At 40.3% G+C, this 110,543-nt stretch overlaps 5 protein-coding genes across 8 annotated transcripts; 1 reads left to right on the top strand and 4 right to left on the bottom strand.

Moving 5' to 3' along the window:
• Positions 1-22,608: 22,608 nt before the first annotated feature.
• Positions 22,609-29,438, bottom strand: lrrc69 (leucine rich repeat containing 69). The gene is made up of 8 exons (XM_072674786.1): positions 29,262-29,438; positions 27,504-27,630; positions 27,323-27,395; positions 27,002-27,197; positions 26,748-26,819; positions 25,364-25,465; positions 24,379-24,558; positions 22,609-23,025 (listed from the first exon to the last, which is right to left on the bottom strand). The coding sequence occupies exons 1-8, from the start codon at positions 29,436-29,438 to the stop codon at positions 22,918-22,920; spliced, it is 1,035 nt and encodes a 344-aa protein (XP_072530887.1). The 3' UTR covers positions 22,609-22,917.
• A 787-nt stretch (positions 29,439-30,225) lies between these two features.
• Positions 30,226-35,949, bottom strand: otud6b (OTU deubiquitinase 6B). The gene is made up of 7 exons (XM_072674785.1): positions 35,703-35,949; positions 35,378-35,529; positions 35,156-35,254; positions 34,225-34,537; positions 33,183-33,244; positions 32,513-32,619; positions 30,226-32,406 (listed from the first exon to the last, which is right to left on the bottom strand). Exons 1-7 carry the CDS (start codon positions 35,770-35,772, stop codon positions 32,322-32,324), a joined length of 888 nt encoding a protein of 295 aa, XP_072530886.1. The 5' UTR covers positions 35,773-35,949; the 3' UTR covers positions 30,226-32,321.
• Positions 35,950-36,531: 582 nt separating this feature from the next.
• illr4 (immune-related, lectin-like receptor 4) lies at positions 36,532-42,723 on the top strand. The gene is made up of 8 exons (XM_072675960.1): positions 36,532-36,660; positions 36,964-37,065; positions 39,036-39,134; positions 40,702-40,752; positions 40,910-40,969; positions 41,292-41,428; positions 41,512-41,642; positions 41,726-42,723. Exons 1-8 carry the CDS (start codon positions 36,591-36,593, stop codon positions 41,916-41,918), a joined length of 843 nt encoding a protein of 280 aa, XP_072532061.1. The 5' UTR covers positions 36,532-36,590; the 3' UTR covers positions 41,919-42,723.
• An 81-nt stretch (positions 42,724-42,804) lies between these two features.
• On the bottom strand, positions 42,805-68,147 carry zmym4.1 (zinc finger MYM-type containing 4, tandem duplicate 1). 3 transcript variants are annotated; one of them, XM_072675957.1, is made up of 28 exons: positions 67,965-68,147; positions 64,772-65,878; positions 64,394-64,495; positions 62,939-62,997; positions 62,649-62,816; positions 61,589-61,670; positions 59,103-59,337; positions 57,416-57,593; positions 57,046-57,258; positions 54,422-54,572; positions 54,049-54,164; positions 53,726-53,944; positions 52,685-52,835; positions 51,619-51,794; positions 50,819-51,032; positions 50,556-50,720; positions 50,412-50,446; positions 47,504-47,648; positions 47,289-47,401; positions 46,979-47,159; positions 46,163-46,420; positions 45,950-46,053; positions 45,630-45,777; positions 45,308-45,459; positions 44,249-44,363; positions 43,649-43,882; positions 43,282-43,423; positions 42,805-43,042 (listed from the first exon to the last, which is right to left on the bottom strand). In XM_072675957.1, the coding sequence occupies exons 2-28, from the start codon at positions 65,865-65,867 to the stop codon at positions 42,829-42,831; spliced, it is 5,166 nt and encodes a 1,721-aa protein (XP_072532058.1). In that variant the 5' UTR covers positions 65,868-65,878; positions 67,965-68,147; the 3' UTR covers positions 42,805-42,828. The 3 variants fall into 3 exon arrangements, with proteins under 3 accessions (XP_072532058.1, XP_072532060.1, XP_072532059.1); XM_072675959.1 differs by having other exon boundaries at positions 62,939-62,994; XM_072675958.1 differs by lacking the exon at positions 67,965-68,147 and adding an exon at positions 65,969-66,026.
• Positions 68,148-73,347: 5,200 nt separating this feature from the next.
• On the bottom strand, positions 73,348-94,071 carry sfpq (splicing factor proline/glutamine-rich). 2 transcript variants are annotated; one of them, XM_072675968.1, is made up of 12 exons: positions 93,306-94,071; positions 92,386-92,574; positions 91,998-92,299; positions 91,813-91,908; positions 91,269-91,465; positions 91,091-91,175; positions 90,823-90,937; positions 90,684-90,732; positions 89,853-89,962; positions 74,659-87,071; positions 73,994-74,067; positions 73,348-73,898 (listed from the first exon to the last, which is right to left on the bottom strand). In XM_072675968.1, exons 1-10 carry the CDS (start codon positions 93,915-93,917, stop codon positions 86,952-86,954), a joined length of 1,875 nt encoding a protein of 624 aa, XP_072532069.1. In that variant the 5' UTR covers positions 93,918-94,071; the 3' UTR covers positions 73,348-73,898; positions 73,994-74,067; positions 74,659-86,951. The 2 variants fall into 2 exon arrangements, with proteins under 2 accessions (XP_072532069.1, XP_072532070.1); XM_072675969.1 differs by having other exon boundaries at positions 74,659-74,708.
• Between the last annotated feature and the right edge of the window lie 16,472 nt (positions 94,072-110,543).

Genomic DNA, 110,543 nt, shown 5'->3' with positions numbered 1-110,543 from the left:
TTACAGTGTAAATATAATCACCCTTAAGACTGCTGGGACCGGTTTGGGGTTTTGTAATTGGCTGATTTTATAGATCAGTATCAATTAAGTAGGTTTCGCCTTTGAAGATGGAAACAACAGTGTTCACAACAGCTTTCTATTCTAGCACACCTTTAATCATAGTACCACATTCAAAGCAATGATTAGACTCAATCTAATTTTACACAACTTTCTTTTTATTTAAAGTGCAGCTGATCTGACTTGAAATTGCTGGGTGTCTGAAGCTCTGCTTCTTTAGTGTTGCACTGGAGCTACAAGGCTGATGCAACTAACAAAAAATGGAAGCTTCTATCCCCAGGCATGCCCAAATCATCACACGCTTGCCATAACAAAAAAAAAAACACTTGCCTAATATTGGGTAGGTCCCATTTAGGCTGCCATAATAGCAATGCTCCCAAGCCAACATGCTTGGAAGAAAATTAGACCTCTGGGCCCCAGGCTACTGTTTTAACTGTACACTACCAAGCAGGAGTAACGTGTAGATGTTTTGAGTTAGTACTTGTGATTGGCTATAATATACAAGGTTATGTAATTACTTAGTGTTACATAGTAAATTATGGGTTTCATCAAATGTAGACCATAATAATAGTTCTTACTTACATGAGTGAACTCAAACAAACACAATTAAGATCACTTAATGCCGTGTCTTTATTATCACCTCTAAGGGTTAATAAAGTGGCCAGTGTGGGGTGTGGGACAATACAGACCAGAAAACAGCAGCAATCAAACTGTATTTTACTTGAAGTGCGTACTCACCGTGAAGGCACTCGGCCTCCACATGAGTCAGTAGACTTTTTTCCATGAACGTGAGAGAAGAGCTCAGGCAAGGTCATTAAAGCTCAGTGCACCAGGTGTGACATTAAATTTGCCTTCCAATTTGCCGCCCGTTTTTTACTGTAATTTGACTGTATTTAACCTTTAACCCAGTGATAATGAACAAACGTACATCATATCTCTTCAGCTGGAGGGCTGAGCTCTTAACAGCTACAGTAAAGACTGCAGGCTTTCGTCTGCTTCTCCTAATGACCTCAGCTCAAAAAGTGCCCTCCCTACGAAGGAGGCTATTAGAGGGGAAGGTCTATATTTGAAATTGTCACTTAATTCGTGTCCATTTTAGATTTCACCTAATGTGAGAAATGGTAATATTTCAAGTCTCTGGCCCCGTTTCCACCGAAAGGTGACAGCACTGACAGGGCAACACATTTAACATGGCAATTAGGCCAGGCCTGGCGCACGGCTTTGTAAATGTGGCATTTTGCCGCTGCCCTGGCCACCGTCACAATTAACCCTCATATTTCATAATTACTCCACCTTCAGAGAGAAGAACAGTCGGGCCTTTTTTTCGGCGAGGTGTATAGACTGTATAGAGGGCCAGTTGGGAACTGCGTCCGCTCTTTATCTTCCTTCATTACCACATAGAAGTTGATAAAGCTGGAGAGAGTTGAGTTAGAGGGTTGAGATATTTCTACCATTCACCAACGAGACACATTATGGGCTCTTTATTTTTCCTCCCTCAGCTTTTTTTTTATTTTATTTTATTTTATCAAGCTGCCAGAATAGACTAGGCCTAAAATAAGCGCGGTCTGGAGAACTGCTCTCGGCCGATAACAATACAAATGGATTTTCTCAAACAGAGAAAAACAGCTGTCTCCATTATTTGAATGCTTCACCTTTCCCCGCTCCATTAATTGGGTCTTTGATCACAGGCAGAGGTGCAGAGTGCCTGATAAGGAATACGTTATTAGTAAAGTAGCCTGGAGGACTGAGCCGCGCGGGCTGCGCGAGATGAGATAAACCCATAATGCCTTGTGTGCGCGCGCACGTCCGTGCGCCAGCGTGCGAGTGAGTGATAGGGCCGTCGTCAGGCCCTGGAAAGCTCACAGAGGGAGAAGAAGAAGAAGAAGAAGAAGAGCAATACTCCAGCGTGATGATAGCTAATGCGGGATATAAATTCAGCTTCCAGGGATGGAACGCGGGATTAAACTCCATAAAGAGTTCGCCTCTAAATGGTTTACATTTTTTTCCTCCCCCTCCTCTATCTCTCTTTCTCTCCCTCTCTAAATCAAACTACGCTGCAGAATTTTCTACGCGCTTTCATGAAGCCGGAGATATGTGGCAAGGAACGCTACGACTGTAGGCCTTCGGCGGAGGAGAAAAATGGCGAAGAGCGGAGGAGAGAGAGAGAGAGAGAGAGAGAGGAGAGAGAGAGAGAGAGCGAGAGAGAGAGAGAGAGGAGAGAGAGAGAGAGAGAGAGAGGAGAGAGAGAGAGAGAGAGAGAGAGGAGAGAGAGAGAGAGAGAGAGAGAGAGAGAGAGAGAGAGAGAGAGAGAGAGAGAGAGAGAGAGAGAGGGAGAGGAGAGAGAGAGAGAGAGAGAGAGAGAGAGAGAGGAGAGAGAGAGGGAGAGAGAGAGAGATAGGGCAAGAAGAAAAAAAACATTCTCCCTGTGGGAGTTAAGTGAGAGTGCCTCTTTGATGTGCGGCTGATTGAAGCTTAGCCTGTTTATAGTTCCGTGTCCGTGCACGAGACGCGGAAGTGATTCGTAACACCTCATTGGGAAAAGCTTGAGGAATTCACTATCATGTAATATGCCTCCCCCCCCCCCCCCCCCCCCCCCCCTAACAACAGCAGCGATGGAGGAATAAGAGGAATAAGAGGAACAAGGCTGGAAGTAGAGTTGGCCAATATATTGGCTATCCCATTGATGTTACAACAGACTTCCTTGAACCCCTCATTAAATGGACAGACTGTGACACTGGGTGGACAACTTTTCTACTCTGGAAAAGAAAAAGCACTATGGGCCATCTGACCCACCCACTCACTAGACCCTCACGCTCCCTATCATTTGCAATGCTTGCCACACTAGCAGGGTGAGGACAAGCACATGTCTCCGCCGATACATGAAGTGAAGTCAGCCACCAGATCACTAGGCAGCCAACCCGCTCGGAGGAAAGCGTCTGATGTTCTGATACAGCAGCTGACAGATGCTTGTGCTGGTCAGCATTAATAATGGGAGTGATAAAGGGAGAGAGGGCTGTTTTTGCTATTTTACAATTGTGCTCTCTCTGGCTCCGCCTGGTGATGGCAAAGCAGCATGACCCAGGATTTGAACTTGCGATCCTTGCGCCATAGTGTCACAGTGTCAGCTTAGTTTGCCTTGTTGGGTACATTTTGATGAAAGATTATGGATAAATCTGGGGAGTAATATGATCATGTTAATAAATTAACGAGGTAAAAAGTTCAGATTGAGTTCAGGTTGACTGCAATAGTTAACAAAATCACACTCAACTGCTCAAATTTGCAGGACATTATTTTAGCATAGAGTGGCAGCACTCCAGAGGCTGGGGTTCATTAACTATTAATGTAGACTTAAATACCATCTGATACTGTGATATATTTGGAAAATATCATTGTATTGGGTTTTATCAGTATCGCCCACCACTAGCTATGGGGGCTAGAGAAAAAGCTCCACTCATGCTCCAGTGAGGTGGTGGGAAAACATTTCCTATTAAATTACAGAACACAAGGTTATCTTTCTCCAGCACATGCTGTGCCGCCCTGGGCCAGGGTAATCTGTTAATACCATTCAGCCAAAATGACATTATTAAGGAAGTGCGGCAGTACATCTCTGCACAAGGCCCTGAATGATGCATGCGGCCGGCTCTCCATCATCCCAGACACAGCTGAATGCTGTAGATGTAGGCCACACTGAAGAGAGAGCAAGAAAGAGAGAAAGAGAGATAGAGCGAGAGAGAGAGAGAGAGAGAGAGAGAGAGAGAGATAGTGTGTCTGCTTTGGCAAGGACAAAAGCTCTGCTTAAATGTCAGCTAATGGCCTCATGCAGCTCTGCAGGCGAAGAGGGCAAGGCCAAAAAAAAAAAAAAAAAAAAGGGAAAGAGGACCGTCCCTTTATCTCTTGTGGCCAGTAGAGCTCGAGTCCAGATTTATAAGGAGAAAAAGAATGACTCCTTTCTCATACGTCTGTCCTCCGGGCATTGCCGTACTGTAGAAATGTGTAATCCAGGAACATTGTTGGCAGCAACAGATGCTCTGGTTTCAGACAGATGTAAATAAGAGAAACTAAACCTCAATTAGGAAACACTATACATTACATACAGCCCTGCAGCACGCTCAGTAAAACTTACACACTAGCTCCTTTCACACTCAGTAAACCTTTTATTAAGACCTTCAACAATTAGAACAATTTCAGCAACAGTTGATTTCGGTCATTCTACTGACGTAGAATGTTAACGTTAATAAAGTTAACGTTCACACTAGCCTTAATCGTCATGTCCTAATCCTAAAAACTAAAATCCTAATTTTTAGAGCCAAGCCCACTTCTGCTCATGTCAGCTTGTTTGCCTGCCCAAAGGCGGTCAGACTCTCCAGAGTTCTAGGGACTGGCCACGCCCACCTGGCTCACGAGCTCTCACTCTAGGACAATCAGCAGGCTTAAAAGGCTCTGCTTTTTTCTATTCTAGTTTCTGAGAGTTCTTGTGTATTGGACTTGTTGTCCAGTTGGCCTGTTTACTGACTCTGGATTTTAACATTCTGTGCTGACCCTGGGCTGGTTCTTGGACATCCTTTTGTGATTTGAGGTTCAATAAAGCCTGCACTTGTATCCTGAACAGTGTGAATCATTATACTAATCAATTCAATCAATCAAGTTGACAATCAATAAAGTTGACCTTTTTTTTATTAACGTTTTAAAATGAAAACATAGCAACAAAAACAATAATAATAATAATAATATGAACATGCAATTAAGTCATAGTTTAATTACTTTTTTAGTTTAAATAGTTTAATTACAATTTCATTATATAATGATCCAATATCATATTATATAATAAAATATAATGTTGTCGTCACGCCTGCTCTTGTTTTGCCCTGACATGTGTTTTCTAGCACATGGCTTTGTTTTGTATCTATTCAGTTCTGGTCCCTCCTGTGCCTAAGTGTTCACACCTGTACCCCGTTCCTTGCCACGCCCTCGTGTTCCCTCCAGGTGTCCCTCATCCTTTCTTGTGTATATCTACCCCTGTGTTTCACACTTGCCTTTGTCTGTCCTTGCACATGGTGCACGTGTTTGTCTTCCCTGTACTTGATGTGTGCCTAGCGGTCAGCAGTTTGTCCAGTTCATGTCTGTATCTAGTCAGTGTCTCCTGGTTACCTGGCTCAGTTTATGTCTGTGTATCCAGTCAGTCTCATTGTCACCTTGCTCAGTTCATGTCTGTTTATCAGGTCAGTGTCTCATTGTCACCTCGCCTAGTTTATGTCCTTAGGTTTGTCTGGTCCACGTCTCGTTAGGTTTGTGTTCTTGGGTTTGTCTGGGTAGTGTTAAGTTGTCCCATGTTCTTATTTTGTTGTTTCTTGTCTTGCCTTAGTTCACTTGTCTGTAAATAAACTACCTGCGAGTACGTCCGCTTCTGCGTTTAACTTCTACAAGCTGCATGACAATTATATATAGTATATAATCACTGTCCAATGAAAAACATGTATCTCCAAAATGGTTTACAGTAACCATTCTTCTTTACAGGAGAAGGAAAAAGCAGCAATATATGGTAATATGCAAAAGCAGCCCTGCTGAAATGAAGTGTTGTTGATTGAAATGAAATTGTAAATAAGTACGTCCTCCACAGAGAACACATTTCTGCAGGTTTTTCATCGCTGTTCATCTTAATTTAACATAACCATTCTGTTCAGCAAATAAATAGAAGCAGCTTCCTAAATTTTCTAAACACTACATTTCATATTTAAGTTTATTTCCTGCAGAGGATTTCCTTACTTATTTTACATTTACATTTAAGGCATTTAGCAGACGCTCTTATCCAGAGCAACTTACAAAAGTGCTTTGCTATTTACCCAAGAAAACCTTAACTATTTAGAATACACTAAAATTCAAAGATACCTCTAAGTTTAGACATTACTAAACACAAGTCAATAAGGTGATCACTCTACTATTTACCAAGTACTCTCAGAAGAGGTGGGTCTTCAGTCTGCGTTTGAAGACAGCGAGCGACTCTGCCGTTCGGACCCCCAGGGGAAGCTCGTTCCATCACTTTGGTGCCAGGACAGAAAAAAGACTGGATGCTCGTCTTCCGTGGGTTTTGAGGGATGGCGGGTCAAGCCGAGCTGTACTTGAAGCTCGAAGAGCTCTTGGTGTGGATCAGCTTTTGACAATTGCCAAGTACGGAGGGGCTGGTCTGTTCTTGGCTTTGTAGGCCAGTGTCAGGGTTTTGAATCTGATGCGGGCAGCAGCCACAGGAAGCCAGTGAAGAGAACGCAGCAGAGAAGTGACATGGCTAAATTTAGAGAATCAACATGTACATGGGTGCCCAAACTTTATTTAAAGGTGTCACACAAAGCATGTATTGGGAGTGTTAGCTCATTCATGGAAAATGCATACATGGAAAATGTGCAGACGCACTTACAAGCCTATTTAAAACCCTGTTACTTTGGCTCAAAATAAAACAATTCTTACCAGTAAAAAACAAGCTGGAACTTCAAATCTAGCTCCAGTTTGGTAGCCAGCTGAGGTAGAACACTTTGTTTTTCAAGGGGGAAGACCATGGAGAGAAGACATGGTAAAAGCTGGCTGGCTGGTGTTAGCTTTTAGCTTAGCGCAAATCCACGTTTGCTTCACATGTGCCAAGTTTGAGCTCCCCTGTGTGGACATTGACACAGGAAAAGTGGAGGTCGCGAAGCCTGATTCACATAGAAACCTGTATTCCCTGAACTAGCAGAGTCTGGCCATGATAGTCTGATGGTGATGTGATGTGCCACCTTTATTAAAGCAATTAAAATGCATTCAGCATTATAGCAGTTATATGTCACCACACATAAAATATGAAAACAGCATAATGTGAACATAAATTAATTGATTAATTAATTAATTAACTTTCAGTTTTATTATGCAGTGTACCATTTTGAAATATTCTGTTGCTCTTGAACATTACAGGACATTTTTTGAATTTCATATATTACAGTATAAGTATAAACTATAAAGTGTTTCTGTACAGAGTTTGTACAGAAGCAATGGAGGGGAAATGTATCTCTCTCTCTTATCCAATCTGCTTTGGGCCCATTCTGGCTCTCCCTGAAGCTCAGGTGAGGGCCAAAAGTGCCGACGCGTGCACAGCTCTGGGGCCTGCGCAGCTCAGATGATTGATGGCTGATGAGGGCTGAGTGAGGAGCAGGCCGCATGGCACCCACTGTGTGTTTAAGGCGTGATTGATGCCTTGCAGGGATCCCCCTCTTCAGAAGCACAGCTTGGGCCATGCACACACGGGCCCCGCTCTTGCTGACTCAAATGCAAAGTTTGTGTTTATGAGAGTCTGCATGATGCGCAATAAAACTTTAACGTGCAGAGAGGCAGAAGCACCTTCAGGCCTTCAGGGCTCCGTCATCAGTGGACTGTGTTCTCCAGGACTGCTCTTCAGCAGTCTGTGTTCTCCAAGACTGTTCTACATGACTATTCTTCAGCAAAGTTTGTTCTTCATGCCTGTTCTTCAGCAAAGTTTGTTCTCCACAACTGTTCTCCACTAATGTTCTTCAGCAGAATTTGTTTTCCATGACTGTTCTCCATGACTGTTCTCCACAACTGTTCTTCAGCAGGATGTGTTCTTCATGTCTGTTTTTCAGCAAAGTTTGTTCTCCATTAATGTTCTTTAGCAGAATGTGTTCTCCATGACTGTTCTCCATGCCTGTTCTTCAGTAAAGTTTGTTCTCCACAATTATTCTCCATTAATGTTCTGTGGCAGAATGTGTTCTCCATGACTGTTCTTCAACAAAGCATGTTAACCAATACTGTTCTTCAACAAAGCATGTTCTCCATGTCTGTTCTTCAGCAGAGTGTGTTCTCCATAAATATTCTTCAGCAGTGTGTGTTCTCCACAACTGTTCTCCATTAATGTTCTTTAGCAGAATGTGTTCTCCATGAGTGTTCTGGTGAGCCTGCTGCATCATGCAGTATGGCTATAAATAAATTATAATCCAGGTAACTCAAAGATATGTACAGTGGTTAGAAACACAAGTCTAGTTGAGTACAGCTTTGAGAACACCAATGAAAAGAAAACATTTATTGTAAAATCTATGATATTAATAAGCAGTTTGCTGAATTTTGCGGCAGTAACTGCCTCTTCTCTTCTGTAGTAAGGCCAGACACAGATATTGGATGATTATTTCTGGATCATAAACAGCACTCCATTCTGTCTTAAAGGTACTGAACGGGACTCCATTATTCTCCCCAGCAAAAACACTTCAGGCCCCTATAACCAACACTTGACATTGGGCATGGTGACCTTAAGCTAATGTGCCACTGTTCCAGGGAGTCACTTTCTATTGCCAGTGCTTTTCTATTGAGATTCTACAGGGTGTGTGGGCAGAAGTGAAGTTCTACTGATACATAGTGGATGTATTTGTGAAATGTCTGTTTGAGAACTTGAGGCCTCAGAGCCAAAAGCAGTGATTCAATACTGTACTTGTCATAATTACACTACTTCACCATAGCGATGTAGTCCTAGCCTGAGTAATATCCCACTGTCATACACTGCTATTTAAAATCACTACACATCCTGGTAATTGTCACTATTTTATTCAATAATAACACCCACATAATAGACTGAAATGCTAGACACTAGAACAGATGTGTAGGCGTTAATATTTTACTTTCTTTTAAATCTGTGAAGAGTACACATATCATATCAGAGTCATTGCTATTTTGTTTGAAGGCAACCTACATTTGACTCTATGACGCGTACATAAGCATTGAATAATGTATTTATAAACAATACTTGAGTGATACTGGACACCATTACTGAAAGCCAGAAGAAGTACTGAAAAGAGGGGGTGTTGAGTTCAAATATCAAATATTAACAAATAATAACTGTTCCCAAACCAGTTTAGACATCTGCAGCAATATTAGTGTAAGACTATTGATAACAATACTAGTGATTCCAAACTGCTGAACAATAACAAAGTCACATAAACAAGCTGAGCTACGGTCTATTTTTCCCACTGAACCCCAATGGTAATTTTTTATTCTGATGTTCTCTTAGAATAGTGGTACATTCATCCAGGTCAGCTTATCTGCAATATGGCTCTCACTCATATTCCTGCACAGTGTGCTTGCGATTTCACTCAGAAGGTGGAAGATGAGAGAAATTTCATGTGGAGCTCCTGGTGACACACCTCTCATCCCACCGAATAAATGACCTAAGATAGGTCGTAAATCAGCAGGGCTCGGCCTGGCCTCTCCTGCCCTGTGCACCTCGCCACAGCAGAGAGAGAAAGAGAGAGAGCGAGGGAGCAAGAGAGAAGGAGAGAGGGAGGAGGTGAATAAGTGCATCTGACGGCCGGAGGAGTGACAGGACACACCTGAGCACCTGTGTATGATTAATATGAGCGCGGAGCCACGCCGGTGTTAAGTACCCAGAGTTCCTGTGCAATTTATAGCTCCTGCAGAGCGCCCCCCTCACCATTCCCCGCTGTCCCCCCACCACGGTCTTCCCCAGCTGTTCCACACCTGGATGAAGGCCCAGGAGACAGACGTGCTATCCATCTTTCACAGGGCACCCGGGGAGGGGTGGAGGAGGGGCTTCACCCAGCAGGTGCTCTCTGGAGGTAAGGAGGAAAGAGACAAATAAAAAAAGGTAGTCTTGGTTAGCACTTCTTAACCCTTAAAACATATGGTATTTATGAAAGTAGTGGTAATTTTAGATAAATATTTTTTTACTTGTGGTTTTTACTGTTTAAGTCTGCGGGGACTGTTCAAAGAATAAATATAATCAAATAAAATATGGCCATTATAATGCTTTTATAAGGCTTTTTTGACAAAGTTAGTTCATGTATTTTATCATATGAAGCACAATTCATCTGAAATTGCCTCATCAGAGACTCCCCCTCTATATTACACATTCTGATTCCCACTTACTGTACCTCCTTACCCTTCCACACTTGCAATACAATGCAATAATAACTCATCAGTAATTGTGCATTGGTCTCCATGTAGTTACTGAATAGTAAGCCTAAGGATGTGGAAATGCAGCAAAAGAAGCATAATGGCTAATTATTTAAACTCTAAGGTATATCTTGCAGTTATGAGCTTTGTTATGTAGTTATGCGCTATGTACTAAGATGTAGGTTTTATCATAATAGGCTCATGTTCCACTGTTCCAAAGATACCCCAATCTACTGCCAGGGCAAGTACATTTCTATATCTGGATATTTTTGATTTGTTGTTTATGTAGAATTACATGATTTCTCATCATCTCTCATCACCTTAATATTGTACTTTTTAATTATACTACTTCACCATAGAGATGTATTCTTATACTGAGAAATCTCCCACTGTCAAACACTGCTGTTTAAAATCACTAATCATCCTGATAATTCTTGCTTTTTATTTTTTATTTTATAATAACACCCACATAATAGACTGAAAAATACTAGAAACTAGAAGCCCTATGTACTAACCTATGTTTTTTGTGACCTATGTACTAACATGCATGTTAGATAGTTGTTGTAAGGATTGGTGTCAGCCCACGGAGCTCACAGTCACAGAGTTTAACAGGTTAACAGTCTGCAGAAGCATATTTCACGCTGTCAGACATCAAGCCTTAGGGCCATATAAAAATTTTTATAAGGATTTTCACAGAGTGAATAAACTGCTTACCTTACTCACACTTGAGGTATGAGATCTGATAAAAGTAACCCCCACTGGAGTGATAATAATAGATGCCTCAGAAACGGAAAGCTAGTTTGTCACCACATTTCTTTTTCTTTTTTTGATGTAAGCTGAAATCTGAAATGCACCTTTATCTTCACACACCGATCACACCCAGTCCTGACATATGCTTTAGAATCACACTGAAATATGTATCTGAGCACTGAGGCCTCCCCAAGCATATTAACAAAAAACCTACAGGCTTGACAAGGTTTGCACATTATCTGCCTAATCACACACCCTCACAGCCAATGAACTCAATACCTGCAACTAGCATCCTTTGAACCAAAGGCAGCATCTCTAACATCCTTCTCATTCTCCCTTCGTCTTCTTTCCATCACCTGTATTTTTTAAATTTTGTGGGCTTCTTCACTTTCTGGATGAGTCAGCAGGTCTCTGGGTGCCATCGGAAAAGCACTGACATGCTCCCAGAACCCATCCAGAGCCATTTCCTCACACATTCTCCCAGTCATCCATCCACCCTCAGCCACTGAGGCCTCCTGCATCTGAAACAAATGTTTGACTGAGCTGTTCCACTGCATTATTCAGCTCTGTGAGGGATCCCGTACGTCTGACATGATGCATTCACCCATTTAATCACATAAATTCTGAATAAATATTTACAGATGGGCTCTTTCTTGCTCTCTGTCTCTTTCTGAGAAAGAATGGCATGTGGTTATAGGGATAGAGGGGATGCTCGTGTCTCCATGTCTGGGCTCATTTCAGCTCAGGACTAAACACCAAATACTTTAGAGTCTATTCCATGTAGATGTTGTTGGCCTGCAGTGTGACAGAGCTCTTCTCAGTCTTGAGATGGTGATCTGAACATGCCTTTTTCCAGATACGTCTTTAATATTAAGAGAATAGAAAACACCAGAATTACATGGAAGTAAAGAGCTGGCAAAAGAAACCAACTTGAGGGACCCTCACCGTCAACCTTCGTATTTCCACTCACTGGCAACTTCATGGGCTCTACCTGCTATATGGGGTCCACAATATACAGTAGCTGTACAATTACAGACTGTAGCAAATCTGTTGTCATGAACATTTTGTCAGCTGTCTATCACAAAGTCAGTCAGTTTTTGACCACTGAACCTCCACTGAGATATTATGGTCCAGAACCAATCTTAGCATAACACTGAAACCAACATGATAGTGGCATGACAGTGCGTGGTGCTGGTACCAATGTATCAGACACAGTAGTGTCTCAACAAGGTTGACTAAGCGTGTCTAGCCTGGGACCACATCCCTCACAAAAGGGCAGAGGTGCCCAAATCTTGTCTCTTAGGAAGCCAAATAGCAATAGTTGTGGTGGATATTGTGTGTATTATATATATTGTGTGGCTAAAATACTGTAAAAATGATGTATGTTGTCTCATTGGGTGACTTTAGGCCACAGCCCTAGACTATTCTAATTGTACTCCAGCAATGTGGACCTAAAATATAAGGGTTTCTATTGACACTGCTGGTTAGTGAACTGAATAATCAGTACTGAGCACAGAATTCAGCAGGTAGATGGGGCAGCCCTGGGTTATTGGTGTCATGGTTGTGGGTTCAATTCCTGGCTGCCACTATTGGGCCCTTGAGCAAGGTTCTCTTTGCTCCCTGAAGCGAAGGCTGTCCACCGCCCTAGGCACAAGTGCTCACTGCATGAAAGGGTTAAAAGCAGAGGCCAAATTCCATCTGTTTCCAAAACAACTGGCAAATGTGGTTGTCTTTGTCTTTCTCAACAGGGACTTCTGTTGTCAGCTAGTTCTTAACCAGACGAGCTGAAACACAGCCGTGGGAGAATCCGCTGTGCCAACGGCCCTCCTCATTGCCTTGTTTTAGATTTCCACATTGGACTAAGCAGTAGAATTAGTGGCTGGGTTGAGAGGGTTGACTTAAGCCAGGTGCTCCAATTAGGCTGGCTGAGCTCCAGCACATACGACTGCAGCAGCGCGTCCCATCAGCAGCTACTGGAGCTGTTTCCCATCCGTGCACCTGCTGGAGTGGACTCAGCCTCCCCATATGCTGCTTGGAGGATCTAAGGACACTCTCTGCCCTGCCTTAGAGTCGTTAGCCGTTAAAAGTAAGTAAGTAAGTAAAAGAGAAAGCATATTGTCTTTAAAATGGAGCAAAAACACCTTTCAATGGCTGTTAAAGGAAAAAGATTTTGTTCCAAGTCAGTCTGGAGCATTTCTATTGGTCCATTCACTGTGAAACTGTGATACAATGTGAAGAACAACAGTCAGATTCACATTCAGACGTCAAAAAGACAAAAACTGCAAAAACAATAAATGGTTTTGTGTGACAGCAAGGATATTATGATATTAATCAAACAAGCTTTAATAAATATACTGAGCACCAGTAAAATCAGCACAATTTCATTATAGATTTACAACACCTTATGGTGGAAATAAAAAATAAGAGGTTTCAATGTAAGGCATAAAAATAGAGAGCTACCAGTTAATGGCATGGTAGCATTATACCATATCAAAAAGCATGATTTTATTTCATATCCTCTAAGTGCTTTCTAGCGTCATAAAGTCTAATTGTGAATGTTTTTATTACAAAAAAAGTCGGCTAGAGAACCACCCAGTCATATAATAAGCGTATGATTAATGCTATGCTAAGAGAGAGAGTAAGAGAGAGAGAGAGAGAGAGAGAAAAAGCAAAAGCAAAAGAGAGACACACGGTGGGGGGAGGTAAAGCAAAAGAGAGAGAGACAGTGTGTGTGTGTGTGTGTGTGTGTGTGTGTGAGAGAGAGAGAGAGAGAGAGAGAGAGAGATAGTCCTAATGGACACATTCCTCAAGGATGTTCCTCATGCCCCTGTGTGAGACAGATGTTGGGTCGGTGGAGGCAGGATGCCACAGGCACTGCATGTTCCAGAAAAACCCGCCGTCCAGATGCTACTACCTGAGCTGCGCTGGTGTCAGCTGCCTCCCTCACTGAGCATGCTCGCCACAGGCCATGTGACCTACCAAACACAACCCAGTAACACTGAGCACGAAGAGACAGCGGCCATGAGCGCCTTTTAACCACTAGAGCATCTGCTCAGTTCTGCACTGCCACTGGAGAACAGCAGCTGAAGGACAGAAGCACGTTTTTTCCTCAGCTGAAATGAACACCCCTTCTAATGAATATTCTGTTACTTTAGGTTGCACCCATTGCTGACACAGATGTGCAAATGCACACACACAGATTGTCTTCAAGTCCCTGTAGAGAATTACTGCCAATAGAATAGGACACTCTGGAGCAGATAAACATGAACCTATTGGCACCATGCCTATGGCCAGGCCTGGGTAGAGGGGTATAAAGCCCCCCCTCCACCCCCCAGCATTGAGCTGTGGAGCAGTGGAACTGTGTTCTCTGGAATGATGGTTATGCTCCACCCAGTACTTTTGGGATGAGTTTGGGAGATGGGAAGGAAGTGGGCTGGTGATCATCCAACATCACATAATCACTGATTCATTCAACAAATTGCAACAATAAAAACAAAAACAACGGTTTCTCATCAAAATTGGCACTGTGAACAGTGGGGGTTCCACACAGTGGAGCAATAGATGGTTCTTGCATTCCCGTAACATAATCAGAACATACGACAGACACAAGTAACACTGCCATCATTTACCTGTAAATAAGCACAAGCGTGCACTTGCCCACACACTAAAGAAAGAAATAGAGACCAAGATCCACAGTTTTGACATTTTCCCACTTGCCTGATAGAACCCATCCGTTAAACTTGTACTAAATGTGGACCAGATCCGTCTCTGACCATGTGATCGCAATCCGACCACAATGCGGCTTGGCAGTGTTTTTGCTTTCCAAGCGTACAAGTGGAATCCAAACGTGATCAGATCTGCCAAACCGCTGTTAATGTCAGGTGTAAACAGGCTCTTAGATACTCTACTGATTGATGGGTCAGGCGAGCATCACTCTGAACACTCTCTCTACTAGTTACTCTCTTTTACCTGCTGTGAGAGCAGCAATCGACTGTACATCAGGGAAAACAAGAGAGGTCTTGCTGATCATTTAACTGAACACATTCAAACCAACCAAGTTAAGATCTTTTCATTCCCAGTGGCGAGACACTTCAACAGTAATGGGCACAACATTAATGAAATCCTTGTTGTTGCTAGGCAGCAATGGGGAGGAGACGTAAGGAAGAGAGAGTGATCTTCACTTATTTAATTCATCCACTGAAAGTAGTAGAGCTACTGATGGTTCTTTGAGCGATGCCATAAAGGAACCCACTTTGTTTTCAAAAAGAAACCATGTTTGTCATAGAGGTGTGAGTGAAAAACATTTAAATTGATAAAGAACCTTTACATCAAGTGAAACACTCACAGATCTCTTTTACTAGCCTGACTCTTTGTGGAACCAAAAGCGTTGCAGTTCTTCTACGGCTTTGCTCAAGTTCCTTCTTCATTTGTAGCACTTTTATTAATTTGGTATAGATTGACATTAACTCGCTGACCCTGTATTTAGTTCCATGCATCGTCTTCTGGTTCTTGCCTTAAAATCCCACTTTAAAACTTCCGACTTCAACTCGGACTTTGCGGCTTTACTGAAAAGACAAAAGTCCTTCAGCAGAATAAAAAGCCAGGTTCATCATTCTTCTGTCGATGCTCCTCTGTAATTACCGAGGTTTGAAACTTTCCAAGAGCACAACACAAGATTAAAGCTTATTTGTTCTTTGAAGTTTTTTGCTTCTTCTGTGTTTTCTTGCTCTTAACAACATGGGATGTTTTTGTACTTTGGTAAAAAAAAAAGGGGGAGAATGACCCAAAACTGCCAAAATGCACTCAGGGTGCATGTGTGGTGCTCTGTTCTCTCTGTACTCCGGTAATGAGCAGAAGACCAATAATGGCGCTGCCTTGCTCTCACCTCAAAGGCCCCGAGCTTTACTACTCTTACATTTATTTTCATTTGTTCTGCGCAGAGCCACAAAGACACAAAGCCTTCTATCTCTGTCCTTCAGGAACAGGCCTTTAAAATATGCCGAATAACTGAAGCATGGACAAGCACATTTTATCATCGGGAATAAATGAGTGACTGGGAAGACTTCAGAAGCACTCTGCCTGTGCAATTACTGCCAGCATTTGAGCCCTGATGTGTTTTATTATGCGTTAATTATGCGTTAATCAGAGGTGACTGTAAGTGGCAAACTGTACGTTTTTGGTACTGCATGAATGGTGGCTCATGCTCACACCAACACAGCTATGAAACAGCACTTCTGAAAGCACAGGCCAAGGCAGAATCCACAGTACTTTTAACAATTACTGACTGGCACTTTAAAGTCATTTGTGCTAGCTGAAATAAATGTCAGCTCCTTATCTTTCACATTGTTCATGGTGGGTCTGGTTGCAGTTTGACTTTTATCCTCAGACATGTCACCTAGTATAGCTAAGGGGATTTTAGCCATGTGCATTTCACCTCACAGCCTATCGTTCTTGTTTTGAGGCTGATGGGAGAGGCACAGTGCCCTCTACTGGCAGCTCCGGGGGCTTCTTGAATAGGGAGGCAGAAGGGAATTGATTGTGCAGTCATCATGCTGACAAAGCCATGGTGCCGTGCCAGCAGCTCAATAGGAGATCCTTCATTCAGCGTAAGATGTGAGACAATAGATTACTCTGATTGGAGAGTGCTCCTCACAGTTAGACAGGGCTTCTCTGCGTGCCACTGAGTAGCTGTTTTTCTGCCTCTCAGACACAGGCCTTTAATACACCAATCAATGATACTCATTTTAATACAGCCACTCCATGCGGACTTGGAGAGCGCAACTTCTTGGAAGTGAAGTCAACTCGGGTCATTTGCAGACTTTAGTGCTTCTTCTCAACAAAGAGCTTTCAACTCAAATCAAGCCTGAGAGCGTCAGACTGAAACACAATAACATGAACTAAAAACCAATGAAAGAACATTTCCATTCATTTAAAAAGCCTTTTTTTGTACTTTACTGCTATTCCCAAGGTCCACCAAAACCATCAACCAGCTTCGTATCTGCTTCTTCCTGGTCAGCTTCATGGTGGGTCCAGAGCCCACCAGGAATCATTGAGCATGAGGCATTAATACACCTGTGAAAGGAAACCAGAGGAAGTATCCAGAGGAAACTTATGCTTCTCAAAGACAGTGACTAGAAGACTCCCAACACTGAGCACGAAAAGTGTTTTTAGGCAGTTGTTTTTAGGCAAATGATGCAGCAGCTACATTCTGGAACTAGTACATGTCTAATACTGCAGCATCATTAAAGGTGAAACAGAAAAGTCAACATCTTCACAGCATGTGCTTTGCTTATCACCTCCAACTCCCTCTGCAGGCTATACAGACCATGTTGACCCCATCTTCCCACCCACGGCCTTTTTCACGTTTTTTTGTTTTGGATCAGAGCAAACGGCAGCGCGAATCTGTGTCTCCTAGGTATCGCGAGGCATGCGTGTTTTAGGGCGTGTTCAGTTTAGTCCAGCAGCAGGTTGAAGTTGTGTAGTGTATGATCTCTAGTCGTTTAGTGTGCAATGGACATTTTTTACTAATCTGCTAAGACTAAAAGTCCTATAGTGTACCCAAGGCTTATGTAGACTGACTTACAAACACGCAAACATGTTGCATAAGTTTGATCCAGATGCCATATTTGAGTCAATAACGGCTAAGCAACTCAAAAGAGGATGCAGAAGCAATCATGCAAACACTGAACAGTTTCATCACTTGCGCTACTGCAGAAGAAAGATCACTGCGACTGTGCTCTAAATATTAACAGCTGTTAACTATTTATGACAGAAGGAACAAAGAAGCTAAAATGCGGAAAGCAAACAGTGGTGGAGCATCAGGCTCGCAGCACACCTTCAAAGCTTGGCCCGTAATTAAGCAAAGCCAAATGGTCTCAAGGACATGGAGTGTAGAGCAGCGGAGTGGGTTTATCAAAGAGGCCTCGTTCAGTGCCTTAGGCAAGAATTACAAAACAATGCCATTCAGATTATGTTTGTGTTGCCTTACGTGGGATGATTTTTTTTTTTACTCCAGAGAGTCCGGAGACAATAGAGGCCAAGGTGTTGTACTGGGTCTCACATACTGTCTATTATTGTTACACTATGCCCAACAAATTAGACGCGAGGCATGCAAGACATGCAGAAAAATATAGAACCTGTCAGAAGAGCATCTCCAGAAACTTCACAGGAGAAGTCATTTTAGATTTTTCTACTGGTTCATTTATCATGAAACGTTCACAGGGTGTAAACAGCAAGTAAACAAAATGGAAAACAAAGTACATGGAGATATTTTCATCTGCTAAACTATATGGACTAAAGTATTGGGACACCTACACATTACACACAGGAGCTTTTACAATATCTCATTCTAAATCCATAAGCAAGGATATAAAGTTGGTTCCCCACTTTGCTGCTAGGTTTGGAGTCAGCAGAGCGTTGGAGACTTCTATGCAGTATGCCACTCAGCACTCAGCGACACTTTTTGGCCGAGTTGCTGTGGTTCCTAAATGCTTCCACTTCTTAATAATACCACTCGCAGCTGGTCGTGGAAGAAATTTCACAAACCTTTACAGGACCATGCTGGAATTCAGTAAGCTTAGGTAGAACCACTAGTGTTTGTAAAGGCAGACTGCATGGACAGGTGTATATTCAATGATCAAGAGGTGTGTCCCAATACTTTTGTCCATATATACTATATGGACAAAAGTATTGGGGCACACCTCTTAATGTAGTATAGATATAGTATTGGGACACACCTCTTAATATAGTATAGATATAGTGTTTTACCATTTTTTTAACTGGACTGTGGGCCTGGTTGAGGAACTGTAAAGTAACTCAGATTCAAAGTACTACAAATCAGGTCAGTGCTCACACCAGTTAAACACATTTCTGCTCTGTGCGACTATGACACCCAGATAACTACTCCCAAATGGCCTTGAGCCTCTACTAATGGCAGCTATTAGCAATCATTTGTCTGAATTATAGATTTGAAACCTCCTCTCTCTTGGCCGTAGTCGCCAAAGGCTCCAGCTAGTATGGGCCTTCAAGTTGATGGGGACCTAAATAGTGTAACAAAGGAGAGGTGTAATGAACAGCCACAACGTGTTCCAATAGATCATCCTGAGTGAATTTGCCAACATCACGCTGCCCATTTTGAGCTCAGTAAATTAAAATGTATGCACAGCTCCTTTATCATTCCACGCTTCCCCCATGAGGTAGAGCGGAGATACCCACCATAGGCCATAAACCTGTTCAGTAATTATATCAGCACACACTTCCTAATTAACATATGGCATACATGCTCAGAATGTACTAATGCATGGCTCTCCATACTTCTTAGCGTGTTTTTTACCTCCTGCTGTGAGACACTCTCTCCTATGACAGCCACTCTGCGTTGCCATTAATGTCAATCACTGCACGTGTTCTTTATTCAGGGAAAGACGTTCCGCCATGAGGGATGCGGGTGCTTTTGTGATATCCCTGGAATCCCTGGATGCATGAAAACAACAGTAGTGTGTGTGTGTGTTTATGTGTTTTTGTGAAATGAGGCTAGCAAAACAATAAGGTGAGTGCACTGGGCTCTGTGTTAATAAAGTGGTCTGAAGCAGAGAAGAGGCATCCGTACTCACACACACATGCACGCACACACACACTGACACCAGACAGGGCCTGAGGCAGCCCTGCTGCTGCAGGACCAAACATCTGGTCTCTGGAATAATACACATTTCATTTCAAATCCCCCTCTTACCCTCACTCTCTTCTCTCATATATGTAGAAATATATAAACATGAAAGGTGCAGTGCATTTGTATTACAAGCTCTGTGGAATAACCAATAGAAATGTCGCAATAGGTATATGGCTTAATGGATTGGTCTTCTTAATTATCAATGTAAAAAATATATATTCCAAGTCATTTGGACCTTTTTTTTTTCAAATGCTTCTGCTTCAGTGACATCGTGCATTGGAACTGCATGGAGTCTATACGTTTTGTGATGAGTAGATCAGATCTACCCGAGTCAACTGAAGTTTTTGAGATTTAATGGAAGAGACTCAACACACATCTGACCTTTTTGTACAATGTTTACATTATTTCTGTTCTATTTTTTTGTTTTTTTTTAATTCTGAAACTTTGTGGGGTGTTTTTAGGTATGACAAATATTTCATATTTCAATGCACAATTATTATTACTTTCGCAAATTTAAAATAATCTACAATATTTTAAATTTAGCAAATGTATATTTCCTTTTATTATAGGATATGTTCACTATTTTAGTTGTCTTTTCCCTTTTTTCAACTTTTAATTATTTGGATTCATTTGAATTACTTTGTTTCTTACTAACTTACTAACTACCGTTTCTTGTTTTCTTTTCATAATTTTGACTATTTTATATGGTTTATGGTAAAATGTATCTTATTTGTTTTATATATTACTATAAAATTTATAAAATTTATCTTTCATTTTCTAATCTATATTTCATGTATTACTTTGGCTGCATTGTAAATGAGAGGCACTCAAGTTAAAATAAAGGTGCATTTACCTCTACCAGTGAACTGTTTCTCATGCCACCGGCAGCAACACAAGCATGATTGATCTACCTCTGTGCAATTCTGCATCTTTTTTTCTCAAACATACATTTCCTTATTGTGGATAAAAAGTTCATCAGACCAATGGACCTGTTTCCAAAATGCCTCAGGCTTGTTTAGATGTAGTTTCTTTGAAATATTCTCTCTCTGATCTTTGTAGGGTGGGGGGGTGGGTGTGGGGGTGGGCAACAGAAAGGTTTTCCTCTGACAACTCTTCCATGAAGGTCATATTTGTGCAGGTGTTGCTGCACAGTAGAACAGTGCACCACCTTTCCAGAGTCTGTAAACATGCCTGAAGGTTATCTTGGCCTTCCAAACTTCAGCTTGACCTACACTGTTTCTGTTAACTGCCATTTCTTAATTAGGTCTGAATATTTATAAAGCTGTGAAATTTTCATCACCTGGCCTTTCCTAATTCCTAACAGAAAATACTGTTCCATCTTTAGCTTATTATTATTAACTTAATATACTTTTTGGGCATTTACTCACTGAACTATTAACAGACAGAAAAGAGAGAGCCAGAAATGCTGGTGCAAGTGTAAAGTGCAGAGTGATCAGAGATCATTAGGCAAGTCATTGGGCCAGTGACCTCATTAGGCCAGTGACCTCAATGCCAAAACCCAGCAGGCTTCAGAGCGTCCTCACGTTTGAGCACATTATCTAAGAATACAATCTGGAGGACCAGTTACTGTAAGTATCAATGTGATTCAATATAGGGCAAAGTGGAAATGGTCCTAGTGTACAGGAGAAAGGAATGTTACTTAATATTAATAAAGAAAAGAACACTTTTTAATTATAATATATAAAACCAAAAGGGTTCCACGCAAAGTCTCTGGCTTGCACTGTGTCCATGTAACTGAGTCTCAGAACAGAAGCTGATTCTGACTGAAGGCTGTATAATAAAGGACTGGACTTTATGGGCTTTTTTTCACCGGACATCCTCACAACTGCAATTAGTTTCCTAAGTGCACTTTTCCCTGTACTTCTAAATTGATTGAAACAAAATGTCACAATTATGCCCTGTAGCTCAAGCTTTAATTATTCATCAATTAGCATTTTTTTCCCCTTTCTTTTTTTCTGAACTGATTTTTCATTCAGTTTGCAGAGATGTATGGTTCCCCTGCTGTTAACCAGTCCAAAGTCATTAGTTTCTGGCTTTGCAATTAAACCTGCTGCATTATTCATCAGGCCCAACTCGGTAGATTGTGCTCTGAGCTCCGAAGGCCTGCATGGGAAATTAACTCGGAGAAATGAAGTTTTCTCTCAGGTTTCAACAGATGCCATTGGCCTGAGCCGAGAGAGCATTGTGTTCAACAGACTGTGGAGAGCGTAAAGTCCAGCTATAGACAGGTAATAAAACGTACAGCAGAAGGCTTTAGTCCTGATTTAAAATGGCTTTTGTAGTACATTCACACTTCTACTGTGAAACATGGACTGAGGTGATACATAATTAATGAAACACAATTTTAGCAAAAGTATCACTGAAATATAAGCTGCATTAATTAGCGACATAAACCTAAAAAAGGTTCGTACATTTATTAAACATACTGTTAGAAGCCAAATGAAAAAGGTAAAAAAATTACCATCATTTTCCAATATGCAGTAGAAGCTGTCCTTCAAGCTGTCCTTGGCTAAACCAACATGACACTATTCAAATTATCCTTAATCTTCAAACTCACAATAACACCATCACTGGTTTAAGAATACTGTCAGTGAGTGTCTTTCAACATGTATAAAAGTATATTCTTTAATTAAATGTTGCTCAGATTTTATTGACTAATATTTTTGAGACACATTCTGCAGAAAATGATTTTGAAATAATTACAGAGCACCCGTAATGTACCAATATTAACTTACTATAACATATACAATACATATATATAATTTTATTAAATATATACATGTACTAATATAACTATTACTAAAAAGAAAAATGTATTTAGATACATAGAGTGTGCAGTACACTGGTTTCACTGTACAACAGTTTTACATCACTGTATTCATGAAACTCTCCAAAGCTCTTCTAATGGAAGAGTATAGTTTTATTTATAGCTATCATTCACCAACACTGGTTTAGTAAATCAGCGTTTAATGATGTGTATATCTAATTATTTCATTATAATCCATGTGCTTTCAAAAGAAATCTGGAACCCAGCTTTGTTCTTCGAACTAGTTCTTCAAAATGAGAATTTCTTGTTACTGTTTTTCTTTATTTATGTTTCCTTGCATCAGTTTCAATGCTCTATCTGTAATCTCTTTTTGCAGAGATTAATAGTATTAAATAATGTGTTTAGGTGTCTGGAACATTTGTACAGAATATTAATAGTAATAGTAATAATAATAAAAGTATAATGGAATCATACTATAAAGCACACATGTGTGTCGCTCAAGTTCAAAGGTGTCTATAAGTCTGAAGCTGGCAAAATGTCAGGTGATACCCCACTGAGGTAATGTGAGTAACTTTCACTGCTGCAGACTAGATTTCTTCCCCATGCAAGGCTTGTCACTGATCAAACATTGCCATCTAGTGGTAAACTGGCAAAAGATAAAAGCGTGTAAGAAGCATTAGAATGAAAGTAAGAGATACCTCTGATTAATCTGATATACTTGCTATACTTTAGCAACCCCATAGTACGAATGGCCACTTTTGCTGAAGCAGGAGTACGAGCACAACAGCACTCGGACTGGAATGATCTGCATGCTTTTCATCTTCATGTCCTAGAAAAGAGAAAACACAGCGATGAATCATTTATATCACATTGTTAATCCAGGTGTTGGGGGTTTTAACACCTTTTAAATGCATTACAGTGTTTAGATGAGCTGACTGAAAACAAACTGGGCAAAGCCTGATATCAAATAACCAGCATTGTTTAAAGTCTAAATGGCAGGTCATTATATTCATATATATATATATATCATTTTATATAAATAATAGTTTTTTCTGTGTTGTTCTCTTGTTTTGTTTAGTTATTCATTTTGTGTGGATTTATGTACCAAAACAGTCTGAATCATTTTTACGTGACAATTTTAGAATGTGTTTTTGCATTTAGGCAAATGTAAATCTACATCTGGTCTGATTGGCTGCCTTATATTGAGCTTAATTTAAAAAGAAGTTCTTGCTGAAATACCTTGCAATGCAAATAAGAATAGGTGGGGCAAAACTGCTGTATTTGCAGATAAAGAAATAAAGAAAGCCATTACAGAAGCAATGGATTCAAAACAGGATGTTTCCGCAGCTAGGTTTCCGTATGTTTTTGTACAATGGTGTGTTCTAAAGGAAATTCAGTTTTCCATGACATGCGCCCTGAAGAAATAACTTAATTTAGGGAGGAAATAAAGGGAGGAGACGAGAAACTGATGGGATGCAGGAACTTCATTAAACTTTCTCAACGTTAGACTGGGAGGAGGAAGAGGGGTTTCAGATATCTTCCTCCTCCTCAACGTCCTATTAATTTCTTCTGCACCTTCCTTGCCCCATGACAAAATTTCAGTACCCCACCACCACCCCTTGGATCTGGACGTCTAGCTTAAAAACTAAGCCATCCAAACTTCAGCGCAAAGTTCTTAGAGTCTTAAAGTTCATCCCCTATTGTCTTCTCCTCATCATATGCTCATGGCATGGTTAGAACTATTAAAACATTAAATATGTAATTAAATATATGCATTTATATGAAAAAAAACTTACAGAGTGGGCATGTGAGCATCCAAACTGGACCATGGAGCAGTGGAAGGAGGTGGCCATCACAAATACATAATGCTATTGTTTCCGAAATAAGTGAAGTGCTCGAATAAACACAGTGAAGCACTTAAAAAGGGTTAAAAACCTAAACATTGTAGTGGTTTGTGCTGTACAGAGTGAGCAGCACAAAGAGGTAGAAAAGCCATAATGCCAAAAAAACAAGTTTCTCACAAACAAAGGCCCGCACAGGGCATTCTAAGAGGGTGGGGTTACTCTTTCTCTGTGCTATTACAGCACAATGCTGTAAACACTCACTGAACGTGGCGCAGTAAAAACTGGCAGTGGCAGATGGTCGAGTCAGAGGTCAGGGAGAGTGAGAGTCAGCCGCGTACCTTTCGGAGGTTGATGAACTGCACACACTCCAGCCAGGTGGTGAGGAAAAGCTGGAAGCACACAGCACACCTGCCCCAGCGAGACAGCATGGTCTGCAGATCAGGGTAAAGCGGTAGAGCTCTGGACACCACAGACAGCTTATTCATGCCTTCTTTTAGAATAAGCCTTGCAGCAAGCTCCTGCCCAAACAGCACAGTTAGTTTGGCTGCATGATAAGGTCAAAATACTAGTACTGCAATTACACTGCCACATACCTAGGCATCGGTGATCATATGTAAAGATGTATGTCTAGGCAATAAATGATTATTTTATTTCAATATATATACAAATATATAAATTTAATTGCAAAGCAAATAGAAGCTCTTCAGGAAAGGCCAGTATTGACAGTTACCATCCAATACCTAGTTTATCTCCACCTAGGAGCTTCTACTAAAACTGAACAAATCCATACAGTGACTGAAGTTCACAGATGGGAGCAATCAAAACTGTGTTCTTCTGTGTTCTTCTAACCAACATATCAATATTTCTGCTAAGCATAAGACATTCTGATAATTATTAACAGAATTTATGTTTTTAGTGTCAATTCTAACACAAGGTTTTAGAGACAAACACCTGCTAAGTGCCTAGATTATGTTATTTGGCTGAATAAGGCTTTTGCACAGCACTGCATACAAAAATGGTAGTCGTGGATCATTAATGTGATGGTCTGGAATAGTTTGCCCAAATTAATTGTTATCCTTGATTCATCAAATATACCCGTACATGCACTTATCTGCAGCTATGATGGTTTGGATGCTCACAGAACACAGTGTGAAACAATGTGACAGCTCATTTGCATAGGAGAGCATCCTGTGATATCAGTATTTCAAAAGCCAGTATTTACAAAAAGCTAATAAAATACTGTGGTTTTTATATACAATGAAAAGGCAGTAATATGATGAAAATCAGATGTAACTGAAACTATCCAGTAGTGCTGTACATTACCTTTAACGAAAAGACTTCATGTACTCGACTGGACTCAAACAGCTCAGACTGAACAAAGTTGTTTTCCTCAAAGAACAACTCTTCCAGTGCAAGAAACTGGAACTGAGAGATAAAATAAAGGTTGGAACTCTAATTACTCACCAAAATAACATGCATTTCTATGCTGTGTCCCACATATTCAGATCTCAGGCCCTGTTCACACCTGATATTAACATCTGTCGTAAGGGTTCCGAACACAAGTGGACAGTCAAGGCGTTAAAGCTGTTTACATGTTACATAGCATTTCTATAGGACCACAGATTTCTTGATTAGCTTCATTGGTGCACCATACATACAGAATACTCTTATCCATTAGCTACCAAGCTATCCTATTTTAACTGTTTAACTGCTACGTCCAATCAATCTCACAATATCTCATTTCCAGTTATAGTGCGGTTGATCAGACAGCCTGTTAGTGTTATCGGAAACACATTGGTACAGTTCATGTCACAAATGCAGGGCTATTTCTTTCTTTGAGAGGTGTAAGCCATTGGTAAGGGCCCCTAAGCCACCATAGTGGTGTATGTGCTGGAGTATGTCTTACATTTCATTCAATATAGTTTAAATGATTTTTTAATTAGAATTTTATCAAATTAAATTAATGATCTATTCCTAAGACATATATAGTTCCACTTTTGTTCCATGAAGAACCATGTTTGTAACAGAGTGCTGTTAATGTGAAGAATCTTCACATTATAGCCATGTCTTCATATGACTGATTCCCCAAAGACGGATGTTAAGTGGTTAAGACGAATGTGCAGTGGTTGGTGTGGTGCGGCAGATAATACCACTACCGGAGACTGAGGTTCGATTCCTGGTCTGGGTGACTATACTGCGCTACACCAATAAGAGTCCTTGGGCAAGACTCCTAACACTATGTTGGCCCTGCTCTGTAATACGAGTAACCTTGTAAGTCGCTCTTAGAATTTTATCAAATTAAATTAATGATCTATTCCTAAGACATATATAGTTCCACTTTTGTTCCATGAAGAACCATGTTTGTAACAGAGTGCTGTTAATGTGAAGAATCTTCACATTATAGCCATGTCTTCATATGACTGATTCCCCAAAGACGGATGTTAAGTGGTTAAGACGAATGTGCAGTGGTTGGTGTGGTGCGGCAGATAATACCACTACCGGAGACTGAGGTTCGATTCCTGGTCTGGGTGACTATACTGCGCTACACCAATAAGAGTCCTTGGGCAAGACTCCTAACACTATGTTGGCCCTGCTCTGTAATACGAGTAACCTTGTAAGTCGCTCTGGTTAAGAGCGACAGCTAAATGCCGTAAATGTAAACGTAAATGTTAACGGCAGGTGTGAACGGGGCTACACTAAGACTTACATCAACAGGAAACATAGACAGCCGATTACCAGCAACATCTAAGGTCTTCAAGTTCTCCCATCCAAGAATGCCCTTCAGCAAAACAGGAGACGTTCATGACAAACAACTGTACAACAGTTCACATTCAGTGCTCATAGAAATATGAGCTGTTACAAAGACTGAACACCAGAAAAAAGGAACACTAAGCATTCATGAAGGAGATTCACTGTGTTAAAACATCTTCAGCTTCTAGCAGAAAGCCACCTGAAACTCACCTCTGGCAAGTCTATCAGACTGTTCCTGGCCAAGCTCAGCTTCCTCAGTTGTGTTAAATCATAAAGTTGCTGTGGAATTGCAGTCAGCTTGTTATTGGCAAAATTAATCTCTGTCAAATTCTTAAGCAATCCCAGTTCAGCAGGAATTTCTTCCAGCAGATTGTGCGTAAGGCTAAAAACTTCCAGATTGGAAAGTCTGAAAACAAAAGTCAAAAGAAAAATGGCTGAAGAGGCGTTGTCCTGCATCAACCTCCCGACGACAGGTCTAAATCACCATCACACTCAATTTCACTCTATCAAAGCAGACCACACACACTTTACCTCTTAATGGCTGGAGGAATGACTCTGATTCTGTTATGATTCAGATTGAGAACTGTAAGGTTTGGAAGTCCTTCTGGAAAAATAAAAAAGTGATTTAAAATGCACAAGGCTGTAACACACAAATATAAATAAAGAACAAGATACAAAATTAAAGTGACATTGCATTAAATGCTTCACTCACCGAAAACCTCTGGATGCAAACTGGAAATATTATTCCCAAACAAATAAAGTTTTTTCAGAGTATTCAGATGCTTCAGTACAACTGGGATCTCCTCGAAAACATTATTCCCCAGATTGAGTTCTGTTAACTAAAGCAATAGAGCCACACACAGATCAGCAATGTGGACATGGTAGCATGTAGACTGTAGAAGCTGAACATACTGTTGCGGTCATGCAAAGACCTTGCAACTCCAAAATAGAACCTTTAAAATGCTTCTTAACTTTCAATGGAAGTCAGTGTAAAAGTAAGTTCTGGAGCATTTCTATTGGTGCATTTATCATGAGATCTTTGTAATTACATTATGTAAAGAACTATTAGATATAAATGATGTCATAAAATGTAAAACGACAAAAATGTAGACACAAAGTTTTTTTCTCCAAAAAAAACGACTTGCTAACTATTGTCTATTATTGCCAACTTGCTGGCACTGCTAGCCCACTCTTCCAACTTCCCTGAGAGCAAGGGCATAGCGGACGTGGGAAACACGGGGGACCTGACCTCCTCACTTTCACAGACAAGTGACTCTGTCCTCTACACTTTTTCACAGATTACACATGGCCTGAAGTGAGACTCCCTCATTCTGTTCATACTTTTATATTACTTCATATGCACTTTTTTTCTTTCTATGTGCACAATTATGAATTGACACATTCATTTCTGTTCAACTTCAGTACCGAAGGATTAAAAATCCAGCCACAATTCAGACGGCGCTGTCTTTTCTCACCGTCACAACAACCCCCTCCCTCTCATTCCATCCTGTCATTTTTAACCCCCAAATTTCATTGAACACATTAAATTAAGATATATATATATATAAAAAAAAAAGATGTTTCAGGTACAGAATGCATTACAAACCATCCCCCAACACCACAACCTGTTTAATGAACACATCATCTGACTGATCACAGATCCTTCAGCCCAAAGGCAGACTTCTTCTTGCAATGGGTGTGTTCCCCACCTCTCTTACCTCCCTGCACCCTGTGCTCACTCCACCTGTACTGCTGTGCTTGATTTGGGATCAGCACATATGAGGGGGTTGGGAACCAATAATGTAGAGCATTCAGGTCACATATAGTGGTTCTCTATTGCACTGTCCCAATCACTCAAAACCATGATGTCCCAGCCAACCAAACTGTGGAAACCCCGATGGTAAGTTACTTTACTTCATTAGTTAATACAGTTTATCTGGAAATGTACTTGTGCTAATGTTTTAACACTGACAGATAACGTGCATATGTAAAATGATTAGCCGGTATTGTGTTAGGGTATTGCCACTGGGTGGGAAGAGGGGTTTTACTGTCTCTCACTGTTAAAATATCTGTCTGAGAGCTGTGGCGCTGGTGTGTATTAAAATCCGCGAGGCTAAAAGGGATTTTCACCTTAAATGTAGCTGTAGGACCTTAAATGTAGCTGTAGGACCTTAAATGTAGCACTATTTAAGGTGGAACTGAAAAGGGCGACCATCAGCCTCGCCAGGCTTTAAAAACACCCGCACCACAACTCTCCAAAAGTTGTAAAAAAAAAAATAATAATAAATAAATAAATAAAACATTTAATCAGTTAGCAAGTTTTAATAGTTTCAAACGAACAAATTGGCAATTTATAGTAATTTTCTGTAAATTCAGTTTGAGAGTTAGCTACTGTGGAAACTGCAGCTGTGTTAGTCAGCGCTAGTGTTTACTAGCTAAAGCCCCGCGGCTGGCGCTCACTGTTACTCACTTGTCTCAGGGACTGTATCTGAGCAGGCAGACTGGAAAGGCAGTTGTTGTTTAAATGTAGTCCTAAAACGCAAGTCAGCTGTCCAAGCGCCTTAGGGACATTTCTTAAATTTCTGGAGCTCAAATGAACAGATTTGGCATTTCCCCTCAATGCCCTGATTAATAAACCGCTCGCCATTAAAAGCGCTTAAACGCGAGCGCTGAACAGAGCTCAACTGATCCGCGTTTCCATAGAAACCCCACTTCCCTCACTAAAGCGACACCGCTGACCCCTAGTGGCGCTTACAGGTAAGACAACTGGAGGGGAGACATCATCACTCCTGACCAAATGAGGGGGTCAAAGCTAATCCCAGCACATTTCTTGCCTGAATTGGGGTTTATTTCGTTTTTAAAAATATGAATTTTGTTAAATGACTATACACAATATGGACAAAAGTATTGGGACATCTTATTTACCGTTTCCTTCAAAAAGAGCCTATCCTACTTTTGTTGGAGTAACCGTCTCTGAAACTGTCTAGGAAAAACGTTCTACTAGATTTTGGAGCATTGCTGTGAAGATCTAAATGCATTCAGCATCAGTGTCAGTTTTGGATGGAGCACCATCATTCCAGAGAACACAGTTCTTCCACTGCTCCACAGCTCAGTGCTGGGGGGCTTTACACCTCTCTAGCACACGACTTGTATTAGGCAGCATGGTGCCAATAGGTTTATATTTACCTGCTTCAGAGAGTCCTACTCTATTAACAGTACTTCTTTACAGGGACTGGACAAGTTGTGTCTCTGTGTGTGTGTGTGTGTGTACATTTGCACATCTGTATCAGCAATGGATGCAACTTAAAGTGGCTAAATGTATTCACTAGAAGTGGTGTCCACAAACATTTGGACACACAGTGTACGTCGTTTTAAAGATATTTCAATGAGCGATTGGCTGTATGGAATAATATTTGCTTAATCAATAAACCAAGTTGACTTTTCACATGTTATTTTATTTAAATGTTCTTTTATTTATCACATTTTATTAAAAACAATTAAATGAAGTGAAATAATTAATGAATAATTTGACCGTGGTGATAAAATATCATGTTTAGGTTTGTACTGTGATTAATAACTGTAATAACTGGTGAGAAATGCAAACCTTAAAAATGCTAAAACATCCAGCTGAAAAATCCAGTAAAGACCAACTTGTTTTCTACTTTTCTTGGTTGACAGGCTAGACATCCAGCTGAACTAGGTGAAACCTACTCTATGCTGGCCAAGCAAAATTCTTCGGAAGGACTGACAAAGAAATGATACAGCCTGTAAAACCTGGATGACAAATTGATGAAATTTGCCCAGGGGACTTCTTACCCCAGAGGTTACCACATTGTTGTTTTATTCAACAGCAGCATATTGGACTTCTACTTCGGTGGATTTCCTCAAACTGCATGTAGGTTTATGAACAAACATCCCATAGGTGTTAAACCCAAAAATATGCACAACTACAATGTAGCTTTACCAAAACACAGGCACTACTGTCAAGGTTTCCACCAAGATCTTCTCCAACACAAAGAAACTGGAAACTAAAATGATTTATTTCGACAAAGATTTAAAATTTCCAAGAGATCTTTAGCATGTGGCCGATTTCCTTACTGAGAACATGTTCTTCTTTTTTTTTTTTCCATATATGTATTTTTTACAGAATACAGAATCCTACACACACTCATACACAGTTGTAGTCAAAACATTACACAAATCAGCAACATGAAAGTCATGTCAATTTTGAATTTTTAACTGTCTCTAGGGCAGAATGAGTGGCAACATACAGCAAGAATTCATTGCATATGTTTCTATCAACAAGCTTCTGGCAGAAGCGAGCTCACCTTTAGAATGGGTAGTGTGTTGATTTGCTGGGTTTCTAGCACTGACCTGACTTTTAAACACAGTCCACATATTTGAGGGAAGGACTTTGGGAAGGACTTCTGAAGGCTTAATGTCAGCCTACGTTGTCCGTTCCACAGCCACCTTTGTTGCGTGTTTGGGGTCACTGTCCTGTTTGAACACCCAGTTGTGTCAAGTTGCTCCTTCAAACATACCTCTGGTCATTGTGACCAGTCAACTCAACGTTTGCCTCATCTGACCACAAAACTTTCCTCCAGAAGGCTTTTTCTTCTTCCATGTGGTCAACTGCAAACGCAAGGTAGGCTTAAAGGTGGTGTTTTCGGAGCAGAAGCTTCATTCTTGGATGGCAGCCTCTTGGTCCATGTTGATGTAAAGCTCATTGTAGAGAGTGACACTGGTGTTCCAACGGCTTCCAGTTCATGGCAACCCTGTGCCTTTTGTTGCTCTTGGACCATTTCTGATCATCTGAACCAACTTCCTCTAAGATGACAGGGAGAGTTTGGTTCATCCTTCAGTCCTTGGTAAAGTGGCTAAGCCTCCCAACAACTTGTACTTATGTACATCTGTTAGAACTGATGATCATGGAGTCTGCAATTGGTTAGAAGTGGCTCCAAGAGACTTTTCTAACTTGTAAACCTACGATCATCCTTCTCAGATCTGCACTGAGCTCCATGAACCTTCTCATTGCACTGTGTGTTGATGGATTCAACAAGTGTCGTCAAGTTATCCCTTTCTAAGTGGGTACAGATAAGCTACCAGCTGTAGTCAATCATGATCACTGACAGGAAGTTAAGAGGCCTAGAAAAGTTAAAAGAGGTAAACTTCCAGAATCACTGAATGTAATAATCTAAGTGGGAGTATGTATACTTTTGTCCCTGTATATTTTTGGGGGGTTTTGTATGTTGTCACTCATTCTGCCACAGTTCAAAGAAATCACTGAAAGTCCATATTGCCATGACATTCATGTCCATGATGTGGATGTAAATGTCTGATCACAACTGTAACCACGAATAACTGACAGCTATTGATCACTTGGGTCCTTAATTCCCCCGAATGCCTCTCCTCTCTCTGATTCAGTATCTAGTCTGTCAGACTAGAAGCCAGATATTTGTTTTGGCCTCTCTCCAGACTGACACAAGGTCCAACACAGAAGCTCTTGCCTACAGTAATCTCAGACACCACTTCACTCTTGCTCTTCACTTGCTACGTCTTTCTGTGGCTCCACGGAGTTGTAGTGCTCCCCCAAACCATATGCATGTCTCATGTAACTGGGGAAAAAAGGACAGAGAGGGATGTTTAGCACAAAGTGAACAAATCCACCTTTCAGTCATAATCAAATTAAAGAAAGATGGAAAACATTGTGAAGATGTTTACATGAGAGTGACTGGCAGTTTGTCGTATTCTTCACCAATAACAATTGCAGGCGAATCCGCTTGTAGGACCTCTATTGGTAACTGGAGGATGTGTGTAAGGGCTCTTAACTGTGATGGTGGGGAAACAGGGAAAGACAGCAAGTTAGGAAACAAAATGAACACATTTCAACATTTTTCTAATTAAGAACATTTTTATTATTATTAAATTATGAACGTCTGATAAATGTTTTGCAAGCGAACTGTGAGGCTAATGTAGCTAAATTTAATAAAATTCAATATCCCCCAAATTCATATTTTGGGAACATGCTAATATTAAATTAAAGTCTCATAGCTAAGTGCAAAAATGAAGGAGAAAACTCCAAAAGCAGTGCTTCATTGGTTTGGGCTGAAAAAATAAATAAATAAATAAATAAATTATTATAAAGCAGTTATACATCAATCAGCCACAGCATTAGCACCACCAGCTTAATATTAAGTAGGGCCCCCTCGTGCCACCACTACAGATCTGACCATTCGAGGCATGGACTGCACAAGACATCTGAAGGCGCCCTGTATGTGTGTGTGCATCTGGCACATTGGTGTGTGCATCTGGCCTAGTTCTACACCAGTAATGGAGCTGTATAGTGATTGTAGTACAAAAATGGCTTGTTCAGGTGACACAGGATACCTACCTCTAATTGCCCCCCCCAAGCTGCTGTTTCTGCCACATCACTGCAGTACTTGTCAAACTCCTCTGTGTGCAGGAAAAGGAAAAGGTTTTTATAAAGTAAAGCAGGTTAAGCAGACATTTAAACTAGCTGTTCTAGTGATTGAAAAATCAAGATGTGATTGAAGTGTAGACTTTTTAAAAGCTCTTGAATTTTGCATCATCTGACTAAAGTACAGCTCTATACACAGTAGAATTCATACTGCCATCATATGCTACTTCTGTCAGCAGTCACATCATCAGTAAACACCAGTGATCCAGTTCCACTGGCAACCATTTATGCCCATGCCATAGTAGTGCCTCCACCATGTTTGACAGATGACGCATTGGATAATAAGCTCTTCTTTTTCTTTTCCATAACTGTCTCTTCCCATCATTGTGCTACAAGTTTCATCTTTCTAAAGAATATTGAATCCAGAGTTGGGGAGGCTTTTTTTAGAGGTTTTCTAGCTAAATCTAACCTGACCTTTCTGCATCTAGATGTAAACTCTCTTTATTTAAATAATGCAGGTGTCTCTTGATTGTAGACTTCAACAATGATATGTCTACCTTCACTACAGTGTTCTTGGCTTGACTAGATGTTGTGAAGCAGTTTTTCCTCCACCAAGTTCTGCACTATATCTGTACAATATATATTCTGCACAATCTTTCACTATAATTATCTTTAATTCTCTCTTTTTATTTCATATATATATATATATATATATATATATATATATATATATATATATATATATATATATATATATATATATATATACACACACCAAACTGTTGATTTGTCCACTCCTCTCTGGTAGGTTTGTTTTTTCAGCCCAATGGTGGCCTTTTCACTTGCATCATCACTTCTGTGGACTGCATATTATTCAGCAAAACTACAAATATCATTCCAAATCCTTATGAACTGAACTGTATATAGATTCTATATGCAGTCATTCCTGTATAGTATATATACATATTTACTTTGCTTAGCAGCACACATGATGTAGCTCTTTGAAAAGGATTACCTTCAGTGTACATGTCCCCAGTGTTTGGGTTGGTGAGAAAAGGCAGGAAATCACTCGAGTGGCTCCTCATGTACTGAGCCGTTTGAGCGCGGAGCTCCTGGATCCCGAGTGCACGTCCACGCTCTACAAGCTGGTCCTCCACAGCACGGTACATGCAGTGGCCGTCAGAGGATATCTCCTTGATCTGCAGATGCTTCTCAGCCAACTTCTGCTTCAGTTTCAGACCCTCCTGGTGCCTAGATCCTGACAGGTTTTCCAACTCTGCCTCGGCGATGCGATTCTCTCGCTCCTTCTCCAGAGCAGCTTTTTTGTCCTGGAAAATTACACACAGTAGAACAGTAGGTACAGCTAAAGCAGTCTCTGTCTCCGATACACAAATACACACACACAGTTTGCCTAGTCCCTGTAGAGAAGTACTGCCAAAAGAATAGGACTCTCTGGAGCAGATAAACATGAAGCTATTGGCACTGTGCCTAATGCCAAGTGTGGGCATAGAACTGTGGAGCAGTGGGACTGTGTTCTCTGGGTGATGGTGATGCTCCAGCCAATAACTTTGGGATGAGATGTGGAGTTGGGGATGATCTATGGTGGTGATCATCCAACATCCTGACCTCACTAATGCTGTTGTCGCTGAATGTAATCTGAAAGTTCTCACAGCAGTGCTCCAAAATCTAGCTGAAACCCTTCCCTGGATAGTAAGACAGCTACTCCAACAAAAGCAGGAGAAAGGTTTTAACCCCTGATATTTTAGAAGAAACAATAAATGAACAGGTGTCCCAATACTTTTGTTCACATGGTGTAATGTTTGGCATTATAATTGCTTTACTTTCCAAGTTTAACTCCTTCTTTTGGGCAGACACTTCACAAACTTTGGTGATTAATGCTAAAAGACCATAAATCTTTGCAACCACAGTTATTCCATTAAACTTACCCGTCTCTTTTGAGCCTTGGTTACTCGGGCCTGCTTACCATCTGCTTGCTCGCCACCAGACAGGCTTATGGAATTTACAGCATCTGAAACCTCGTCAACCTTCACATAATTAACAAAGATCTTTTTTTATAATCAAATTAATTTCTTTCCAATTAAATCCATTACAATTAACATCCTATCATTTCATCCATCCATCCATCCATCCATTCATCCATCCATTACCTTCTCTGCATCCTTGGAGTTCTGCAGCTGTTTGAGCTCATTCTCATGTTTCTCATTCAGCTCTGCTTCTAATCTGGCAACGTCTTCACTTAGCTGCTTTCTCCTTTTCTTGTCATTTTTAGGCACAGCATTTTTCATGCCCTGTATTTTAGCTATAACAGAGAGAGACAAGTCCTGTTAGTGTCATTTGATTTTACACCACTGAGAAGATCATTCATCAACCTGTTCTACGATCAGGGCAGGAAAAGAGAAGAAGGGGTCATGTCTGTCCTATAATGTCCAGTTTTGCAGTATGGAAACATGGTGCAGGGTGAGGGTCCCCAACCTTGCAGCTCCTTCTTTTCCTTGCGATGCTGTTTGACTAACAGCTCCTCTGCCGATTCTACTTCCTCCATGTTATCTCTGAACAGCTCGACTCACAGCACACGGCTGAGCTCCCCGACACCCCACTCTTACTGCTAGTCTGTTCCTGTAAAGTCTGCCATTCCGAGGTAAAAAGGAAACACTAACAGTTGCAGTGAAACTGACAATCAGAAGCGTGCCATGCTGAGAAACGAGCCCGCGGGAGCGTACACACCGTAAGACACGAGGCAAAATAAAAGTCCGCTTCAAATTTAAAGTCCGCTCAAACGAAAAGGAGGCCTTAAATTCAGCAAATTTTCAAATTAAAAGTCAATCAAGTGTATTATAAACTAAAATTTTGGAAATTTTATTTAAAAAAATGGAATATGATTATATTTCCAAAATAGTATTTTAACAGGTGAAGCAAAATACCTGCACTCTGATCCCTGCTGTCTAAGTGGGATGTGTAAAGAGAAGAAATTATTATTATTATTGTTATTATTATTATTATTATTATTATTATTATTATTATTGCAAACATTTAGTTTGCTTAATAATCTTCACTTTTCTGCAAATGTAAAAAAAAAAAAGTAAAATATTGATCTTATTGCAAAATAAGTAGACTTGCTAAAAGCTTTGTGGTCAACAAAGATTACATTACAAACATTATCTATTATGTATGTAGGAATAGTAGTCAGCGTTACCTGCCCTTACTCTGAGGGTTGAAAGAATGAGGCTGTCCTCCTCTGTAAGATAAGCGACTGGAACTTCTCCTTTCCAGCCATAAAGGCAGAAGTTCTGTTCACATCTAAAGGGACAGTCAGAGTCAGACTTCATCTCCTTAATCTTAGTTCAACAGAGACCCACAGAAATGCAGGACGATGTCATATACTCCGAGGTGATGTTCATAAGGAGAGAAGAGCTCCAAAGAAAAAAATCAAGTCAGTATTCCACCTTTTATTGGATTTATTACGCTTTCTTTTTGCTTGAGGAAATATTTCTTGTCTAGGTGCAGGGACTGTATGTTATTGAGAAAAGGCAGAAATTGTTTAATAGTTTGATTAATAATTGGGGGAAAACACAACTTATAGTGTACAGCTTACAGTTGTTGGGTAATTCCCATGTAAAGGTTTTAGACCTAGTCATTGTTCATGTATCAAATGTTAACCCACATACTGCATTATATTAGTTCATTCTGACATTAAAACCAGGACTGTCCATTGTGCTTTTATGTAAATTTTAAGACACTGAAGTTGATGAAGTCCCAGCAGCTGATAGTGTCATTTTCTCTGAGGTGAACATCCCTAAAATCGACGACAGGCAGCCACAGAACAAGCCCAGTGAGGGTAAGAGCAGAGAACAGCCGTTTATGTTTGCTTTTCCTTGATATTATCTAAGGAGAATAGGCTTAGAATAAAATATAGAGATGGCACATTGGTACTGAGGGTAAAGGTGCATGTATTTGTCACTGTACAGCGAAATGTGTCCTCTGCATTTAACCCATCTGTGGTAGTGAACACACACACACACAGTGGTGGGCAGCCAACTCCAGCACCCGGGGAGAAGAGAGGGTAAAGGGCCTTGCTCAAGGGCCCAACAGTGGCAGCTTGCCGAGCCCGGGAATCAAACCCGCAACCCTTTTATTGATAGCCTGGCGCTCTAACTGCTAAGCCACCACTGCCCCATGAGTTGGGGTATTAGGTTGACATCCTGTAAGAAATCAAGTAAAGCGCTTCAAAGAAAATGAGCATTACTAGCCGATACCTTTCATTTCAGTATCAGCATCAGTTTCAGAAAAGTAAACTAAAATGATATTGTGCCATCTCTATACAGTCATGAAAAGGTGTTTAAGAGTTCTAAATGAACCACATACAAGAGGTTTATTTATCATTGAGGACAACCGGGTGACGCAAAGAGCCTTTTAAACATTCTGATGGTTCTTTTAGTTTTCATGGTTCTGCATAGGAAAACAACCTTTTGAAATGAACTTCTTTTTAAGGATGTGCTTTGTAAAATTGCTGTGTGTGTATACAGTTCTGGACGTTTACATACACACATCATGGACATGGCAATATTGGGCAGAATTCATTAAAACATACATCTTTAATAGAGAAAATCAGGGCACAAGTTGTTTTTCAAAAACAAGACATTGAATAAGCAAACACATTTTTTGAGAGTTTCTGGAATCATCACACAACAAATGTATACATACAAGGTCAAAATATACATACGTTCACTTAGATTATTGATCGAGTGGTGATGAAAGTTCCAAAATGTCAAATGTCTTGCCACGGCTTCTTAACTTCCTGCCAGTGATCATGATTGACTACAGCCAGCAGCAGTGTCCAAATAAAACTGAGTGCAGTGCAGATTGGACAAGGATGACCACAGATCATAATCCATAATCTCAGAATTCTTTAGCATAGCCTGAAAACAACAGCTAGACAACTGGGTGTTCCAACAGGACAGTGACCCCAAACACATAATAATGGTGGTTGTGGAGTAGATCAAGCGGGCTAACTCTAAGCTTTTGAAATGGCGTTAAGTCCTGACTTCATCTGAATGTGGACTGTGCTTTAACTGACATTTAACTGAACCAAATCTACCAAGAAGAGTGATCACATATCCAGTCAGAATTCGACCAGAAGCTATAGGTGGAAATAAGGTGGAATTAGCTAAGGGACATGTAGAATTCTTGCTCTATTAAAGGCATACATTGTAGCTCATTCTTCCCCATAAAAAGAAGATTTAAAAAATGACTGAAAGCCAAGTGTTACCATGACATTCATTCCAGTGATGAGTGCATGTAAACCTCCAACCACAACATTATGGGAGCAGCTGGTGTGTAAAGGTGAGCAACCTTTAATTTAAGGTCCTTATTCCAGAATTTAGGTGATATAGACAGGTTCATGAATGTGTTCAGTAGTCTGTGAAGGTCTTAGACAACGTCTCTATGCCTGTTAAAAAAACCTTATTAGAATAAATAAAATAAATAAAAACCCTGCAGTCTGTAGTCAGAATATGCTGTTGGTTCCTGAAGTTACTGATATATTGGTTAGAATACAGTTGCAAGAACACAGGTGTGGTTTCTCTGTGTTCATGCCGTAGACTTTTGCACAGCACTGCCTATTTGCAACTAGAAGGGGAAGTTGTGCTGTTGGGACATACAATGACTTATCACTTTGCATGTATTAGCAGATAACAATACACCATCACCCTAAATTCAAAATAAATGTCATTTGAATTTGCATGTTTAATTTGTAATGCTATTATATATATAATGTTCATGTTGTTTTTGTTCATTTATCTTCTCAAGCTAAATCAGACTCCAAGGCCTGTTTATACTGTGCTTTACTGGCATTCGCGGCATTGTGTGTTCTTCTCTTGGGTGCAGTCATTTCTCTCAGTGTGCTGTGTAAGTAGCTGTCCTGATTTGTTCAACATGATCTGTTTTTTTAGTAATGTGGCTTTGTTCATTATTCTGTGTTTCTTAATGACCCAAACATTTCTCTAAGCTTTGATTTCAGATTAATCTTATGTCTTATTCTACACCTGTGCAATTAGGTATATTAGCAAAACCTTACGTTGAGGGAATATTCCAGTGTAGTGTCTCCAAATGTTACACTTTGATTACTGCAGTTGCTGAATAGAATTCCTCATATATTAGCACATCAGGTGTTGTTCCAAGCACACTTGATCAAGGGCTTCATTAGATGCATCAAGTGTGCTTGAGATAAAACACATCAAATACCTGGACTGACTACTGGGGTTTGTTCAGTGTTAGAAATATGGCTAAGACAAGAGAGTTGTCCAATAAGTTCAAGGAAAAGGATACAGAAAGAGAGCAAAGGCAATGAATGTCTCTACAGACACAGCTGGAAGCATAGTTCACAAGTTCACAAAGGAACACTGGCAACACTACCTGGACATGGCAGAAAAAGAAGGCCATCACCGGCAGCCACCAGATTCCTAAGGAGGCAGGTGGTCAAAAACCCTCGAGTGACTACAAAAGACCTGCAGCCAGATTTGGTAGCAGCAGGCACTGAGGTTACAGTTTGCACAGTAAAGCACACACTAAGCGCTGAAGGTCTCCATGCCCGTACATACCTCTACTGACCCCAAAGCACAAGGGAAGTCTGCTTCAAAAACTAAATCTAAATAAGCCACAGCAGTCTGTTCTGCGGGCCTATGGATCAGTGCTGGGGGAGGAAGAATTAAGCATATTCTGAAAAGAACACTCTGCTTACCGTGAAGTATGGTGGTGGCTCTGTGATTCTCTGGGGCTGCTTTGCTTCCTCTGGCACTGGAAACCTGCAGTGTGTGGAGGGCAAGATGGATTCAATCAAATATAAGGAATCTTCATGTCTTCTGTAAGAAAACTGAAGCTTGGGCATCATTAGACCCTCTAAATGTACAGTTAAGCCAAGAAGTTCTGGACAGTTGCCTGACTTGAACTCTATAGAAAATCTTTGGTGGGATTTGAAGAAGGTGATAGCAGCACACAAACGCAAATGCAAGAGAGTTGAGCATCCTGACTGCCTGGTGGATCGAGCTGTCCCTCAGTGACTGAAGAAGCTGTGTAGCAGGTGGGTAGGGTTCCCCGTCATGCAGAGAGCTTTCTGAGTGAGGCGGGTGCTGTGTAGGTCATGGAGGGAGGGGAAAGAGGTGCCGACGATCTTCTCAGCTGCTCTCACGATTGGTTATGGAAACGCTGCACTGGAATATTCCCTCAACGTAAATCTGTTCAGTTGTATTCATTATTAAGTTACATGAAGATTCCTAGCACATCAGCTCAACTTTTTTTTGCAGCAACAATTTAATGTCCAAAGTCATGTTCTCACAGGTTCCATTTTGGTTGCAGGGATATGCTGATATTGTCAAACCAATTAAATAAATACTAAACTAATAGAGAACAGAATTTCTCCACATTTGCATCTACTTTATTTGATCAAATTAACATGCCTGAAATGTCATTTCATTAGATATAACTCATGGCCTGGAGCCTCAGGACTTGCCAAGTGAGGACCAAACAGGCAAGGATGTTTTTTTTGTTTCTTATTGACTTTTTATTGAATTATATCCCATGAGTTCTAACTGATCGTTCTGAACCAGAACCTTTTGCTGAAAACATACCGGTAGAACCATGACAGAACCAAGAACACAACCTACAGTGTTTCTTGTTTTGAACAGAACCCCGACTACATCATTTACAAAGAAACCTCAGCTTTTCTCCGAGTACCTGTTTCCAAGGTGAGTACTGTACAGCAAAATGTGTCTTCCACATTTTACCCGTCTGTGGTAGTGAACACACACACACTAGTGAACTAGGGGCAGTGAGCACACACACACCCCCAGAGCAGTGGGCAGCCAACTCCAGCGCCCGGGGAGCAGAGAGAGTGAAGGGTCTTGCTCAAGGGCCCAACAGTGGCAGCTTGCCGAGCCCGGGAATCGAACCCACAACACTGTTATCGATAGCCTGAAACTCTAACTGCTAAGCCACCACTGCCCCCATCTTGTAATACCATCTTATCTATATTGAATACGATGTCATTCTACCCTTCTTTATTTCTAGCATGCCCCAGGGACTGGAAGTTCTACGGTGGGAAGTGCTATTTCTTCTCAGAAGATCTTTTGAACTGGACTCTGAGCAGAGACAGCTGCATTTCCATTGGAGGACATTTGGCAATCATTAACAGCAGAGAAGAGCAGGTTTACTATTTGTTTACTTTTCATAAATCTGCATCGTTCACAAATTCTACATTCAATACATGTTACGTATCTGTTACTTGAAGAAATTTGTGACAGAATCATTAAACTTCCAAATGGAGAACGACACAGACAGATTTTGGATCGGCCTGAGAGACGAACAGAATGACACACAGTGGACTTGGGTGGACAACACACCTCTCGATGAGATGATCCGGTAGGAATTTCACATTTCTGAACCGTGTCTGGATTCTGGTTTCAACAAAAATGTTAAAATGTCTCACTGCACTTTCTTCTTAGATACTGGATGGGAAAGGAACCAGGTAACTGGACGAAAGAATCACCAACTGGTGAGAACTGTGCAAGCATGGGAAGTAGCGGTCATGAGGACTCTCTTAACTGGTATGAAGAAGCCTGTGCCACATTACACAAAAGAATATGTGAAACCATATCTCCGAAGGACGATGATAGAAGGAACCTAAATCTGATGTAGCCTTTGTTTGGAATTTTCCCAAGAAGAAATGTAAGAAAATTCAAAGGAGAATGTTGGTAAATGAGGCCTAATTTTCTTATTTTGATTCAAATAAAGCACAGTGTCCAGGTGATCACAAATCCTTTTTATCCATAAAAAAAACAGACCATGAAACAAACGTTGGAAAGAGTTTACAGGCATGAACCACAACAGTGGTCCATTTTTCACTGAGTGAAATGGTCATTCCAAACGTACAATCCACACTTTCTGAAAATGGGCAGAAGTTTGAAACGGACAGTCTGGACAGTTGTTTCATTAGTGTTGCAGAATAACATGGTGGGTGAATCAAGTTACAAGGATACCAAAGAGCTTACAAAAAATGGTGTAATGGAGAAGCATTGTACAACAGTCTGCATCATGCTCATCATGTTTTTGAAAAACAGTCAGGAAACTTTATGGCCTCTTCAAACGTGTCGTAGCTGTTTAGTTTGTAGTTACAGTAATTTCTTTTTTTTTCTTTACATGAACATAAAAACGTTTGAAACATAAAATGCTACAACAGAACAGAAAGCTATAAAAAAGGAAAACTGGAATAAGCACTTTAGAGTGACTTAAAATACAGGAGCATTTTTATAAAGAGTTGTGCGCCTTTGTATTTTCAGTCTAATTACATTCTCATTATGAGCAACTCCCGAGTGCCGGCACACTCCACTCCTTCTCACTTTTATCACCGTGAGGAGAACTGTTTTGGAAACTGGAGACAAAAGGTTGACAGGTCTTCTCAGACTTCCCAGGCCTTGTAATATAGGGAGAACCATTACAAGATGACATACTGTATATCCAGCTGACAGATCACAGTCAGCTGCTCAACTAATGTATAGTTCAACGTTCAGTCCATAATAGTCCGCGTGCGTGTGCGTACATGAGCGTTTCAGTCCGAATCCGTCACGTTGTCCGAGTCGGACACACTTGCGGGCATCTCCCTCTCCAGGTATAGCTCTCGGACGGTGAGGATACGCATGAGCATGGTCTCCAGCTCCTCGTCGTCTAGTGGCGAGGAGGAGAACCACAGAGGGCTGTTGGGGACACAGGAGCGCTCAGGACGCAGGTAGAAGATGTTTGTCCGCTGTTTGACTGAGGATGAGCTGGAAGGGTTATCAAACAAGTCGGAATATTAAGCAAACATGCTAATAAAGAGCATGCACACATGCTAATAAATTGGGGTTTAGAGCCTACACTGAGCCTACACTGAGCCTAAACTGAGCTCCATACCACAGTAATCAATCAATTAACCAGTCAGTTAAGCCTTCAATTAGAAATACAGTTAGGACAGCAGTCGTTACAGATGACCAATATGACAGAGTAGATGGATTCATAACCCTACCACTTGGAAAGGTAGAACTCGTAGAGCCTGACAGGACAGCGGAGTGGGTTATCGGCGTTCTCCTGCATTTCCATCACAGCACCTTCATCCTCATCCTCCTCTCTCTTCCTCTTGGCAGGTACTCCATCAGCATTTGAAGTGCCTGAAAACATAAAGCACTTTCCTTAAACATGCCTTCCTTCACTGTATTTCTCCTTTTATTGAAGCCTTCTATATTCTGTGTTTTTTCTTTGTTTTGCTTTGCAATCTTTTTTACATGTAAACTTTTCATATAAACAATAAACAATGTTTCTTATTAGTTTTATTTTATTCGTTTTACTAAAACCTGCACACAAACAGCACACATGACAATTGCATGTACTCTTACTTTCTTTGGGCACTGGGGGGTAGAAGCGGAGGCAGGCCACCTTGCCACTGCTGTGTGAGCGTGTGCAGCGCATGACGTGTGCAAAGGACAGGCGGCGGTGCTGAGCCACTGTCTTAAAGTTAAAGAACTTGGTACAGAAATAGAGCAGGGTGTTGAGGAGCACGCTGGGAGAAAACGCACCCAGCTGCTTACACTGCCACAGGTACTCCTCCTCCACTCGAGAGTGCACATAGCCTGCATGCACATACAGACAGACAGACAGACACAATACAACAAGGGAAGTCTTATTAGGCTCTAAACTCTTCTGTATTCTGTAAACTGTGGTTAATTTTAACAAATCATTCATACTCTGTAAAAATCTGTTTTAATAGTCATATTTTGTAAAGGTCTACATACTCTACAGTTAAGAGTTTTTGACGAGAGGAGATATTCTGATAGGAAAGAGGTTTTTATTACTCTTTTATTACTCATTTCAACCATTTGTAAATAAATTTGAGCAGCGTCTTGTATTAGGTGCTCAATAACTCAGCATTATTATATATACATAAATATTTTATTATTATTATTATTATTATTATTATTATTGACACAATTTCTCACCACTAGGCATTATAGTTGGTCTCCAGTCTTTGAGAATGTTGGTTATACTCTGACTGAATTTATTGTAGAACAAGTCAGCAAAGATGTTCTCCATCCGTCCATTTTCAAAGAGGTGCTGTGAAAGAAAATGATGTACTGATTAAGAACACATGACCAGATTCTAAAAGTTGAAACAGATTTTAGCTCTTAACGTTTGATGGGCATACAATATGAATAAATAAAATATAAGCCAGATAAGTGAATGAGCAATGTATTACAATTCTATTGCTACACTTATACTACAGTGTTGTATACTGTGTAGTACCAATAAAGCTTAAAGCCAGTAATACTGATTAACCTGTGACTGAACCTTCCAGGTGTCAATCACTCGAGACACATTTACCAATTCACATTGGTTCACCAATTGTGAGACTACTAGCAACAAGTGCCTGGACCTCTGTTGAAAGGTCAGTCACTTTAAAGGGGGGGTTTAATTAATGCATTTTCACATTTTATATTATTATTTCATTGAAATTACTTTGTAGAAATGTGTTTTCATATGACATTAGAGAGTTTTCTTTTTGTAAATTCTTGTCAAAAATAAACCATGATTCCATTTCTAAAAGCAATAAAAGTGGAAAACATCCATGGAGTTACAGGCACAGTATATATATATATATATATATATATATATATATATATATATATACATATATATATATATATATATATATATATATATATATATATATATATATATATATATATATATTGTCAGTAACAGAAGCCAGTTACAGGTCTAAATAGGGGCCTATTATTTTAGATGTAGCACTTGTTCATTTAAACAGCCATTAATTCAAAACCCCAGTGTAGCCAAATAAAGATCAAGTCAATGATATCTATTTTGCAACTTTGGCAACAAAACAGTGCAGGAATTGTGTTAGTGTGTCTAAAAACCCACAATCAGTGCAGCCCCAATACTGATTTTAAAATAGATATGATATTGCTGTAAAAATGGAGCAGGAGCCATGCCATCACACACAGATCATGGTTAGAAAGCGCCAAGTGTTCAGTTCCTACCTGCTGGATTCCCAAGCAGAGGTAATGGATGCTGTCTGGGCTGTACATTTCTCCGTTAGGCCGACGCACTTCAGTGATGAACTTACAGAGACCGTAGCTCAGCTCGGCCGTGCTACACTGCAACATGTCCTCTTTCAACATCATGTTACGAGCTGGTTCATTGAAGAAGAGGAAAGAGAGGCTTTACACAGTGTAATATATATTACAAACCTAAAACCAACTCTAGCTCTGTCTAAAATGTCCATCTGATTGTTAAAGAACAAGAGATATGAGCTTGTGTTGTGAAAGCCTGCTTTATCAAGCTTCATCACATCAGACTTACAGCCAATCTTGGGCACCTCCACATTGGGTTGTGTGTTCCTCCAGCGTATCCAACTCTTCCATGCTTGGACGCCGTACTCATGGTGCAGTTTAGAGATGTTTAGAAAGCTAGGTGGTGATCGAGGACTACCTCCAGTACGCTTCCGGGCCTACAGTTACAGATACCACATTTGCTTGATTAAATTAAGAGATTGAATTGTTTGGTCTGATGCTGTGGATGATCTCAGATGCAGTCTGAAGTCATGCATAAGAGGTACAACAGTATATTGGTTAGTTTCAGGTAAATATTTTGGACATGATAGGCATGTGTGATGATCCTACTCGTTTTTTCTGTGGAAATCCATCTCGGCCTCTTCTGCGAGGTCTCTGCCTGGTACTTGGAGTCTTCTCCTTTACTGTCTGCTGTTCCAAAAGCTCAAAACTCTCTAAAAAACAAGATCAACTGTAAGCACAGTATTACCAGTTACATAGGATACACTCAACCTCAAAGGGCGTATATTGTTCATGACACTTAATATTCATATCAATTCTCACCAGCAGGGAAGTCTGCCTCCAGGTCCATCTGTGGCTCTTGTGGAGTGGGGGTGGAGGTAGGGGTGGAGGTGGAGCTTGGGCTGGGGCTTGGGCTGCGTGACCGGTGAGCTGTTTTGGGTGGCGGTGGAGGTGGAGGTGCTTTCTCAGACTCTGAGGTTTGACAACAACGAGGGGCGCTGGAGACACTGTCTTCTTCCCAGCTTATTTGACCGGACAGGGCTTCCAAATCGAAATCTTCAATGAAGTTGTCATCCTGGTCTGAGCAACAGACATGAGCCATGAATAAACCAAAGTGAACAAACAGGAAATTACACCTTGCTTGTGATGCAGTTTGATGCATCTGGGGCATATTTTATGCTTTTTGAGCGTTTTCACCCTTTTTTGTGCACAATTACACCTGCTCATTCGTTGTTTATTCCCAAATCAGTGGTATTATATTTGAGCATTGCTGCAAGGATTTGATTGAATTTAGCAACAAGAGCGTTAGTGAGGACAGGATGTTGGATAATCACCACCCCCACCTCATCCCAAAAGTATTGGATGGAGCTCCATCATTCCAGAGATCACAGTTCCACTGTTCCACAGCTCAATGATGCGGGCTTCATACCCTTCTATCCCATGCTTTGCTTTAGGCATAGTTATTAGACCAGTAGTTTAATCTGCTAATAGACCTATTGTATCGACATACTACTCTACTAAGACTAGAGGTTTATCAAAGTCAATATGACTGACAGCTCCACTGAAGACCCTTTCCACCACCCCCTTCATAACTGATATATCATGTAGATTTCATTAATACACTGTAAAGCTCCCCACTTTGATCGCCTCCATGGGAGACAGTCTTTTCCTTTTCGTTGTCCTCTGCCACCATCTCTGCCATCATGATCAGGTCTGCCTCTAGGGGGTTATCTGGGATCTTTTCTTTGATCTTCTGAATGGTTTCCACTATTCTCTCAGCACTGTCCAAAGTAGTAGGCAGAAACATGGGCACGGGCACCTACAGAGAGAATCTGATCAGCAGTGTTCTACTGGTAGTTCTGAAGAAGAAACACTGACATTAACACTGTGGATGAAGTTGGGTTGGAGCACGGGGAGTGTAACATCCAGGACAGTATAAGCAGCTCACCGGCAGAGGAAGTCCCACAGCATGTGGCGTTAATTGTGTGTAGAGATGCATAGGAACAGGCACAAACACTGGCACTGGAATGGGTAACACTAAGACATCAGGTGAGGCTTTCTCTGTGTGTGTGGGGTGGGAAGAAAAGAAAGATGGTACAGTGTGTAAGTACTAGAAAATCCATACGAGTGATTTTTATTGCGGGATATGATTATATTCAGTACCTGTCTGTATGTTCACATCACATGTATTGGGTTTGCAAGATGTTCCTTTGTTTTGGCTCATGGGTTTACACAGCAAAGCTTTGTTCTTCAGGATTCTAGGTGGTGGGGCATTAGGTTGTTTCAGAGTGTCTGTCTGTGTGCTGGCCTAGAACACACATATTACTGGTAAGCTTATCAACTGATTAAAACTAAAAATGCATTGTTGGTATTTCTCTTCCTTTTTTTTAGCTGATTCTTTCATTGTCGGAACACCACATCACAAGTGCATATACAGCACTGTTCAAGAGACAAAAAAGGACAAAAAAAAGCCATTATTCTGCGCTCAATACCCCATAATCAGAAAGTGAAAACTGAATTTTGGATTTTATTGAAAAGGAAAAAAAAATATTGCAATGACATAAGTATTCAGACCCTTTACTCATTACTTAGGCAAAGCACTGTTGGCAGTGATTACATCCTCCAGCTTTCTTGGGTATGATGCCACACCTGCTATTCTTCTCTGCAGATCCTCTCAAGCTCTGTCAGGGTGTATGGGGACCGTTGATGGACAGACATCATCAGCTCTCTCCAGAGATGTTCGATTGGAATCAAGAGTTGTCCCTAAGCCCCACCTGTGTTGTCTTGGCTGTGTGCTTAGGGTCACAGTCTTGTTGGAAGGTGAACCTGCAACTTAGTCTGATGTCCCAGGAGCAAGTTTCATTAAGAATTTTTCTGTACTTTGCTCCATTCAGCTTTCCCTCAACCCTGATCCAGTCTCCCTGTCCCAGCTGCTAAAAACACCCCCACCTTCTTTACTATGGGGATGGTATTGGGCAGGTGATGAACTGTGCCCGGTTTCCTCAAGACATGACGCTTAGAACTGAGGCCAAATCTTGGTTTCATCAGACTAAAATCTCGTTTCCCACAGTCTGAGAGACCTGTAGGGGCTTTCATGTGTCTTTTGTCAAGGAGAGGCTTCTGTCTGGCCATTCTGCCATTAAGCCCAGATTGGTGGAGTTCTGAAGCGATGGTTGACCTTCTGTAGGTGTCTCCCCTCTGCATACAGGATATTTGGAGCTCAGGCAGAGTGACTATTGGGTCTTTGGCCACCTCTCTTACCAAGGCCCTTCTCCCCCAATTACTAGTTTGGTGGGGTGGCCAGATCTAGGAAGAGTCCTGATTGTTCCAAACTTCTTCCTTTTAAAAAATTACTGAGGCCACTGTGCTCTAGGGAGAACTTGTGCAGACAGGTGTCTTTCCAGGTCATGTCCAATCATTTCCCACAGGTGGTAAAGGTGTAGAAACGTTTAAAAGATGATTTCCACCATTTTGTTTTCACTTTCTCATTATGAGGTTTTGAGTGCAGATTAATAAGGGGAAAACCTTATGATGATTATTATTTATTTATATATATATATATATATATATATATATATTTTTTTTTTTTTTTTTTTTTTTTTTTTCAGCAACATAAAATTTGAGAAAAGTGAAAGGGTCTGAAGTCTTTCTGAATGCATTAGACTTCTGGGGAGATGAGATAATAATTGAGCTGAAAAGGTAACTGATTAAAACATTCTCCACTCTTGTCTCAGGAGTTTCATTTCAACCTTACAATGTGAGAAGACAACTCAAAGCTATGGGTCCAAATGGATGTGGAGCTGATCAAGAAGTTCTTACTGACAAAAGGCAATGGATAAAAGAAGGAACATTTATAAATGAAATTAAGAAGCTGCTGGACTGAGATTAATAGGATGATCACTCCAGAGTCCAGACATAGGCATCATTAAATGTTTAGGATGGAAAACGCTCCTAAGACCTAAACTTCTAAGACTAAACTCCGGAGATAAAATATTCCTGAAGACTTTTGGAGATTTTTTGCATGCAAGAATATATATATATATATATATATATATATATATATATATATATATATATACACTCACTGTCCATTTTAATCAACTTCCCTTAACATATAGGTAGGAGCACTCTGTAGCTCCCTAAATACAGACTGTAGTCCATCTGTTTTTCTGCATCTTTTGTTTCACCTTGTCCTTCGATGGTCAGGACCCCACAGGACCACCCCAGAACAGGTAAAATTTGGGTGATCATTCTCAGCACTGCAGTGGATCAGTGGATACACATATACTTATTTCCTACCATGACAACCATCTGTTCAACTTAGGAATCAGCAGTCAAATCATTTTGTTAATAATAAATTCAATAATGTAGAGTTTATATTATATACTATAACCCTATAATAAAAAGGTGCTTGTAGACATTGTAAACAACATTTCAAGAATTTTGGAAGCTACTACATTTTAGAATCATTTCTCAATCAAGTTCTTTGCATTCCATTTAACCACCACTTTCAAAACACCAGGCATTCTGGATATTTCAATATCAAATTCGATGTTTCTATTAATATCTTTGCCACAATGCGGCACAGAGATAAGGGTAAATCTGTAGAGGCCACTATTTTGATTGCATGGCTGGATATTTCTGGTTGGTGGACTATTCTCAGTCCAGCAGTGACGCTAAGGTGTTTAAAACTCCAGCAGCACTGCTGTGTCTGTGATCCACTCGTACCAGCGCAACTCACACTAACACACCACCACCATGTCCGTGTCACTGCAGTGCTGAGAAAGATCCGACACCCAAACAAAAGCTGCTCTGTGGTGGTCAGTCCTGTGGGGTCCTGACCATTGAAGAACAGGGTGAAAGGAGGCTAACAAAGTATGTGGAGAAACAGATGGACTTCAGTCTGTAATTATAGAACTACACCGTGTTTCTATATGGGAAGTGGAGCTGACAGAATGGACAATGAGTGTAGAAACAAGGAGGTTGGTGGTTTAATGAAGTGACTGGTCAGTGTATACATATATACATATAAGTGTAATAGTATTTTCAGACTGTCTAGAAGCATACTTACATGTCCTATCAGCTTCACACAAGCTGGCACCGCCCCTGAAACACAAGAATCAACCCTGAGCAGACACATTAATGAAAAGGCTTGCCAGTGTCAACTGATCCAGTCTTAAGTGGAAATAGCCAGAGACAGAGGAAGGCAAATCACCTTGCAAGGCAGCACTTCCGAGGACGTTAGGCTGCCCATTAGTGGCGTTAGATAACGATATAACATTGGCAATAACAGGTGTGGCCTCTTTTTTAGCCAGTGATGTCTGGGTTGTCAAAGTGCTGGACACAGCAGGTTGGAGCACAGGTGCTATGGAGATTGGCACTGCAGAGATAAAGACGATGAAGAGTGAGGAATAAAGAAAAGACAGAGTAACCGCTTGAAGAAGCAACAGCTGTCATTAACATTCTCCTCAGCTTTACCTTGTGTGACTGCAGGCTGTGCAACTGCAGGCTGTGTGACTACAGGCTGCGAGACTGCAGGTTTGATGGTGGCTCTGACGGCGGCTGTAGGGTTACCCTGCAGACTACAGAAGTACATCAGACACTGCAGACTACAGAAGTGCTTCTTCTCTCCCAGCCACTTCACAGACTCCACCATCTTCTTGGCACGTTTGCATGTGCTGCATTTTGCCACCTGTATAGTGAATAAAAACTCGTAAAATACAATCATAAAAGCCTATTTTTATTATTCCGGGGTAGTGGTGGCTCAGTGGTAAGAACACTGAGTTGTTAGTGACAAGATTGTGGGTTCGATACCCAGGTTTGCAAAGCTGTCACTGTTTACATTTACATTTACATTATTGGCATTTAGCTGACGCTCTTATCCAGAGCATCTTACAAGGTTACTCGTATTACAGAGGTGAGCCAATATAGTGTTAGGAGCCTTGCCCAAGGACTCTTACTGGTGTAGCGCAGCACAGTCACCCAGACTGGGAATCGAACCCCAGTCTCCCACATGGTGTGGCAGCTAGGTGGCAGGTAGTGGTGTTATCCGTTGCACCCTGAGCAACCGTCTTTGCCCCCCGGGCACCACGGGAAAAACTGCCAACATTATTCTGTACCATCTATAATCTAAACACTACTGCATACATGGTGAACCTCACCCCTCATGATGCAAGTTCTCAGCTGTGATGTGATGTACATTATTGCGCAAAATCTGACCTTAATAAAATGCTGAAGCTCTGAAAATAAGGCCACTGGTCCTACTTTTCAGACATTACCTGGCAGAACAATAGAGTGTACTGGGACAGGCACTCATTTCCACAGAACTCCTCCTGTTTGCCAGAAAATATGCTGGTCACCAAGGTCTGAGAGGTGCTGTTGCAGTAGAGGCAGTTGCGACAGTGCTTTTTCCCCCAGCGTTTGGCAAGGTCATGCTTGTAGAGTAGCTTGCAGCCTGTAGATACACATAAACTTATTTCCTGTCATATGACAACTTAGGAATCAGCAGTCAAATCATTTTCTAAATAATAACCTAAATAATGTGAGATTGTAAACATTGTAAACATTATTTCATTATTTCAAGAAACTACGAAATGATCATTTAAAGTAATTATCTATTTAGATCCTTTTAGAATTATTTCATCAAGTTCTTTGCCTTCCATTTAACCACCACTTTTCTATCTTTGTGATAATGCGGCATAGAGATATGGGTAAATCTGCAGAGCCCACCATTTTCTGATTGCATCTTACTGGCAGATCGTATGTGATACAAGGCTATGAAGATGGGTTGAGATACTTGTCGCTGCCTGCTGGATTCATTTGTCCATCATCTCCCTCTCATCTGTAATTGGTGGATTTGTGCGTCCATCTATGTTTTTGAGTGAACTGACCACTCAAAAACTCACTTTATTCATACATTCCACTACTTTTGTAAAGCTAAGACTCTGGAGAACCCATTTCAAGCACCAAAACAATAACACAATACACATAAGTATTGTTTGTTTTTACAAGAAATATGAAGAATTTCTCAAATCTGACTTTCAGGTTAGGGTCAGAGCATCCCTTTAAACATGCTCTGGGGCTTATTACAGTGAGAGCTGGGATTGCTCTGAACATTTTGATATAAAACATAGCTATTTTCTCATGTGCAAGTGTTTTTACTGCTAATTCTCACAGTAACTTGCTTGATGCTAAGGAGATTTACTACTTTTACAGGCCAGTTTTCTTACAGGACATTTATTTGCAACTAAATGGGATTTGTTTTTATTGAAAACACATGTTCACATCCAAATGTTTGAACGATGGAGTATGTTCTAACACTGAAAGCAGAATGCAAGGCCTTACCCTCACTACAGAAAGAGCAGTCAACGTGGTTAATCCTCTTTATCTCCTTCACCACCTTGTCGATTTTGCAGTACACACACTGCGCCATAATATAGTTGGTCCTTCGGAACTCGTCAATACAGCCCTTATCGCAGAATGCGTACATCTTTCCCTGCAGAATTACACAGAATTCGAAGCCACTTGAGCTAGAACCAGGGATGCAATGATCGAACTACAATTCACACATCCACAAACACCAAGAATGTTCGAGTATGTGAATAAAACAATCATGTACACATAAGAGTGGGCAGAATGATAATATCTCAAGAGGTCTTCTGAATAGCGGTGTAACGGTACATGTGCTCGTACTGAAAAGCCACAGTTCGGTACATCATGGTTTGGTGCAGCTGTGCAGAGCATACACTGCAGTACACTGTATGCTATAGACAAAGGCTCCAAGCAATAATTAAAGAATGCGAAACCACATTTCAAAAACGCAAGTTCCACCCAGAATCCTTAAGCTATGAGCCATGAGCATGTAACGTTTGGATTTGCATGGTAACATGAGAATTGTAATGGATTTATGAGCATCACTAAGGTAACAGTAGTTTTGTCGTCCCAAATGGGCTGTCCCAAATGGGCTGTCCCAAATGGGCTGTCCCAAATGGTTTAAACGCATAGTAATCTTTAAACTTTTAAACTTTTGACTTTGAAGAAAGTAATATAAATTCCCTTCTCATTATTCTTGCATTTAGCAAATAATAATATATAATAATTTTGGTAATCTTAATTGACCTAAACCAAGAAAAATGTATTCTAAATTAATGTCAATGAGAAAAAAAATGCATATGTGTCTTTTTATATAGTGTATGTAAACTTCCGGTTTCAACTGTAGCTTGTTTTGCCTGTTATAACTGATCAAAGCTTTTCAAGTATTAGATTTCTTGCCCACCCTTTCAACAAACCCATCAAAACCATTTTTTTTTTAGCTATGATGTCAAGGTAGTAATATATAGCTTATCTGGCACAGTAGCCTACATCCGCAGTCACAACAGATAGTACCTTAAAGTCCAGAAACTCAGGCTTGCGGAAGAAGGAGCGCTGACATTGTGCACATGGAATTTTGGTCACTGCTGGGATTTGAAGTGCTCCAGAGAAGCTGGGCTCCACAGAAACTGGTTTGGTGGAGGCAAGCTTTGGAGTGGGCTGAGGCAAAGTGGTGCTCAGAGACGGTGGTGCGATATTCAGCTGGTTTTGAGAGTTTGTCTTATTAAAGGAATCCTAAAAAAAATAAATAAATAAATAAAATAAAAATAAAGCATAAAAAAATAAATAAAGCATTAAACTGCCCCGCCCCCAAGTCACAAATTCAGTCTAAAGAGTACCTGAAAGGATACCACACAAGTGAAGGAACAGAAGTTGCGGATCGTACTATCCGACATGGCAAGGTGGTACTGAGGCACTTGATTCAGCTTACAGTTGTTGCATTCCACCGCAACCCCTTAACATACAGCAGAAAGAAAAGTCAAAGATGGTAGGAATAGAACGATGAAGACTAAAAGGGCTGACGCCAATGTGCAGTCCTGTTTTACAGAGCAAAAGGCAGTGCAAAAGCAAACCAAAAAACCCAACATGCATGACAATAAGTTCACGCAGTTAAATTTCTTTGTAAATGTGCCAAACCCTAAAAGGAGCACAGTTCAATACAATAAACAAATTTGCAATGGCACAAGTGGAGAATGCACACGGCCCCAATACCTGATGAGCTAACTGACTGTACTTTGTATGCAGTCACACATGCAGAGGAGCAGAACAGCTCTCTGTTGCTCTCTGTGTTTGTGTTCTCCACCATCTCTTGCATAGAGTGATAACCTCGACACATTGTGCATGCGACAGGCTTTCCATATGTCTGCAAAAGAAATAAAGCAATATTTGATTATAATTCTTTAATAAAATAATTCAACCACACTAAAAACATCAGAAGGTGTCAAAAGTATTCACATTCATTACTCAGGTAGAAGTGGAGATACTAGGGTTTAAAAAGACCTATAAAAGTTGAAGTATCAACTTAAGCTTTTTAATCAAGTGTAAAAGTACTGGTTTAAAAACTACTTAAAGTAGAAAAGTAAAAGTAATGAGGGAAAACAAATGCAGAAAGCTCAGGCCGTGCCACAGGGGTCTATAGTGCAGTACCCCACTACTTTAAAAAACATTTTTCTAAAAGTCATAATGACTTTACATGAAAATGTTAACGTTGAAAAATGTTGGCATCCACTAGGCTGCCTGTTTCAGCTGCAGATCTGCCCACTGAAAATGAATTCATTTTAGTAATATCAAATATATTAAAGGAGCATCTATGTGAACTACTGAGCATTAACATGCGTTTCATGGAGCAGAAAATATGATGAATAGGTGCCTATAAGTATTGTAATTAGGGCTGGGTATCATCACTGATTTCCCGGATTTATTCGATTCCGATTCACAAGGTCTCAATTCAATTCAATTTCTGATTCGATTCAATTCAATATCGATTCATTTAGGGATATTTCAATTAAAATATCTTTTGTTTAAATATGAAGAGATTTGTCAGAGAACTAATGTTGTAAATGTACAAGGAACACTCAACCTACCATTATTAAAAAGATTGAATTATAATATAAACATACAGGGTTTATATGAGTTTGTGGCTTGCTGTAGTGCTATGATAAAAAAAATTATGCAATGCACCTCACTCTGTCAAGCCAATGCACAACAGGTGGACTTTTGAGAGCTGCCTATGAGGCTAAACGGAGTGTGTGGGTGAAACATCAAATGTGCAACAAGTTGGTTAATTCCACATTTGCACAGCAAGTATGCTAATTTTAATCCATTCAAATTCGTTCAAATGAAGATCGATCTGAATCGAAAAAACGATTTTCTAAAAGCAATCCTAACTGTAATGGTGCAAAAAGTCAAATTTCAGAGGTATGTTATCAATAACCTTTATTGGAATGTAAACATGGGACTTATTTTTAAAATGTAAGGAGTAGAAGATAATTGTGTGAAAATGTAAGGAGTAGAAGTAAAAATTCTACTTAAGAAAGGTAACTAAGTATTTATTACTTGACACACCAAGCTTGGTTGTTTCACCAAGAAACAACACAAACTGAATTTTAAGTTTAGTAAACTTTGGGGTACACGCACTGTTGAACACTAGGGATGTAACAATACTAAAGGTGTATTTAATCATTTAGTAATTCTGGAGTTGTGGTAACTTGTGTAAAACAAACAAACAAACAAATAAAAAAGCTCTATTTATAACCTTTTGTGCTATGTGGTTAGTAGTAGGCATGTCCTGATCCGGCAATCAGCTTAGTTTTGTTAAGGCAGATCGCCCTCTGGTGTCCCCTACGCGCCATTAACAGACATGATTCTCAGCCATAGCACGGAACGAAACTGCTTAGAGTCGGCAGTGTGGAACTGCTTTACAGTGGAACAAGAACAATTACCGCAATATCTGTGGTTCTTGTGCTTGAACTGTGCTTAAAATCTTCTGTAAAAGTGTCTGTTTTTATATTAGTCTATCTGTATTTTTGTCCACGCTATTAAAAGCACAGTTTGGTTGTAGCTGTGCAACAACATAGATATTCTATTCCATTAAATCCATTTGGGGAGGTCTTCTCCCACCCCGTCTTTTACTCTTGCACTATGCCTGGTTAGGTCTAAAAAATGCTCTGTTCTACCAGCGGGAGAACCACGCTCCTTTCTTTGCTTCTGGACCAGCACAGAACAGCGTATTCAGAACCAAGAGGAGGAGGCTAATGCACACATGCTACAGAAAAGCAAAAACATTCTACAAAACAGTTACTACACATCAGTAGCTGACAAACAGCAACAGTGATCAGTTCAGAGTGTGTACCAGTAAAGACAGGGCGCACACACACAGAGAAAGTGATTTGACTGCAGTGTTTTAAAGGTACTGGGAGGCTGAATTTCCAAACAGGATGCTAGGGCCCTTTACCATCAGACAAAAAACAATTAATATGCCCATGGCTGCTTTCAGTTCATTTGCACCATCACTAATAAACACTATTAATACAGTGTTGCCGCCAAACAGTTACATTTAGAACTACGGTAACTAACATACTTTCAATTATGTTCGATTACAACATCATTATGTCTGAGGATGAGTATCCAGGCACTCATTTAGACACATCCACAAACATCTAAAGCCTGTAAATGGTTGCTGGGGTCAGCCCTAATTCCAACATTTCAAGTCTATTCATTAGATTAGCCTAGTAGTTACAGCACTATGTATAACCATTATAGCACCAACGTGTTTATACACTCCTGCTTAACACAGACTCCATAGTACTGAAAAGACAAGGCAAATTAAGCATTACCTTTTTGTAGGTGGAGATGCAGTTCTGGCTGCAAAATCTTTTAACAGTGCCCTCTATAACCACAGAGGGGCACTGACCATCTCCACTGTAACAGTAGCCTCCACAGTGGACACAGCAATTCATGGTCAGCTTATTGGAGGACCGGAATTGATTGAAGCAAGCGTCACTGCACAGTTTATGGACGCTGCCCAAGAAATTAACCTCATGACGGGTCTAGTTGGGGTGGTGGAGGAGGGAAAAAAAAAAAAAAACACAGATGAGACCTACAACAAAAACACAGCAATTTCTGATGCCTTTTCTTAGAGCATCTTCACTACACCTACAATAAAAGAAGGCCATTTTTCTGAACTCAAATCTAGGAGGTACTTACAGCGCATGCTTTTTGGCATATGCTGCACTTTGTGCTGTTAGAGTCGGCAGTTAGTGAAGAGTTTGCACTGTCCCTCTTGAAGTTGAAGGTGCTGAGACACTTCTGACTGCAGAAGTCCTTCACTGCCCCTGCTGAGTCTACCGGAGCAATGATGACATCCTTTGGGTTGGGAATGTCTCTGTAAGAGATAAGGTTCTCCTTTAATTCTCAAATCGATTACTGGCCACAAAGAGACACTCTATAAAGCTATAAAGAAGGAAAGTGAGACTCCACAGAGAGGGATGTTTAGGATGCCTCCCCTTTGACTCAACCTGGAAAGACACTAGTCAACAACAACCCTACAACCCAATCTATACTTTAACTCTTGTTGTAGGTCTTGTTAGGCCTGTTAGGCATCTCGTTTTAATGACCATTTTTCCTCCTGATTTTCAGCAGGGAGATAACAATGTTTGTTTCTTTCTATTTCTTTTGTTTTGGGATTAATTAGTTGTTTTTTGTGTGTTTTTATTTGTTTATTCTGGCATATGCTCACCCCAGAGTCATATTTCTCACTGTAAACTGTAAACCAGCTTGGGTTTATTCACATATTAAGATTTTGCTAAGTTTGACTGGTGCCCAGTGTTTGGTCTGGTGAGAGAGCACACACTTGTTTTCTGTGGCAGTCTGACAGTAGTGGAGGCTCAAAATAGCTCATACACAGTCTGTTAAAATATGCCTGAGACATCCCTACCAAGAAAATGTTTGAAGCCAGTAAAATTTCACAGCATGTCTGATGTACACAGTTCCACTGCAAATAACTGTGTGTGTTATATTTGTGTTTTGTATCATTTATTTGCTTGATTTGCTTGTTATGGTCTTAAGATTGTTTGATATACAGTATATCTGAAATATGGTCTAATGTTTAACAGTCCCCATCTTCTATATTTTCATTAAACACCTTTGAAAATCAATCCATGAAGTTACAGTCTGCAGCTTAGATAACACATCTGAAACTCCATCCATGGCAAACTGCCCACAATCACTGTGTGTTTATTCACTGCACGGATGGGTTAAAGGCAGAGGGCAAATTCCATCAGTGTCTAACACAAATGGTGAATGTGGTTGTCTTGTAACCACAAAAAAATTCTTCTATAAACTAAAATCCAAGTTAAGTCTTAAATATTTGAGAAAGAAATTAATCATATCAACGCAAGCAAAAAAGGCCTGACGTGGGGTTGGGCAATTAATCGAAAATGAATTTAATTAACATAGTCTTGCACATGTCATTTATTTATTTATTCTGTTAATTAGTGTATACACTTTACAATTGATGCTATGACCAGCATTTCTTACAAGGCATGAAACCCTTATGCAAAAAGTGCCCAACGAAATGTAGTACTGAGCAATTTGGACGCATCACAGACAAGACAGCGCTAAGCACTGTGTTGCTAGTAACAGTAGGCTAGCACACACACTTCCCAAGGACCCCTGAGCTGTTTTTGTATCCATCTGATTTAAAGTAAACCTGCTAGTAGTAGGAGGAGATTAACCCACACAGTACTACAAACACATCCTTACATCTGTCTGTCAATGCATAAAATAATGATTCATTTACGGTAATCAAGGTAAAATGTTTAATTCATCCTGATCTTGATTTGAGGTCACAAAGCAGAGTGGAAGAAATACATCAATAGTTCAGAGGACTTACTTGAGGCAGTAGTGACAGTTTTTTTTAGGGGCAGTCTTGGCCATCAGGTCCGCTGTTGTGCTGCAGAGACACTGTGGCGAGCAGTAGAGCTGGGGAGAGCCCTTTCGCTGGAACGCCGTCTGACCCTTAAGGAGCACTTTCTTACAGCCTGAACACACCACACACAGAGAGCTGGCAGGAGTCAGGGCTGAAGCAGAGGAGTTGGCTGAGGCCTTTGCTGAGGTGGTGCTGGTCCCTGCAGAACAGAGACAATGGAAAACCTAATACATGTCCTTCCGTCTCAAGAAAAAGACCACCCAGGTGAAACACTCTGAGTTTAACAGTTTAGTAGAGAGACAACATCACTTTTTCCTTTTCCAAAACCGGCATTTAAATCTTAGTAAAAGTAAATCTGGCCCATACACAAAAGAAAAAAAACATGAACTACTCTAAGGCTTTAAAATGAGCTACTTTGATGACACTTTATTTGGAGTGATCTTTCTTAGATGAAATAAGCACTCACCAGACTCTCAGTAACAGATCAACAGCATCTCAGTGATGTGGCAACATCTGAACATTCAGTCGATTCTTAAGAGACTTTGACTGAAGACTTTGAGTGACTTCTGCCGAGAGTCTGAGTTCAGATCTGTAGATGTTCACCTGAGAAACCACTGATCATCTAACAGGTCTAATACAGACCAGCTCAACATCCTTAACCAGCTGCTATAGACCTGCTGCTGACACCAGCCTGGAACTGGATGTTAAATAGATTAGGCTGAGATTAAGGGTCAAGGGGGAGGGTTAGGATTAGGTATCAGGTTGAGGTTAGGTTGAGGAGCAGGATAAGAGTTATGATTAGGTATTGGTTTGAGGTTAAGGTTAGGATTAGGACCAGGATGAGGGTAAGGATTACGTTTTGGGTTGAAGTTAGGAGTAGGGCCAGGATTAGAGTTAGAATTAGGTTTTGGGTTGAGATTAAGGTTAAGATTAGAGCCAGGGTTAAAGTTAGGTTTTGGATTGAGGATAAGGTTAGGATTAGGACTAGGGTTAGGGTAAGGATTAGGTTTTGGGTTGAGGTTAAGGTTAGGATTAGGACCAGGATGTCAGGGTTACAATTAGATTTTGGATTGAGGTTAAGGTTGGGATTAGGGCCAGGGTTAAGGTTAGGATTAGGACCAGGATAATGGTTAGGGTTAGGTTTTGGATTGAGGTTAAGGTTGGGATTAGGGCCAGGCTTAAGGTTAGGTTTTGGGTTGAGGTTAAGGTTAGGATTAGGCCCATGCTCTGTTCTGGCTAAGGCTGGGTTAGGTTTTGCTTACTGGAAGTAAGCAAAGTCTACCTGATGTAACATATTGCTACGCCCCTGTGTGTGTCCTCTGCTGGCTGCTAGTAGAATAGGTGCGGCTAGCAGATGGGAGGTGCAGTGATTAGGGGATGCACCTGGGGTAAACCTGCTGGTTTATAAGAGACTTGAGACTAGTAGTGGTGTGCTTGCACAGATCCAGGGTAGCCTCCTAGGAGAGCTGGTAGATCTTGGCTTCCCGGATATAGCTTGGAACGTTGAAATATTGACCATCTGACCACCTTCATTTTAATATCTCTAGGAGAGGCTGTTTTTTCTCTCTTCTCTACGGTTTCTATTGCCGAACCCGAAGACCTTAGATGACCTCAGATCAGCGGCGATGGCCCTTATTCCCCCTAGATATGTCTTTTAAAACTCTTTTATAGCCCTCAATAATGCAAATGATATATATCCATCCATGTGTGGTTTTCCCTTTTATATCTTGCGGTCTTCTATGGGCCAGCTGTAACAATATCAACATAAATTTACTTACCATTAATAATGCCTCAATAGATCATCTTCAAAATATTTACCTCAGTGTATTCCGGCCCCCTTACTTCTACTACTGCACTGATATGTTGTTGATGTGTTACTGATACTTTGTTAAGAATTCATTAGTTCAAGTACTTACTGAACACGAGCATCTAAAAGTAGGCCATCATGTTTAAACTGCTCAAAACATTCTACTACCCCTTAAAAAAGAATCACTCCACTCCCATCACATCATACATTGCAAGTGTGTGATGTTTCACACCAGATTCGTGACAGGGTCAGATTCATTCCCCCATGTGATCCAGCAGTGTCTTCTTCTTCTTCTTTTTTATTTTATCAGATTTTTCACCCATTTTCTCCCAATTTAGACCGCCAATTACCCAACAAGGACACTAGGGAGGGCAACACACGTCCCCTCCGATGCATGCGCAGTCAAGTCAATGCAACATCAGCAGGCAACCAACACGCTTGGAGGGAAGCACCACATACTCGGCAAGCAGCATGACCTGGATTCGAACCTGCGATCCTCTGATCATAGTGACAGCGCCTTAGTCTGCAGGACCACTTAGGGCCCTGATCCAGCAGTTTCTGATGATATTAGTTTGATACAGATACCCATTAATACAAAGTGCAATATCTAGTATTTGGCAACTAACAAGTCTCATTTACATACCTGATGATGCAGATGTTGAGTTTCTCCCAACAGAGAACACTGCACTGATCTTGAACTCATCTTCTGGTTTCTGGACACACTCCTATAGTTATAACACCAAAAACATCACAAAGAAAGGCTTACGCTTCCACAACAATGCAATACAGCTTAAACTGAAGAATTAAGTGGGTTTAATGAGGCAAAGAGGACTAAACCCTGCAGAGCTGTTGCCTAAAATGCACCCAGTTTCAAATTCATGACTTTTACAGCCCTCTAAACAAAAAGGGTTTGGTTTGACTTGTAACATTTAAGCACAGAAATCTGTCTTGTGAGTCTGCGAGCTGTCATGGTTCTATATAGAACCACTGCCTTTACTAAAAAAACTGCCCGTCTGCCCTTTCTATCAGCTCCACTGAACACTGTGTGGTTCTATAATTACAGGCTGTAGTCCATCTGCTTCTCTGCATACTCTGTTAACCCACTCTAAGTTTGTTCTTCAATGGATAGGACTCAACAGGATCACCACAGAGCAGCTCTTATATGGGTGATGGGTCATGCTCAGTACTGCAGTGACGCTGACATGGTGGTGGTGTTTTAGTGTGTGTTGCGCTGGTACGCAGCAGTGCTGCTGGAGTGCTTAAACACTGTGTCGACTCACTGTCCACTCTATTAGACACTCCTGCCTAGTTAGTCCACCTTGTGGATGTACAGTTAGAGAAAGATGCTCATCTGTTGCTGCACAGTTTGTGTTGGTCATCCTCTGGTCCTTAATCAGTGGTCACAGGATGCTGCCCACACGACTCATACTAGCGCAACACACACTAACACACCACTTCCATGTCAGTGTCACTGAAGTACTGAGAATGACCCACTGCTCAAGTAATACCTGCTCTGTGGTGGTCCTGGGGGTTCCTGATCACTGACAAACAGGGTAAAAGAAGGCTAACAAAATATGCTGAGAAAACAATGCACTATTGTCTGTAATTACATCTGATAAAATGGGCAGAGTGGTCATAATATTCTGATATGACTAAGGTTCTATCACACAAAACAAAAAGGTTACAACGTGGGCAAAACTCACATCACTTGTATCTGGTTCATCCTTGACTTTTCCTGTGGAATCATGGGGCGCAAGAGCTTTCTCATATTCCTCATCCATAGGCTCATCTTTAACCTTCACTGAAAGGACACCGGAATCGTCAAAATCCATGCTCTCAGCTTCCACCACTGGCTGAGCAGAATGCACAGGCTGGGAAGGAATAAGAGTTGACTTGAATATGCACCGTTTATACACGCACACACACACACACACACACATCTTCCTGTTGGATTGACTCTTTTTAAATATGTAAATGCTGATAAGATGCTCACTGTCTGTATAGATGCCTCCATCATCTCATCTTTCAGTTCCTGGATGGTCTGGTTTTCTGCTGAAGAATAATACAAGTCAAGAAATGGTGTGAGAGACAAGTATGACATTCCACAGCCACATATCCATACCCAGAATTCTTATGGTTACCTTTGCTAAATGGCTCTGGTACTCTGGTAAATTAATTCATTGTTTTTAATCTTCAGAATTATTTGTCCAGGAAAAGACTGTGAATACTGCTTCAGATCTGCCTTGCATGTGTCTTAAATATCTAGTATTTCACAGGGACTCTAATTCAGGGTGACTTACAGTTAAAAGCAACATTATGTAGCATTTTTACCTTAAAATAACAGCTTCAAAATCATGCTGCTGGGACACTGACTTCAATCGTACTCTGAATCTATTATGGGTCTTGCTGATGAGAGTTAAAAGTAGTCAAAGAAAGGCCAAATACTTGCATGTATGCAATGGAACAATGTGTTAATGTGTCAATAATTGTATTATTACAATGTTATTACACTGCAAAAAAATAAACCTATGCTATGATGTGTGGCTCCTGAAAGTCGTTGTGATGACAAAAACCAGCAAATAAAAGCAGACACCCATAAAGTTTCCAATAAAAGGAAAATCAGCATGTTTAATTCTGAGGCAAAATAACTTTCTTGATGGGCATTTTTAGGTGCAATGTCATACAATTTATACATCAAATAACAACTTCAATTATAATAAAAATTATTTTAAAATAATATTGAATACATGGATTCCACAGCAACTTTACAAAGAAACCATTCTGGTGTGGATAACGAAAAACTGACACTATGGTCAGTAAGTGGCAGCTTTGCCCATGGTTACCACAGTAACCAACTGAACTTCTCTATGATGACGCATAGCTTTAATATAACCCGTACTACAAATCTCTAAATCCCACCATAGTAAACTACTAATGCTAGTTAATGCTGTTAGCTCTGCAGACTAAAGAGCTACACTGTTTATCAATGTATTTAGTTTGCATCAATATATTTTTTTAGCTACTGATCATTTTAGAGCCTGTTTACAGCTGGTATTAACATGTGTTTTAGTGACAAGTGTAAAAAGGATGCAGTTAAAGAATATCTAGATACAAAGTGTATATTAATGCCAGGTGTAAACAGGCTCTTAGAGTAAAGTAGCTCAAATTAGAAGCAGGTCAGAGAGAACATTACCATAGTTTTTTTTAGTACAGTAACATTTTAACAAACTTGTCATTCCTCACATTTTTGTTTCAGGGTATTTTACTGGTGGATGAAAAACACAGATTTTCTCCCTTCACAGCTCTACACATCTTTACAGTTCACAAAAAGGCCACATTAATCAATTCTATGACTAACCCTAGTCAATTGAGTCACACAAATAATTGAATTCCAAAATTGTCTTTTTCTCAGCTCTAGGTTACTGTGATGTTTGCTGTATGTCCTCACCTGACGTGGTGAGCTGATCTTGAGGCGAGACTTTAGAAGGGGCCTGACTGTCAGAAGGCTCTAATTCAGGCTCCATTTCCTCAGAAGAGCTTCCAGCTTTGCCTTTGGTAAAAAAGTATAAAAAACACACATTCACTTGATCTCAGGTCACTGGATCAGAAAGAGAACATTAGGATATAGTAGTAAACGTAATGTTTATCTGAATGAATTAGTAAATAAATAAAGTTAAATGAGCAGCTCAGCATGCACTGTAAGGTCAGATCACTTCCTACACTGGCATCCTCTGCATAAGGGAGGGACACAGTTTCAACGAACAAGGCTACACATACAAAGACCACTGCACAAAGCTAAACTAAAGCTAAATCAGTTCACACCCACCCATCGAATTACAGGAATCTGAAACTGTGTGATCGATTTCCATTGGTGAGTCAGCAGAGTCGTCCCCCAAAGTTGTCCTGATAATAGTCCAACCTTGGTTTTTCTCCCCCATGTCGTCCTTTTCAGCACTTGGCTCCTTATCCTTCTCCGACCTTTTCATTTCTTTAGTTTCATTGTCTGTATCTCGGAGCTCTTTAGGTTCCTGGACATGCGCTTCTGTTAGAGTACTTTCCGTCCTGTCTGTCTGTCGTGTAACATCTAGGCCTTGATCCTCTTCCTCGTCCTTGTCCTTCTCCTCTTCCTGACCACGTTTGCAGCTCTTCTCATCCATACTGTCCTCGGTTTCGCTGTGTCCTATAACGTTCTCCACCTGATGCTGCCCTGCGGTCTCTTGCTGGTGCGTTTCTTGGATGATGTCTTCATGCCTCGTCTCCTCTTGTTGATTCTGCTCTTTCGCCACATCATCACTCGTTTCCACCTCATCCACTTTCTTCTCCTGACGATGCTCGGCATCCTCCCTTTCAAAATCTCTGTCTGCCTTGTGCTCTTGAGATCTTATCTCTTCCTTTTTCCCCTCTTCACCAAGATCATGCTTCTTCTCTGCCTGTACAGGCCCACTCTTCTCATCCCAAGACTCCATGTCCACCTCTTTTCTGACGTCTAAGCCTTCACTTTTGGACTGCTCCTCTTCCTGGCTAATTTCATCTTTCTTCTTGTCCATGCTTTCAACTCTACCGTTTTCCTCTATTGCCTCCTCCTGATCACACTCCATCTTTTGGTGCTCTTCTTGCTTGCTGTCTGGGTTTTGTTGGCCCATTTCCTCCTGAACTGTTTGTACTGTAGACTTGGCTTCACCATCCTCCATCTCTTGAGTCCCACCCACCTGGTTCTCTTGAGAAGTGCATTCTTCTTCTGCAGACTGGGAGGTGGAACGATCTTCTGGCGTACCCAGAAGAGGGGAGTCTTGTGCATGTAATGCGTCATCAGTGGAGCGGACAACTTCACCACTGTGTCGGCCAGCTGGGTCCTCTTCAACCTGTGACACGCTCTCCATCAGCGTACCTTCCTTTTCAGAAGAGTGAGGGGAGCCTGACATCTCTCAGAACTCTGCAAGACAACACATACCACATCATGCAGGACTGTCAATCAATCATTTTATCATCCAACTTATTCAGACAGGCCTGATTTGGATAGCACCTCTTTATAATAACAGTCTGGACTGAAGCCTTGTGCTTGTTAAGATTTCTAGCGTGCCTGGCCTTGGTGGTCAGCAAGAGCAGCCCATGGCAGTTGCGGAAGGAACTGAGAAAAGAACCAACAACCCAGATGGTTCTACTGTAGTTGATACAGGTCACTTTAAAGACAGTAATACTGACAAAAAAATGATAATTCATAATTACTGAACATTGTTTTTCCATTATCCTGTCCCTTTAAACAGCCCTTAACTTAACAGTACTAACTATGCTTCAAACATTAGCTGACTGCAACACAACGGGCATCTGTGCTAAAATGCATTTTGTGCACAACACAGGCTACATACATTATATGGACAAAAGTATTGGGACACCTGCTCATTCATTGTTGCTTCTAAAGGTTTTACCGTGCTTTTGTAGTACTTTTGAGTAATTGTCTCTACTGTTCAGGAAAGGCTTTCTACGAGATTGTTGTGAGGATTTGACTGCATTTATTGACATGAGCATTAGTGAGATGGATGATCACCAACTGAAAAGTACTGAGTGGAGCACCACCACCATCATTTACATTTTACATTTACATTTACGGCATTTAGCGGACACTCTTATCCAGAGCGACTTACAAGGTTACTCATATTACAGAGGTGGACCAATGTAGTGGCCAAAGGCCTCATTGGTGTAGTACAGCAGAGCCACCTATAGAGGGGTATAAAGCCCCCCAGCATCCCCACCTCGGGAATCAAACCCCAGTCTCCCACATGGTGCGCCACACCAACCACATCATCATCATCATCATCATCATCATCATTCCGGAGAACACAGTTCCACAGCTCCACGGCTCAATGCTGGGGGCTTCATACCCCTCTAGCCCACACCTGACATTAGGCACGGTGCCAACAGATTTTAATCTGCTGCAGAAATTATTGCAACTATTGCAACACTTCTCTACAGGGACTAGACAAGATGCGTGTGTGCGCGCGCGCGCGTGCATGCATGCATGCATGCATGCATTTGCACATCTGTGCCAGCAATGGGTGCAACTTAAAGTAGCTGAATGCATTTATTGAAAGGCGTGTCCACACACGTTACATCTGGACATTCAGTGTAGGTCTGTTTACATTAGCTACGCTTTGAGGCGCTCGCGTAATAACGCGCCGTAAAATCGCAGCACGCGCGACAGCAGCAGTGTTTACATACAGAGCAACGCGGAGCTGCAGCAGCAGCAGCAGCAGCAGCAGCTTAGGCACAGATCTCTGCTCCATGCTGGAGGAGGGAGCACAACAACCCAGAGCTGCAACTGTAAACTACACAAACACGAGTGAGGAGCAGCCAAGTTAGGAGTTAGCTGAGCCATCGTACTACGCGGCCAGATTTGACGTTGGCTAGCTGAGATCTGCGGGTAAACAGCGAGTGCTAGCTAGCTGAGCCATTTTGGGAGGGCAGCAGAAGTTATTGCCATTTTTATTAGCTAGCTGTCTATTCGTCTATTCTGGAGTTAATGGCAGTGCTAGCTGAGCTATTGCACAGAGAAACCACCGTTAACGTTAGCTGAGCCGTAGTACGCAAAACAGCTGGGGCGGAGCTGAAGTTGGCCAATTCTTCCAATTTCCCGTCCCACCTTAAAAAACGTGGATCATTTACATTCTGGCTCCTACTATTTAAGGTGGAACTGGAAATGCGAATACCTTAAACGATGCATTTCTACAGAGAGGCTGTAGTTTACGTTATTTCGGCTACTTGGGCACAGTTAGGTGAACGCGCTCAGGTAGAGCAGCTGTAGTTGCAAAGCTAGCGATATTGCAGCTATTCTTACAGGACAGCCGGACATAACGTTAGCTAGCTAACTAATCCACACTGTTTACAGCCTCTCTGTGCAGCTGTGAGCAGCTGGAGTTATGTCAGCCATTGCCGTTGGAAATGTAGTTAAAGGCTGCTGTTAGCTGGTCTGCACACTGCTCTAACACCACGCGGGCCACACAGTCCAGCTCCATAATACTGACCTCGGGGCGCGCAGACACTGCCGTGAGCAACCGGTCATACAGCGCGGCCCATGCACTGGCCCAGGTGCTGCGGCAGATGATCGATTACTGGAGTGCAAAAGAAAATAGAAAAAGTAAGGTCTGGCTGGGCTGCAGCTAACTCTCAGTCCCGCTAAATCCCTTCCGCACGCTGTTGAGAAGAGCTCCACTCCCCCCTGCAGAAGAGCTCCACGGCCTGCTGCAACAGCGGCATCGAGCGGCCAACAGGCTGATTCCTCCAAGCGGGGTTCAGCTCCGACAGGCCCAGATCATGCAAAAAATAATAATCTACCTTAGTTTAGTGAATAAAAGAGGTGTATTAAGACTTGTACAGTCTTAACTGCCTGTAGAAACCACAAGCTGGAAGCACTGGGCTGCTTTACAGCCTTCTCCTACCCTGGGGGCATCGGTTACTGTCATTTTTCAGCTCTATAGACATTTACATAGAGGAGCTCATGTTTGATGAGTGTTAATACAAGGTTTCTGATGGGATTTTTGCAATGCAATGGTTGAGCAAATGTTTGCACAGGTTACAGTAATCAGAAATATTTGCCTGCAAAGGTGTCGAAAGTATTCACATTCACTACTCCGGTAGAAGTGGAGATACTAGGGTTTAAAAAGACTTCTATAGAAGTTAAAGTATCAACTTATCAACAGCTTTTTACTCCAGTAAAAGAGTAAAAGTACTGGTTTAAAAACTGCAAAAAGTATAAAAGTTAAAGTAATGAAGGAAAACAAATGCAGAAAGCTCAGGCCGCGCCACAGGGGTCTATAGTGCAATACCCCACCTCCCAAACAACATTTTTCTACAAGTCATAATGACTTTAATGTTCTATTAAAATGTTAATGGGCTGCATATCTGCCCATCGAAAATGAATGCATTTTAGTAATATTAAATATATTAAAGGAGCATCTCTGTGCACTACTGAGTATTAACATGAGTTTTATGGAGCGGGAAATATGATGAGTTATATAATGGTGTAAAAAGTCAAACTTCAGAGGCATGTGATCAATAATCTTTACTGGAAGGTAAATGTGGGGCTTAGTTGGGACATTTCTCTCGAGTTCTCTTGAGTCTCTACCAGGACATCTTCATACTAGTCTACATACGGCTGCTGTGTCCTTGCTGGAGTGTGATGTGAAGTGCAGGAGCAATGGATTGCTTACAAACCAATAGGGAGTCAGAATGGTGTATGTTTAAACTTCTCATCCAACCACAGTCATAATCACACTTACCGGATGATGCAGTTTAAGGAGTAGAAGGAAAAAGTCATCTGAAAATCAATTACTCCAGTAGAGTATAGGTAAAATTCCAACTTATATAAGGTAACATAGTTTTTCTACTTAGTTAGCTACAGGGACCTGGGTTTACCTCCTTTCCAGCTTTCTATAGCTTTCTGTTTAGCTCTGAAGTTTTACTCTGAAGTTATTAGAAGTGTATCAGACCAGACTGCTTTTCAGATGAGGTGCAGTACAGGGCAGTAATACAGAGGTTATTTACATACATCAGTCCTGCAGTAACGCCACACAAATAGCTGCCTTAATTAAAATGGGAACTAAAAACTAATATTGGAAAATAATGATTTAAAATCAATCCAACATGAAACAGATTATTTGTATGATTTATTGATTAGTTACTCTGGTACAGGATGAGTTCTATACAGAAGCTTAGTCCTGTTCTAGTGTGTAGTACAGGGTTGTCAGTGTGGGTTCCTTCTGACTCATAGGCCCTTATTTAACTCATCAGCTAATTAGCAAGACCTTCACAAGCTTATATAAGAGAAAAGAGCTGTGTCCTGGAAGGAACCCCATTTTTTCAACTCTGGTCTAATTCCAGTATTTCAAACCAACCTAACTGATACAGACACATTTGTGTCTCGCTCTTCAGACAGGAAGAAATCAGAGGCTTTTCCCCTGGTTACGTTTGTAGACTTATCTATGATTATATTCACTTGTAAAGGAAAAAAAATCCCTCAGGTCTCTAACTGGACCAAACCAGCTTTTAGTGACGCTGCAGTATCAGTTTGTGTCGGGGTCTTTGATTCTTCCTGTTGGTGCCTTAGGATGGAGACTTTATTTTCCACCTCATCCATGAAACCCTCATCAACAGATTCACTGTCCTTGTTGTCTTCCTCTCCAGAACCTTCAACCGGGAGGAAAACGTGCAGCTGAGTTCGGGCTGTGGTGGCAGCTGCAGAGGGGGAAGGCCGGCTGGGAAGACATGGCGTCCCCCTAATGGATAAAGTCTCATTGTGTGGAGCCTGCCCGTGGTACTGCTTCACCGAAGGCCGCAGGCCACCCTGGCCAGCAGCGAGCCTCCGAGCCCGGAACACGGGCTGATCTAGTTTGCAAATGGGTCTTAATTGGTGGGAGAAGTGGGTGTACACAGGCTGGTAGCTCGGTATTGGTCCATTTGTATTTTCACTTGACTTGCAGAGGGAAAGAGATTGGGCTCGTTTCCGAGGACATGGGCGACAATTTCGAGGAAACCCCTCAAACATCACTCGCTGGGCTGGGGCGAACAGAGAGGGCTCGCTGATGCTGAGGACATTCAGAAAAGATATATATAAGACTGGTCAGATGCTGCACATATGAGACAGTGAAATTCAAACCGTTTTTATAGAATAAGGTTTAAAAAAAAAATTGAATTAGAAAAGAAGTGTACCTTCTTTACCTTCAAGTCAGGATGTGTTAATAAATTCAGCTCTTTTGAGAGCTCTTATGAGCTCATCACATCCAGCATTAACATTTTAATGCTCTCCCCATCTCCTCTGGAGTTATAGTGGACAGGCTCACTGAATTAGAGCAGCTCTTAGTTATTTAAAACCTTAGCCGCCTGCAAGCCATCAGATAAATGGAGCTGATAGGACTGTTGTGTTGGCTGTGAGTTGTGTGGGTCTGTTGCTATGTGAGAAGTGCTTAGCTCAGGTTTCCCGGCACACACTGTACACTAGCTCTTGGAAACAGCGGTTTAGAAATCTGAATGGGCTTTCCTATGGTCAGAGTGTTTGGGTGACTAGGGACAGAACCATTCATCATACCACTGAGGTTTTGGGTTTGAATGCTGGCTGAAACCAATTGGCAAAGCAAAATAAAAGTGCAGCAACTGATGCAAACTTAGCCAAATAGTCCTAAAACATTTATTTAAAAATGAAGCATATTCCACATGGCGTCTCTACTAATAAACTGAGCTTGCAGAGGATTTATAATTTGCTTAAACATTACACCGTTTTTCCATTAAAATATCTGTGAAAATACTGTTTCTTTGGCAAAATTGTAACACAAGTAAAAGCATCTTTCCATAAATAATATAATTTAATAATTTATAAATAAATAATTCAATAAATAAACAAAGTCCTGAGCACCTCAGAGCTGAACTGGGACTTCCTACTACACCCAGCATCAGTGTATGAACTACGTTCTAAGGCTCTATTCTAAAACTGCAGTCATAAAGTTCAATGTGTGACCAGTCATACAGCAGTGCAGATACAGCCACCAACATTAAAGCAGTAGTCCTTAAGATTTTATGTTTAAACTGGAACAGTAGAATTCCTGAGTGAAGAGGGGACAAAATATTGTAATAAATGGTATCAGTTTGGCAGATCCACCATCCCTGCAAAGTCTAATACATTCATTCTAAAAACAGAGTGGTCTGGTAGGTTTCCACAGGCTGTTTCAGAACGTCTTTATGTACTTGTCACATGCACAGCGTTTGAAAGAGCATTTAGCCAATGTCGCTGCTACAAGCAGAACGGCTACTGTGAGAGCTACTGCCAACATGAAGTCTTCGCCTGCTCTTACCCCTCATCATCAAACCAAAGAAACTCAGAATTTGAACTGAAAAGAATGCAGTATTAACACTAAACAGCATTATAATAATAAACAGCATTAACGCTGGCTAGGCTTTTGAAAGGAGGCGAGAGCCAAGTGAGCTGAAAGGATGAAAAGTGCAGAGTTGGCTTTTTTTTTTCTTGCTGAACAAGTAAGATATTTAAACTTTCTACCAAAATGGGCAGTCAGGCGATCCTTGCTGTGGATTTTGTATGCTTTATTGCATTTTGCCCATTGACAGCACCATTAAAACATTTTTACCTTCAACTAAAGGGACTTACTTGTGGGTAGTTTTTTTTTCCTCTATAGAAAGGAGTTCACCCCACAAATGCACTCTTCCACATGCTCTCTGCAATCACACCTTTTCAGCAGAGAAGTCTCTAGACCCTCAACTCTTATAGACCATCCCTTTAACATGATTCCATTTATTATGAACTTGCTGTCTAGTATGTTAATATAACAAAAGCATACATTCCTTTGAATTCCTTTTTTACATTCCTTGTAAAGATTACACTTTCAAAAAAAACCATAAAACAGTACATGACTTATAATTAAACTTATAAAAATAAACAACTTTGGCCAACGAGTGAAAAATTCCTTAACAACTGAATTCTCAAAAATCTTTACTTTTTCACCCCTTCAGTTTGAGGGCGTAATTTTTGAGCCTGGTCTTTAGCTTCGGATATCTGCTTACCTGAGCGGTACAATAGAAGTCCGACAATGCGCCGTTCTAGTCAGCGCTGGAAGCTTCAGAGATTCACCAGCATTCTGGCTACTGGAGGGAGGCAACGGCAGCATGGAGCTGGACAGCAGGTATGTTCGGGTCAGGACACGACTCCTCTGAACGGCTTGCTGGTGCTTTGGCTCCACAGCGTTCAGGCCCATGCCTGAAGGGGCCCGGACTCCACTCATGTCTGAACACCACAGACAGACAGAGTGCGGCCACCCCGGGGGTGCAAGTATCCAAAAAAGGCCATTAATAAATAATGGGCATTAATGATTCAATACTTTGGCCTATTGATCACATGGCTACCACATTCTCCTCCTCCTTTTCCTTTCCCGCTTCCTAAGGTCAGCTTACAACCATTGGAGGGGCCAGATGTCACATGGAAAGGATTAAGTGGCTTTAAAGCATGGTGTTGATTAGGCTTTTTTACAAGCTCTTCAATTATAGTCTGGCCACGCCATCCATAAAAAACCTAAAGGTGTGATGCAGGCTAAGATAAGGGAGTATTTAAAGGAATATTAAAATGAAAAAGCTTAAAATATGAATCATTCATAACCCATTTTGAATGACCCATTCCAATAGCATTTCTTTCGGTCAAATTTGTATTACATTTTAATGACAGCCAAAACCAAAAACTAGGAGCCACTTCCAGATTGTCCTCCCCATTTATCCAGAATCAGCAAAAGATCAGCATTTGTTTAGGCTCAATACATAAAAATAAAAATCTGATTAATTGACATCTCTTGACTCACTTTAGAGTTGGACTTTAACACCTCAGTGCACTGAAGAAAGACACCAAACAAAATGTCACAAATGCTTTCCAACTTTTATTCCACATTATAAAGAATTAACAAAGGAAAAAATACCCCTTTCAGAAACATCCTAGCTGGCTGCTGTGTAATGCAGGTCATACAGGACCATTGACCCACATTCACAGAACCTTGTTTTCAGTGCTATCAGCTTGCATGCGCCGGTCCTCTTCGCTGGATCAGTGCCAGAATTAAGAGCAACCCCGTCAGATACAACAGTGATAAAAACAAGGGAAACACAATCCCCTGAATTTAACCTCTTGTGAACATGGAAGACCTTGGCAAGTTAGAGTATAGGTACACTGTAATTACATGTGTTTTATGAGAACACAACCGTCCAAGTACACAGTACTATAACTCTTCATATGAAGGTCAGATTGTAACTTCAATTTAAACAAATGTTAAGGGGAAAAGAAAAGGGGAGTTACCCCCCCCCCCCAAAAAAAAATAAAAAAAAATAAACCAACAACATACAAATGTTTAATTGACTGAGGTGTTGCACACTGCAATCTGCATCCCTCTGCTGCCCAACACATACAGCCACTCTCCCTATGAAGAGAAAAGGGGAAAGAAATTAGTCTAAGAATTATTATACCTAGAAAATACATGTTTATTGAACAAGGAGGGGTCAAGGTTTCACTAACCTGCTGTTTTTAATCCTCAGAACTGTCCTTAAGGGCCTCAACAGGTACTGTTTCCAACATTGCATTTGTCCAACCTAAATAATGAGAGGAAGGGGAAATCGGGTTAAACACACATTAAAGTGAAAACCTTAATAAGAGACAAGAGACATGAGTGAGAAATGAGTAGAATGTAAAGCTCCATTTGCTGCCAACACTACACAGGACCATAAACATCTCGTCAATTACTACAACTTAACTGCTAGGTTCTGCTGTGAGGTTTACAGACTAATCCATATTTGGCAGCAACTTAAAACGGCTGAAAATGGTCACCATTCAGCACGAGGTGAAAACAAAACACAAAACTGCTGCCCAACTACTGACTGAAGGCATTAAACATTTAACCTCATCTGGATACATTTAGTATTTTTTGCATCCTTGTACTCATGTTGCATAATTACAAGGACTTCTTCCCACTGCAAACAGGTAAAGAAAAGTCTTTTCTGAGGACTCCTCCCCCATTGCTTGGCAGCAAAACAGGACATATCTATTTCAAACTCAACTGAGCTTGTTTAATACATTTGCTACTCAAATCTGTCTGCTCAAATGTCATGTGAACAGAACAGCTCTTCCAGCTTAACATGAAGCAAATTCCTGAATGAATACAAGTCACTCAATTAAAAACTTACCTTATTCCCAAAAGGTTCAGCGTTTAACCTGCGTCAACCACTCGAAGCCCCTGAAGTGAGAGACCGAAAGTAAGCAAACAAGCAAAACTGAGTGCACAGATCATTCATGACTAAACTAGCATTTATTAAACAGCTGGATCAAGTTGGGCAAAACCCCTAGGAATATTACAGAAGAGTTAACTAAAAGATTAATCCTTAATTCAAGCAAATAACTAAATTCACTCTGACTAGAGGTACAAGTTGAACTTGGTTAATTAGGGACTGTGAATAGTTACACATCACTACATAAGAGAACATTTACATCTAATGTGTTTGCTATTGAAAATAGTAGTGTGTTCACTCCAGTCCAGCTGAGAAACTGATTATGAAACTAGACACTGAAATTGACAGTCCACTAACAGCTCCATTATGATAGTTATCTCTTTGCAGACCACATCACCTTATGCACAGTTCTGGGGCTGTAAAGGGTAGATCCTGAAGTGTTGGGTTAAGGTCTGCCTGTCCACAGGCAGCCATTAGACAAAGAAGGTAGTTCTGGCATCACACTCCATTAAAAAGGTACAGTAAAGGCCTCTCAACTAACCACAGTGACTAGAATCAGGAAATGGATCACAGTGCAGACACACACATCTGGACAGCCATGATGCTAATCCAGTACTTGCTCTATGAACCAACTTAATCCCCTACATTGGGGGGGCATGTACACCAAACCTGTTTCTTCCCCAGCAGGTGGGTTTAGATACATTTTGAACCAGACACCGTGTTGTGGGTTACCAAGATGAGCGAGGTTAGTAGAACCAGACCATGGGGGCAAGCAGCAACAGGAAATGTGAAAATCAAGTGCAGTCGTGTTGCATAGAAACTGTGGAATTTAATAAAAGGCACATTAGCTAAAACAAAATCTGTACATCTCAAAGCACAGAGAAATTGATTTGTCATGGGGAAAAAACATGGGTACAAATTTCTCCATAAGCTGTATATGCATTATATGAGGAATATACAAAGATGGAGTCACGATTAATTTGAAAACTTTTGAAAGCATGATCTATCTGCATTCAGCCTTGCCTATAGCCCAAACATGGTCCTGCACAGGCTGTGCTGCAAAAAAAAGTGAACCCCCACCCCCTTAAGAGTAATAGTTGGACAAGAATTCACCCAAGCCCCGCCATTAGTCCATACACATACTGTACATCACTGCCTAATTTTGCTCCATTTCAAACATTTTGTTCCATTAAAAACCACACTGTGTGTGTAAGGAAATACCAAGGTCAAAGTATTGCAATTTCTGCAATGCTGTATCGTAATTATTAGTTCACATGCAAAGATGTACGAGACATTCTGCATTGGCTAAACCCCGGTTGCAGTGTTGTACTGCCTTCTGATCCCACTTTTTGTTTATTCAGATTTTTAATGCATGTGTTTTATACCATGAGCTTTGCTAAACTTTGTGAGGGGTTTAAAATAAATAAATACATATAAAAATCCCTACAATATACTGAATCTTAACCAGTTTTGTGAAAAATTGCATTGCCAGGTTCTTGACAATACACAGACCTAGTCTGTTAAATGACTAATTATATATAATATATAATATACATAAAATCTCCCCAGTAACCTTAATCTAGACAGATAACCCTTAACCTTCTGAACAAAAAACATTCAATTTGGCATCTACAAAATTTTTTGATTTACCCAAGCCGGTTGGTGACCCTTTAACCTGCCCCCTTTAAATATAAACAATGTAGTAAATACATTCATTTTAATATTACTACTTTAAAAAAAGTAAAATAAATAACCCCCCCCTCTTCCACACACCTCAAATCAGTTCTGAATGTGTGCCGATTCTACTGCAAAGTATCCGAACATAAAGGACGCATGGTAACACAGAAATAGCCCATTCCACATGCTAACAGTTTAATATGCTTAGTGTGGACATGCATACAATACAGAACTACTATTCTGGGGTCAGAAATGAAGGAGTTAAAAGTTAGTGGTGTAACAGATCACCTCCCATGTTTTAAGTCATAACAGTTTAAAATCTGGTTTTAATGCTGCCATTACAGTTTATACCAATTTCCCCACAAACTTGATGCAGAGCTGCAGTGAAACCATACAGACTGCACAGCTGTCTGTAACAAGTGTGGATGGTTTGTAAACAGAGCCAAGAGAGCCTTAAACATCTACAGAGACATCACTCCGGTATGAGTGCAAAGATAAATCATGGTGAATATATATATATATATATATTATATATATATATATATATATATATATATATATATATATATATATATATATATATATATATATATATATATTAATTAACCAGCACATTACAAACAGATTGTCAAAATAAGCTACTAAGACCAACAACGAAGTAACATTTAAATTAAAAAAATTAAATAACCCCCCCCCCCAAATCTGAAAAAGTGTGATCCAACTCAAATAGAGTTGTTATCCGTTAACGCCACTAGTTAATGGGGACCAAGCCAACGTGTCTGAAGGCATTCCTATAGAGTTCCTATTCCACCGAGTAAGACAAATTCTTTAACGCAGCAAAAGGTCAGCTTTCAGAGACAGGGTTGTGTAAAGCTACACAAGCAGGTCACAAGTCGTCCAAAAAAGATGGCAGAAGTCCACAAAAAGATTGCAAATATTTAGGCAGCTTCCAGGAACAAGAATCTGAAAACTGATGAGTCGGTCTACGGTACAGTTCAAGTTCCCACCCTCAGCCACCTCAAAAATGTACAGAATGATGCTATGCTTTCCTATAGGAAGTGTTCAAGCTTTGCCTTTAATGGTTTAGCATGTCCACATGTTGCCATCCCAACCCAGACCCGTTGATTTCATGTACTTCACATAATGCTCAGCAACGCATCCATTACCAGAAAATTACATCAGTCTGTTGCTGTACAAGGGAAAGAAAATGTGTGTGTGGCACACCAACTACAATATGTAAACACTACAATGTTACCCATACTGAGTCCATAAGACAAACAAATTCTGCACTGTGAACCCATTTTCAGAAGTGTGATGCCAGAACCCCAATACCATCAGCATGTGATATGATTCAGGAAGCTGAAGCATTCCTGCTTTTTCATCTTCATTGAACAAAAGACAGGTGCACTTACCTTGCCTTGATGATATGCAAGCAAAGCTCTTGACGTAAACAAGTCCAGGCTCAACTGTCCACTGATCTGCAGTACTACCCATCCTCACTGTAACCAACTGCTGGAGTCTCAACTGTGGAGCAGGGCAAGCTGGACACTGGCCGCTACTGCTTAGCTACAGCACCACCATCCATGCCATTCACATTACAGACACAGACACAAGCTCTCCTCTCAGAGATGCATCAAGTCTGGCAAAGACAAATTTTTCATTGACCTTATAGGAAGAGTTTGCGGGTCGTCAAATCTTGACCGTCATCAGTGTTGGGGTGAGGTAGTGCAAAGACAGACGGAACAGCAAGTCACATTTCCAAAAGTACAGGAATGCAATTTAATCATTACAGTTACTGATTTTAGACAAAGACTTCTGTTGCTTGCATTACATGTGAAACGTGCACAATTGCATTTAACTTCTGAGCCTGCTCTGTTTTTTGGTGCTTATGTGCACTACTTGGGAACTAAAATTTGACTACTGATACAAATAGATAGTGTACTGGCAGCACATACACTGACTGGGGACAAACTGATATTTCCAAAATTCTACATTAAATATTTAAATTCATTACACATCAAGAGTGTGAGGTATAAATTATGCCTAAAGCTACGGTCACACTAGACTTTAGACTTCAACACTGGCAAGCAGAATTACATTTTCAGTGGGCTTTGCCACAATGAGTGAGAACCACATCAACTTCCGGTGCAAGTAAATCTGTGATTTTACTGTTTCTAATCGCAAAGTTAACACACACTGCCATGACCGCAGCAATCAAATGTACAGCAATGCACTGTACTGCAAATATGTACTTTTATATTTTGCCAAGTTAAAATAACACTTGTTTTCATTGGCTATAGCTGTTATAGCCAATCTGCTAAGTGCTAAAATGATTTCAAGATAAGTGCAACCCACATATAACCCCAAGTTTTTTTTGTTGTGACTGAGCTTGTCTGCTTAAAATAGATGGCAACTGTTCTTATTCACAATGTCAGAAGTGCAAGTCATAATCTAAATCACAAATATTATAAAATTATATTAAATTAAATATACATTTCACATTTTATTTTAAAGTCAATTGTTACACTCACTTTAAAAAAATAGTCTTCCATGTTAGTTTAAAACTTTTAATGCTTTTATAATGTTAATTTCTGAAAAAGGAAAAAAATAAAATAAATACTGTAACGTATTTATTCACCAAGATTATGCGTCAATGCGTTTAGGTATTAAAGTCTTTAAATGACAGTTAATGACCATGGGGTCATTTCTTTAAAAAGGACTGACGGGACTAAACGTCAGTTCTTGAACTGAAAGTAAGGGATTAGACTGATTTAAAGTATTCCCATAACGCTTTGAAATGGTCATTTGTAAGGATTACTTTAAGTCTCCATCAGCTATATAGGTACTCCTGTCTAGATTCAACTTTTGCTGAATCGTTATTTAACAGTACGGTGGGCTTGTTTGTACATGAATGAATACTAAAGTGCCACTTAAAACATGTAAAACTACATTAAGAGTGAAATTCTTTATTATTTATTTCAAATACACAAGTTTGAAATTATCCCAAGGACGCAGGGTGTTGGGACTGTATTGGCTCCCCTGTCAGATGACAACTGGAATATCCAACTGGTGCACAGGTCAAGTCGGAACATGTCAACATGCTTCAAATAAGATCTAGATGGGACAAAGTCGCCAATCCACAGAGGAATTCTGGAAAGTTTATGGACTGGGGTACCATTGGGATGCAACAGACAGAGCCTGACAGCTAAAGATGGCCAGGTACGGATCAGGCATGGCTCTTCATGGATTAAAGTGCATAAGGTGTGCTGTTGCCCCCAATTAAGAAAGTCAGGTATGCTGAACATTCACCAAGAGCTTAAAATATGGAAAAAGGCAAACCAGTGTTATTTGCAACTGGCTTTTGAGATTACATGTAAATCTGTACATTATACGCAGTAAAGACTAATCCTGCTGTAAAGAAGAGTTTGTTAGACAGTCTGCATATAAAATGGACCTTTACAAGTTGCTTTCCCCTTTCCAAAACTTCATGGATTTGGCAAAGTCAAAATTTTAATTTTACATTTTAAATATAAATAAAAAAATTAAATTAAGTATAGTGGGAAAATTACACTGCTTGACCACACCAACTACCCAGTGTCAATCTTCCATAAGACTGCTGCAGATTGTGTTGTAATGGAAAAGGTATCACTCACCCCCACTTCCTACCCAAGTATCCTGTTCTACTCAACCCCATCCATTTATTCCAAAACATTTACAGTGTTCTGGTAATTTTATTGCATTATAATCAACAATTTATGAATTCATGCAGCCTGAGAACAGTCTGCACAGTGTTTAGCAACCACAGAATAATAAACTACACATGCTTGGTAAGATTCAAAAACTGATCTTTGGTGGACTTTATATTACAACTCCAATCAAACTTTCCAAGTCTTCCAAAATTAATTTGTTCCTAATCTAATTAGTCCCTTTGTGTCATGTTCAATGCCATTTAAGTGGCAAAATCAACTGTTTTATAAATGGCAGAGTAACGTAAAAACATCAAATTGATGATTTAAACATTTATTTAATGTAGAAGTCTCTATTAACTCACTTTTGGACTAGAGAAAGGCCATAAACATACTTAACACAGTTAGCAACTGCAAATTACACCAGGCCAATAAATTTTAAACACACAATCATGCTGAACAAACATGTACTGAGTATCTACAGTTTTAATTGTTCTATAGTAATATAGAAGTGATTGTCTTCCATTAGTTATAAAGCTAACCCAGGGAGAGTTCCCAGAAGTACTACTCAACATGGCCAGGTGTCGCCGTCTGTACAGCCCCAAACCATAAAAATTTTGAAGTGTTTACATAGCTCTTTCTGGCCTCATGTTCTGCATGTAACAATTTCTCAATGAATCTTAATGATTTTTTTTTATTTACATGTCTACTTACACATCATTTGTTCTAAATTGTAATGAGGCTCAATATTTTAAAATTTAACTTTAAAATGCATCTCTTAAAGCACACAGTGCACTACATGATATTTTTACTACGACTTAATGGCAATAACTTGGAATTCTCATTACTAGGGTGATGAGTCATAGTTAATCACTGGCTAAAATATTTATGAATCAAGGAAATAACTTTGATAACAGTGCTAGGTTACTATAACAGCAGCGGTGCAGAAATTACTCAACATGAGGCAATCGACAGCATTTACTGTGCTTATAGTTATGCTGCAGTCTTGTGCATCGCAAATGCCAGCATTAGGGGCTCATGCATAGCAGTTGTACTGCAGTAATAAGCCATCTCCACTTCGGAAAGCTTAAAGATCTGTTTGGGTTGCAGCCTGATCTCCAGAGAAATCCACGTTTTCAGTGAGCGTCTTTGTTACATGCACGTCAAGCAAAAGGGTGTCTAGTCACCTCAGCCCTAGTTCTGCCTAATATTTTTTCCCATGCTCAAATTCCCAAATTACTGTTCTGCTGTTTAATCACTTCACCAGACGCTCTAGGAATTCAAGCTATCCCAACCAGGCCTATGCGCCTCTGAGAAAAGAAAAGCCGTTAGTCACATGAATTTGTCAATATGCAGCATCAAAACACTGTGTCCAAGACACTCTACAAAGCGTTAAATATTTTCACAAGTCACGTTTCAGGGAGGAATGCTTTTGGACAACATCTTCACAAACTAAACGTCAATTCTAAGCACAAACTCTAAGGTCCTGCTGGACAACACAATGTCAGCAATGTGACAGCAGAGAGGAATGGCACAGTTTTACCAATAAGAAAACCTAGGATAGGCTCATTCAACTGTATGGAAGATAGCTCAAATCAGCAGCCACAGTTACAATTTTTTTTTTGGCAAGCTTGGTAATTATATTTCCACCAGAGAGAATACAAAATGTACATACTACTTCTGTAAGACTAGTCATTAAACCCTTTAATATTTAGTGGACTGCAAATTAGTAGACCTAATAATAATAATAATAATAATAATAATAAGTAATAAGTAGACCTGAATAGTTAGAGTGTACATGCATTTGGCAACTTCAGATTGATGCACATTTAGAAATATCTACAGACACCAGGTTAATGCTATGTGACTGGGTGCATATGAAGAGTTACCTTTGATAATATCTTGTCTTTGGAGGTTTCTTCGCCGTTGCTGGGGCTTTCGCCCTTCATGTAGGAACTTTCACGTCTTACCAGATTGTGTTGCATTTAACTTTGCATCCAGTTCACAAAAAGGTAACATTCAGGGTAATGCTAACTGTTAACATGCATTTTTAAGTACTTACTGGGCAAACTTACTTGCTTTGTTCCTCCTTTTAAATGAGTCCAAAACCTGCATGTGCATTTTCTGAGGAATTCCAAAACCAACCATACAATTGAAAGCTAAAATAAACTGAATATGGGCTAATATACTCCAAAGACTATTCACAGACTAACTAATGAAAGACATTATCCATCTAGTTCTTAGTCCTAGAGTACCCTTGCCCTGCATGTTGCAGAACTGTACCCCTTCCACCAATGCCAAGTAAACCTACCTAACAAGCCTTCCTGACTTGGAGCATTGCAGCCAGGCAAACTACATCCTGCAGGGCAGTGGTAGTCTTGGACAGATAGTCTAGTAACTCTTGGTGTTGAACCATCAAACTAAAAAGGTATATGATGCCAATTTAAGATTACTTAGGATGGAGGGGAAAAAAAAAACCCCAATGGGCTTACCTCTTCACAAATTGCATATACACTTGAGGTTGGACATTAATATACGCCCATCATGGCAATATTGGGCTTTCAAATGACCTTTTCAAACTGATGCCCATTTTATAAAACATTAAATTGTATATAAACCCACTTGGCTTTGAAAGCTGAAAGTTCCAAAACCTCAAGCCTCCATGGCCTATGAGGACTTGTTAATGATCATGATTGACCATAGCTGGTAGCTTCTCTGTGACAAAATAAAAGGGAGTTTTACAGCAATCAATGGACAGACCAACAGCCTACAATGGGAAGGTCCAAGGAGACCTAGGCTACAAGGATGACTAAATTTACCCATGGAGCAAATTCTAAACAAGTGTAGATAAGATAATCCATTAAATTACATGCAAGTTAGTAGGAGATGTAGCCACTCTGCCAAGGTCTAAAGATCCAGTCAGTCAATGTCAAGAAAGAAACTGCTTGAAGGAATTTCAAACTTTAAGCTCAAAAGTTTGCAGTTAATCACAGAATTAAAAATAAAAAGCCTTCTGACCCTAAGATGACTTTTCAGATGACACAAAAATCAAGTAGCTTGGCCACAACGACCAGAAGTTTGTTTGGAGAAGCAAAGGTGACACATTCAACCATGGAGCGACTATGGGGCTGTTTTACGAGTTCCAAATCAAAATTATAAACTTGGTAGACTCGTTGACCATCAATAGTATCTGGGCACGGTGATGCTTGCCAAGGGACAGTTTACCAAATATTAGGTGTGCTGTAATGTAGATTCTGACCGCATGCTGATTTAACTTTCCATCAGTGCTTCAATTTGTTTTTCAATAAAATATCTGGTATGCTTGTTCTGCTTCACAAAACATTCAAAGAAAGTCTTGAAAGCTCAACATTACCATGTTGTTCATGTCCATTAGTATGTAAACTCTTAATGGAATATCATGTTTACATTAGCAGTCATTCTCTCATTCAAATGAGTAAACTTATACCTAATAAATAAATAAAAATGTGCAGTAAGTACTTTATCACAATTAGCAGATGAGCAAGGGAAGGAAAAGGCAAGTGCAGATTCTTCCAAAAAGGTGTACTATAAGGTGTATGGTTAAGCACTGAGCCCAGCTTACAGCAGTTTTATCATAAGCAAAAGAGAGCTCTACACAATCTGAAGTGGGTTCATTGAGGCATTCAGATTGCACAAATGGCCAGTGTCTTAATAATTAAAGTGCAGTCTGTATTTAATTATACAGAGATTAATAAACAGTAAACTTGTCAAAAGCATGTATGAGAGCAATGCTTGTGTAGTGTGAATGAAAACAGAAAAGCAGCTTTTCCTCAAATCACTGAGAACAATGCAGGATACAACACTGCCAAAAACAGTCTGTCAAAACGCACAGCAAGAGAGATAGTGTTCTCTTAGTTCTGGTGCATTGAAGGTGAACATTAAGAGAAAAAAAATAATTAAGTGAAGGCAGACATTAGCAGGTATCATCCAGGTTTCAGACCGATTGTCATTCTAGGTGGAAATTTCAACTTGCATGAGGCTTTTTGTGGTATATTTTTAAATTAAACCCAGAACTAGCAAAATACTAAGTGGCATGCTCTGGTGCTTAGAGAAACTGGAGTTTCATCTGTGCAGAAATTTCAGTAATATGTGAGCTCCTTCATTGAAGCAGCAGTTTTGTAGTGTTTGCTGAAGCTTGTCCAGTTTGCAGCAGTCTTATGGTTCTTTGTTCCATCCCTCCAGTACTTGCTGCACAGGAGAACTACAGAAACTTTGCCAAAGCACAGCAGCTCAACCTTTAACTGATATTGGCTTGTCCTTGAATTCGCTAGCTTCCTGATTTATGAGTGTTTCTGCAGTACACAGTTGTGTTTTGCCTGCTTTAACACACAGTCCAACCAAAACTAGTCAAACTTATCCTATACTGAAGTGGTTGTGCATTAGAACAGAGGAAACAGGACTAAAAATCTGTAGATCACCACAAATGAAGAATGAATGTGTTACTTACCACCTAATATCACTTCTGCCAAGGATGGAAAAAAACAAAAGTTTTTGGAAGAAAAAACAAAAAAAAAAACAACAAAAAAAACCCTGACTGATGGCAAGCACTGCTGCCAATAAAAGGGGCCAAATAATATTTTAAAAGATTTGCCATAAATCACATTCATAAAAAAAAAAAAAATCCCCCTCAAAACTCAAAAAAGATTCAAGGTTCTGGAAAGAAATCACTTGCACAGAACCCATTTAAAAAAAACTTCATTATCGAAGTTCACATCTAACGTAGGCTTTAAACTATTGCAGATCAAGGGTGTATGGGCACAAACTCCCACGCAAAGTTGTGATGTCCACGCAAGAGAACTGTTACCTGTTAAGGGAAGAAATATACAAAAGGACCAACAAACAGCAGCAGAGGCATTTTTCTTCATTTGCTTGTCGCTCAGTCTACAAAAAGGTACTAGTTTCTGGAAAATAAAACTAATTTTACTTGCCTTCAAAAGCATTCAAATATGTAAAGTAAGAAATTTACTACTCAATTATGTAAGAAATTTGGTTTAGAATAATGTTTTGTAAATGCAAGTATTAGGACAAAATGGTTGCCATTCACTTAAGGAGACTGCAAATGGCAACCACTGACTCCAGTGCTTTGTAAAGAAGGCAGTGCATCATTACAGTAAACTTTACAGAAAAGCATGTGCACAGTTTTCTGTACACTCATGAAAACTATTGTTCAAATTTGCTTTCATTTCTATTGAAATTCGGCATCTATTAATTAAGAGTCTGATTAAACTGGCAGTCATTAGCAATGCACTACATAATTTACTTATCCTTTCTGCTAATGCAGTTCTGAGTTTGCAGCTAAGCATAGGTAAATTCATGTTTGTCCAACAGCATCGTACCCATAATCATCCACTAATTAAAAAGTTATTGCACTACTCAATTTTTTTGATGAGATTTTATTTAAAATTGACTAATCAGATATAAATGGAATAAAGGGTACTCCTTTTTGTGCTATAATAAAACTGGTGGCTGACAATTTAGGAAGACATCTATCTACCTCCAAAGTGTCAGTAAGCCAAATCTTAATTTTAAATCCTAATAGACGGGTTTTCTGTTTACAAATATTACAAGGTGCACACAGCCAGGCGGACAAAAACCAAACAAATACCTGTTTGGAAACATAGCCCGTCACTACATGGCAACATTAGCCAACCACTGTAATCTATAAATTGCAATCATACATAAATCAGTGGGAGGTTACCAAATAAAATCTGTTTAGTGTTTTGTTTATTTAACCTAGGACTTTGTCTCCTCAGTACTGTAGCATGAAGAGCTGCTTCCAGCAATCCTGGCTGCGCGCGCATCTTTAAGATGATTGCACAGATCCCCGTCTACACAAAAACTAACTTTAGAAAACAGTCATGTATAGACTCATGGTACTTTCAAATTAACCCAATTAAGCATTTGCTGTAGTCTGCACTTAATTTTATTAATTATAGCTTAAGCTTCATTGTAGGGGTGTATCGATACAAATTTCACAATGCAGTATGCTTTTTGAATCCACATTTGGACATTTAGTTTTTTGGCACTTTTCTCTCACAACTGAACAGGTTCTGCTTTTTTTGTCCAAGATCCAAGAATTTCTAAAATAAAGGCTGCAGCAAAAGAAAAGGGTTAAGTGAAGCAGCATTTTCTTAGCAGATAAAAGAACACAACTACATAAACACGCGCAGTAGTGACATCTCAGATTAATGAGAGAAATCTCTCAGGTTAGAAACTTTATATTGTGAAAATGTATATTGTGCAATGTGAAATTTTTACAGCACAAGATCTTAAAGTATTTGGTTGAAAATGCATATTGTATCGCAACCCTTGTATCGATACAAAATGCCATTAACACCCCTACTTTTGAGATCGAAACCAACTACATCCTTACAATTGAAATATATATACACCCCATGTGCCATCGCATTTTAGAAGTAGATTTTCTTTAGATGAGCTCAGCCAATATTTTTAGGGTTGAGAGTCAAACATTGTGCCAACAACGCTTACGTGGAGTTTAAAGAACCAACTGGACGCTTTATTGTAAATTTACATGGATTACTTCAAAAAGGTTGAATGGCACAGAACATGGCCATAGAAAGATCAAAACAACTTACAAGAATAACCAGCATAAGTAACATTGCATTATATAAGTAAGATTACATGGGATGTGCTAAGCAGGAGATCACTCCTGCAGAGCAGTTCACTACTTCAATCTAACTTGAACACTCAACTTACAAAAAACATTTTGCCACAAACAGGGAAGGTCTTGAGTCTAAAACTGTAAAGAAATACTTTAAACTTAAATACATTAAGACCCCAGAACTTCTGGGAATCCAGACATGAGCTCTGCCATATAAAAGTGCCAGATCAGAAGCGTGGCTTCTTGGCAGGTCCATCGAATTCCTCACGGACCCTGCCAAATCCTGAATTGCCAGGACCCATGCCCCTGGGACCTCCAGGGCCACCTTGAGGGAAACGCTCATTGCGCTACAGTGACCAGTTTGTGTGTGATGCAGTGGTTTTGACATTGTGAGGTTTGTGTGTCCATAAGCAGGATTTACGAGCAATACACAGCCCACGCGTTCCACAAGTTCATATTTTGAGCCAAGTGTATAAAATTGGGGATCCAAGGGAAACATTCGACGAAATAGTTCCAATACGCAGATCCACAGGTGCCACAGGTAACATAGGAAAAGGAAGAGAGGGTAATATATTCGTTAGCAAGATCCTACCACAAGAAAGAGGCGGAACTACAGCATCCACATGGGGAAGGCAGCAAAAAGTTATATAATCTGCTTTAGGAACTGCTTAAAAAGTCAAGCTGGCTCATAAGCTTTATAGGCACAATGCATAGAGATGCATGATATCATACCAGCATATTACTTGATTAGCCATAATCTAAACAAAAATGCATTTATTGCACTATAGAAACAGTTTGCATCTAATAGTAATCCAGAGAAGTAACCCCGTTTCTAAACACAGCTTTAACTGATGGGGGGAAAAGCAGTTGTGCTTTATTAGCTTACCATTACACTGCTCTTTTCCTCTGGAAGAGTTTGTGGACTAGTATATATATATATATATATATATATATAAAAATGTTATTCTTCCATTTAACCAAATATCTTAAGTATGACCTATACGCAAAACAAAAAAAGTTACTTCCCAGTAGTTACTACACAAGTCTATAATAGGCACGAACACTGCATATTGCTTTTTGGACCCTGTTCTCCTATGGCAAACTCAAGCAAAAGCTTATTCTATACACTCAATAGCGACTCAACTTAATGATCACTTAACCAGCCAAGACTAACTTGTTCAATTTGATGCATTATGGAATGAGACCAAAACTACAACAGTTACACGCAAACGCCAACAAATCCATTAAGTGTTGGGGTGCCCTCAACATGTGTTAATACTACACTGCCTATTGAATTTTATATTTAAAACATTGTTATAATTTTTTAATTAAAAAGTTAGTTAAAACATTCATGCACTTTTTAGCTCAGGAAAATGTGAGCTTTCCAGTAAATCACTAAATACAGTCTCAGTCAATACTACTGCTAGAATCCCAGCCACAATATTGTGATTTAGTCAAGCCCCAGTCTTCACATTAATTTTTTACTTTCCATTCAAAAATGCAACCCATACCAGTCTTGAACCAGTTAGTGAAATGAGAATTAACAAATACTGCACTACTCTGATTAAATAAACTGGATTTCATTTTCACTAGTAATTTACCATAGGAGAAGAGGGTAACTTGTAAATATCTAACAGGTTTCAGTAGCCAGACACTGGATAATCTCCATTGATATGACTGTGCATGTCATGAAACAGCATGCACCCAGGAATAAACTAACATTTTATTGTAACAATGGAGAGTGCTTTTAGGAGGGTCTTTAGTTTGAGGTTCCAGCTAGTTCAGCTGTGACAGACTGTGTGCAATGTCAACACCGCTGGAACCTTGATCTCTTTGCAACTGCCAGACAAACTAACCAAAACAGTACATTAAACGCACATGGTTTCAAACAGTAGATTCCTGTAGATCAGCAGAGCACAGATCTGATGCAGTTCAAAACTGCCGGTGTATAGTTCACTGCATACATCTGAGAACACCAACCTACCAAAAGCGAAGTTGCCGGCTAACATTTTACTGCCTTCATTTCTCAAATGTGCACACACGTGGTTACAGAATGGTGCAATTGTCTAGTCAGAGCCACCAAAAGACCATCCTACACTGGAGCATGTGTTAAAGATCTGAAGGATAGTGTGCTCTTATGCACTTTAGTTACATTTAAGATTGTTTACTGGACATGTGTATGCATACTTGTTTAATTCAACTGTTAAAATGAGTGAATACATTTTTCACCTGTATTAAAAAGGAACATGCACTAATGCGCAACAAAACAGCTGAATTGAGCAAAGATTTCATGTCCTTACAAATGGCAACCGATTTAAATTCAAATGCACTGGTAATTTAGAGGTCCATATACTGCTATATAATAGGCCAACAAAGATTAGGTCAAAAATGTCCAGGTCTGTAGCGAGCAAGTGTGAACTGAGCAAAGTTCAACACCATCCATAACCTGCCAGATCTCTCAGGACTGCCATCGACCATCAGCTCATCCAAAAGCTCAGCACTGATCTACAAAATATATTCTATAAAATAGGACAACATATTTACATTTTACTTGCTTTAAAGTCTATCGGCACTAAATCCCTTCTATATCTCAAAACTACAAAGTGCCAGTGGACTGGGCCACTCCATACGGAAGGCAAACATTATAAACCAGCTTGCCGCCATCAACCTTCAACTGCTCCAACCAGATAGTAGTCCAGGTCTTTTTTGCCATTACAAGAAGTTCTGAGAAATCTAAGATTACAGTTCTACCATGCTACAAAACACGCCTGCCTTCAACACTCATGTCAGACAGGACTTACAAGTGAATGCAGTGAGTCAGTTACAAGTTCATTGCTTGGGCTTTAGTACAGACAGACTTTTCAAGCAAATGGAAAAACATGATCGAGAAGCTGAGCATGATGGCTGAGCAAAAGCGTAGGCAAACATTACACCACGGAAGAAAGACGCTGTCCGTCAACAGGTTCGACCAATCTTTTACTGAAAGCTCTGCAACCACTCAACCCCTAACGGCCTCAGGTTGAGCAAACAACTCTTCTTGGTTTATAAAGACCACACCCTCCATTCACTCACTTTAACCATCACACAACACACCGCCATTCACTCTCTGCCACCACTGGATACATTACCATTTCGTTGGGTACCATGCCCCCTGATGCTGGTCCACCCATTCCCTGGTGACTGTCGAAGTTCATTCCAGACAACTGAAACTTCTGGTTGGGGGAGCCAAAAGGCATATCTAATAAAAGCAAAAGAAAATCTAATTATTCAGTGTCTAGAGACAAGTGATTAAGCGGGACTTACCAATGTCCAATGATCACAACACTTCTATTGCATTGCAAGTCAAACAGAACAAGTAAAACATTTCCTTATTTGTTTCTACTCAACAGACCATGGGCATTTGGACTTCCTGGACAGATCTTAACCCTAGACAAAAAGGTTGAATGGTATTCTCCGTTAGCATTAAAAAGCAGTGGTTAATCAGTCCTTGGGCTCATTTCAGTGCTTTTTTACGCAACTGATTGGAAGGCCAATCAGAAAGTTACTGGACATGCAGGGTCAAAAACCTGGGTACTAAAATTCAGCATGGTACAACAAGGACTGGGGTCTCTATTCATTGGTATGGAATATAGGTTCCGCTAGTCTTGCAGACTTCCGCCTAAATGTTTAATCATACAAAACTACAAATTCACACAGTTCATTTATCATGACCTGAGGTAGATTTTCAATGTAACTTCAGTTCCTTATTAACATTATGACATGCTGGATTCTGGAAATCAAAAAATAAAATTATGTGCTTTATTTAAATAACAATATATCAGACAAAACAAAACATAAGACACCCCAATGGCAGTCTTTTCTAATATCACACAGCCCTAGTTCATATGGTCAAGGATGGGGCTTTAAAGCCTAATACATCATTAAGGATTTTCACTTACAAAAAGATAGAAATGACTTACCTGCCAAGCCAAGACCTCCTCCAGGATTCATCCTCATCTCCCTGTCCCGCTGCAAAGTAAAGCCAAAATAAAGATCAGCAATTCATGAAGTCAATTCTACACAGCTGGGGAGCAATGTGCATATATGTACATGGCTTACATTATCCATGAAGCCTCCCATCCTGTAGGACTCCTCACGCTTACGCCTCATCTGCTCTTCCAACTCCCTCTGCCTCATCATTTCCTCCTCCCGTCTACGGCGCTCCTCCTCTTGCCTACCAATCAGAATGTAAAGGACAATGAAATTCACAATACTGCCACCTGAGGTTTTCAAAAGAACACATTCCCAACGAAATGTGACAAGTTATGAAAGGTCACCACAACCACCCCGCCCCCTTTATTTTTTGTTTTTTTTAATGTAGACATACCTCAGCTGCATCTCTTTGCGTTTCTGCATTTCTTGACTATGCATCTCTTCCATGCGTCGCAGTTCCTCCTGACGCCTAAGAAGATCTATACAATACAAACAAAAACTAGCGTTATGATTGTTTTACAAGTATGACAGTCCACATAAAAAAACTCAGCAGATAAACAATGTCCACTTGCCCTGGCGAAGTAAATTAGCTTGATGCTCATGGTAGGCGTCCTCCATCTCTGCCTCCAGTTTCTCGCGGGCCTCACGAATATTTTTCTCGACCTGTTGTCTCTGTTGCTTTTCCATATCGTCGAGGGACTTCCATCGCTGGGAGTATTCAAACTCAAAGGTGCCTGGCCGTGCAAAACGTGGAGGCTGCTCCCTCTCTCTATACACAAACAGACAAACATGTTCAGTGACTCTGCAACAAAATTGACAGTCATTTCCTGCAACAGACAAGTTCTAGCTTATCGAGTTGTGACATTTCCATCTCCAACTTCCACTTCCATTTTGTATGTCGTAATCAGGAGTTAAGTTAAGAAATGCATTCCCTTGTTTACAAAAACCACACAAATTAATTACCACGCAAACCTACCTGCAAATGAACAAGGATTAAATAAGAAGTAAGAAGCATTAAATTATTTAAAGCTTGCATATTATTGGGGCTTAAAACATTACTCTGTTTTGACTGAAAGATTCTCATTTGTGGGAATTTACAGTTAGACTAAAACTTACTTCTGATAATTTGGGTTCTTCTGGGCAAGCTTCTCTGGTAGACCATCCTCATCATCATACTGTTCCATTAGCTCAACGACAATCGGACGGGGTGACCTACAGGTTAAGACGACATTTAGACAGCTATAAACACAAACCGTATCTTCAACCCCCAAATACAAGATGTAGGATTCAAGATATCTTACGATGTGAGCAGGAACACGCCATCGCTGCACCGATCAAGTGCCTTCCGAGCTGCAGGCTTGGTAGCAAACTCAACGATTCCCTTCCCAGTCGAGCGCCCGCGATCATCTACAACAACCACTGCTCTCTCGACCACCCCAAACTGAGAGAAGGCCTCATCGAGCAGCTCATTGGAGACAAAGGGGGACAGGTTGCGCACAGACAGGGCAGCAGAGTGGGTTGCAAAACGTACCCTGAGTGGTCTGCCTTTCATGGGCACATCATCCAGTTCAGCTTTTGCAATCTCTGCTAAAGCACGCGACTCCTGATGGGGGAAACAAAGATAATCTCAGCTCTTGTGCTCTGGGGTTTTAACTGCTCACATAGCTGAAGGTTGTGTTAAAGTCTTACCAGCCTGATGAATCCAAAACCTTTGCTTTGATTGATGAAGGTCTCGCTGGGCTCTCCGTACTTTGCAAACAGCTTTCTGAACTCCACATCAGTGATATCATTGGGCAAGTTACCAATAAACAACCGGCATCGCTGAGTGTAGGTTTTCTCTCCAGGTTTGCGTAGCAAAGACAGTGTTGCCTTTAATTCCTGAAACCAAACAGATTTCAACATTATTTCAGAGGTTTTGATCAGTATTTGCTTAATCTCAGCTCTAACTTGGGAAAGAAAGGTCTGAAAAGCCAGTTTCAAAGATTCACAGTGTAAATAAGTGGAGTGCTAACCCACTAACGGCCATTTTAAGGATGAAAACGGTCACTTTAATCCAACAGCGTAGCAAATGCTAAAAATAAGAAACACTTTAGTAAAAAACGGCTCTTCTGCTAAACCAACAGGAGATTTAAACATCTGGTGTTGTGTTTAAGATGAAGTGAATCTTAAAAAATAAAGAGAAACGTCGAAAACCCGACTGAAGAGGAGGACTGGAAATGGCTCGTTGGTTGGATAACGTTAGCTAGTTAGCTAGCTAGCAAAAAGCGGACAAAACGGAGGGAAACGCAGATATATAAATAAATACACTCAAACTCACTGTGGTGTAATATGTAAAAAAAAAAGCTTAACTATAATTTATATAAATGGCACAGAATTGCATAACCTGTACATACAAAGATGGAGTCCCTCGTTCAAATTAGCCAGTTAGCTCTCCGGCTAACGCTGCTTTGTTTCGCACGACAAAATGGCTGAAGAGCGCCGCGGACACGGGGCCTGCTGAGGCCTTTCAGCCGCCCGCGTTACAAAAAACAACAAATCTCACTAACTTAACGTTAAGAACATGGAAACGAGTCTAATAAATAAGATTTATTATTGATCATTCATCTCACCGACTGTGCAGTGACCTCCTGTACTGTCCGAGGTGGCGGAGCTTGATTTTGAGTGGGTTTCTGGCCGTTTCCAAGGTTCGGCTTTTGTGGGGTCTTTCTGACTTGGTTCTGGGGGGGTCCTTGCTCCTGTCGCACGTTTGTGTTTTTCGGCGGAGGCGACTGCATCTTTGGCGGACCTGCGTTGCCGGCCTGCGGCTGCTGGTTCTGCTGTGCCGGAGCTTTGCTCGGTGTAAGGCCGGGGCCTTGCTGCTGTTTCTGCTGCTGTTGCTGCGGCGGCGGTGGCGTCGGCGTCGCTTGCTGCTGCGGTGCTGCTGCTGCTGCTGCTGCTGGAGGTGGAGACTTGATTTCGGGCTTCGGGGCGGCGTTGGCTGCATCTGCTTTCACCGGTGTGCTCTGGTTCGGAGGCTGGCCTTGATTTGGCTGATTTCCTTGGTTAGGTTTAAAACCCCCGCTCATCTGGGGGCCCCGGTTTTGAAAGGGATGCGGAGGGTTGTTCTGATTTCGGAAATTTGGATTCCCCATCCCACCACGCATCCCTCCTCCAAACCCCACACCGCCTCGGCCGCGTGGCTGGAATCCTCCCCCGCGGTTCCTGAATCGATCCCGAGACATGGCTGGCGTTTAGGCTGGAAACCGTTAAACAGAGAGATTTTTGGTAAATGTAAAACCGTACTCGGTTGGTACGAAAAGTAGACCAAGCGTCGGACCACCGTCTCTACTGCACCGACTGCTCTTCGTAAAATGGCTGACCGAGCCGCTCCACAAAGGGCAGACGGGGAATGGCGCGGTGACGTTGGCGTGACGTCGGCGTGGCGATTGGAGCTCAGTGGAGGAGAGAAGGCCACCTAGTGGCGGTCAGTGGAAACGCATCGTTCACCTTTATTCTCATTTTAGTTCATTTAAATGTGTAAAAGAAACAAAAGCAGAACCCAGTTAGGGTATTTTATTTATTTATTCATTTATTTATTTATTTATTTAAACTGTAGATAGAAAAGCCACCATGGACACAGAATCAAGCTTTTGCTGCGGGTATTACAGTCCACTAAGAAGGGCAAATGCTTGACTCTGGCCACTGGACCTTTGTTGTGTTTGGATGTGGGCAAACTTTCGAGGACCTTCTACTGTTGGTCAATGTAAGGCGTTTTTATTTTTCTTCATTTTAAAGTCAAATGAAGTGGTTTTGTTGTCATTCCTCAATATGACTTAATATATATTAATGATATACATCACACTGGACCATGCAGAGTGCAGACACCCTACATGTCAGCGTACATACAGGGCAATATCTATACAAAACAATCTTAACTAAGTAGGATACCTAAGATAGCAAGACAGTTAATGGATGTACTAAAGTATATTGATGTGTATAAATTATATATTGGTCTAAAAGCAGTACATCAGTGGAAAGAGTGGATAGAAGTGTGCCATAGTTGCCTTTAAAGAGTAAGCAATGAACGTGAAGGTGTGTGTGTCAAAGGTTAGGAGATGCATGATCGGTCTACGTAAATTGTACACAAGTGATCCGCAGCAGCATTTAAGAATGGTGAAAGTGAGAAAGTGTAAGCGCAGGCGCACGATCAGTCCTGTGGTCTGCGACAGTGCAGTTCCCATACCAGACAGTCAGACAGCTGGCCGGGACTCTCTCTATTCTCCCTGTGAAGAAGGTAGTAAGGATGGGGGATCCAGGGACTTTTTTATCTTCTGCAGAAAGTGAAATCACTGCTGGGCTTTCTTGGCTAGACGGGTAGTGTTGAGGGTCTAGGTTATGTTGTGGGTGATGTTTACACCAAACAAACGTGGAGCTTTTCACTTTCTGCACAACTACTGACGTACAGTGGAGAGGGATCCCTGTGGATCTCCTCAATCTCCTTCATTTATCAACATTAAGTTGCTCCAACTCTTCCTTGTATGCTGCCTTGATATTATTACTGATAGGGTCTATACAATTTAACCTATTTATACAATAGTGTAGTTTAAAAAGCAGGGCACATACCCACATAATATGGTCCATATCCACACACACACACACACACAAAATCAAGAAAAGTGGGCAGAATCAAGCCTTTTTTTTTTTAGGGACACTGCAGTTTGCTACCACATCTGCTAAGCTGCCACTGTTGGAACCTTAAGCAAGGCCCTTCACCTTCTCCGCTCCACGTAGCATGGCAGACCCTGCTGAGATATGCAAAAGAGAACAATGTTGCTGTGATGTACAAATATTATGTAAAATTAAGGTACTTACCTTATTTGACTTGAGCTCCAGGATACTATTTAGTGGATGGAAAGCAACAACAGTGTGGACGCTCTAGGAACTCCCGTGCCTCAATCGAAACCATGTTGGAAACAAGTCTGGTCAGTTGTGAATGTCTCAATGTCACATATTCAAAATAATACCAAATGATTCACTAGAATGTGTTCCACATCCAACATTATGTTATTGGATACATATTCCTGTTACATCCTGTGCAGACCACGTTATAGGGATCAATGATGACTGATAAAAGAAATGATTTCTTGATACTGCTGTCTTAACTTTCTCAGTCTCTCATCTAAGTAGATCAGATCAGAAAACTGCAGGCAGAGATTTTGATGGCTCAATGGTTCAGTCTGGCTGATTACTTAAACTGTACTGTGCAGAATACAGATATACAATCACACTGGAGTTGTTCGACTTGAATTATAAAATGTATCAGACTGTCCCTGTGGGTGGCAGTTCACACATTCAGCAGAAAACGATGGCTCGCATGAGCATTTTTGGAGAGCACCCATTTTTTGGGAACAATTGAGCGCTTGCCAGTTTTCTGTTAAAGTGTACTAAGTGTGAGTCCTGGCTATGGTAGATGTGTGAGCTTTTTCACCCAAAGGTGCTAAAAGTCACAGAGGAACAGAGAGACTGTGTATTTTACTGTCTTGCTCTGACACTAACAAATGCAAATTGGCCGCAGTCAAGACTTATTTATGCACCATGTAGGTGCTAATCATCTGCCGTTTGAAACAGTGAGAGAGACTGGAGATTATTCAGGTAAACTGATTAAATCATTTTTTCAAACATATTAATCTGATTTAATAAAGTTTCTGTCTATTCAGGCCACAGCTGTTAAGTTATAGTATGCTTCAACCTGGACTGTGTTTTGAATTAGGAATAATACAAGTCAATCAATCAGAAAAGAGGTGATGTCCATATATCTGTCCTAAGGGCACAGTAACACAAAGTGTTCATGCAAATGTCTAAAGCATGAAGAAAGGTTGGACAATAGTTATGTAAAATCATTTATGATTATTTGTGGTAAACAAAAATGCTGTAAGTGAGCCTTAAAGCAAAAATAAAGAATATAAACGTGTGCCTCTGTAAAAACTACAATACAACAGAGTGCCGTAGCCATTTACCCACGTCACAGGACAAATCATCAGTCATTTCAAGTAATAAGTCATAAACCATACAAGCTGCTTTTATAAAAGTCTGATAGAATACAGGAATGTGTGCACTGATTTGTTGCTTCAGAGGTTAACAGGCATATGTAGCCTATATTTAAGTTAAATAATAATAATAAAATAAATAAAGGAAAAGCGACTGCAAATTTAAAGCTTTATAAATGCTCTGACTCCTCAAATCTAGAGACAAACCAACAGCAGCCATGGGCTCCTCTACGCAGCTGCCAAGAACTGAAATAAAAGAAACTAGTGCCCATAAAGACTATAAGAAGACAGCTAAGTGTTTCCAGATAGATGTTTTCTCAGTTCGCAATAAGATGGCAGTTCAAATGGTCAAGCTAAGTTCTGGAAGACTGTGAAAAACTGCCTGAGAGAACTAATAGAGAGATTGACTGCAAAAGACCTTACGGAAGATTTGGCAGACTCCGGAGTGGAGGTGCACAAGGGCTTATCTGCTCAAATGTGACCTTCATGGAAGAATTATCAAATGAACGTTTAAATAAGCCTGCTGCATTTTGGAAACTCTTTCAGTTTGGAAACTCTTTCTGTCAACTCTTTAAGTTGAAACAAAAAGTTTTGACCACAGTGAGCAAAGCAAAGGTATGTTTGGGGAATAAAATTAGCAAAATGTCATGAAAAGAACACCTTTCCAACTTTTAAGCACAGGGTGGATAGATCATGCTTTTGGTTTGTGTTGCAGCCAGTGGCCCTAAGGAACATTTCACAGATGGAGGGAAGAATAGGATTATGTACCAGCAAATTCTGGGAGCAAACAGGACACTGTGTACAAAAAAGCTGGAGATTAAATGAGATGCAGTAGGGTAATAATCTGAATATACTTCAAAATACATAACCAAGAAGCGCAGGCTGAAGATTTTGCTATGGGCCTCACAGTCCGCCACCCTAAACATCATTGGAGATTTGTGGATAGACTTAAAAAAAATTTAAAAAAATGCAAGATGGTCCAAGATTCTTACAGAACTACCTGCCTTTAGTGAGAAAGACTAGATGGAAATAAGACTCTCAACACGCTGTGGCTGTGATGATTAGTGAAAGGGAGTACTGAACATGCAAACATGAGTTTTGGGCACTTTTTATTTTGAAACTGTTAAAGATGGAAATTAAAATGGCATCTTTTACTTTTTTCTTGTGTATTATTATTATTATTATTATGTTTTTTCATGCATAAGTGTAGCAGTCATAGTTTAAAGCAGTGAAAAACTAGCTCTATAGAGAATAATCCCCAAAGTATTTGCCATCTGGCTCTGACACAAACAAAAAGATGTAAATCACCCATTAGCAAGACACTTAAAGACACTTCACCAAATAGGTGCTAATCTTCGACAGTTAGAAACTGTGAAACCAAGCTTTTGTTATTTACTTTTTTATCACATTTTAGGCAGAATGGTAGAAAGAAGCTCTTGTTCTGTTTAGACTGACACGTTTTTTTAATTTTCACATTTCCTACATGATGAGTAAAACATTTTGTACAATGGACCATCAGTTTTAACCTCCTGAGTAGGACCTAACAGGTATAAAAAATAAACTCAGTCTTTGTACAGAAAGTCTTTTTCCCCCAAAAAATGTCCTCGTATGAGGCCAAAGGGTCAAAGTTTTAAAAAATGGTCAAGTATCGTGGTGCAGAGAGACAGAAATGTAATGTCCCCATATGAGGACGCAGGGTCTAAAGAGGTTCAACGTTTTCCTTGCTCACTGTTGTGAACTTTCTCTATTAGAGTAGGTATTACCTATTCCTGAAGAATTTAGTTACTTTACTTTACTTTACTTTACTATACTGACATGCTCTATAGTCTTGTGCTCTGTGTTTGCAAATTCAGAATTAATGTTCTTGTTTATAAATAGCCCTAAATATCTACTGATAATTAACTATGTTATTAAACTGCCATTCACTTAAACCCCAGCAAGGTCAACCCAGAGTGTATGCTTCATATGCTGATGAAGATGAAGCATATGGTGGCTCATGTTCATCGGTTATATCTGATCACAGTGAACTGTTCATTATTCAATAAAGGCTTTGTGCTTGAACAAATATTAATCAATCTGCTAAATTCAGGTGTGTTCCGACACATATTTACAGCTATATAACTACCATAAAACTAAGGTATTTGAATCATATTCATAATCACTTAATCACAATCATTGAAAAGCACACACTTTGTAACACTTAATTTTTTCTACATATGCACAGAAAAGTTATGCAACCTAACTGCTGCGTAAAATAAACCAGTCCAGAAGCTGATTTCACAGTACAAACCCAAATGCTGGATTAAAAGAGTGACAAGAGAGAGAAACAGAAAGGGCCAGAAAAACAAATCAACTACCTTAACCCAGCACATGGGTAGTAAAAATAAGAAAAGAAAAATGATTAAAATGTCCAGCCTTGGTCATTATGGTCACTTTTTTGTATTTTAACAAGCTTCACATCAGGAGCAAGAAAATACTCAATTGAACTAATTTGTGGTTTTAGCAGTATTCTGGGCCCAATCTGCCTCTTTCTCCCTGTTTCTTCACTCCAGATGGATATGTGCTCTTTATTTCCCTTTAACTTCTGACGTTGTTGTGGTGTATTTCTAATTTGGGCATCTTTCATGTTGTATTGTCTAGTCACCATCACATCTGTATATGTTGCAGGTCTAAGGTGGATTTCGGAATGGCAGAAATGAATGGGGGCTTTGGAAAATCCCCTCTAATCACACCCTGTGGTAAAAAGAGTGGTTCAGACCATACACATTTCCTCTTGTGTACATTTTCCTTCTGAATGCCACAGAAGACTAAATGCAAACTGTGCTTCCTGCGAGTGAGCTAACACCAAAAATTCAGTAATTTTTACTTTTACATCCAGATTAGACATGGACTAACCGATGTGGATATGATTCTGCTGACTACAGAATGAAACATGGCTCCAGAAATCTATTCTCTCACAACCAAACGCAATGGTGTGGTGCAGTGGTGGTTCAGCAGTTAGAGCTCTGAGCTATTGATGACAGGGTTGTGGGTTTGATACCTGGGCTTGGCACACTGCCACTGTTGAGAGAATACATTTTGCTGTACATAGTACCGTGACAAATACGTGCACCTTTACCATAGACTTACTGCCATTTGCTTCTATAGGGGATCCTATGGACAAAGACAACCATACACACCATTTGTGCATTTGCTGCAGTGCCCGGGGAGCAGAGAGGGTGAAGGGTATCAAACCCACAACCCTGTCATCAATAGCCACCACTGCCCCCACTAATAGCTAGAGACAGCCCCGGTAGTTAATGTAAAGCGCATATTTCACCCCTCATAAATGCAAACCACACATTTCAAAATATAGGATCACTTCATCCCAATAGTTGCTGCTTGTACATATACTTATCTTTATTGTTGGATAACATGAGGTCTGAACTTCATGAGTTTAAAGTGAAACACTATCTGAGCAATGTCCTTTTTTTTTTTTTTACTTCAGAGCTACTGCTGCCTTGAGAGTAAAGAAGCTGTGTGTGCAGTTCATCGCCTGTGTCAGCACTTGGTGCACCTTAACGTATAGCTGAGCTCACTAATTAGTAGGGGTGTATTTCTGGACATATAGTTTATGTACAAACAACACCAAATGATCTCTCTCAGCCAAAGCCCTTAGTAGCTTCGCAGTATTAGATGAGCACGGGCAAATGTTTGCTTAGATAATGCTCTGCAGCAAAGAGGGGGCTCTTTAAACTCTGTGTTAAGGTTTTATTTTTTGGGAGTCAGGCCTGTTTGAGGGTGAGAACTGTGGGCAATTTAAAGTGGCAATCAATCCATCTCTCTCTCTCTCTCTCTCTCTCTCTCACTCTCACTCTCTCTCTCTCTCTCTCTCTCTCACACACACACACACACACACACACTTGAAGCTTTCTCAAAGGTGCCATAGAAAACTGTATTTACCAGGTAGACCCCAGACCCACCATGACCCTCACCAGGAAAAAGCAGATAGGGAGATGAATATATGTATAGCTGAATAATCAGAGTTTAGTACATGGAAGTGACATATCATGGAGCTCTGGCACTGTTGTCCCTTCACTGAAAAGAAAATCCAGTTAAACAGAAACATTTCCAAAACCTGAAAATGGTTTCGTAACAGTCTTGGCTGTGATGCAATCAAACACAACGACCACTTCAGGAGAAAATGACTGTAAGCAGTAATTTTTCAGTATGTCTGTGATCATGGTAGAACGCAATGAATGTTGTGAATGACTTAATGTCATAAGGCAAAGGCCTTAAAGGATCTCTCGACAAGCAAACTTTAACCCCCCCCTTCATATCCAGTATCCAATGCGTCAAAGATAAGAAAGATGCCAGCTTCACCTAAACTGATGTTTTTTATTAATCAAAATGAGCGTGATGGACCAGCGTCCCACAGACAGGTCAACCCTTGCATCCTTCTGTCTCTCAGCACTTCCTATAGGAATCTACCTAAGAGCCAAAAACAGGCCTGAGCTCATTTCCGTCATTACTTTCCACTGCACAAGCCACAGTAGGCAATAAAATGCCTTTGAAGGCAACAGTTATTGTGAATTGTGCCCTTTAAAAATGCATGGGATGCTCTCGGCTGTGTGTTGCTAATGAGGTATGCCTGTAATATTTGATAGTCTGTGTTTCGTTTGAGAAAATAAAAACAAATACATTAAATGTCATTAATAAATGATGTGGAAAAATATATGTAAAACACATACATTAATTAGCCCGTTTTGATCAATTGTTTCTGCCTAATGCACCCTGAATATTTTCTGTTGAACTCCCGGGGTGATGAGAGAGCATTCATTTGTTGATGCTTCAGAGCAAAACCATTTAATTTTCAAAGTGGGATTTAACATTTTTAAAAACATTGCACACACAAAATTAAATGATCAAATTCTCTCATTAATTACATACTGGCTGTTAATATTTATAGGCTGCAGTCTTCAGAACTAATTTTCCTCATTTGTGCTAGAAAGAGTTGCATCATGGATCCTTTTCTGCAGTCGTAGTTTCTCCAGTGAAACCATTTAAGAGAGCCCTTTTTATCATCTCTAAAGAACATATTGCTATTATAAGTGAATGAAATCTAATGTTTTTATCTTCTGAGGAAGAACAGAACTACAAAAATGTCAGAAAAAGAAAATTATGGAAATATAGCTAACATATAATATCAGTTGTAACTAGTTCAAATGGTGCAATACTTCATGATCTTTATACTCTGGATACTTAGCCAAGAATACCACACCTGTACTACTCTTACAAAGAATCCAGAGGATTGGCTATTTCCAGAAAGCACAATTTTCTACCACATGATGGCTCTGTTGTTTCATGGTGGAGGAAAGAAACAACAAGCTGTAACGCCTTCAAGTTTGACAATTGAGGCATTAGGGTTGGTCAGGTGTGGAGTGAGGACAAGTGATACATTATTGCATTCCGTCAAATATTAATGCTCTTAATTGCATTTGCATTTGGCAATTGATGAAACTAGGGCTTGAAGGTTGCATTTTTGGAAATAAATAAATTAAACTAACAAAGAAGTCCATGCATTCCATAAAGTGAATTTAATGATCACATGTTTTTCAGTGCACATCTTCCTGCACTGGTATGTTTGTGTGAACATGATTAAAGACATAATCCGGTAAACAACAGGCACATACGTTTTAATAAGATTTTAACAAGCAGTGTGTGTGTGGTTAAAGCCGAGGTGGTCATATATAGGTGGAGCTGAAGATTAGTTGACTGATGAAGTTGAGAGAGGCCCAGAGAAGCTAAAGGTAAGAGGAAGAAAGCACCCCTGGCTCCATCAGCATGGAAGGATATCCCCGATAAGGCCCACATGGCTCTTCAATCCGACACCTGTCCAAGCTCCTGGTCTAGCATGTACTGAGTACATTTAAATGAAGTAGTGAAAAGATATATCAGGCCAGGTTTGCTTGCTACAAAAATACTGGAGCCATTTGACCTGCTGGAAAGTGTAGCTGAATACTGGCACAGACAGCCCAAACAGAACCCAAGTGTTGACATCAGGATTTCAGGCCACCAGTACTTCTCAGATATTTATGTAGAGTGATCTTTACCTGGATGTCCAGTAATTTATGTCCAGGTTAGTTGTATGAATCCTTTCAAGTTTTTTTCTTAAGCCTAAGAGATGTCCTCCAGCACCTCTTCCACTAGCACCAGAAGCTCCCTGTTCCTGGAGTCATAATTATAATTAACTGGGGATAGTTTCTTGGAAAAAGGGACACACACACATTTCTGTAAGATTTAGGAGCTTTACAATATCTTCACTCTCACCACAAATGTGTCCAGCTCCACGTTCCACCTCAGACCATTGAGCACATTCAGAATGTTAGAGGTCAGTGTATGTAAGGCTGTGTTAGCAGATTCAGTCAACACCATTTTGTGTGTACCACTGTTGAGCTGGCTACTACTGTACTACATCAGATGTTATAAATGAGGAGCCCAGCCACAGTTTGAAATATGAATGGAGGTTCTCGTAATGCTTAACATGGCGTCTGTTTACGGATAAGATTTGCTTTAACTGGACTGAAAATGTGTGCTGATGTTCTTATTGTTGTTGTTTATTATTTTAAAAAATGATCCAAAAGTATACAGCATACACAATCTGTCAGGAGAATATTATCACCTTACTATTTTTTTACTGTTTACGGTAGGCAAGTAAGTCAGCATGATAATTGGCAAGTTAGTGCATTGCCTAAGCAAGACTGAACACACACAAAACAACCCCCCTGCCATCAACCGTCAACCCCCTGCTAAAACTCACTGTGAGTTGCACTAAAACATTACAGACATACGTCCTCGTCTTTTCAACCACTTGGAAAAGATGTCTTTCCACAGTTCACTTTCTGCCAAAACGTAGAAAAACTTCCTCACACAAATGTCTTTTCAGCCATTTAAAAACGATGTTTTTTCACCTTTCCCATTCAGCCAAAACTAAACGCAGTCCTCACGTACCTGTCTTTTTGACTACTTGGAAAACACATTTTTTACCTTTAACTTTCAATCAAAATAGAATGTAGTTTAATGAAAAGCATAGAATTTCTTATAATGCAGCAGATTAATAGAAGTAATTTATATTGATCCCGAAAGAAATTGCAGTCCTACAGTAGCGAAACATATAACTGCACATAAACAGACAAGTATTAGGCAAAAAGAAGAAAGGAAAAGGTGAGCTTGAGATTAAATGTACTGAAAAAATAGAGCACTTTGTAAGACCAATATACAGTCATGTGAAAAACAAAGTACACCCTCTTTGAATTCTATGGTTTTACGCATCAGGACTTCTGGTCTTAAAATCAGGAAAATCAGGAAACAACCTCGGATGAACAACACCACACAACAGATTGCACCATGTCATTATTTATTTAACAAAAATGAAACCAAAATGGAAAAGTCATGTCTGAAAAACTAAGAACATCATATGAATCAATAGTTTGTAGAACCACCTTTTGCAGCAATCATTTAAACTAACGTTTTTCTGTATTTTGGCCCACTCTCTTTACAGAATTGCTCTAGTTCATTAAGTTTATGCAGGCATTTGTTAATGAACAGCTATCTTAAGGTCCCACCACAGCATTTCTATTGGGTCTAAGTCTTGACCTTGATTTGGCCATTACATCACCTTGATCCTTTTCTTTTTCTGGTGTTCTGTTGTAGATTTGCTGGTGTGCTAGGGATTATTGTCCTGTTGCATGACCCAGTTTCAGCCAAGCTTTAGCTGTTGGTTAGATGGACTCACATTTAAATACATTGGTATACAGAGGAGTTCATGGCTGACTCAATGACTGTGAGATGTCCATTCCTGGGATAATTGGATGTTTGAATATTTTCCACCTGTGAATAGTCTTTCTCACTGTAGAACGCTGTAGAATTCTAATTGTTTGGAAATGCCATTATAACCCTTCCCAGATTAATGGGCAGCAGCAATTGCTTCTGTAAGATCATTGCTGATGTCTTTCCTCCTAGGCATTGTGTTAACACACACCTAAATGCACCAGACCAGCAAACTGCCAAAACCTCTGCTTTCATAGAGGTGGTCACACTTGCTGAAAATCAATTAATTAAGGGGCATTTGATTAGCAGCACCTGGCTCCTACCAATTCCTATGGAAGCAGTGAGGGTGTGCTTAGTTTTCACACGCTGTGTCTGCATTTTGGCCTAGTTTTTGTTAAATAAATGATGGTAGGGTGGAATCTGTTGTGTTGTTTTGTAGGTTGCATTTACCTAATATTCAGAACCATCTTGCTCTTTCTAGTCTTGCTGGTTATGCAGGGTGACCAGCTTGGTCTTTTTGGTCATGCTGGTCAAACATGCTGGTCATACTGCTTATCTAGCTTGGGCTGGCTGATCATAATTGTAGACCAGCTAAACCATAAAACTGAAACAAAATAATTCCCTAGCTAATCTGGGCAGTTAGCTTGACCAGCTTAAACTGGCCAGACTGTTTTTTTCCACAGAGTTTTCTTGTTACTCTGTTATATATCATCTTTAGTGACAATGTGCTGAATGGGTATACATTGATAATACAGTGATTACATAATTATCTGATGTATGTTTATGATCAGTTTGGCATTTAACTGTTTATGTGGCTGCCAAGTAAGCCAGTATACTAATTGCTAGGTTTGCTCCTGAGCTGAGTTTACACACAAATTGCTCACTGCCCCAACCAAGACAGTTGCATATATCGTACTATCCAGAAATTTAATGTGCTTATTGCCACCGGATATGACAGCTACATGTTGTTTTTATACTAAAACTCAATGTTCTGTAGTGCGTATTCAATCATCTGGCAGAATTATGTCCGCTTTTGTGTTGTACTGTTTATGGTAGCAGGGTTAGCCAGCCTGGTAAGTAACCTCAAGCTAAGCACAGCTTCAACTCCAACACAAATGACCCCAGTGCTGCCTCATGCTACATTCTTTGCTGCAGCAGTGTTTGTGGTACTGTTTACTTACTGTTTAAGTGTTTACTATTTATAATTGCCGACTGTTATCTGACGTTAGCATGATAACTGCACCAAAGGCTTCCAGTCCAGCTGTAGTCACACCCTTTTGGAAAGGCGAAGCAAGCTTCAAATGTCCAATGAGACCTGTGTCTAAGATGACCACAACCACCACAGAGACCTCTGAAATCAATGAGACAAATATTTTTCACAAAGGTGAACCCTCTAAAATAGGCAAAGTCAATAGTCTAATAAAGCCTCCTGAATGTAGTTCTCCATGGCCTGGGTCTCTGCAAACAGACAGGTATAATTGATTGCTTGGAAGAGCAATGCCTGGGAGAAGGTTAGTCTCTAGTGTAATGAGGAGGAAGACAGGTGGCCATGGACTTCATAAGATCTTTGTGAGCATATTAGGAGCCTGGAGGGAGACTGATGGACTCTAAATGGTCTTTGAGGCATGGGGAAGCTGAGGCAGGTCCTCATAGAGAAGGTAATTTCCAGTTGTGAGAACCTGTAGCTGGAGTATGTTGTAGAAGCCATAGGGGTTCCAGGAGTTCCAGGAATATTTTGTAATTTAGAACTTGGCAATAACATTTATTGTTTTCTGTGGCTACTGATCTGCACAGCACTGTATGAATGACTGTGGAAAACATGGGCAGCACTTCTGAAAAGCGTAGCAACCACAGGTCTAGTGTCTCTGCTGGCTGGTTGCAGTATGATGTGTAGCCCTACCGATCCCCATATGTTTAAATGGAAAACAGCCAATTTCCAACTCATTGTCTGGTTTCTCTGTGCTAATATTGGGGCCTTTTTGTATTTTCTCCCAGAAACTCTTTAAACATTATTCCACTTTATCATAAAAATGCCTGATTATGTTAAGGAATCAAGTAATTGACAGCCTTGGCTGGAAGAAACTGTCTGCTGGACCTGCATTGTGCCCTTAATGTTCATTACTTGGAGTAGCTAATTGTAGTGGAACTTACATGAACTGCACCTTTACCCACACTTAGCAGACAAACTGGGCATTTAGGGGAAAATCCACTTTGCTTCTGCACTATAAACTCAATGATGGTTGTCTGAGGATGTCACGCTTGGTCTGGGCAAAGGGGTGGGTCTATTAAATGAGTCGGTGGGTCTGGCTACGGATTTTGACTTTATTTCCGTAGAAAAGAAGGGAATGGAACCATAGCGTTTTTTTTTTTTACAATCATTGATCTGTACATACCAAAACTGGTGGGATGTGTTGATTTAATAGCCAGCTCTACATGCTAGATTTAAACCTTATATAACAGTATATAGCATTTGTAACATTCAGTAACATTACCTTCAAATAACAGCCTCACAATCATGTTAATGCTCCACTGACTTGCAGTAGGGAGAACAGCGCTGGTAACCTCACTTGAGCAACCCACATATTTACTGTTTCATTGAGTCTTATCGAAGACTCATGAACACAGACATCATCAGGGGCATAAGAAATACTTGCAGATCTTTAGTGCTCACCCTACAACCCTTTGATTCCAATGCCCTTATAGCAGTGAAAAGCATCAGTACTGATTACCTTCAAGTTTGAACTGCTTTTCTCTTGAGGCCCTCTGAAATCTCTTCATCAGGTCACATCACACTTGAGAACTAAGGGAATCCTCGCAAAGCTAAAGTTGCACAGGCAATGCCCCTTCAAATCTAGTGCCAAGCATGAGTAGTAAAACTGCCAGAAGCCAGAGCAGTAAAACCGTGTGGAACAGACAGAAAACTGCAGAAATAGTGAAACTGCTGTGATAACAGTAGGGTTTTAAGCTTCACAGACGCTATGGCAGCCTGAAACACTGCATTTTTCACCGCATACGTGTGTTTCCCCCACTAGCAGGGATGCCAAGTTTATGGTTATCCTGACAAATCAGGCCAGTTAAAAACTACATTCATGGATGAAAAAGTGAAAGTCATGGGTTGCATTAATTTTGGAACTCCTGTCTAAATGCATTACAGACACAAAGGAGGTTCTATACTTTGCAGACAACAGGAAATAAAAATGAACATACTTATGTAATGTGTATTGACAGATAGGAATATGCATAAGATAATGGGCAGAAGACTGACATGTTTGATGGCACATTACTGAGAACCAGCTGTAGTCCACTTTCTGATCATTCAAAATCTGACGGCACACAAAAGTTGCACATGTACATTTACAAGTTAACACTGGAAACTACTAATTAAAATGTACCCATACAGCAAGAGTATTCATGACTAATACTAGCCAATAGAAGATACAAGCCAATACAAGATGTAAGATATATAGATTATATATATAGATTTTCTCACCTATAGATTTGCTGCTCTTGTCCATTCATTTAAGTTTATAAACTTTTAGCACGTTCCCCTTGGTTTGGGGAAAATATCAAGCTCACCAAAATATATCACACAATGTGAGAATGGTCTCTCTGCTCATTGGTCAGATCTGTAGAACATCGGCACAGATGGCAGTCATAAGTGTAGTATTTACGTATCTGGGCAATATACCAGGTTAAATTACCGTTTAGCTCAAACTAGCAGAGGACACCTGACAGTTGGGTCGGATCAAGGTCAGATCACATTCTCACCACAAACAAATGATTCCAGAGTTCGTTCAGGACCAGGCTTCTTAAGAATCTCAGCATGGTTGGTTTGGTCCGCAACTGTGTGCGATTACCAAGGGTGAGAGGTAAGGGTCCTTACATTGTGATTAGACTTCATCAAAAAAAAAAAAAAAAAAAAAAAAATCCAAAAGGTTTGTGAACACACAGAAAATGTGATCATGTCAGTGTTTGGATGCTGTTGTTTTGACACATGAATGTTCGTAATAATGAGCTTACTTAAACCTGTCGACAAGTTCATCAGGCAAATGTTTTTAAATGTCAGATGAGAGCATACTAATGCATTTGTTATGCTGAACGATGGATATTAACCAGATTTCCAAGTCGAGATCTCTTTACTGCATCCTGATTATGCATTGGCTGGGGGTCATTTGATGTTTTAAAGAAAGTAATCGACTGTCCTCAAACAGATGAGTGGGTGTCTTTAGAAGAGGGCAAGAGATGCCTTGAATGAATAAGGGCTGCATTATCCTTGGGCTCATTGGGCTCCTTGTTGTAGGATCAAAATATTATTTATTCACACTGATGAATACAGCATCTCTGCCCTTAAGAGAGTCAATTATAGGATAAAAGGGAGTGGGCTGAGGACAATGATTGGAGATCAAAAGGATCAGAGAGCCATCTAACCGTGGCTATTTAGAGTGCAGAAAAATGCTTAAAGAACTTACAAGCCCTGATGATGATCTATATTACTGGTCTAGATTCATAATCAAGGTTTTTTACTTTCTGACTCTGTGAATCTGGCAGTTGTTCATCTTACATTGACTACAATAGAATGTTTTTTCCCTCCTCATGTAGAGTTGGCAATTTGGATGTGCAGTACTGTGAAAAGATATCCACATTTCTTCTGTGTTTGAATATTTTTCACATTTAAATGGTTTAGATCAATACAGTAGATTTTAATATAAAATAAGGAAATAACACAAGTAAACACAAATGACCAATAAATGACCATTTAATTTATTAGGGATAACAATTTTTTTAAAACCTCTGCCACCCATGTGAAAGATAAATGATAACCAAATTCAATTGACAATTGCATGCAATTTTACTAACCACACTCCCTAAATGGGAGAGTTCCAAGGTGTAAACCACTGCTGACCAAAAACAACAAATAAACAAACAAACAAACAAAAAAACATAAATGCTCGTCTCACATTTGCCAAAAAACATGTAGATGACCCCCAATACTTTTGGGGGTTAATATTATGTTGACTGATGATTCAAAGGTGGAACTTCTTGAAACAGGACATGGGTTCTACCATATGAACATTATACAAACAGTCAGACATAGTGGTAGTAGTGTGATGGTCCGGGGCTGCTTTGTTTTGCACGACCTGGACAATGTACCATAATTAATGGCACTATGAATTCTGCTGTCAATCAGAAAATCCTGTAGGAGAATGTCCACCCATCAGTTTGTGACCTAAAGCTCAAGTGCAGGTTTATGCAGCAGGACATGGGTTATGCAGCAGGACAATGATCTGAAACACATGAGCAAGTCCAACTTTGAATGGCTTACAAGAAACAAAATTAAGAGATGAGATCTTAAACTCTCCAATGTAGCCAAATTAAAATAATTCTATAAAGAGGAGTGGGCCAAAATTCATCCACAATAATGAAAAAGACTCATCACAATCTCACAAGTTATCACAAACATTTTATTGCTGTTGTTATTGCCAAAGGAGGCACAACCAGTTATTAGGTCTAGGGGGGCAATTACTTTCACACCAATGGTTTTGGATCATTTGGAACGATCATTTAAAAGCTGCTTTGTCTGTTTAGTCATGTTGTCTGTTTCGTGAACTAAAATTAGTTGAATGATCTCAAAGATTTAAATGTGAAACCTGCAAAAATAGAAAAAATTGGGAAGGGGCAAATCCTCTTTTGCGTGACAGTGCTGATATGTAATCTATAACACATTCAATTTGCTAGGCAAGCATGCCTATCTCAGTAGACATTACTGATTGCTCTGTTTTGTGTAGCACTGCCTGAGTCTATAATGCAGTGAATGGCAGTGACAAATTGCAATCAGAGCTAGGTTTGACAGCAGGAGGCCCTAGCCATGAGACCTTAAACAGGTAAAAGGGGGCTTCTCAATCTTCCCCTGATTCAGTGATTTCCCTTTTCACATTCGGCCCATGACCCTGGAGATAATTTGGTCGCGGCTTGCTTCCTCTAAGCAGTGTGTAGAGTGTGGATTGGTTTTGG

The sequence above is a fragment of the Salminus brasiliensis genome, chromosome 3 (genome assembly GCF_030463535.1).
Source record: "Salminus brasiliensis chromosome 3, fSalBra1.hap2, whole genome shotgun sequence".
In the NCBI taxonomy this organism is placed as follows: Eukaryota; Metazoa; Chordata; class Actinopteri; order Characiformes; family Bryconidae; genus Salminus; species Salminus brasiliensis.
Note: the sequence above shows the minus strand (reverse complement) of the source record. Positions and strands in the feature narration are given on the sequence as shown.

Coding starts and splice junctions, on each gene's coding strand:
- otud6b (XM_072674785.1), bottom strand. CDS start 35,772: ATGGAGGAAGTAGAATCGGCAGAGGAGCTGTTAGTCAAACAGCATCGC. Junction 34,538..35,155: donor CCAAGGCTCAAAAGAGACGG/GTAAGTTTAATG, acceptor GTAATTTTCCAG/GACAAAAAAGCTGCTCTGGA. Junction 32,620..33,182: donor CTTGGGGGGGGCAATTAGAG/GTAGGTATCCTG, acceptor CCACCATCACAG/TTAAGAGCCCTTACACACAT.
- illr4 (XM_072675960.1), top strand. CDS start 36,591: ATGCAGGACGATGTCATATACTCCGAGGTGATGTTCATAAGGAGAGAA. Junction 41,429..41,511: donor TTAACAGCAGAGAAGAGCAG/GTTTACTATTTG, acceptor TGTTACTTGAAG/AAATTTGTGACAGAATCATT. Junction 41,643..41,725: donor CCTCTCGATGAGATGATCCG/GTAGGAATTTCA, acceptor CTTTCTTCTTAG/ATACTGGATGGGAAAGGAAC.
- zmym4.1 (XM_072675957.1), bottom strand. CDS start 65,867: ATGTCAGGCTCCCCTCACTCTTCTGAAAAGGAAGGTACGCTGATGGAG. Junction 61,671..62,648: donor ATGAACCAGATACAAGTGAT/GTGAGTTTTGCC, acceptor TTATAACTATAG/GAGTGTGTCCAGAAACCAGA. Junction 46,421..46,978: donor CTCCCATGGAGGCGATCAAA/GTGGGGAGCTTT, acceptor TCTGTTGCTCAG/ACCAGGATGACAACTTCATT.
- lrrc69 (XM_072674786.1), bottom strand. CDS start 29,438: ATGGCGAGCGGTTTATTAATCAGGGCATTGAGGGGAAATGCCAAATCT. Junction 27,631..29,261: donor AGATACAGTCCCTGAGACAA/GTGAGTAACAGT, acceptor CTATTGCTTTAG/TTAACAGAACTCAATCTGGG. Junction 24,559..25,363: donor ATGAAGTCTTTTCGTTAAAG/GTAATGTACAGC, acceptor CTGTTTGGGCAG/GAGCTTGCTGCAAGGCTTAT.
- sfpq (XM_072675968.1), bottom strand. CDS start 93,917: ATGTCTCGGGATCGATTCAGGAACCGCGGGGGAGGATTCCAGCCACGC. Junction 92,300..92,385: donor GTTTTGGATTCATCAGGCTG/GTAAGACTTTAA, acceptor TTCCCCCATCAG/GAGTCGCGTGCTTTAGCAGA. Junction 87,072..89,852: donor GCATGGTACCCAACGAAATG/GTAATGTATCCA, acceptor TGGTCACTGTAG/CGCAATGAGCGTTTCCCTCA.